Here is a 121,896-nt window from a genome sequence, read left to right on the forward strand (position 1 = left end):
GGCTAAGCGCTCAGAAATTGCCCCTGGCTTGGGGGACCATATGGTATGCCGGGGATTGAACCATGGTCCTTCCTTGGCTAGCGCTTACAAGGCAGACACCTTACCTCTAGCGCCACCTCGCCTGCCACATACAATCATAATTTTTTATTAAAACTTTTAATTTAGGGCCCGGAGAGATAGCACAGCGGCGTTTGCCTTGCAAGCAGCCGATCCAGGACCAAAGGTGGTTGGTTCGAATCCCAGTGTCCCATATGGTCCCCGTGCCTGCCAGGAGCTATTTCTGAGCAGACAGCCAGGAATAACCCCTGAGCACCGCCGGGTGTGGCCCAAAAACCAAAAAAAAAAAACAAAAACTTTTAATTTAAATTTTACATCAGACTTGGAAAAATAACATGTCTATAAATAAGCAATAATTTAAGTCGTCCAACAGCATTTGGTTTTAACAGTCCTCTGCTGACACCTAGTGGACTAAAATCAGGTTCGCAGAGGTGCCAAGCAGCATACCTGTAGGAACTTTCAGTCAACCTACAAATTTCTAGATAAGCAAGAATAAGCAAAAATAAAATGCAATAAGTATGTCAAATTATAATATGGGTTATTTTTTGTTTGTTTGTTTGTTTTGGGCGGTCCACACCCGGTGACGCTCAGGGGTTACTCCTGACTATGTGCTCAGAAATCGCTCCTGGCTTAGAGGACCATATGGGACGCCGGGAGATTGAACCCAGGTCTGTCTTTGATCAGCCGCTTACAAGGCAAAAGCCCTACCGCTGTGCTTTCATGCCAGCCCCATAATATGGTCTTAGAGTCAATTTAGTAAGAAGATATTTGAGAGTGTTTGAAAGCAAATTCCTCAATAAAACCTCACTAAATCCCAGGAAAATTAGATTACTTACAAGCAGCCATGTCCCTTTTCAGGACCATACCAAGATGTTTTCTTCAAAATCTTACTACCAATTGTCTTTTTTTCTTTTCAGTTTTCAGGTCTCTCCTCGCTCTATGATTATCATTCCTGGCAGATGTTGGGGAACATATATGTATATATATGTAGCTCTTAGTGAAGCACATGTTTCATATATATGGAACTCTGAGTTTGAGTTCTGGATTAGTTTCAGGAAGAGAAATAATGTGGGGGGAGGGAGACAACACAGGGAACCTAAACTCAAAGGCATTAAAAGCCTTTAGTGTAGCCAAAAAAAATCTAAAAAAAAAAAAGTTAACCTTTGGGGCCAGAGTGATAGCACAGCAGTAGGGCATTTGTCTTGCATAAGGCCAACCCAGACGAACCCAGGTTTCATTCCCTGCATTCCAAAAGGTCCCCCAAGCCTGCCAGGAGCAATTTCTGAGCACAGAGCCAGGAGTAACACCCAACCACCACGGAATGAGACCCATAAACAAAACAAAACCATAAAAAGCCCTTTAGGGTAGAGGATTCCAACCCCAAAAACCATTGAGATGCAGATTTCCAGCCCCGGGCATACTTGAACGCCCTGGAGGGTAGAACGTTGGAACTAAGGCCAAGGTTTGAATATCATTGCTTCAGCTTTGCTATGGCCTTTGTTCCAGAAGTGGCTATTACCCCTCTGCACCCCGTTTTCCCAGAGACTGTAGTAGTTTGTTTTTTGTTTGAGGACCACACCTAGCAATACTCCGGGATTACTCTTCACTGATTTTAGGCATCAGTGTCAGTGCTTGGGTGACCATATTGAAGCAGGCAGGCAGAGTAGGAGGGAGAGTCCCCACAGGCAAAGGTTCTTGGGGTGTAATAAATGATCTTTGGATGCAATAAAACCATGAGACTGGATTTGGAAGAGTGACTTGGTCACTGATAAGAGTCTAATTTGGAGCCACTGCAGGCCCTAGACTGGATACCCTAGCCTGAACCCCCTACCAAAAGAAGCACCAGCAGGAACAAAGGCTTAGAAAAGGAAAATCCCAGAAGGTCATCAACTACCCACTGGCAACCACCCTAACAACTGGGTCACCAGAGACAGGTTAGGAGAAACCCTTTAAAAGTCATCTTGGAACAAAGGAAGGCCCACATTGTTGCTGGGATAGATGAAGCCCTTGTGGGCCCTTGTAAGCACTTGTGGTTCTGCATCTCCCTTCTTGACATGTGGCCTTTCATACTTTAACTCTGGGACATGTATCTGGGCTCTTTCAGCCTTTGGAGAACTCTGAGCTCTCCCTTAAAAGTCACACTCTGGCCCTTTTAATCCTCTCCTCCCTTTTCTCAGTTCCTCAGAATAAAACCTGTTTTTAGGGGCTGAAGCAATCAGGTGGGCATTTATCTTCCACACACTGCTGACCCTTGTTCAATCACCAGTGTCCCATATGGTCTCCTGAACTTGCCAGGAGTGATTTCTTTATACAGAGCCAGAAGTAACCCTCAGTGCCACCAAGTCTGGCCCCAAAACAAAACAGAAGAAGAAAACTTATTTTTACTTCATTGTTAATCTTCTCTTGACATTATTTTCTGTGAATGAAGGCTGTGTACCCAAAGGTCTGGATAAGGACTAACATTTCTTGCCAGAACAAGGCTAGTTGCCCAGCTAGTTACCCAAGTGGCAAAGATGGGTAGAGAGAAAGAGCCAATTCCCTTCTTAGGGCTGCCATCTCTCCTCTTCCCACTTCACACAAGCCACCCGGGGACCCCAAAAAGCATCAATAAGGGAAGGCAGAGTTAACAAGACAAGCATCTTACCTACTATACTTTCTGTCAGGTCCCCATGCTCCACCTTCTTAGTTTTTCCATTTATTTTCCATTTATTTCCCAGCATAAAATGTAGAGAATCAGTGGGTTTGACATTTGCCTTGCATGTTGCCAACTGGGGATCCATCATCCACAAGACCCCATAATGTTCCTCCTCAAGCCCTACCAGGAGTGATTCCTGAGCACAGAGCTGGGAGTAAGCCCTAAGAATCCTGTGTGTGGCCAACTCATAACAAAAGTAAGAATGTAATTTCTAGGGCTGGAACGATAGCACAGCAGTAGGGTGTTTGCCTTACACATGGCTGACCCAGGACTGATGTGGATTCAATCCCCGGCATCCAATTAAGCTAGGAGCAATTTTTAAGCGCAGAACCAGGAGTAACCCCTGAGCACCACAGGGTGTGGCCCAAAAACAACAACAACAACAACAACAACAACAAAAAGAATATAATTTCTCACACTACCCCACAACATACATTCATCATTGCCATTCTTACATTCTCAACAGAGCTGAGAAACCATTTTGAAACCACTATTTATGGTGCTAAAAATAAAATAAAATAAAAGCATGAGTACATTGATTTTTTCCAAAGTAAAACTATATAGTGAGCTATGATTACATTTTACATTTGTGTACAGTAATCTTACTCCTAGAACTAAAAATTGTTTAGAAAGTGAATATTTGCCTCTGTTCCCTTAGAAAAACATGTCAAAGTTTATATGCTATTATTATGGTAGAGACAAACAGGGACACAAGAAATAAAGGACCTGAGCAGGGCAGAAAAAGTACAAGTAGATAGGAAGGAAGAGATAAATTATTTAAGTTGTTGAATAGACTCTTGGTATTAAGTGTAGCTGATTTTCCCATCTTTTCAAACATCTGTACTTCCATGTGATTTGGAACAGGACTGAGAAGCAATGTATCCATCACTTCTGGTCCTCTATTTTTCTCACCAGGATGTTAAATACCTAACATATTCTTGCCACCCCACCTCCATGCCCAGTTCTAATTTGACTTGTTTTACTGACTCTTGCAATGTAAATCCAGCAGTCACTAGCAAACCCCAACCCTTGATCACTGTTTTTTGTTTGTTTGTTTGTTTGTTTTGGTTGGTTGGTTGGTTGGTTTGGTTTTAGGGTTATACCCGGCAGTGCTCAGGGGTTAGTCCTGGCTCTATGCTCAGAAATCACTCCTGGCAGGCTCAGGGGACCATATGGGACGCCGGGATTCGAACCACCATCCTTCTGCATGCAAGGCAAATGCCTTACCTCCATGCTATCTCTCCGACCCCATTACTGTTAGAATTTCTCAGATCTACTAGCAAGAAGTCAGCTTAAAGAGTGAAGGTAAAGTATCTAGGAATGGCCTAAAATGAGGCTCTTGTCAGACCCCTTAAAGCAAAATGGCCAAGGTTACTTGGGGAGCCATATAACAAGACTGCCACACTCTGTTTCTTAATTTTCTCTCCTTAACCCCCTATCACTATTTGATATAAAATTGAGCGTTATATTCAAAACCTAAAATCTAAATTTCAAAACCTAAAATTTTAAATTCAAAATCTAAAATTGAGTGTTATATTCAAAATCCCAGAAGTTTAGATACATCACACATTTTTAATTTCATCTTCCTTTTTTTTGCTTTATGTTGCAATTTGTATACTTTTTTATTACCTTTTAATAAATGTATTAAAAGAAAATGCATCCTAGTTGACATAACTAATCATATAATACATTTGTTTCAGGATGACAGGAAGCAGTTATCAAAAATATTAAAAAATAGGAGATCTAAATAAAAAATAAAGAATATGAAAAAGAAAAGGAGAGTTTATTAGCAGATATATTCATGACAATTATTGTATCACCAATAAAGTCATTAATACAATAGCAGAAGCTTTAGTATGCTCTTTTGTATTTTTTCAGGTAGTAGATGGACTAGAAGGAAAGAAAGATGTGTGTATGTGGCAGTTGTTTGCATAAGCACAACAAAATATGGAAGAAATTGGAAGGAGAAACCTTTGGCCTAAAAACAGGGAAACCTCACCCCTGAAGTGTTTTGGCATAAGACCAACTCTAGGCTCCAGGCCTACTAGGTTGTCCAACCCCTAAACATTCTTTATGGTTCCAGAAACAGTTCTTCACCATCACAGTTGTTGCTGTTGGGTTTGTGTAGCTACAGATCCTGTTTTCTGTACAGATCATATGTTGAAGGCTGCATGGTGTATGGCATCTTCTGGTTTCATCTCACCATTAGGTAACATTGCAGAGAATCCTGCCCTAAAAAGCAGACTGTTTCTGTTCCTAGGTTGTCATAGTGTCATAAGTACCATCTTTGAAGTAAGTCAATGCCATGATGGTAGTGGCGCCTTCCTTATTAAGAGTTCTTATTCCTGGGGCCGGGCGGTGGCGCTAGAAGTAAGGTGCCTTCCTTGCCTGCGCTAGCCTTGGATGGACCGCGGTTCGATCCCCCGGTGTCCCATATGGTCCCCCAAGCCAGGAGCGACTTCTGAGCGCATAGCCAGGAGTAACCCCTGAGCGTCACGGGTGTGGCCCAAAAACAAAACAAAACAACAAAACAAAACAAACAAAAAAAAGAGTTCTTATTCCTGGTGATGGTGTAGGAAACCATGTTTATTTCTGCAGACTGTGTCCACAGTTCAGGGGTGAATGGTCAACGTCGGATCAGCTGAAGTCTAAGCCAAGTAGCTATGATAGGAGATCAGGGTGTAAAGTCCCACTGCAGTTTAAAATGTGCTCCCATCTCTATTAGATAAGAACTTGTTTGCATATGTAATCTTTTCTCATTTTAATGTGCCTATGCAAAAAGGAAAAATGACAAAAGGTATTAGTGGTGCATATGAGGGTTGAAGTATCAGGACCAACATTCCCCATAAACTTTTTCTTACATGGCCTCTAGAGAAAGACTTATCTGGGGCCGGGTAGGTGGCGCTGGAGGTAAGGTGTCTGCCTTACAAGCGCTAGCCAAGGAAGGACCGCGGTTCGATCCCCCGGCGTCCCATATGGTCCCCCCAAGCCAGGGGCGATTTCTGAGCGCATAGCCAGGAGTAACCCCTGAGCGTCAAACGGGTGTGGCCCAAAAACCAAAAAAAAAAAAAAGAAAGAAAGAAAGAAAGAAAGAAAGAAAGACTTATCTACTAGAATTCTGTACTAAACAGATCCCGAGGATGGGGGAAATTGTCACTACATGAGAAGATATTCTGTCATGGATATGCTTATTGAAGGAATGTAACTGAAGAGATATTCAAAGGAGATTTATATGTCCTTTTTAAATCTTTTGAAATAGATGGGGAAGAGGTAAGATCCGGAACCCAGCTTCAACCTGTGAGTTGGTTTTTGGAGTCTAGAGAAGTTGGTTCCCGGCTGCCACATATCAATGAGTATCCTCAAGCACAGGGCTTCCCAGCCACTGAATCCCGAAGCAAGCAAAAGTCCACGGTAGAGGGAAGTGAAGGTAGAGGGGCCATCGAGAGCCAGTCAATAGTAGCTGAGTGTCGGTGTTTCTCATGTAGGGAATCTATATTTTCACTTTGGGAGCTGGTGGGGAGGATGTTCTGCTTTGTGAGGAGTTAAGCACATGGAGTGTTATCCTGCAGGTCTTGGTTATTCCGTTTCCTTTCCTAGGAACAATCTAAAGTTATGAGCATTGTGGTATCATGGTTAACAAAGTACAGTTGTTGCGCGGGCACACTAGCTCTCCCTCATTTTTGGAAATGAGGACTGATGAGAAAGGATCCCAGTGCAAGAAGGTCCACTGCACCGCCTGGTTCATGGCCATGAAAGGAATTGCCTTTCCCTTGCCCCATCCCCACCCCTGGACCTGGCTGCTTGCCTTACAGTGGAGGCCTAGCTGGGGTGGGGGGGCATATTCCTGCTCTAGGGTTCAGTACAGGGATCCTATTGGCCAGCTCCCCTGCTCAGAGACATCCCAGTTACCAGTTGTGAGGGGAACTGTGAAATCCTGGTATCTGGGTTCTGCCCAATTTCATCTTCTTGAAAAAATGAACAAAGAGGCTGGAGAGATAGCATGGAGGTAAGGTATTTGCCTTGCATACAGAAGGCCGGTGGTTCGAATCCCGGCATCCCATATGGTACCCCAGACTGCCAGGAGCGATTTCTGAGCATGAGCTGCTGGGTGTGACTCAAAAAAAAAAAAAAAAACTGGGGGCCGGGCGGTGGCGCTAAAGGTAAGGTGCCTGTCTTGCCTGCGCTAGCCTTGGATCGACCGCGGTTTGATCCCCCGGTGTCCCATATGGTCCCCCAAGCCAGGAGCGACTTCTGAGCACATAGCCAGGAGTAACCCCTGAGCATCGCTGGGTGTGGCCCAAAAACCAAAAAAAAAAAAAACCTTGGAATTTTCTGAACAGCTCTTGACTAGACTATTTTTTCTAGTAAACCTGTGGGCTTATGTTTTTGTGTTAGGAAATCCCCTCCACCTATATATTGCTTGGTCCTTGTGTTGTCTTGTATATGTTCTATTGAAGAAACATGCCCTTGTAACTCTGTAATGGCGTGGCAGTTGGAGGAGAGGGAGCATAAATGATTTTTAATTGTGATTGCCTAAAAATGTTTTCTCCTATTGTTAGGAAAAGTTCAAGGAATGGAGATTGAAGACCAAGGCTGACCTATGATGCTGGAAATAGCCCTACACCATTTACATAAGCTGTGTTCAGAATAGTAAACAAAATGTCTGCATTCAACCTATACATCCACCTCAGTGGATGTGTGATATCTGATATGTCCTTTTCAGTTAATTTCTATCTTTCAGGTCTAGCAAATTTTTCTGTATTTTTTTCTTTCTTTTCCTTGGTCTGTTTGTAACTTCTATTATGTAAATATTATACCTCTTGTACCACTTCACATTATTATTAATAATTTAAACTTTTTTTATTGTTGGCAGTGATTATTTGACTAGTTAATTTTGCTTTGAAGGCAAATTTCCTCAATCTTGAAATTCCCATTTTTCTTGTGTCATATTTTACATTGTTAAAATTTTTATCTTCATAATTGTTATAGCAATCTTTTTATGGTCTTAATACTTTTTTCTAAGAAGTTTGTGCAAAGCCTTTCATATTTTCTTTTTCCTGCTGTATGTCTGTCTTCCTCAAAGTTTTTGTTTTTAGATAATTAATCTCTATTCTTTCTGTTAAATGATTCTCTTGGAGTTCTAATACTTGGATAACAGCTCATATTTACAGATGATAAGAAAAAAACTTCAGTTTGAAACCTCAGCATCCAGGATGCTGCATCAATGCAAGAGAACTGATGAGAACAAGCCAAAGTCAGGCCTTCCTTTTTTATCTCTAGGCCTACTGTTAATATTTGAGACACTTAACTAAAAAATTAATAATGTGGGTAGTGATCTTTCGGGGGAACTTGGGGGCCACAGCCAGAAGTGCTCAGGGGTAACTCCTGGCTCTTTACTCAGGAATTCCTAGTGAGCTCAGGGAACCGTAAAAGATCCCCATCTTTTGGGGGGAGTCACACCCAACAGACTCAGGGATTACTTCTGGCTCTGCCCTCAGAAATAGCTCCTGGTAGACTCTAGGAACCATGTGGGATACTGGGAATATAATCCAGGTCAGATACATACAAGGCAAATGCCCAACCTGCTATGCTATTAAAGAAAAAGAAAAGAAAACAAAAGGAAAGAGAGAAAAGAAAAGAAGAAAAGAAAAAGATCCCCATCTTAAAGACTTTGATGTGAGTTTCTCCTCCCCACACTCCTTATTTCACCCCTCCTCCTCCCCAAAAAAGCAGAGCTGCAAGGATTGTGCTCAGTGCAGGTGTATCTGAACTCATGATCACAGGCTGGCAAGGCATGCCCCCTAAGCTATTAAAAAAAAATTGGGGGAGGGTGTCTTCCATAGGAATCTTCGGTTCTTTTTGCTTTGTTGTAATGTGCACCCTCTGTTGGTCAGATAAAGCTTCTCTTGTTCCTGTTTTCTAGAGGAAACACATAGCCTGATATCTATTGCTTTTAATCTTTGAAATATTACAAGTCAAAATTGTGAAATATTACAACCAGCCCACTGCCTGTCTTCCACTGCCATTTCAACATACCTCTTACTGTGCATTCGCCTGGGCAGGGACCAGAAGCTGAGGCATCCGTCATCTGTGCCTCCCTGACACTAGACTTGGGCGACTCCCACACACTTGCCCCAGGTGTTCGTTCTGGTTCTCACCCTTTCCAACTATACAGCACTGTTTCCTTCCGAGGTTCCCACCCTCACCCCAACACACACACACACACACACACACACACACACACACACACACACTGAATTTCTGAATTTGTCAGCTGATTCTCTTCCAGACATCTGTTTTCTCCTCACCACCCCCACAGCCTCTAGGGATTCTCTTTCATACATATCCAAGGTTTAATACTCCTTTTGTTTCCATGTTTTGTTTTGTTTTGCTTTGGAACCACATCCAGTGGTGCTCAGAGACTATTACTGGCTGTTTACAGGAATGACCCTTGATAATGCTTACCTGACCTTATCCAGTGTTGTCACTGGTATAAGGATGGGCAGGATACAAAGCCAGCACCTCCAAACCTGTACTATCTCTCCAGTCCAAGATCTGATAGTCTTAATCCAGCTTTTCATATCTTTAATCTTGTTCCTGTCTTCCAGGACCAAATTGTGTTGCTAAAGGAAATAAAATTAACAAAACCTAAAGTTTATAAATGGTATCTAATTCCCAGAGTTAATATTTGCATAATTAGCCCTTTCACACCACTCAAAAGATTATGTAAACATATGGAGAGTCACCTGACTATAAAAATGTTTTTAAAGTCTTAACTGACAGATATGTAAACAAATGTCTCACAGCTAGACTGAAGTTCTGTCAAGCAATCTGTGCTTTCTCCTTTTAACTTTTATGAGAGTGAATATTATTACATCTGTCATCACCCAAGTGGAATTTGAGCTTAAATCCAGTTTTCATAATAATTACTGTTAGCCATGTGATCTTTCTGAAAATGTTATTGATTGCTTATGGAGCAAGAATTAATTGTAATAACTGAAACAAATTTTATACTTCTGTTTTATAAAGTTCTCTCAGGGTAATTTTCAGATAATAGGTAAATAAAGAGAAGGATAAATTCTGAGAAAAGGAGTCAGAAAAAAAATAGAGGTAGTGGGAGTTGAATGAAGCAGATTCCCTCAAAAACACAACTTATTCAGTTATATAGGAAATTTTGATTATCAGTAATATATTTTGATGTCTTAAACATTATAACTATTAACAAATGAAGGGGATTTCATGTATAATAAAATTTTACTTTAATGAGGTGGGATTTTTATTTGGGGGGGTCACAGCCTGAAGTTCTGAGGAACGATTCCTGGTGTTGTGCTCAGGAATGGCCCATAGTAGTTTCTCAGGAATTATATGGGATGCTGGGGTTAGAACGAAGCCTGTGACTTGCAAAGCTAGTATCTTCACCCCTGTATTATCTCTCCAGTTCCTTTAATTAGGTGTTCTTGCTTTCATTTGGTTTAGTTTAGGGGCTACAACAATGTCTTTTATAAAGTGTTTTTTTTTTGGGGGGGGGGGAGCTCAACAGTTTTTCAGGGCTTACACCAGGTTCTGATCTCTACTTACTCCTGGCAGTTCTTGGGGGACCTATAAAATCCAGGTTGGCCATGCGCAAAAATAAATGCCCAGCCCCTGAACTATCTCTTTAGCCCAAAGTAAGAAGATTTTATTCCAATGCATAATGGTTTATTTTAATATTACCACAATTTATGAGGGGAAATGGGAGTATGGGTTTTGGATACACCGGCGTTGCTTAAGGAATCCCTCAGGAATCACTCTGATGGGATTTAGGAGACCATATGGTGTCTGATGAGTCGATCATGTGCAAAGCAAATGCCTTACCTGGTTCTCTCCACACCCACCTCCCCACTTCCCCAACACACACACACACACACACACACACACACACACACACACACACACATTTTCATAGACGTCAATTAGGGAAAGTGTGGCCATGGTTTTCGATAAAGATGATGAATCCTAATAAGATTTGGGCATCCAGAGTCCAAACAGTAACCAAGTTGGGCAATTATTTTTAGGGCTGGAGAAAGAAAAGCCAAGCAAGGGGCTTTTAATATCCAGGTTCAGGTTCTATATCCAGCACCTCATATGTACCCAGTCCCAAAGTCCCCAGAACTGCCAGAATGAATTCCAGAATGCCAAACACAGAATCACCTTTGAGCATTACAGAGAGTGCCACCAATAAACAAAAAACTCATGAGTTTACAAGGAACCAGTGAAATAAAAGAAAGAGTTAAAGAGAGAAAGAAAGAGAAAAAGAGAAAGAAAGAAAGAAAGAAAGAAAAGAAAGAAAGAAAGCAAGAAAGAAAGAGAAGAAAGAAAGAAAAAGAAAGAAAGAAAGAAAGAAGAAAAAGAGAAGAAAGAAAGAAAGAAAGAAAGAAAGCAAGAAAGAGAAAGAAAGAAAGAGAGAGAGAGAGAGAGAGAGAGGAGAGAGAGAGAGAGGAGGAGGGAGAGAGAAAGAAAGAAGGAAGGGAGAGAAAGAAGGAAGGGAGAGAAAGAGAGAAAGGAAGGAAGGAAGGAATTGACACTATGCATTGAGCCGCCAGTTCTTTTATTATTATTATTATTATTATTATTATTATTATTATTATTATTATTATTATTATTAAGTTTTGGATTTGGGGGTTTTTGGTTTTGGGATGGGTCATCGGTTCTTAAAAGTTAGCCGTTGGTCCTCACCAACATCACTGACGCTCTTGACTCAAAAGCGTCTCTAGGAGCCCAAAGTCACCTTGGACTCCAGCTCGAGCTCCATTCCAGACCTGTCCACTCCCCGAGACGCCTCTGCGTCGCCCGGGCAACGGGCGCACGCGGTTGCCATAGAAACCGACATCCTAAGAGCATCCTGAAACTGCCGCTGACACCTGCAACCAGGCGGGATGCTGCGCCGAGGCCGCAAGGCCGCCAAGAGGCGAAGACACTTGAGCAACCGCCTCCGCGACCAACAAGACCTGGCGCTGAGCAGCAACATCTACCTCCTGCGGGAGATGGGCCCCACCGGCTTCCTGCTGCGGGAGGAGGAGCCCGAGAAGAAGGATTTCCGAGTAATGACCCTCTACTCGGCTTCCCCCAGTTCTGCTGTCTCCTGGGCCCACCCGGGTTTAATCCCCTGCGAAGTCTCTGCAGGTTGTCGGAATCTCTCCCGACCTGCGAGGTTTTCAGACCCTGGATGGCCCCGGGTTCGATCCTCCGTATCCCCTATGGTCGGTCCTCCGAGCCTGCCAAGAATGATTTCTGAGTGCAGAGCCAGGAGTAACCCCCTCCTGAGAGCCGCCGGATGTGGCCCAAAAACAAAAACAAAAAAGAATATTTTTAGATCACTTTGCATCGTTACTGATAGCTATTTCAGCCACTCTACTAGATGAATGAAATTAGTCTTGAGTAAAATTAAACTGACCGATTTAAATTTATAGATAAAAGGGCTTTACAAAGAGATTAATCCCCTGCCAGGGAGAATTTTCTTTCAGTAAGAAATGTTTCATTTTTATGTTTTTAAAATTAGATTTCCTAATTTATAAGGATATAATGTATAGCCTGGTGCTTGTAATTAATATTGTATTGCATACTGGAAAGTTAGTAAGATCTTCAAAGTTCTCGTTACATAAACATTATCTGTGTAGAATGATGAATATTAAATAGAATTGAAGTGGTAACGATTTCACAACATGTACAAATATCAAGTCATTATGTTGTAACACATTTTATTGAGCTACACCTCAATAAAAATAGATTATCTCCTTAAAAACAGTCTTAATTGATCATGCAAGTTGCTAACAAGGCAATATGGATGCAGATGAAAAATCAGACTGTATCAAGTTAAAATGTCCCAATGCATTAGCAGCTTTAGGTAGTATCCTACATCTGTATATCCAATTTTCAGTTAACTTAATCTTACTCTATTTATAAATAATTTAATTGAAGTTTTAAAGTTTGCATTTTCTTTTAAAGGTTTTTCTAGGAAACCCTCATGTTTGTAATTGTTCCACATTTTTGAAAGAAAAGGAACTATGTAAGCATATATGCTGGTAAGTGACTTTGTAAGGAAAGTCTTCCACAAAGGAATTCCTTTATATATTATACCTCTTGCCTTTTTTTTTTTCTCATGGTTTAAATGCAGCAGGACTAAGGGAATTTACTGTTGGAAAAAATATAAAGTCTGGGATGGGGAAGGAAGTACAGGAGCACTAATGGAAGGAAGTTGACACTAGGAGAAGAATTTGTTAGAAATATTCTGTACCTAAAATTCAACTACCAATAACTTGGTAAATAACAATTCTTTTTGTTTGTTTTTGTTTTGGTGTTACACCAGGTAGTGCTCAGGGGTTACTCAAGGGACCACGTGGGATAACTGGGATTAAAATTGGGTCAGCTGCATGCAAGCAAATGCCCTACCCCCTGTTCTATAGCTCCAGCCCAAAATCACGTTTCTTCAATGAAATTTAAATTTGAGAGATGAGGATAGAACCGAGATTGGTGGTGTGCAAGGCAAAACACCCTATCTGCTGTGCTTTTGCTCCCTTATATTTTTTAAAGCAAAAATGGTAGCAGCTATTCAAAATACTTTCTGGTATTTTATTTCTTTCTGAATATTAAGTTTTACATTGACAAACATACTTAGATATTTTGAGTTTTTTTAATCAGAAACTGAGTACAATCCAAGACAACTCTGTTGAATTTTGAAATGCTTCTTTAATGTCAGAAGCCATTTTTCAGGAAATCCCAGAAATGAAAATTTACATTTAGTTTGAACCCAACTCGCTTTATTTTACTTCCAAATATGAGTACCAACAATCTATTATTTTTTAAGTAAAATCAAGAAATAAAAGAGTAGTCAATTTATATTTCTATGGTTTTTATTTATTTTGTTTTGGGGCCACACCCAGAGATGCTCAGGGCTTACTCTTGATTCTTCTCAGGAATTACTCCTGGCAGTGCTGGGGTGGAGGTTGGTAGATTTGAGGGGTGAGGGATAACCATTTGGAATGCTGGGGATTGAATTTGGGTCAACTTCATGCAAGGCAAATGCCCTAACCACCATACTATCACTCTGGCCTTTATTTCTGTGTTTTATGAAAATAAATTTTTGGCATTTTTTAACATTTGATTCTCAATAAAAAAATATTAAGCATATTCAACTCTTTTTTGGGAGATGAGAGTGTTCACACCATTTCTCAGGGTTTACTCCTTTCAATGCACTCAAGGGCTATTTCTGGAACTGTATATGGTGCCTAGGATGAAACTAGGCTGGCCACCTGCAAGACAAAATCCTTCACATTTTTCTACCACTCTGGCCCTATTTAACTTTTATTATGTACATGAATACTCCATGTAATATGTTTTTATTCTTTATATATAAAATACTTGGGCAAATTCATATTAAAAATTTGGGGCTGGAGCGGTGGCACAAGCAATAAGGTGTCTTGCCTTACCCACGCTAGCCTAGGACGGACTGCGGTTTGATCCTCTGGCATCACATATGGTCCCCCAATCCAGAAGACATTTCTGAGTGCATAGCCAGGAGTAACCTCTGATTGTCACTGGGTGTGGCTCAAAAATTAAACCAAAACAAAACAAAACAAAACAGAACAGAACAATTCTTAATAATCATGTAGAACATTTTAGTATTACTAAAGATTAATCAGGGCATGAACATTCTGTTTTAATTTTGTTCTGATACATAACCCAACTCATATTTAACAAGAAATAATTGGAAATATAATTTAATATTTAATATATTAATATAATGTGTTTAAGTGAAAATTTGATGTATATTTCATACTTAAAGCCATATTCCATTTTAAATTCTATTTTCCATCATTAAATTTTTTTCCATTATACACTAACGTGTATGTTTTAAACATCCTAAATTGGTCTTCTATCCATATCATTACTCTATTTCCAAAAGTAGATTAACTTCTACAGAGGTTTAAACAATACATGAAAACTTATATTCGTTCACTGCTCTATAAACAACACTATATATATTAAAAAAACTTGAATTCTCTCTATAAAAATTACTTTACAGAGCTGGAGTGATAGCACAGCAGTAGGGCACTTGCCTTGGCTGACCCAGGACAGATCCTGGGTTCAATCCCCAGTGTCCCATATGGTCCCCCGAGCCAAGAGAGATTTCTGAGCTAATAGCCAGGAGTAACCCCTGAGTGTCACCGGATGTGGCCCCAAAACAAACAAACAAAAATATCACTTTACTAAAAATGTCTTTAGTTTTATTTATATACTTTCCTTAGTGAATGCTTATTTTTTTTTTATTTTTATTTTTAATTATGAGAACAAGGGTGCAAAGAAAGAGGTCAAGGTAAAGTTACAGTGGAAGGACAATCACCCATAACATAATTCTCAGAAGTCCCCTTGCTGATATCTTAACTTTGAAATTTCAGCCAAAGAACATTAAGATAAATAAGACAGAATCCATGTACAATTACTTTGTCCTTCAAGTCCCCAGATTGTAACCCATTATAATATTTCTTAACAGTACACAAGGCAATCTAAAGCCATAAAACTTACGTAACTCCTTAAACATTACAGGCATAGTATTTTCTTACATTTCCATATACATGCATATTAGCTTAAGTTAACCTCAAATTTTAAGTGAGTTCTTTTTAAGGATTAGAGTCAAAGGAGCACAGTAAAAATGGTGTTAGAGTGGCAATTGTTGTTTGCATAGGCCCACCAAAATATGAGGGACATGGAAAGAAATAACCTTGGCCTAAGTACAAAGAGACCAGACCCCTAGTGAATGCTTATTTTAAGTGTTTATAATTATAACAAAGTTGATAACAATTTTAAATTACTCATAGTGCTTTTTCAGCACTATAAATTCTATAGTGCTATTTCTATTATGAATTAAAGCAAAATTATATCTTTTATAGTCATGTCAAATATAAAAATTTTATTTTGTTTTTCTACTTGTGAATAATAGGATTTTGTTGAAAAAATTCAAACTTCCAAGGACTCATGAATGTAAGTTTCTTTTTATTCATTTAATTTAATAGCACATTAATAACTTTTATTTGCTGTTTTTAAAAATATGCAACAATTTTTAATCTTTTTTGTGGGGGTACACCCAACAGCACTCAGGAGTTGCTCCTGGCTCTGTGGTCAGAAATCACTCCTGGCAGACTCCATGGACCATTATAGGGTGACAGAAATCAAAACTGGGTCAGCCTTGTGCTGTGTTATTGCTCTGGCCTTTATAATTTTTACTTTTTATTTTTACTTTTTTTGGGGGGGGATTGGGCCACACACCCCGTGACACTCAGGGGTTACTCCTGGCTATCTTCTCAGAAATCACTTCTGGTTTGGAGGACCATGGGGGACACTGGGGGATTGAACAGCAGTCCGTCCTAGGATAGCATGGACAAGACAGATGCCTTACCGTTTGCACCACCGCTCCGGCCCCTAATTTTTACTTTTATACAACTATTTTTTAACAACCTGACAACTATCTATAGCTAATTTGTTACTAAAGGCAGTTGTAATTTTTTCTTCTTATTAATAAAATATGTAACTTTATATGTCATTTAAATTCAAAAGGTCTTAATTTTAAAAGGAGTAAAACAAGTCAGGTTTTTAGTAGAATGGTAGTTCATGTTCTAAGCAAAGATTCACAAATCTTTCAGTATCTCTGTATTTGTTTTTCATAATTTTAATTAGGATAAATATAATAAAATAATTTTGATACCAAAATAGATATTGACATCATACAATATTACTAAAATTCATATCCAATGGGTTTTTCATTTTGCTTTTTTTTATTTTGGGGGGGGTTTGAGGTCACACCCAGCGGTGCTCAGGAGTTTCTCCTGGCTCTGTGCTCAAAAAAACCGCTCCTGGCAAGCTTGGAAGACCATATAGGATGCCAGGAATTGAACCCTGGTCCGTACTGGGTTTGCCGTATGCAAGGCAAACACCCTAATGCTGTGCTATCTCTCCAGTCCTGCTTTACATTAAAACTTTCTTTTTTTTTTGGTTTTTGGGTCACACCCGGCAGCGCTCAGGGGTCACTCCTGGCTCTATGCTCAGAAATCGCCCGCGGCAGGTTTCGGGGGATCATATGGGACACTGGGACTCAAACCACTGACCCTCTGCATGCAAGGCAAATGCCCTATCTCCATGCTATCTCTCCGGCCCCTCATTAAAGCTTTTTTTGTTTGTTTGTTTTGTTTTTGGGGGCCACACCCAGCGGTGCTCAGGGGTTACTCCTGGCTGTCTGCTCAGAAATAGCTCCTGGCAGGCACGGGGACCATATGGGACACCGGATTCGAACCAACCACCTTTGGTCCTGGATCGGCTGCTTGCAAGGCAAACTAAAACTTTTTTTTTTTTTTTTTTTTTTTTTTTTTGGTTTTTGGGCCACACCCGGCATTGCTCAGGGGTTACTCCTGGCTGTCTGCTCAGAAATAACTCCTGGCAGGCACGGGGGACCATGTGGGACACCGGGATTCGAACCAACCACCTTTGGTCCTGGATCGGCTGCTTGCAAGGCAAATGCCCGCTGTGCTATCTCTCTGGGCCCTAAAACTTTTAATGTTAGTAGTTAAGCTGAGTTTTGAGCGAGGCATATACATGTAAACTTTAAATTCTAGAACCTTCAAAATAAAAGAAAGCAAAATATTTTGTTAAAGATTATTTAGATTTACATATTTTGTAAGAAAAATGTTGTCATCATAGATGTGTTCTATGCAGTCAGTGAATTTTTTGCTCTACACCACATCCATATAAGAACTACAAAGATGGGCCAGAGAGATAGTATAGAGGTAAAGCGTTTGCCTTGCATGTGGAAGGACGGTGGTTCGTATCCCGGCATCCCATATGGTCCCCCGAGCCCGCCAGGAGCAATTTCTGAGTGTAGAGCCAGGAGGAACCCCTGAGTGCTGCCGGGTGTGACCCAAAACTCCTCCCCCCCCCCCACAAAAAAAGAACTACGAAGATATTTTGAAATTTAGTAATATGATATTCATAAATTAGCCATCAGTATTCTTTTTTTCTAATTCAAAAAGCATTTTTCTATTAAGTTATACTCTTCCTGCCACAACTATTTTATGAATATAATGATAATTGGCATTTACAAGCCATACTACGAAATCAATTAATACTAGTGGAAAAATTGGAATTTTTCTTTTGTCACTCTACACATACCCTTAGAAATGTCTACAACTATTACCACTTTGTGAATTATTTCAACATATTACCAGCAGATAAGTATTTCAGACTGCCATCTAAGCAGCTTTTTGGGATTCTGCAGGAGTTTGAATACCAAATGCCCCCCAATACAGCCTCCCTTATTTATTAGCTTTCCTTTTAATTTAGGTTCTAAAGCTAGAAACCTGAATATTCTTGACTTTTTTCTTTTTCCCTCCTCTTTATATTTTACATATAAATTATAAATATACATATGAAGTTGTTATACATATAAATATAAAGTCATTATAAAAATCTATTTCTGTTCATCTTGCCTACTCTCAGCATCCTTTCCATCTTTCCTTTGCTCTACCCTCATCAGCCCTTTACTGTTCATTATGCTCTTCTTGTTCTATCTGACTGCAATCCATTCTTTCCTCTTTCAATTATTGAGTAATTTGTCTCTGAAATATCATTTACTGGGGCCAGAGAGATAGCACAGCAGGTAAGGCAAGCACTTGTCTTGCATGCTGCCAACCCCATTTTGATTCCTGGCACCCGTAAGTTGTAGTTCTCTGCACTCTTCCATGCAGTTGTTTGTTTGTTTGTTTGTTTTTTTTATGGGATGCCGGGGGATCAAACCTCGGTCCTTCCTTGGCTAGCACTTGCAAGGCAAACACCTTACCTCTAGCGCCACCTCACCGGCCCCTTCACAAGCTTCTTTACTAGGCTTCACGATAGAAATATCATGTAAATGACAAGTAATTTTCCTTCTAGTAGCCATATTATGAAGTCAAAAAATAAAAATTAATCGTAGTTCTTGAGGTATTATTAATTTAAAATGTCGGAGTATTTAATTTAAATTTACAGAGTTTTTATATATCTGGGGGTGCTGTTATCACATCACACACCCACAAAAGTGCCAATAACCCTCACTCACCATCCACAGGATCTTGCCCTTCCACTCTCCCTTTTCCGACATACTTAGGTAATCTCATTTATTTGGGTATCAGTTATTCCCTCGTTTTGTTTCTCTCTGAGTGAGATTATCCACTGTCTTTTTCTTTCATCTTTTCTTTTTTTTTTTTGACATTTTAAATTGCTTTATTTAAAAACCATAATACAGGTTGTTCACAATACAGTCAGGAGTATTTTTTTACAGTTGCAAAGTATGCATGATTGAATTTCAGTTATACAATGCACAACACCATTCACCAGTGTATGTTTTCTGCCACCACTTTCCCTAATTTCCTCCTGCCCTGCTGCATCTGAGTGAGATATTTTCTTTTCTCTCTGTATAAGTATATATACACACACATATATATACACATATATGTGTATGTACATATATTTTTTTCTCTTTTTCTTTCAAATGTACTTTGTAGGAATAGAGCAGAGTGCAGGGGTAAAGTGCTTGCCTTGCATGGCATCAACAATAGTTTGATCTTCATCAAGGCACAAGGTTTCCTGAACAGAGAGACCACTTTAGGGTATGGCTCAAAAATCCACTCCCCACAAATAACAGATTGTTTAGTGTGACACCCTTCAATTCTATCCATGTTGTAGCAAAAAGAAAGACTCATCTTTTCTTCTAGCTGAATATATATATATATATATATATGATATCTACCTATCATCTATCTATCATATTTATATACATATATTTTTTCACATACTTGTTCTCTATTTATTCAGTAGGTACTTGGGTTGCTTCCAGGAGTGGAATTCTAGTCCATGGGTAGTTTTATGTTTACTACTAGTTGTTGCTATTGTTGATGTTATGCTTAGTGTTTTTGTTTGGCAGCCAAACAAGTGTTCTTTTTTTTTTTTTTTTTTTTTTTTTTTTTTTTTTTTAACCACACCCAGCTATGCTCAGGGGCTATTCCTAGCTTTGCTCAGGACGCCTTCCTGGCATGCACGGGGGGGCCATGTAGGATGCCGGTGACTGAACTCAGGTCGAGCGCATGCAAGGCAAGCGCCCTACCCACTGTTCTATCGCTTCAGCCCCCAAACAAGTGTCTTTTAACATAGTCTGAACTCTTTTAATAATAGTATTGTAAGTAATAGTGCCATGGGGGAAAATTATACTGTTACAACTATAAAAACAAAGCATGTACTTTATTGCAACTTATTTTGTAATCTTTATATTAAAAAATGTATAAACGACCTATGAAGAACTAAGGGAAGAGTGAGAGGAAGCAACATGAAGATAAGCAAGGGAATGTGGAGCCTAGTATACTTTGGTCCAAACTATCTGCACTTAAAATATAATTTCTTATAAGGACAGTAGAATGGAAAAAAAGCTCAGAATTCAAAGAATGTACATCCCAAGCGTGCAGACAATATTGCTTCTAAAAGATTGTCCTGAAGATTCCAGTAAAAATATGTGAAAAATGGATCTAAACAGATACTTTAGTAGGGACATAAAACCGAAAATAAACACAATTAAATGAGGCTTTCTTTTATTAATTTATTCATCTAGCAAGTTAATTACCCTAAGTACTCAAATATTTCTATGTCCTAATTATGTATTTGCACCCCTTTCTGTTAATGTTCTTATATGTTGGTAAATATAGAGAACTAATCAAAATATTATAACACCAATCCAAGGTTAAATGTTATCAGTATCATTCCCAAAACACTTGTAATACATTGAGTCTAAAGACATTTTCAGTCACAAAATAGTTAATTGATTTTTTTAAATAAATAAGAATACTCAAAAAGGGGTAAATGTTATTGCCATATCTAACCAAATCTATCTTTAATTGTTAAAAGAAAATTCTAACTTTTAGTTTAAGCTGTTACATTTCAGCATTCTCTGGTTTTGCTACTGAATTTTAATAATTCATATTTATTACTAGATGCTTTGCAGTTAGGTCTTGTGGAAAGTGAAATCAGTAACTTGCTTCAGGGGATACATCAGATTCAATCTTCCCAGCAAGGAAAGAAAGATGAAAATGTGCAGATTGAAGAAGATGGGAAGATCAAACAGAAGGAAATTGGTCCAGATGATATCTGCCCTATTTGTCAAGAAGTACTTTTAGAGAAAAGGCTTCCTGTCACTTTTTGCAGGTGATGATTTTTTTCAATCTCAAATCTTATGAAAAATTTTAACTTAATATATAACTGACTTATGGGTGCCAGAGATTGAACCCAGGGTTTCCACATGCAAAAGCATGAGCTCTAATCCTCTGTGCCTTCTCCCCAACCAAGATAATACATTTTTAAAATAATTTCTTTATCTAAGCACAATGGTTACAAACATGTTAGTAATTGGATTTCAGTCATAAAAAGTATTTCACCCCCTTCACTAGTGCAACTTTCCCACCACCATTGTCCCCTCATTTCCTACCTCCCATCCACCCCTACCTGTATTCAAGACAGATATTGCATTTCTCTCTCTTTAAAAAAAAAAATCTTTATTTAAGCACCATGATTGCAAACATGTTTGTAGTTGGGTTTCAGTCATAAAAAAGAACACCCCCTTCACCAATGCAACCTTACAACCACCAACGACCCCCCCGCCCCATCTCCATCTTCCCCCACTCCCTGCCTGTATTTGAGACATTCTACTTATTTCTCTATTAATTAACATTGTCACCATAGTTGTTAGTAGAGTTATTTCTCTAACTGCACTTATCACTCTTTGTGGTAAGCTTTCATATCATGAGCTGGTCCTTACAGCCCTCACTTATCTAGTCTCTGGGTATTATGACAATAATGTCTTTTTATTTTTCTTAAATCCCATAGATGAGTGAGACTATCCTGTGCTATTCTGTCTGTCTGTCTGTCTCTCTCTCTCTCTCTTTCTCTCTCTCTAACTTATTTTACTAAGCATAATAATTTCCATGTCATCCATGTATAGGAAAATTTCATGACTTCATCTCCCCTGATGGCTTTATAATATTCCAATGAGTATATGAACCACAGTTTCTTTAGCCATTCATCTGTTGAAGGGCATCAAGATACACTTTAAAGATAAAAATTAGATGCTGTTACCAGTCGCCTGAGATCGGATTTCATCAGCTTTCCTGCCAGCGGTCTTGCCTGCTTCAGAAGTGAGTCAGGCCGTACACAGACTGATTCCTGCCAGTTTCTGCAGGATGTCAGAGGCAATCGGCGGTCATCTTGGGCCTTGCTGTTACCAGCAGCCTGAGATTGGATTTCTTCAGCATCCTTACTAGTGGACTTGCCAATGAATACCAGCACAACACGTAGAAAAACCCATAATACAACTGGAACAATGGGGAAACAATACAGGTCAACACCAGGCAATGATTAAAGGAAGATGGTAATTCTGAAGATCCAAAAATGGCCAACCACCTTGTTAGTCTCTCAAAGATGGAGTTTAGAGAAGAAATATGAAGGATGTTCACAGAACTCAAAGAAAGTATAGGAGATGACTAATAAAAATCAAGAGAATATGAAGATAGAAATCAGAAAACTCCAAACTGAAATATCAGGTCAAAAAACAGGTCTGAAAAACTCAGAAGACCAATTAAATGACAAAATGGATAAGCTCTGCAGGAGGGTAACAGCAGCTGAAGATAAAATTAGTGTGCTGGGGGCCGGGCGGTGGCGCTGGAGGTAAGGTGCCTGCCTTGCCTGCGCTAGCCTAGGACGGACCGCGGTTCGATCCCCCGGCGTCCCATATGGTCCCCCAAGAAGCCAGGAGCAACTTCTGAGCGCATAGCCAGGAGTAACCCCTGAGCATCACAGGGTGTGGCCCAAAAACCAAAAAAAAAAAAAAAACAAAATTAGTGTGCTGGAAGATGAGATGCATAAAAACTCCATAAAGCAGAAGAGACTGGAAAAAAGCCTTAAAGCAAATGATCAGACAATGGAAAAATTATGCAAAGAATGTGAACAAATGAAAATAGAAGTCTTTGATAAGCTCAACAGAAACAACTTAAGAATCATTGGAGTCCAAGAGACCCAGGAAGAAAATCTCCAGGAAGAATCAATGGTCAAGAACATCATTAAAGAGAAACTACCAGAGCTAAAGAATACATGTGACCAAATTCTGCATGCCCGAAGAGTACAAACTAAAAGAGACCCCAGGAAAAACACCCCAAGACACATCCTAGTCACAATGACGAATCCAACAGATAGAGACAGAATACTGAAAGCAGCAAGATCAAAAAGGGAAATTACATTCAAGGGAGCATCCTTGAGATTTACTGCAGACCTGTCACCAGAAACACTCGAGGCCAGAAGACAGTTGTGGGACATAGTGACAAAACTCAATGAAATAAATGCTTCACCTAGAATACTGCACCCAGCAAAACTCACTTTCAGGTTTGAAGGAAGTATACATGGCTTTGCAGATAAATAACAGCTCAGAAACTTTACAGATTCAAGACCAGCCTTAAAAGAAAAACTGAAAGATCTACTTTAAGACAAGACTGATCAACAGACACATCAAACTTTGACACAAAGATGGCACCAAATCCCATGACAATTCTTTTTCTCAATGTCAATGGACTAAATGCACCTTTTAAGAGACACAGAGTGGCTAAATGGATAAAAAAAAAAACTCAATCCAACCTTCTGCTGCCCACAAAAAATACACCGGAATAATCAGAACAAACATAGACTCAAAATAAAACGCTGGAGGAAAATCATCCAAGCAAACAACACCCATAAAAAAGCTGGAGCAGCCATACTAATATCAGATGATGTAAACTTTATACTCAGAAAAGTTGTAAGGGACAAAGTTGGACACTATGTACTAATCAAGGTATATGTAGAGCAGGAAGAAATCACTCTCCTAAAAATATATGCACCGAATGAGTGGCCAGCAAAATATTTAATACAATTGTTGACAAATCTAAAAAAGAATATCAATAACAACACAATAATTGTGGGAGACCTCAACACGGCTTAGTCAACACTTGATAGGTCAACCAAACTGACACCCAACAAAAATATACTAGACCTGAAAAGAGAAATGGAAGCAAGAAGACTAGTAGATATATATAGGACACTCCACCCCCAGAAATCTGGATACACATTCTTCTCCAATGTACATGAGTTATTCTCCAGGATAGACTACATGCTGGCACATAAAACACACCTCCATAATATCAAGAGGATAAGTATTTTGCAGGCTACCTTCGCTGACCACAAGGCTCTGAAATTATATGTGAACTACAAAGGGACACAGAAGAAAAACTTTAACACCTGGAAATTAAACAGCCTAATACTGAACAACCAGTAGGTCCAAGATGAAATCAAAGAGGAAATCAAAACTTTCCTGGAAACAAATGACAATAAAGACATAAACTATCAGAACCTATGGGACACAGCAATGGAGCACAGCAAAAGCGGTTCTGAGAGGAAAATAACACAAGTCATAGAATTAGAAAGTGCTCAACAACAGGAACCAAAAATAGGGAGACAGAAGGAATAACAAAGATGAGAGCAGAAATCAATGAAGTGGAAACCTAAAAAACAACTCAAAATATCAACGAAAGCAGAAGTTGATTCTTCAAAAAAATAAACAAGATTGATAGACCATTGGCAAAACTAACAAAGAAAGAGAGAGAAATTTAATAACTCATATTAGGAATGAAAAACGGGAGATCACTTTCAATATTGCAGAGATCCAAAGGGTAATCAAAAACTATTTTGAGAAACTCTATGCCACTAAAAATGAAAACCTGGAAGAAATAGATAAATTCTTGGACTCTTATAACCTTTCATGGTTGAATGAAGAGGATGTAGCATATCTAAACACTCCTATAACTATTGAGAAAAGTAGGACAGTAATCATATGCCTGCCCGCCCCCCAAAAAAAAGCTCAGGCCCAGATGGATTTACCAATGAATTTTTTCAAATCTTTCAAGAGGAACTACTACCAATCCTGGCAAGATTCTTTCATGAAATCGAAAAAACAGGAACACTTCCAAATAGCTTTTATGAAGCCAACATCACCTTGATACCTAAACTAGACAGAGATGCTACCAAAAAAGAAAATTACAGACCAATATCCCTGATGAACACAGATGCAAAGATCCTCAACAAAATCCTGGCAAATAAGATTCAACGCCTCATTAGGAAGATCATCCACTGCCCGGTTCTAAGCCAATGTCCTGGAAGGACAGATGCCTCGTCTCCATGCTATCTCTCCTGGCCCCACTTTAACCCTGTAATTATGTGTTTTATTTAATTTTTTTATTTTATGCTATCTCTCCTGGCCCCACTTTAACCCTGTAATTATGTCTTTTATTTAATCTTTTTATTTTTTTAAAGAAACTTTTTTCCTTTAGATATGTGTGAGCATATATATTGTTAGTTTTTGTTGGGAGTCTGTTTTCTTTTCTCTCCACCCCCCCAAATCCACCAGCAATATAATGTAGCACCACTTCCTCCTGCAAAGACATATTAACATCCGTAAATCTATCAACATCATACACAACATCAACAACAAGAAAAATAAAAATCACCTGGTGATATCAATAGACGCAGAAAAAGCATTTGATAAGGTCCAACACCTATTGTTGATCAAAACTCTCAGCAAGATGAGAATGAAAGGAACCTTTCTCAATATAGTTAAGGCCATCTACCACAAGCCAATGGCAAATATTATCCTCAATGGAGAAAATCTAAAAGCCTTTCCTCTAAATTCTGGCTGTCCTTTCTCACCACTCCTATTCAACATAGCACTGGAAGTACTTGCTATAGCAATTAGGCAAGAAAAAGATATCAAGGGAATCCAGATAGGAAAGAAAGAAGTCAAGCTCTCACTGTTTGCAGATGACATGATACCCCTAAAGAGGGGCTGGTGAGGTGGTGCTTGAGGTAAGGTGTCTGCCTTGCAAGCGCTAGCCAAGGAAGGACTGCAGTTCGATCCCCCGGCATCCCATATGTTCCCTCCAAGCCAGGGGCAATTTCTGAGCGCTTAGCCAGGAGTAACCCCTGAGCATTAAATGGGTGTGGCCCAAAAACAAAACAAAACAAAACAAAAAGGAAAAAAAAGAAAACCCTAAAGAATCTACCAAAAAGCTACTAGAAACAATAGAATCATATAGCAAGGTGGCAGGCTACAAAATTAACACACAAAAAATCAATGGCTTTTTTTATACACCAATAAAAACAGGGAAGAAATGGACATTAAGAAAACAACCCCATTCACATTAGCGCCACACAAACTCAAATATCTTGGAGTCAACTTGACTAAAGATGTGAAGTACCTATACAAAGAAAACCATAAAACTCTGCTCCAAGAAATAAGAGAGAACACACAGAAATGGAAACACATAACCTGCTCATGGATTGGCAGGATTAATATCATTAAAAAGGCAATACTCCCCAAAGCATTGTACAGATTTAATGCAATCCCTTTAAAGAGACCCATGACATTCTTCAAAGAAGTGGATCAAACACTGTTGAAATTCATTTGGAACAATAAACAACCTCAAATGGCTAAAACAATCATTGGGAAAAAGAATATGAGAGGCGTAACTTTCCCCAACTTTAAACTGTATTACAAAGCAATAGTTATCAAGAGCATGGTATTGAAATAAAGACAGACTCTCTGGTCAGTGGAATAGGCTTGAATACTCAGAGAATGTTCCCCAAATATACAATCACCTAATTTTTGATAAAGGATCAAGAAATCCTAAATGGAGTAGGGAAAGCCTCTTCAACAGTGGTGTTGGCACAACTGACTAGCCACTTGCAAAAAATTAAAATTAGACCCCCATCTAACATCATGTATGAAGGTAAAATCTAAATGGCTTAAAGACCTTGTTATCAGACCTGATACCATAAGGTATATAGAACAACACATAGGTATAACACTCCATGACATTGAGACTAAAGGCATCTTCAAGGAAGAAACAGCACTCTCCAAACAAGTGAAAACAGAGATTAACAGATGGGAATATATTAAGCTGAGAAGCTTCTGCACCTCAAAGGAAATAGTGCCCAGGATACAAGAGCCACCCACTGAGTGGGAGAAATTATTCACCCAACACCCATCAGATAAGGGGCTAATCTCCAAAATATACAAGGCACTATCAGAAGTTTACAAGAAAAAATACACCTAATCTCATCAAGAAATGGGGAGAAGAAATGGACACACAATTTGATAAAGAAGAAATACAAATGGCCAAAAGACACATGAAAAAAAATGCTCCACATCACTAATCACCAAAGAGATGCAAATCAAAACAACTATGATGTACCATTTCACACCACAGAGATTGGCACATATCACAAAGAATGAGAACAAGCAGTGGTGGCAGGGATGTGGAGAGAAAGGAACTCTTATTCACTGCTGGTGGGAATGCCGTCTAGTCCAACCTTTATGGAAAGCAATATGGAGTTTCCTCCAAAAAACTGGAAATTGAGCTCCCATACGATCCAGCTATACCACTCCTAGAAATATACCCTAGGAATACAAAAATACAATACAAAATTCCCTTCCTTACACCTATATTCATTGCAGCACTATTTACCATAGCAAGACTCTGGAAACAAGCAAGATGCCCCTCAACAGACGAATGGCTAAAGAAACTGTGGTACATATACACAATGGAATATTATGCAGCCATCAGAAGAGATGAATTCATGAAATTTTCCTATATATGGATATACATGGAATCTATTATGCTGAGTGAAATAAGTCAGAGAGAGAGAGAGAGAGAGAGAGAGAGAGAGAGAAATGCAGAATGGTCTCACTCATCTATGGGCTTTAAGAAAAATGAAAGACATTTTTGCAATACTTTTTAAAGACAAAAGAGAGGAGGGCTGGAAGTTCCAGCTCACCTCATGACGCTCACCACAAAGAGTGATGAGCTTAGTTAGAGAAATAACTACATTGAGAACTATCCTATCAATGAGAACAAATGAGGGAAATAGAAAGCCTGTATAGAGTACAGGCAGGGGTGGGGTGGGGAGGAGGGAGAATTGGGACATTGATGATGGGAATGCTGCACTGATGATGGAGGGGTGTTCTTTACATGACAGGAACCCAACGACAATCATGTGTTTAACGACAATCAAAGTGTTTAAATAAAATACTATTTTAAAAAAGATGAAAATTAAATTGATTAAAGTATTTGAATTGATTAAAGCAGGATAATTTCTTCTTTGTTTTTTTACATATGAATAAATGAATGGCATTATTTACTAAAATTAAAAATAATTTACCTTAAATTGTGACAATTCCTGAAATTTTTAAAATTATTCCTTTAAATCTAAATAATGAGCATTATGTCTAAAATTTTATTGAGTGGATCATTTACACTATTTTCTTTTTTTTTTTTTTTTTTTGGGCCACACCCTGTGATGCTCAGGGGTTACTTCTGGCTATGCGCTCAGAAGTTGCTCCTGGCTTCTTGGGGGACCATATGGGACACCGGGGGATCGAACCGCAGTCCGTCCTAGGCTAGCGCAGGCAAGGCAGGCACCTTACCTCCAGCGCCACCGCCCGGCCCCTACACTATTTTCTAAGGTACTGTAAAGTTGGACTTGAATTATGTTGACATGAGCAATTATTTGATGTAGAATTTTTTAATTCTTTTTATCTCACAAATTTTTTTTTTTCATCTTTTTTTTTTTTTTTTTTTTTTTGGTTTTTGGGCCACACCCGGTAACGCTCAGGGGTTACTCCTGGCTATGTGCTCAGAAGTTGCTCCTGGCTTGGGGGACCATATGGGACACCGGGGGATTGAACCTCGGTTCGTCCAAGGCTAGCGCAAGCAAGGCAGGCGCACCTTACCTTTAGCGCCACCGCCCGGCCCTTTATCTCACAATTTTTTAAGATTTTCATCAACAGTATACCTTTGTTGCATATTTTTAAATTGCTATCTATTATCCAAATTATTTTTCTTGGGGCCGGTGAGGTGGCGCTAGAGGAAAGGTGCCAAGGAAGGACAGCGGTTCGACCCCCCCCCCAACCATCACCACCCCCCGTGCCCCATATGGTCCCCCCAAGCCAGGGGCAATTTCTGAGCGCATAGCCAGGAGTAACCCCTGAGCATCAAACGGGTGTGGCCCAAAAAAAAACACAAAAAAACAAACAAAACAAACAAAAAAAATCCAAAATATTTTTCTTTTTTCTTTTTCTTTTTTTGGTTTTTGGGCCACATCTGGTGACGCTCAGAGGTTACTCCTGGCTATGCATGCGCTCAGAAGTCGCTCCTGGGGGCCGGGTAGGTGGCGCTGGAGGTAAGGTGTCTGCCTTGCAAGTGCTAGACAAGGAAGGACCGCGGTTCGATCCCCCGGCATCCCATATGGTCCCCCCAAGCCAGGGGCCATTTCTGAGCACATAGCCAGGAGTAACCCCTGAGCATCAAACGGGTGTGGCCCAAAAACCAAAAAAAAAAAAAAAAAAAAAGAAGAAGAAGAAGTCGCTCCTGGCTTGGGGAACCATATGGGACGCCGGGGGATCGAACCGTGGTCCATCCTAGGCTAGCACAGGCAAGGCAGGCATCTTCCTCTAGCGCCACTGCCCGAACCCTCAAAATATTTTTTTAGCAGAAAATGATACCACATATTATGAGATTTCTGAAAAATAAGAAACCCCTTTCTCAATTATGCATTTTACTTTAAGAATTAGATTGGGGGGGGGAAGAATTGATAGCACTGCTGCTGTGCATTTGTCTTGTATCCAGCTGACCCGGGACAGATCTGGTTTTGATTGCCTGCATCTTATGGTCCCTTGAACCATGGGATTGCCAGGAGTGATTTCTGAGTACAGTAACTCTTGAGAGCCACCAGGTGTGCCCCTCCAAAACAAAACAAAACAAAACAAAATTAGATTTTTGTTTATGTTCCTTTTTGTTGTTAAGACTATGTTCTTACTTTAAAGATGACAATTCTGTTGATGGAAAAATATATACTACTATTCTTTTAATGGGGAGGAAATTGAGGTTTTTTTGTTTTTGTTTTTGTTTTGGTGGGTTAGCTTCTTTGGGGACCACACCGAGCTTTATTCAGACATTACTCTCCTAGCAGGGCTCAGGAGACAATATGAGATTCTAGTGATATAACGCAGGTTGGCTGTGTGCTGGGCAAGGGACTCTTTAGCTTCAGGAACTTGTTTTTAATTCTGATAAACTAAATTAAAGATTGAGGGACAGATAGATAAGATGTGATCAATATATAACTACAAAATTAGTTCAGAATCAACAAAATTAACATAGCAACATAGAAAAAAATATATAAATGTTTATCATTTACTACATACAAACTATAAACTGAATTTTATTTCCAACAGGTTTGGCTGTGGCAATAATATTCATATAAAATGCATGAAGATCTTAGCTAGTTTTCAGGAAAGGACGTTAAACACTTCCATGCTGAAATGCCCTCTGTGTAGGAAAGAGTTCGCACCATTAAAACTTGTGTTAGAAGAATTCAAAAACTCTAGCAAATTTGCAGCCACAAGTGAGAAAGTACAATTGGACAAACATCTTGGAATTCCCTGTAATAGTTGTAAACAATTTCCAATTGTGGGCAAGTGTTATAAGTAAGTATATCAGCAAATTTATATTCATTTATATTTATATTAAATTATATATTATTAAATATATTATCTAAATATAATATTTAGCAATATATTGATATATTAATATATTATCATTAAATGTATTATTTAAATATATTAAATTTATATTCATTCATTTTAACCTTTAAAAAGCTGTAGGGAACAGTAGTCGTTTCCCCTGCAGTTGTCTCCTGTGTATACTCTGACAATAAATGATAGCTGCTTCTTTATGTCTGACATTGGTGACTTATGCTAGCATAATCAGGAACTCCAGTTGTTTTGCTTTCTTCATTATACAATGGTGTTGGCTCTGCATTCTAGCTACACTAAAAGTCTAAATGGGTAGCCTACCCATCATAAGAGCATTTGCTTTGTTGCTTTGACTAGATTGAGTTTTCCAGCTCAAAGCAATGCTAGGCCTTCCATTCCGTGTGACTTCTTCAACCATCATTAAGTTTAGTGCCACAGCCTCATAAGAGCCATCTCTTCTAGAATCTCCAAAAAGAATTGCATTCTCTGGACTTCTTAATTTTATCCTATGTCAAGCTACTGTCCCTACAAAACAATTGGATAACAGCCACTAAATTTGTTATCATTTGTTACAGTAGAAATTGGAAAATTAAAACTGTGTGGGGCCGAAGAGATAGTGAAGTGATAGGGCATTTGCCTTAGATGCTGAAGGACGGTGGTTCTAGTCCCGGCATCCCATATGGTCCCCTGAGCCTTCCAGGAGCAATTTCTGAGCATAGAGCCAGGAGTAACCCCTGAGCACTGCCGGGTGTGACCCAAAAACCAAAAAAAAAAAAATTAAAACAGTGTGAGATCAAATGGGCCTTATCATGTTTGCACATTTCCTGGGAAATTGTGATCAGATTTTTTTTTTCACCAATAATAATCAAAGTGATTTGAGTTTTTGGTCTGTTTGGTAATTTTAGGTGTACTGAGTGTACAGAATATCACTTATGTCAGAAATGTTTTGATCACCGTGACCAGCATTTTCACTCATTTACATTTCGTGAGGTACAGTATCAACCTTAAATTTCATATGATGGTTACATTTGTAGTGTTATAATTCTGAGTAATTAATTAATTAATTTAAGAATATAGAAATTAACTTAAAATATAGATTGGAGAGATAACACAGCATCTCAACTCATGCCACTTACTTTGCATGAAGTTGATCAAGTTGAATTTCTGGTATCCCATATGGTACCCTAAGTCAGCTAGGACTAATTTTTGAGCAAAAAGCCAAGAGTAACCTCTGAGTACCCTGGAGAATGGCAAGAAAATAAAGCAAAACAAAATGATTTTAGGGGTGGACAGTAAGATAGTATAATGGTCACGGTATTTGCAACTGACCTGGATTTGATCCCTGGCACCATCAGAAGTAATTCTTGGCAAGAGCTAGAAGTAAGCCCTGAGAACTACTGGGTGTGACCCAAGGAAAGGAGTAATTTAAATGATATGTAGAGTTTAATATTGTTGGGCCCGGAGAGATAGCACAGCGGCGTCTGCCTTGCAAGCAGCCGATCCAGGACCAAAGTTGGTTGGTTCGAATCCCGGTGTCCCATATGGTCCCCCGTGCCTGCCAGGAGCTATTTCTGAGCAGACAGCCAGGAGTAACCCCTGAGCAGCGCCGGGTGGCCCCCCCCCAAAAAAAAGAATTTAATATTGTTAAATAAGATAAATAACTAGTTTTAATCATCAAAATTAAAATTTTCATGATTTGAAGGTAACATATACATGTGTTACATATTACAGAAAAGAAATCAAAGTTGGAGATCACTAGAAAAAATGTCTGATAAAATGATAAAGTATATAAATACGAAAAGTGTTATAGAAGACAATATGCCACATTTTCAAAAAGAGAAAGGGTAAGATTATCAGAAAAATCATATGCTACTTGTATGATGAATATAAGATTGTTCAGTTAGAACCATTTGTATGCATTTCATTAGCAATTATATATTGAGTGATTCTATGCTTCTAACATTATAGAATGAAATGAAAAGCAAACTAGTCAGACCACCCAGTATAATCCTAGAAACCACCAATTAGGATGTGACTCCGTAGTTTCTAAATTTACCTTTGCCACATTTTCTTTTTTGTTATGTTTTGTATTGTTTGGGGATCACATTGGATGGTACTCAGGGTTATTTCTGGTTCTGTGTTCAGGGATCACTCCTGGTAGTGCTCAAGGCACCAAATGGGATGCTGGGAATTGAACACAGCTCGGGCACATGCAAAGCTAGTGCCTTACCCACTATACTGAGGGCCCTCCCTCATCTTTAGAATAGAGATAATAGGGGCCCGGAGAAATAGCACAGCGGTGTTTGCCTTGCAAGCAGCCGATCCAGGACCTAAGGTGGTTGGTTCGAATCCCGGTGTCCCATATGGTCCCCCATGCCTGCCAGGAGCTATTTCTGAGCAGACAGCCAGGCGTAACCCCTGAGCACTGCCGGGTGTGGCCCAAAAACCAAAAAAAAAAAAAAAAAAAAAGAATAATAGGAATAATTGGGAGGCTGGAGCAATAGCACAGTGGTTAGGGCTTTTGCTTTGATTGCAATGGTCCTGGGCTTGATCCCTTTCATTCCAATGTCCCCCAAGCCTACCAGGAGTAACTTCTGAGCATAGAGCCAGGAGTAATACCTGAGCATCGACAGGTGTGGCCCCAAAACCAAAATAAATAAATAAAATTAGAATAATTTAAAAACCAGCCCCACAGAAATTTTATGAATTATAAAATAAAGTAATAGTAAAAACTCAAATAATAATATTCATAGCCATTAAATCTTTCAATGAGATTGTATTTAAACATGAAAGATAAAATGGTTTTCTTAGTAATTAGTTGATCAGAGTAAATATGAACTTAAAACAGCTATTTTGTAATTAAAATATATATCTTAGGGCCTTATGGTTTGCTTTGAAGTAATTGACTTCTAGAGGAACTTTTTTTTGGGGGGTGCCATCTGAGCGGTGACGCTCAGTGGTTACTCCTGGCTATGCACTCAGAAATCACTCCTGACTTGGGGGACCATATAGGATGCCAGGAGGATCGAATTTCAATCCATCCTAGATTAGTGCATGCAAGGCAAATGCCCTACTTTTTTGCACCATGGCTCCGGCCCCAAGGTGAACATTTTTGCCCCACTCTACCTGTAATCTGCTCTCATAAAAAAAAAAATTACTGAGGGGCCGGAGAGATAGCATGGAGGTAGGGTTTTTGCCTTGCATGCAGAAGGATGGTGGTTTGAATCCTGGCATCCTATATGGTCTCCCAGCCTGCCAGGAGCAATTTCTGAGCATAAAGCCAGGAGTAACCCCTGAGTGCTGCTGGGTGTGACCCGGAACCCCCCCCCCCAAAAAAAAAAACACACAACCAACCAACCAAAAAAAAAACCACCTTCACCAGTACAACATTCCCATCACCAATGTCCCAAGTGTCTCTCCTCCCCACCCCACCCTGGTCTGTGTTCTAGACAGGCTTTCTACTTCCCTCATTCATTCATATTTTGTTATCATGGTTCTCAGTGTAATCAAACATGAACATCTTTTTCTCTCGGTTTCTTCTCATTCAGCCATGTGTGCACACCAAAGGGCGTCGTCAAATCACTGCCCCTGTTACTCATCACGAAGAACAGTCACCTGCTTGTTCCGGGATACCAGTGCCGACTTTGTTTAAAGGCATTTCATGTTGGTGAACATCTAAGAATTCTACCGTGTACTCACAAGGTAGAAATTGCATCATTTTAGTTATACTTACCCCCAAACCCCAATTTTCACAAAATGACCACTTCTTAGTTGTATTATGAACAGAGGCAATCGAGTTCAACTGTATATGTAGCAGATCCACAGCAAAGACTTTGAGAAGGCATCCCTGTCACTGAGGGATGAATTCTTTATTTTGAGGGGGGCAGTTAATTAAGTTAATCACCATCAGAAAAATAGAGTTGTTCATAATTGAGTTTCAGTCAATGTAGTATTCCATTGTGTGGATGTACTTTAATTTTGTATCCACTTATCAACCCGCTTTATCAACCCAGTTCTTGGGCACTTAGATTATTTCCAGATTCTGGCTATTGTGAATAATGCTGCAATGAACATAAAACTGAGGATGCCTTTTCTTCATTGTATTTATATGTATTTGTTTATGTATCGGATATATCTTTTTTTTTTTTTTTTTTTTTTGGTTTTTGGGCCACACCCGGTAACACTCAAGGGTTACTCCTGGCTATGCGCTCAGAAGTTGCTCCTGGCTTGGGGGACCATATGGGACACCGGGGGATCGAACCGCGGTCCGTCCAAGGCTAGCACAGGGAAGGCAGGCACCTTACCTTTAGCGCCACCACCCGGCCCCGTATCGGATATATCTATATAAGATATATAGCTCAATTATTATTTTTTGAGAAATGTCTATATTGTTTAAGGAAGAGGTCGTTTTTTATTTGTTTGTTGTTTTGGGGGCACACCCGGCAGCACTTAGGAGTTTACTCCTGGCTCGACACTCAGAAATAGCTCCTGACAGGCTAGGAGGACCATATGAGATTCTGGGAAATGAACCCGGGTTTGTCCCAGGTTGGCCGCATGCAAGACAAACGCCCTGCGCTGTTCTATCTCTCCGGCCCCTAAGGACGAGTTTTGTTTTTTTGTTTTTGATATTTGGGCTACACCCGGCAGCGCTCAGGGATTACTCCTGGTTCTGTGCTCAGAAATTGTTCCTGACGGGCACAGGGGACCATACGGCAATGTGGGATTTGAACCACCATCAGTCGTGGTTTGGCTGCTCTCAGGTAAACGCCCTATCGCTGTGCTATCTCTCCGGCCCCCAGGATGAGTTCTTATTAATTAGAGTTTATTTCTGTATATGCTATACATGAATATAAAGTGGCCCTTTAAGTTAAATTATTTTATCTATTTTACTATTACTAAAAAGAAAAGCTTCATATAGAATATAAAAATTCAAGTATATTTTTGTGATCTTTGGATAGAGCAGAATAACGTTTTTTACTTAAAATGGAATCAAAGTCTAAAGTAGCTACTCTGGGGCAGGAGAGAGAGCACAACAGTAGGCATTTGCCTTGAAAGCAGCTGACCCAGGACCAGCGTTGGTTTCCCGGCATCCCATATGGTCCCCCGTGCTTGCCAGGAGTGATTTCTAAGCACAGAGCCAGGAGTTACCCCTGAGCGCTGCTGGGTATGGCCCAAAACAAAAATAAAATAATAATAATAATAATAATGATAAGAAGAAGAAGAACAATAAAATAAAGTAGTTAATTCTTAGTTAACAATGACGTTTTATTTAAGTTATTTTAATAAGAAATCTGAGACTTTAAGAGCCAGAGTGGTGGTGCAAGCAGTAGGACGCTTGCCTTGCACTCGCCTAATTTAAGACAGACTGCAGTTCAATCCCCTCACGTCCCATAAAGTTCCCCAAGCCAGGAGCAATTTCTGAGTGCATAGACAGGAGTAACCCCTGAGCATCACCAGGTGTGGCCCAAAACAAACAAAAACAAAAAACACAGTAGTAGGGTGTTTGCCTAAAAACAAAAAATCCAAGAATTTAGAGATCTTATAATATCTGATAGATTTTTTTCTTCAAGAAATAGGATTTATTTTATATTTTAAGCATAAATATATAAATAAATATAAATATAAAATATTTTATGTTTTGACCAATAAATTTTAAATTCTTTTTTTTAAAAAAATGGTTTTTGAGCCATACATACACAGCAGTACTCAGAAATTACTCCTGACTGCACTCAGGAATACTCTTGGAGGGCTCAGGGGACCACATGGGATGCCACGGATCAAACCCAGGTTGGCTGTATGCAAGGCAAATTCGCTAATCACTGTACTATCTCTCTGGTCCAAATTCTATTTCTATTACGGGGGGGGAAGGGGTTGGGTCACACCTGACAGTGCTCAGGGGTTACTTCTGGTTTTGTGCTCAGAAATCGCTCCTGGCAGGCTCAGGGAACCATATGTAATGCCAGAAATCAAACCCGGGTCCATCCTGGATTGGCTGAATGCAAGGCAAACACCCTACTACTGTGCTATTGCTCCAGCCCCCCCTCAAAAAAAATTCACTTTTAAATTGTTAGTTCTATTCATTGAAAAAGATGAAAAGTGGAGCTGGAGAGACAGCACAGCAGTAGGGCATTTAACTTGCTTGTGGCCAACCCGGGATGAACCCAGGTTTGATTCCCAACATCCCATATGGTTCCCCAAGCCTGTCAAGAGCAATTTCTAAGTGCAGAGCCAGAAGTAACCCCTGACAGGTTGTGACCTCAAAACCAAAATAAAAGTGAAATAAATAATGCATAAGAAGCATTTTAAAATGATATTGATGAAAGTTTTTATATTAGTGTCAAAATGATTATCGGAGGGCCCGGAGATATAGCACACGGCGTTTGTCTTGCAAGCAGCCAATTCAGGACCAAAGGTGGTTGGTTCAAATCCCAATGTCCCATATGGTCCCCCCTGCCTGCCAGGAGCTATTTCTGAGCAGACAGCCAGGAGTAACTCCTGAGCACCGCGGGTGTGGCCCAAAAATAAAAACAAACAAACAAAAAAAGATTATCGGAGCTGGAGAGACATCAGGGCAGGTAAGGCATTTTTGGCCTTGCACACTACTGACCCAAATTTGCTTCAAAACACTCCATATGGTTCACCAAACCCCACCAGTAGTTATCCCTAAACACAGAGGCAGTAATAAGCCCTGAGAAAAGCTGGGTAATGGCCCAAAACAAAAGCCACAAACCCCAAATAGGCAAAAAAAAAAAAAATAGGTATCAGCCCATTATCAATTGCATTTTTAAGTGAGCCTCTACAAAATAATTTTATAAAACTATAAATAAGGTTATTCTCCATATTTAGGGGTCGGAGAGATAGCATGGAGGTAAGGCGTTTGCCTTTCATGCAGAAGGTCATTGGTTCAAATCCTGCCATCCCATATGGTCCCCTGTGCCTGCCAGGGGTGATTTCTGAGTGTAGAGCTAGGAGTAACCCCTGAACGCTGCTAGATATGACACAAAAACCAAAAACCAAAAACCAAACAAACAAAGAAGAAGATTATTTGGTAATAAGTTTTGACAATAATAATAAAGTAGAAATTTGTCTAAATTATTTAATTTATATATATTCATATTTTATTTTTATAAATAGTTTTTTATAAATATAAATATTTTATATTTTAAATTTATAAATAATTTATAAGCAGGATAATTATAATGATTCATACTTTTTTTTTTAAGTTTCATAGGAAATGTATTGACAGATGGTTATTCCACCAGTGCAATTCATGCCCTATTGATGGACAAGTTATATATAACCCTTTAACCTGGAAAGAAACAACAGTGAATGGACATGCTCATCAGTCTGTGTCTAACACAGATTATCCTCATCAAGAAGAGCCAGAACTTTTTATTCCTGGTACTGGATTAATCTTAAAACAAAATAGACTTGGATTTTTACCTCACCTACCTCAACATATGCCTGAAAATTTGGATACAATTCAAAATCCCTATCATAATATAAGGATAAATAATCTAAATCCTAACAAATTAGAAGAGTCAATTTCAGAAAAGTTAATCACCGAATATAATGTTAGCCAACACTTCCCCAGATATCTACAAGATTTACCGACTCCATCTTTTGGGAAAATGCCATCTCAACCATTTCTTCCTCCTATTGTTCATAAGAACACCAGATATTCTACTGTAACGGAAAGGCCATATATAAATAAAAATTTCCACATTGATCAAAGTCAAAAGACAGTGAAAAAGAAGACCCCTGGTATTAACAGAGAGCACAGCAGGAAACCAAATATATTACTTTCAGATTTAAATTTTACTGTCAATTGCGGTGCACAACCTAGCTCAACTAAAAGGAATAAAAATTGCTTGGAGAGAGTCAGACCAAAATTTGGTCGTCTATCAAAAAAGCCTACATATCACTCTTTAAATACAAATAGTAGTGAGATATCATTAAAATTGGAAGGAGTTCAGTTATGAAAAGATATTTTTGTTAACAGGGAATATTTGAATATTGGACATAAAATGTTTTAATAGAATATAAAATTGCTAGATGATCTTGATAAACAGATATAGAGGTACCTATAATCATTTGCCTCCTGTCTAAATTATACTCAAAGTAGCCCATATTAGTGGTCATTATAAAGACTTAAAACTTCATTTTACTTGTTGTTTTTTATGGGGGAGGTGGGAGAGGTGTTCAGAGTTGCTATGCTCAAGGCTACTCCTGACTGCTCAAGGATCAGTCCTGGCAGACACAGGAGACAGTTTGGGGTGCCAGGGATCAAACCCAAATCAGCCGCAAGCAATTCTTACTAGCTGTATTATTGCTTCAACCCCAGACTTTGTTTCTTTCTTTTGTGGGCAGGGGCACACCCGGTGACACTCAGGTTACTTCTGGCTATGCACTCAGAAATCGCCCCTGGCTTGGGTGATATGGGACTCCAGAAGATTGAACCAAGGTCTGTTCTAGGTTAGCTCGTGCAAGGCAAACGCCCTACTGCCTGTGCCACTGCTCCAGCCCCAGAACTTTGTTTCTTAATGAGTATGTCTAGTATATTATGTTTTAGAACTTTTATATCTGCCTTTAGACTGATTAAAATAATGATTAAAATCAGTTTGATTTCAATCACTATTTTCAAATATTCCATTTGAAAACATTTAATATATAAGAATTCTCTCCAAAAAAAAAAAAAAAAAAAAGAATTCTCTCCAGGTACTGATGTAAGGTTTTGCTTATACTTTTCTCAGACTATGTTGTTGAAATAACATTGTTGTTAAATTTTAGTGCTGCAAGAAATATGGGATACATATTATTTCTTCAACTTGGTGATTTTATATTCTTTTTTTTTTTTTTTTTTTGGTTTTTGGGCCGCACCCGGTAACGCTCAGGGGTTACTCCTGGCTATGAGCTCAGAAGTCGCTCCTGGCTTGGGGGACCATATGGGACGCCGGGGGATCGAACTGTGGTCCGTCCAAGGCTAGCGCAGGCAAGGCAGGCACCTTACCTCTTGCGCCACCGCCCGGCCCCGGATTTTATATTCTTTAGACAAATGCATAACCATGATATGGTTCAGTAATGTAATATTCCTATTCCTAATTTTTTTGGTATATTTTTGGGTCACACCCGGCGGTGCTCAGGAGCCACTACTGGCTCTGCACTCAGAAATCATTCCTGGCATAAGGGACCATATGGGACGCCAGGATTCAAACCACTGTCTGTCCTGGATCTGATGAGTGCAAGGCAAATGCTCTACCACTCTGCTATCAATTAGGCCCTCCTATTCCTATTTTTTTAGTGATCTCCATATATTTTTATATAGTAACTGTTCCAACTTACATTTCCACCAACCATACACTAGGGGTTCCTTTTATTCTGTCTCCATTTTGCTGTTCTTGTTATTTTTTGTTTGTTTGTTTGTTTGGGGATCCCACCCAGTGGTGCTCAGGGCTTATTCCTGGCTCTGCACTTAGAGATCACTCCTGATGGAGTTTAGGGGGGGCAGTATGGGACACTGAGGATCAAACCCAAGTTTGCTGCAAGTGCTCTTAACTACTCCTGTTCCTGACTTTTTCCCTACTTTCTAAAGTGTTTTGTTTCTTTTGTTGTTGATGATGCTTTTTCAGTTATTATTTTGACTCTAATATCAAGAAACCAAGAGGCTGGAGTGATAGCATAACGATAGGGTGTTTACCTTGCATGCGGCGGATCTAGAACAGACTTTGGTTCAATCCCCTGAAAGTCCCGGAGTGATTTCTGAGCTCATAGCCAGAGGTGTAACCCCCTGAGTGTTACAGGGTGTGGCCCAAAAAGGGGAAAGGGTGAGGGAGAGGATGTGGAGAAGGAGAGGGAGAGGGGGAGGGGAGAGGAAGAGGGGGAGGGGGGAGGGAGGGGGAGAGGGAGAAGGAGGGAGGGAGAGAGAGAGAGGAAGGGAGAGGAAGGGAGAGAGAGAGAGAGAGAGAGAGAGAGAGAGAGAGAGAGAGAGAGAGAGAGAGGGGGGGGGGAGGGAGGGAGAGAGGGAGAGAGAACAAAAAGAACCCAACATCTTGTTGGTGCTTGTTGATCATTTATTTGTATGTCTTATTTGGAGAACTGTCTATTCAATATTCTGCTCATTTAAAAAATTGGGTTATGTGTTAGTATTTACTTGATTTTGAGCTCCTTATTTATTTTATATTTTATTGTTGTTTTTGGTTTTGGATCAAACCCAGCGGGGCTCAAGGGTTACTCTAAGCTCTGCACTCAGAAATCACTCCTGATAGGCTTGGGAGACCATATGAGATGCCAGGAATTGAACCTGAGTCTATCTTGGGTAGGTCGCATGCAAGGCACACACCCTATTGCTATGCTATATCTGTAGCCCAAAAATTCACCAAGAAAAAGTCGGTCTGTTTTGTTTTGTTTTGTTTTTGTTTTGGGGCCACACCCGGTGGTGCTCAGAGGTTAATCTGCTCAGAAATTGCTCCGACAGGCTCAAGGGACCATATAGGATGCTGGGAATGGGTTCATCCCTTGTTGGCTATGTGCAAGGCAAATGCCTTACCACTCCAGCTAGCCCAGATTTTGAGTTCTTTAAATATTCAAAATATAAATTCTCCTTTTTTTTTCAGCGATCTACTTTTTATTTTAAAATGCTTAGAAAGCAAAAAATGAAAATTCTATGAAAGAACATTGCAACTTGCAATGCTAGAACAGAAAAGTAACTATGTTATCATTTTCAACTATATATATATATATATATATATATATATATATTATCATACCCTGGTCTATGGTATTTTGGTCCATACCCAGATCTTCTCAGGCTTACTCTTGACTCTTTGCTCAGGAGTCACTCCTGGTGGTCCTCTGGGGACCCTGTATGCTGGGGATCAAACAATGGTAAATGTCACTGAGTCTGGGACTCAGTGTTTTTTCCAATTGTTCGCTTTAGTAATTTATTTTGTTCAGAGATGAATTAAACCATTCTGTAACTCTTATTTTTACTTACTGTTCTGTAACTATTATTCTATAACTCTACTTATTTTTACTTTATTTTATTTATTCACTTTTCCCAAAATGAATAAAAGAAAGTGGTTCCAAAAGACAGTTTCTTCATTTATTGATGACAAGTTGTAGTCCAGAGTGAATATAAGTCAGCTATTTTATCTGGAATTGATTCTATGTTTTAGCTATGTAAATAATGCTACTTATGAGAGCTCTATTTTTATTATTTTTAATTGAGGTTCTGTAATCTAATAGTTTGGTTTTTGGGTCACACCCAGGGGCTCTCAGTGGTTCCTCCTGACTGGCTCGGGGACCAAATGGGGTGCTAGGATTCGAACCACCATCCATCCTGGGTCAGCTGCATGCAAGGCAAACATCCTACCACTGTGCTATTTCTCTGGCCCCTCTAACAGTACTCTTATTACTGGTTTCCCATGCACGATTCCAACACCACAATCATGTTTTTATGTTTAAAATACTGATTCCATTTGAGTAGTTTATAAAAACTTCCACATAAACCTGTCAAAAGTCAGATAATTCTCAACTCTATTACCTTGTCTCACTATCTCCTGTACTGGAGAAAATAAAATAAGTAACAAATGTCTATGTATTTTTGTCAACTGACTGTTAAAAAGCCCTTATAATATTTGATTACTCCCAATTCTCCCAGGCTCCTTACTAGAATGTCTACATCATCTCATGTTGCTTCTGCTCAATTAAAAATCATGAGGCCCTAGAATAATGAAAAATCTGGAATCTGAAATACTGAAAAATCACTCATTAGTAATCAAAAATGTTACCTAAATATAGACATTGATAGCGAGAAATGTGCGATGAAGGGCAACTGAAACACAGCCATGAACAATTTTGCAAACATGGTGCTTAAATTTTTTTATTTATGTATTTCAGTTTTGGGGCCACACCAACAGCACTCAGGAGTTACTCCTGACTCTGCACTCAGAAATTGCTCCTAGCTAGGGGGACCACATGGGATGTGGGGATTCAAACTGGGGTCCGTCCTGTGTTGGCCGCATGCAAAGCAAGTGTTTTACCTCTGTACTATCTATCACTCCAGCTCCCTTTCTCATAATTTCTATAAACATTTCCTTAAAAACACACACACACACACACACAAGCTTTCAATTACCTGCTGTTACACTTAAATTTGTTACTTAACACTGCAGGTTGTAATTGATATCAAGATTGTTTCTCTAGTCAGATGCTCCTTTTATTTTTATTGTTTTGGTGGTGGTATTTTATTTAGTTATTGCAATACACATTGGGTTCAAATCATTATTTAATCATTGCAGTGTTGCTATACCAATCCCTTCACCAATGTTTCAAGATCCTCCACTGTTGTCTCATAGTCCATTCCTAAGGTTTTTAAAAATTATTTTGTCAGCTAAACACAAAATGGACCTATTACTTTAGTACTCCAGGGGCTTAAGGATGGAGGTATGAGATAAATGCAGGGAACTCTAGTGAAAAGTCACTGGTGGTGGAAATAGCCCTAATTCACTGTCACTATATGCCTGAAATACAACTGTGAAAGACTTGTAATTCACAATGGTCTCAATAAAATTTTAAAATAAAAAAATTATGGGGCCGGGCGGTGGCGCTAAAGGTAAGGTGCCTGCCTTGCCTGCGCTAGCCTTGGACGGACCGCGGTTCGATCCCCCGGTGTCCCATATGGTCCCCCAAGCCAGGAGCAACTTCTGAGCACATAGCCAGGAGTAACCCCTGAGCGTTGCTGGGTGTGGCCCCAAAACCAAAAAAAAATAATAATAAATAAATAAATTATTTTGTCACTTTGAAATCACAAATTTATGATTGGGCTTCAGGCAATTTCAAGTTTCATTAGTGTCATGGTCTCTTGGCCAATGCCCTTCCCCCATTTGCCTCATCAGTTTGCTTCTACAAGAGGCATCAAAGCTTTTTTTAATTTAAAACAAATCAAAACAACAAAAAAACCCTTAAGTCAATGAAAAGAATTTCATTTCCCCATATAGAGGTTCAAAGTGCAAAGGAAAATGTCCTTTATTTTTAAAGAAGTCAACCAATCCGAATCTAAGGGCAGAGTTCACAAAATTTCTACCCAGTTGGTATGAGAGCAAACTGAGAGACTCTAGTCCTTTCCAGACAGAGCAATTCATCTATAAAGGCCAAGGTGATCTATTAAATTAAACAAAGCAAACACTATAAAATTTTCATATCAATTTGAATTATTTGTCATTAACTTACCTACTAATCTTACACGAGACTCTGAAGACAATGGGAAACCATTAGGTTTGCCATTTCTGAGATTTGTGAAATGGGTGATGTTGGGAGTTGTGGGGGTGTTTGGGCCACACCCAGTGGCCTTCAGGGTTTTCTTCTGGCTCTGTGCTTAGAAATCAATCCTGCAGTGTGAAGGGGGAGGGACATATGAGATACCAGGAATCTAACCAGTGTCAGTCCCTTGTTGACTGCATGCAAGGCAAACACCCTGCTGCTGTGCTATAGCTCCGGCCCACCCCTCATGTTCTTTTATTTTGTTTTGTTTTTGTTTTTGGGTCACACCCGGCAGCGCTCAGGGGTTACTCCTGGCTCTATGCTCAGAAATCGCTCCTGGCAGGCTCGGGAGCATATGGGATGCTGGGATTCAAACCACTGTTCCTCATGCAAGGCAAATGCCCTACTTCCATACTATCTCTCCTCATCTGTTTTTTGAGGGACCCATTTTCCACTGAAACTCACCGAAGACATTTGTAGTACATTCATTTATATTTCATATTTCTAAAACTTGTCAACTGAGCGATGGTCATGATGTTCTAAGGTCCCAAAATACAAACACCTTGATTTAGTATTCAACTGAGAAGGAACTATAACACTATATGGAAAAAAATCACATCTAATTGAAAAATACAAAGACAAGAACGAGATAATTTTATCATTTTTTCCACTTATGTATTTTGGAAATTAAATTTTACATTCTTCTTATCCTGCAAAGCTTTTTCAACGGCTATAAAATATATTCAGCTTTTAATTTTACTAAGTAAAAATAAGAACTTTGGAGTACATGAACTACCAAGAGAAAACAATTTGTTCTATGAAGGTATTAAATTTATATTTACTATAGAAAGTGTACTAAGAAAATATAACTATCTATAAATTAAAATGATTCAGAAAAAAGGGGCCGGAACAATGGTGCAGTGGTAGGGCATCTGCCTTGCATGCAGCTGAACTAGGATGGACTGTGATTCAATCCCCCGTTGTCCCATATGGTCCCCCAAGCCAGGAGCTATTTCTAAGCACAAAGCCAGGAGTAACTTCTGAGTGTCACCAGGTGTGGGCCCCCCCCCCAAAAAAAAAAGATTCAGGAAAAAATATTTCACATTTCACCCCAAATGAAACAACATAGCAAGTATATTTTTAGATTTTATTATCTTTAATGAACTATATTTAACAATTTACAAATCATCTTGTTCCAGTTTTCAGCAGTAAATATAGTAGTGATGGCAATAAATACATTGAAATTTGAGACTTCTCTGATGAAAAATTACAAAAGATAGAAACACTTAAAAACAAAGAGGGCAAAAATGTGATCTCTAGGTCCAAAGTGAAAATTAACAGTCACATTCTTTATGATTCTACTCTATGAAGAAATCTGAGTGAATATGTCATTGTGAGCTTAACCTTTCTAATAAATTTTGAGGGGTATTATTTGACCCACAGATCCCTAAACTCTGTAATATACATCAATAGCAGAGGAGGCAAGCACACAAAAAGTGATCAGAAAAATGATTGCCAAAGCAAAGAAGTGCTTTATTTTTCTAACATTTGTGACCTTCGCATATGCTCTGTACTATAAAAGGGCATAATCCCTAGACACTGGCAGAAATGGCATAAAAATGAATTTTATAAAGTCTCAAGATCATAATATGTATTCAAAAATACATATAGCTGTGCTTTAGTAAATTAATCCATCAGTTAATTGAGGGATAACTTTACTTTTAATATATATCCAAAGTACATACAAAGGATCAACAAATGTTAGCAATTTGTGACCAAAATTTTCTAGGTTTACATTTGCAGAAAAACTGTGTTTTCAATTTAAAAGTTTAAGAAAGTTGTGACTATTGGGGGTTAAGAAAAAGTAGATGGCTTCAGCTTTTTAACCATTTTGTGAACTACTCACAAAGGAGAAGTTACAAATTTTTGATCATTAAAAAAGATAAATTGCCTTTATTTCCCAATTGAATACAGAATGTGCAGTATATTAAAAAAAAGGTTTTATGCTGAAACAACAAAAAAACTTTCTAAAAAAGCCCTTGGGGATACAACTTCTCATTTTGTTTACATGAGAATGAATAAGTGGGATAGGGGAATAATATACACTCTAATGACTATGTATTCATGTCCAAGCTAAGAGATGAAATATTTTCAAAGGTGGGAAAAATAGACACTTAAAATTCTGAAGTACAACATTTTACTATTATAGCTTCTGCCTTCCTTCATAGGGCAAACCAACATAAAATGGATACTTAAAAGATAAACGTCACTTGCATGCAAAAATGTACTGTTCCAACATGAAACTCTGGGTCTCCATTTAATAAAAACTGCACATCTGTTTGACCAAAAAAATGCTTTTTTAAAAAAGATGTTGCCATATCCTTCTAATAAAGCAAGTCTATATCAAAGGCACTTCAGCAGAGTACTAATCCTTAATCTCTCCCTTGTCCCTTTAATGCATCTTTAGACCAATAGGAAGCTCTAACTTGGTGCCTTGTCACTCCCCACCTAACCCTCCCAAAAATAAATCTAGGCATTGCCCTAATATGTTATCTACTATATGAATTGGGCAAAATGTACCAAACCTTACCTAGGTCTTTAAGTTCTTTGGGTTAATGCAGAAGGTAGAGACAATATCCGATTAGATGTTTCAGAAACAATTACAAGAAAAAAATTACAAATCTACCGTCTGGGGGAGTTGCCTTTAATCTACATGTATAATTTGACCACTGTGGTTGATCTTGCTTCTACCAGCTTGTTTATGTGCCTTGGATCTCCTTGTTGAGTGAGGATAAGAAATAATGGTAGTTCCATTTTTTCCCTTAAGGGGAAGTTTGCTTCAGACATGCATCTTTTTGTAAATTAAAAAGCCAATGGAGGGGCCGGAGCAATACACAGCGAATCGGGCATTTGCCTTGCACGCAGTTGACCCAGGCCTTGCATGTGGCTGGCCCAGGTTCGAATTTGGCATCTCATATGGTCCCCTGTGCCTAACAGGAGTGATTTCTGAGCACAGAGCCGGAAGTAACCCCTGAGCGCCTCTGGGCATGACCCCCAAAAATAACAACAAAAAAAGTGGATGGATTTTAATCAGCAAAAATTTTTATTTTTAGGCTATAAATGAAAATGAAGAGCTGAGGTGCATAACTAAAAGTGTTCATAACAATTCTTTACTATGATGAAAATGATGAATACAGTACTTTCAAACTGGAAGGAAAAAATGTTGAAAGAATCTAACTGAATCAAAAAAGAAATGCTTTCCCCATGAAATTGAACTGTTTTCCTCAAATATATTTTAACTATAAGCACATCTGGTCTTGGAGAGATAGCACAGCGGTGTTTGCCTTGCAAGCAGCCAATCCCCAGGACCAAAGGTGGTTGGTTTGAATCCCGGTGTTCCATATGGTCCCTCGTGCCTGCCAAGAGCTATTTCTGAGCAGACAGCCAGGAGTAACCCGTGAGCACCGCCGGGTGTGGCCCAAAAACAAAAAACAAAAAAGAACATCTAACATCTACATATGTGAAGTTATCAAACTTAAATTTAAAGAAAATGGTGTTTATTTCGTTTCATTAACATATAAGAGAAACATGGAAATGTTTCCTTCCTTTACCTCCACATATTTTAGTATAGGCTCAGATTGTTTTGATTCATGGACTTTGTTATGCCAAATTTAATAGCCCTTAATAACTATACCTCTAACTTTTTTTAAATCAAAATGTAGTTCAAATGATTTTAGACTATGTGTTTCACTTTGCTCCATATTGGTAAGTTTTTCCTGAAAAGCAAGTTCGTTTTTGAAGGTGGGAGAAGGGAGAAGAAAACTGAAAATAAAGTTCGATTTTAGAATATTCGTTTCTCAAAGAAGTAATAGCTTGTTCAATCAAATTAAATTCAAAAAGAAAACAAAAAGGAACAACAACAACAAAAAAAAAATTTAGCCTTTAAAGTTCTAGAATGTTATCAGTCCCAAACATCCATCAAGTTCAAGAATAGGCAAAGCAGAATAGAATAATAATGTTTCATTGGAATATGCCTAAACAACACAGGGATTTCTCAACACTTGCAGTAGTCTTTAAAGCAGAGGCAACATTTTGGGAAGCAACTTTAGGAATACACGTTTTCACAGTGAAGAAGAGAATCAGGGCAAAATTGGTCAACTGAGCAACTTTTCCAGAGAACATCATCCTAAGAGTTCTTTTCTACATTTGTTTTTCCTGAATACTTCAAATTCAATAGGTCAGAAAAAAAAATCCTTTGTCTCTTTCATTAACCAACAACCATGCTACTATTTACTCTGCTTGTGACATGTCTGGGGACCATGAAATTGCTCAGTCTCAACTTCAGTTCATACCGCAATTTTACAAGAAGCAAGACTAACAGCACAACACAGCAGCAGAGATACAACCGCGCTGGGGGGTTAATTTAGGGGGATCAGTGGGCGTTCCTCCCTCTTCTTCCAGATATTCGTCTTGCTATCTCTTTTGGCCAGTGGTGGTCGGCTCCGTTTTCTCGTGGGGGATATATTGGTTTCAAAATCTTCAACATTGCTCTTTCTTCCAGGGGACTCTTCCCCAGGATGCTCTAGGATGGCTGCACTCCCTCCATCGAGGATGTGCCTTAAGGCAGGGTCCTCAGGGGAGCAGATGGTGGTGCCACTCTCACTGCTACTGAGATCTAAGTCTTCCAAGTAAAGGATCTTGGGCTGATGCATGCTCTTGATGAAAGTCTTCTCCCTCTCGAGTTTCCTACTCGAGTGATGTTCATTCATGTCAACCCCCGAGTCTAGGCTCGTGTCATTACTCTGGGTTCTCTTGCCCCTTTTCAGGTCTATAAAGGAATGTCTCACTTGAGCAACTGGCTTCCCATCGAGAGACACAAACCAGGCTCTGGGATGTGGGGAGGGTTTTCCTTTGGACAGTTCCAGCAGAGTCTGCTCAGAAATTCCTTGAAGTTCGGACGAAAAGGGGGTCATTACGACAGCTTCATTTAATGTTCCTGGAACAGAGACAGATTCTAGTAAGCTGTTCGAATACCGGCTCCAATCTGAAGTTTGGGATGGCAAGCTCTGCTGACCTTCAAGTGGGATGTTTTCTTCCCTGGCATCTGGGGGCTGAGGATGCATTGGCATTTTGGGCAATGTCTGGGTAAAGATCTCTCTGTTTACTGGTTCCATCAACTGGCCATAGACTAACTGTCCCTTTCTTGGCAAAGTAGCTGACTTAGCGGTATGTATGTGCTCAGGGGCGGAGAAAAGGTCAGAGGTTTGAAGGATGGCAATGGGCTGGCTATAGAGATGCATGAGCTGCTCTGGAATGTGGGAACGCCCATATACCTCCTCATTACCTGTGAGATACCGCTTTTCCTCTGGAGCATCACTTAAGGATGGAGACAGATTGCTATTAATGTGTTTAGGCTGCTTAGATCCGAAGCTGGGGTCCAGAGACTGTGTTGGGTTTCTTGAGTAATTACTTTGACTGACTGAGAGAAATGAAACATCTTCATTATAGATTTTAAAATTGTCCCGAGTTTTCACTACGGACACTCTTTCTTCTGCTTCTATATTTGACGTTTCCTTTTTTTGAGGGCTATACGAGTTTTTGGCATTGAATAACTGTGACTTATCCTCAGTTTTTAATGCAACTTTAACTGAACTGATGTGATTTATATGTGTTGTGGATGTGGTTTGATCTCTCTTCAGGACCTCAAGTTTAGTGATATTTCTTTCTCTTTTCTGTGGAGTACCACATTTATCCCTAAAAGAGATGATAAAAGAATTATTCCACACACGTGCATTATAATTTACAGTATTCCTGTTAGCATGTACCAATTTTTACTTCAAATATTTCAAAGGCAACTGATTTCTATAAATAAATTCTGCAATGATACACAGAACTACAGACATGCTATAATTTATTTTCTATGTGGATATGGTGATTATTATTCTTACCTGCAATAACAAAGAAGAATGGCAAAAAATCCAATGACAATGACTATGGTTCCTCCTAATATGGCTGTAAGGAACACTGTGTGGTAGGCTGTTATATCCGTTAAATCTCCATTTGTACTTGAAACTGAAAGATTCAATACAAGGAGGGATAATGTTTTATTTTACATTCTACCCAGAGTACAACAGATTAAATATGTGTATGCGGGGCCGGAGAGATAGCATGGAGGTAAGGCGTTTGCCTTTCATGCAGAAGGTCATTGGTTCAAATCCCAGCATCCCATTGGTCTCCCGTGCCTGCCAGGAGGGATTTCTGAGCGTGGATCCAGGAGTAATCCCTGAGCACTGCCGGGTGTGTATGCTCTTCTATGCTCTATTCCCATACTGGGCTTTCTTAAGAGTGGAATTTATTTTCTTCCTTAACCAATGATTTCTTATATTCCCCAAAATAAGAACTCTCAAAAATAGGCTTGTATGGCATGACCCTGACCTTTTTACTAAGATGACCTAAAAGTTGGATAGTATCTAAGTAGAAAACTGGTATTCTTCATCCTTTAAATAAGGAAAAAGTTGAATGGTTGGGTTTGCCTAGCCAAATCATCAGAAACTAAAAATCAGGGCTGGAGCAATAGCATAAAGGCAGGGTGTTTGCCTTGCATGCGGCCTACACAGGATGGACCCGGGTTCGATCCCCGGCATCCCATATAGTAACCCAAAACTGTCAGGAGTAACTTTTGAGCACAGAAACCAAAGTACTGTTGGGTGTGGCCCACACACACACACAAAAAAACTATAAATCATCAGCAAATGTCTGAGATATATGTTTTTAATTGCCATAGTTAATTACTATTGTAATAATCAAAGGTTGAATTGAGACTTTAAAAAAACCAAAATGTGACCTTGGCTTTAGTCCAGAGAGTGAAGACTTTCTCAGAAGACAGTGAAAATAGTAACTCAACCATCAACAACTGATAGATGTATGGCATGGTAATTGGATAAAAAATTAAATTAGATTAAAACAAATAAACTCAACAGGTTACAACTACCTCCCAGAACCAATCTTTATTTTTCAATAACAATTTATATCTAAGATAGTTAAGGATCACCACACCCAAATTCCACAAACTCTGCTTTTCATAAAAAAGATTCAATACTTATCAGTTAAACTAAATATATGTATTTATATTTATTTATAATATATATTTATATGTCATATATAATATATATACATATTTATATTTTATATATATTTATATTTGGTTTTGGGGTCACATCCAGCAGTGCTCAGGGATTACTCCTGGCTCTACACTCAGAAATCACAGGCTTGGGGGACCATATGAGATACCGGGATTCTAACCACCATGCTTTGACATGCAAGGCAAATGCCCTACCTCCATGTTATCTCTCTGGCCCCTAAACTAAATATATATATATATATATATATATATATATATATATATATATATATTTTGGTTTTTGGGCCACACCCGGCGGTGCTCAGGGGTTACTCCTGGCTGTCTGCTCAGAAACAGCTCCTGGCAGGCACGGGGGACCCTATGGGACACCGGGATTCGAACCAACTACCTTTGGTCCTGGATCGGCTGCTTGCAAGGCAAACGCCGCTGTGCTATCTCTCCGGGCCACTAAATATATTTAACTTGAAAAACATCTTATGTTCATCAAGCATTATAAGTATTACTAAAGTTAATTCACTTTACCTTCTTATACAAATCAAAAAAAAAATAAATTGAAAACTATGAACATTTCTGACTTTAACAGGAAAGGTAAATAAATGTCAGTGCTTAAAATAATATCAAAATCTGTTGACATCAATTCTGGATGACTACCTCAATTATTTTTCTATTTACTTTTTTCTCTTATTACCTCTAGTTCCTGGGAGTGGAGCTGCTATCCAGTAGCCCAAATATGGAGCATCATATGTCCAAATTAAATGATTATTATATTCTTTTACCATTCCCAGGCCATGATTTACCCAAGCACCTAGAAAGGAAGGAAAGAAAAAAATATATTATTTGGTTAATTATAATCTATAGATTTAAAGAGCTAGGAGTCAATGAATACGATGACAGATTTTTTTTTTCAAAGTTGATAAAATCTGAGGCCAGGGCCCGGAGAGATAACACAGTAGCGTTTGCCTTGCAAGCAGCCGATCCAGGACCAAAGGTGGTTGGTTCGAATCCCGGTGTCCCATATGGTCCCCCGTGCCTGCCAGGAGCTATTTCTGAGCAGACAGCCAGGAGTAACCCCTGAGCACCGCTGGGTGTGGCCCAAAAAACAAAAAACAAACAAACAAAAAAAAACCTGAGGCCAGGGCTGGAGTGATAGTACAGCAGAAGGGCATTTGCACAACATGCTGCTCACCTAGGACGGACCTGGGTTCAATTCCCGGCATCCCATATAGTCCCCCAAGCCTGCTGAGAACAATTCCTGAGTGCAGAGCCAGAAGTAACCCCATGATACTTCCAAACTTTAATACTGCAAGCCCAATCTGATCAGAGTAAAAGTGATAGAAAAATTACATAGAAGACCACCAAGCTCAATGAGCCTAAACAATAAGAGAAAAGATTTAACTACACCAACCATCCCAGTAAACCTCCAGATATTTGTTTGCAATTTACAACATTTACAACCCAAAACAAAGATCATTCCTGGTTTCTTTGTATTTGTTTGTTCACAACTTGGTTTTACCCAAAAAGAGATTTTCCTGACTTAAATAATTTATTTATTGATCTAAGTTTTGATAAAGGTTAACTAAGGAAATTAAAAAAAAAACAATAAACTAAGAATGTAAGCATTTTAGGGAAATCATAAATCTCTAAGTCATGTGAAATTTTTGTACATTGAGATGTTTTCAAAATATGAGAGTAGGGAAATTACTGGTAAGTATTTAAATTGCAAGCAATAAAAAAAGACAGAGAGCAGGGAGAGTCCCTTTGTCCCTGTATCCATGCCAGCACTGGTTGTTCTTGTTCTTTTTGATGTGTGCCAGTCTCTGTGGTACGAGATAATATCTCATTGTTTTGACTTGCATCTCCCTGCTGATTGATGATGTGAAGCATTTTTTTCATGAGCCTTTTGGCCACCTGTATTTCTTCTTTAAGGAAATTTCTATTCATCTCTTCTCTCCTTTTTTTTTTTTTTTTTTGGTTTTTGGTTTGGGGGTCATACCTAGTGGCACTCAGGTTACTCGTGGCTCTGCGCTCAGAAATTGCCCCTGGCAGGCACAGGGGACCATACGGGATGCCAGGATTAGAACCACCATTGTCCTGGATCGACTGATTACAAGGCAAATGCCCTGCCACTGTGCTATCTCTCTAGGCCTTTTCTCTATTTTTTAATTGTGTTGGAAAATTTTTCTTGCTTTTTCATTTTGAATAATCTTTCCCTTCCTCTATTTTGTTAAATTTTTTTTCATTGAGTCACCATGAGACACAGTTACAAAATTGTTCATTATTGAGTTTTTGTCAAACATTGTCCAACACCCATCAGTCCCTTCACCAGTGCACATTTCCAGCCATCAATGTCTCCAGTTTCTCTCCAGCCCCTGCTCCCCAGCCCTAATATATATATGGATGATATTTTGCGGTGGTGTTTGAGTCACACCCAATGATGTTCAGGAGTTACTCCTGGCTCTGGGCTCAGAAATCACTCCTGGCAGGCTTTCGAGACCATATAGAATGCCGGGAATCGAACCCAGGTCCATCCTGGGTCAGCCACATGCAAGGCAAACACCCTACCACTGTGCTATCACTCTGGTCCTTGGATGACATTTTAAACTTCTTTTACTTCTTCTGACATAGAGGCGGCAGTGTTGTGGGTGTGATGTCTTAAATCTATACAATAGGATGCTAACTCTTGGTAGATATCATCTGAATTGTAGGATATACAGACATTATTGAAACTGCTTGAAGTGGGGAGAAAAAAATCCCCAAATCCCATATTTCATAACTAAAAATGTAGTATTGTGGTTAGAAAAAGTTTTTCTCATACCTAGCACAGTAATTTCTGTCATTTCTGCTTCCTCTTAAAATCATCAATCTGTTATAGTTTACCTTCCGTAAGGAATTTCAGTTTAGGTTTTAGTTTTACCCCATAACCTTCTAGTTAGAGTGAAATTCTCTTTAGTGGAATCTGTTATTCCCTATTATCAGTCTAGGTGATTAAGTTTGGGTTCCAACAAATCACCTGAGCCTCAATAGATTTGTGCATTCTATTTGTAGGTTCCAAAGATGTGTGCCAAAATAAGCATACAAACTACATTTTATGGCTGCAGTATGTCCAAAAGCTTGGCAACAGCTACTAAGAAAAGAGTCACTAGAGCCCAGAGAGATAGCACAGCGGCGTTTGCCTTGCAAGCAGCTGATCCAGGACCAAAGGTGGTTGGTTCGAATCCCGGTGTCCCATATGGTCCCCCATGCCTGCCAGGAGCTATTTCTGAGCAGACAGCCAGGAGTAACCCCTGAGCACCGCCAGGTGTGACCCAAAAACTAAAAAAAAAAAAAAAAAAAAGAGTCACTAAAATCCAATCTGCAGAGAAGTTATAGTACCTACAGTCTTCTTGCCCCCAAGGAAAAAGAGATGACAGAGAAGATAAAAAAAAATTAGACTGTAAAAAAAAAATTATCAGGCCCGGAGAGATACCACAGCGGCGTTTGCCTTGCAAGCAGCCGATCCAGGACCAAAGGTGGTTGGTTCGAATCCCGGTGTCCCATATGGTCCCCCGTGCCTGCCAGGAGCTATTTCTTTTTTTTTTTTTTTTTGGTTTTTTGGGCCACGCCCGGCGGTGCTCAGGGGTTACTCCTGGCTGTCTGCTCAGAAATAGCTCCTGGCAGGCACAGGGGACCATATGGGACACCGGGATTCGAACCAACCACCTTTGGTCCTGGATCGGCTGCTTGCAAGGCAAACGCCGCTGTGCTATCTCTCCGGGCCCAGCCAGGAGCTATTTCTGAGCAGACAGCCAGGAGTAACCCCTGAGCATCACTGGGTGTGGCCCCCCCCAAAAAAATTAGCCTGTAAAATTATCTGCATGTTGTATCATGTCTGTATACCTCTATCCTCTCCAGCTATGGACTGACAGATTGTTTCCTTTTGATTTTTAACATTAGAATCCAAGAATAAAAACAAAATTTTAGGGGCTGGAGAGTTAGCACAGCAGTAGGGCGTTTGCCTTGCACACAGCCGATCTAGGATGGATGGTGGTTTGAATCCCAGCATCCCATATGGTCCTCCATGCCTGTCAGGAGTGATTTCTGAGTGCAGAGCCAGTAGTGGCCCCCGAGTGCCGCTGGGTGACCCAAAAACAAAACAAAACAAAACAAACAAAAAATCAAAAAAGACAACAACAAAATTTTACATATTACTTCACATTATATTCATCACACAATCATAACAAAACTATTCCTTAAATTTAATTATGCTATTCAAGAATGCTCAAAAGTGCAAGAGATTAGGACTGCTGAGACAGTACAGAGGGTAGTAAGATCTTCCCCACTATCTCTTATGGTCCTCTGAGCAGCTCTATGAGTAATTTCTGAGTACAGAGCCAGGAGTAACCCTTGAGCATTACAGGGGTGATGACAAAATAAACAATGAGACCTCATAAATTAAAAGAAAGTAGTGGTCACCATTACTTCTGAGGTAGTCATGTCCCAGCTGATACCTCCCTCTGTGGCATTCTCAAAAGGGGCTTGGGGCTGGGGCAGACTCCCCTTTCTGCACATGAATGCAGCCTAGCACCGCACCCTGCACTGTCTGATAGAAACAGCCCTGCTCCACAATTTAACCACATCAAACTACCAAACCACCCAACTTATTTCAGATCTCTAAATCCTGGACCACATGGATAGACACCTTCGTGTTAGCTCAGTAGAATCCCAGGAAAGTCTGATGGGAAAGTTACATAGTAATCTACCTTAACACAGAAGCTCAACTAGCACCAACAACTGCCCAGTAAATTCTTAAGACAGTAACTTTAATAGCGCCATGGAGAGATAGAACAATTATTCCAATTGACACTTGCTGATCTGAGTTTTGGAAATTCCATTTGCCTTTGTGTGGTCACAAGCAACGTAAAGTTAATTTGTGTCTGCATGGAGTGTGGCTATCGTGGTGGGCAGGAAACTGGGGACACTGGTGAAGAGAAGGTCTCCCTGGTGGTGGAATTGATATTTGAATATTTAGTGCTTGAAACAACTGTATTATGAATAACTTGGTAAATCAAGTTTGCTTTCAGAAGCAGAGTGATTTCACCTAGTTCACATACCTGTGTCCATATCAAATGTCCAGGCAGGTATGTAGTCCCCTGCACTTATATCATTTGTATGGAGAAGGGGGAGGGACATTTGAATGGAGCCATCCACCTTTAATTCTTTTCCTCCAGAATATATTTTGACACATACTGCAGCAAGAGGATTCAACTCAACACCTTCAATACCTAAAAAAGAATTCAATCTCTTACCATCATACACAAAACACAGGTTCTAGTTATACAATAAATCCTATGGGTGCCTTTACTTTCTGTAGTTCATCCACTTAACTATCTTAATATCAGACACTGTGCAAGGAAATGACGCTACCTGCTGTGTTATCGCTATCACTCAAGTCTCTGAAATTCTTGCTTTAAAATAATATATTCAATAGACTCTGTTATAATTTTCTGTCATAGAATAAAAGGAAATTAGTTATTAACATTTCATAGCTAAATGTCTCAAATGTAATATGTGTTCTCCTCCAAAATTGAAATGAATGTTAAATACCTAAAATACCTATAAAACCTTTAAAAACATTTAAAACATTTAAAAAGACTGAGCAGTTTCCTACAAATGATTATATATTGTGTCAACAATACCTGATTTATTGGGAGTAATTCCAGTTGTATAAAGAAAATTGTCCACTTTCAAAAACTGCTGTAGAACAGTAAGGTAGCCTGTGACATTGTTGATGTGATGGTTGTCTGGCAGTTTAATTAAGGCTTTTGAAAACTGAACACTTGGTTGAGATTTGGCATCTAGGAAAAGGAAGTCTCAATAAGAAATAGACAAAGAAACAAGCACAACATTGAGGAGACATTTGACTTTAATGGAAACAGTGACAATTATTTATAAATCTCACTAACAAGTTATAATCTTTATTTTGCTTATTTTCTGCTTTTGGTCCATACCTGGTGGTGCTCAGGGCATTCCCTGGGCTCTGAGCACAAGAATTACTGCTAGCTGATTCAAAGGACCATTTGGGGTGATGGGAATCAAATATACAAGTGCCCTACCCGCTGTAGGTTCTCTAGCTCTGAAAGATCATTACTTTTATTTTGGCACTGAATAAAAAAAATCTCCATTTCTTTATTTTTATCTCACTTGATTCTGCTGCCCAGAAATTCACTACTTTTCTTTTTTAAAAATTCATATAAGGAAATCATCACACACCGACCATTTTTAGAATATAGTTCACTTGAGAATTTAATTTCTTTTTTAATTTTATTTTTATTTTATTTATTTTATTTTTTTGCTTCTGGGCCACACCCGGCGTTGCTCAGGGGTTACTCCTGGCTGTCTGCTCAGAAATAGCTCCTGGCAGGCACGGGGGACCATATGGGACACCGGGATTCGAACCAACCACCTTTGGTCCTGGATCGGCTGCTTGCAAGGCAAACGCCGCTGTGCTATCTCTCCGGGCCCGAAAATTTAATTTCTTTAGCAGTAATAGAGTTAGTGAAATGTATCATAAGGAAAAAAAATCAAACAAAAGCATCTCATTATTCTCTTATTTTTATGAGTGTTTTGGTTTTGGGAGCCATACCCAATGGTGCTCAGGGGTTACTCCTGGGTCTTCGCTCAGGAAATCAGGCGACCCATGTGATGCTGAACATCATGGCTGAGTTGAATAAACAGAAAAGAGCTTGACCCCAACTTGACTCCTTGGCTGCTGTCTCCCAGCACTGACCCTGAGTGCCCACCTTTGAAGGGACCCCCGTATTAAGACTGTGACATGTACCTAAGATTTTGACAGTGCTAAATTTTCCATGGATTTTTTTTCCTGCTTTTTATTTTCATGTGCATACCTAAACATTTTCATTGAACAAACTGCAATTTTCTTGATCAAATTTCAAAAGAAAAATAAGAAACATTTTTGAGATATTTTAAGAAGTGACGCTGTGGGGCTGGAGAGATAGCATGGAGGTAAGGCGTTTGCCTTTCATTCAGAAGGTCGGTGGTTCGAATCCCGGCATCCCATATGGTCCCCCGAGCCTGCCAGGAGCGATTTCTAAGTATAGAGCCAGGAGTAACACCTGAGTGCTGCCAGGTGTGACCCAAAAGACAAAAAAAAAAAAAAAGAAAAAGAAGTGAAGCTGTGTATTTTCTTTGATACCATGCTGTACTGGGTGGTTTACTCTGGCTCTGTGCTCAGGGATCACTCCTGGTGTTGCAGGGGTCCTCAAACTTTTTAAACAGGGGGCCAGTTCACTGTCCCTCAGACCATTGGAGGGTCTGACTATAGTAAAAACAAAACTTATGAGCGAATTCTTATGCACACTGCATATATCTTATTTTGCAATGAAGAAAAAAAAGACAGATACAAATACAATATGTGGCCCACGGGCCATAGTTTCAGGACCACTGGGAGGAACCCTATAAGGAGTTTTGGCTTGAACTTGGGTCAGCAACAAGCAAGGCAAGTGCCCTATCTGCTGTACCGCTGCTCCAGGCTGAAGATGTACACTTTCTAAGAAACAGCTTTAACATCAGAAAGTTCTGCTTAGGGCCCGGAGAGATAGCACAGCAGCGTTTGCCTTGCAAGCAGCTGATCCAGGACCAAAGGTGGTTGGTTCGAATCCTGGTGTCCCATATGGTCCCCCGTGCCTGCCAAGAGCTATTTCTGAGCAGACAGCCAGGAGTAACCCCTGAGCACCGCCGGGTGTGTCCCAAAAACCAAAAAAAAAAAAAAAAAAAAAAGAAAGTTCTGCTTAGCTTTACTAAGGATCACCTCAGGAAACTGAGGAAGTAAAATGGAGAGACCCAGTTGGTCTCAGCAAATAGGGCATTTGCCTTCCATTCGGCTAACTGACCCAGGTTCTGGTTCAATCCTGGGCATCTCATTTGGTATATCCCCTCCCCAAGACTGCCAGGAGTGATTAATGAACGTAAAGCCAGGAGTAACCTGAGCACTCCTGGGTGTGACCCCAAAACAAATATTAACTCCCCATGAGAATAAAATTAAATATCACAGTAAGAAAGAATCAAAATGCTAGAGTTTCCCCTAACGGACTAATTAAGAAAAGGAAAGAGGCAAAGTAAGAGGAAACCATTATCTTGTGTTCCTAAAGTCGAATCAGATCTCCTATGTCCTCCTTCCCCTTGGTTTATGCCAGTGGGGTATGTCTTTCCATGCCTGCCAGCAGGTATGTCTTCCCTCCCAGCTGCAGGATTGCTGCTAGAGGCCTGTAAGTCAGAAGCCCCAAAGGTCTGAGGAAAGATGCCTTCAACCCTTTCCCTCATTTCATCAGCTACTGAAAACAAACAATGAAAGTATGATCTGGAAAGACATCAGAATCTCCAATAGTTTCAGCAAGTCAAGTGTTCTTCCTATTTGGTGGTTGAAAGAATAAAGAAGAAAACGGATGGATTCTACTATGTACAAATCCCATTATAAACTGATAATGAAATAAAAATAGTTGATATCAACTTATATTTAATATTTTATAAATTTGTTATGATCATCATTGATTAGTAGAGAAGTATAGTTATCTAACCAGCTTATCAGTTTACTTACTTCAGAAGTGTACTTACCAGCTAATTTTCCAGTAATTAAAACTGTGTCTTCAAAGAGCCATATATTTGCTTGGCTTTGTGGGAACAGTGAAAGTGTCACTGATGAATATACTGTGAAAAATAGCACATTTAGAAATTTGATTAAATGTGGGCAAAAAAAACCCACCTAAACTGAAAACAAACAAAAAAACAAACATAATTTTGTAAAAGCAGGTCCAAAAAGGTGGGAGGGAAACCAAACTATGATAGAAAAGTAACTCAAAACAAAGGAAAAAATGAATGTAAACTATAAGTGAGGGAAAGGAAAATTACTATAAATTAAAATTAAATATTTAGCACCATTATTGTATACTAATAAACTTTTGTTTTTCATACAGCAGTTTCTGTACCCTAATGACTGATTATGTTCTCTAACCTCATATATAGATGGTCAAAGTAAATGTTAGAACAACCCTCTATTGGGGCCGGAGAGATAGTTTAGTCCCCACTTTCAGACTAGTTTTGTACCAGAGGACAGAACTTACTCAGAATTGCTTTAATATTTATTTCTATAAAAAGCACCATCATGCTTTCTTCCAACTGCCGCACCTTTTTTACCTTCATATTCTGAACATCTGCAGTATGCAATTCCAGTTTCGATTTACCACAAGAAAATCCCAGAGCAGATGGGAAATCCTTTATGTTTATCTCTTGTACTTACTTGGCATTCTTCCAGTCTTCCAGGGCAGGGGTGTCATTACGTAGCCATCCTTGTATGCAATAATTGTTAAACTGAGTCCTAACTTATAGGGTACTCTTATCGACACTGCACCATTATTTTTAGTTATTGCAGAATTTGTCTTTGTATAGTTCACAAATACTTCCACAACTGCTTGACTCAGGTATTGACGGCTGATGATGTCATTCACCTGAACCTTCAGCATAAAAACAGACACTGAAAGAGAAGTCAGAAATAGAGGCATGTTATGGGGCTGGCGTGGTGGCACTAGAGGTAAGGTGTCTGCCTTGCCAGCGCTAGCCTAGGACAGACCACGGTTCGATCCCCCAGCGTCCCATATGGTTTCCCAAGCCAGGAGCGACTTCTGAGCTCATAGCCAGGAGTTACCCCTGAGCATCACCAGGTGTGGCCCAAAAACCAAAAACCAAAAAAAAAAAAGAAATAGAGGCATATTAGGTCAAAATAACAGTATATACAACTGTTGATAAATTTAGGAACTATCCATGCAGAAATGGATTAACATAAATCAGTGCTTAACAAATAGTGGGGCAAGCCTCCCAGAGGGGGGCACGAGGCTCCATAAAGGGGGCACATTTGACCTTGGCAAACACTGTCATAACAAGCTAAGCCCCGTGTTCATGTCTCTGTATGTCTCTGGAGCTAAGAGTTGCTATGTCCTGCTTCAAACCCCGCTTCAAAAAGCTATGCATTGCAAAACATGCTCATTGTAGCCATTAATCCAGACATCACCTCTGATTAAAAAATCAGCTCAAATTATTTTATATATTTTAGTTTTGCAGGTTAAAGTTTTTTTTTAATAAAGATACTATTTACAGTCGCGCAGGGGGTGCGAAAAATATTTTCTTCTTCCTAGGGAGGCATGACAGAAAATAATTGAGAAGCGCTGATATAAATGGAAATCATTCTAAAATGCACTATTTTAAAATTAGTATTAATTTATATTGATTATTAATGAGATAATATCAATTTTTTTAACCAATTAAAAGAGTTGAGAGCAGAGAAGTCAGATTCTGTTTTCAGGAAATCGTATTTTCACTTTTCCTCATTAGTTCAAAAGCTATTCAGTTATATGGTTTAATTAATACTAAATTAAAATGTAGAGAAATGACCATACTAAATGGAAACATTTGATTATGAAATTCTTGACCACGGCATAGTAGTCAAAATATGTAAGGCTCATACCATTCAATTACTAAACAACAAAATTACCATCAGAAATGAGGAAAACTGCTGAATAAATACCACCAAAAGAAGCCAACAGAAACATGAGAAATATTTGCTATCATCTAATGGCAAGGTAGTTGAAATCAAATGATGGAAATGAGGAGTAAAGGAAACCTTCCTAACCTATTGGCCTCTAAGGGGCCAATAAACTAACTCAGAGGTTATGGGTACAAACCTGGCATATATAGTTGGGCTCATTTCTCCAGTATAAAATCAGCCATCTACTGCAACCAATGACCAGAATGAAAGTCAAAGAGTGGACCTACTGTTACGAGCCCATGAAACTTCTCTTTAAGAAAACTCAATAAATGGGGAGGAGGGAGATTTGGGACACTGGTGATGGGGGGTGTTCTTTACATGACTGAAACCCAACCACAATCATGTTTGTACTCAAGGTGTTTAAATAAAATATTTATTTATTGATTTTCTCATCCACAACTGAGAGGAAAGTTTCCTGGCACTACGGGGAAAAAAAAAAACAACCTTGTGAAATGGTAATGAGTATATATGGAGCCAGTGGGTGTTCCCATGAAAGTATGCTTCAAGAGGGGAGAAACCCTGAATCTCTTAGGCCACGGGAATTCCCTTTATTACCCAATACTTACTGTGCCTACGCAAAAAAAAAAAATTGGGGGTAACACCAAACCCTGCCACTCCAGCACTCCTTTTTCTTGTTTTGTCTGTTTTTAATATTATTTTTTTCTCTTTTTTTCCCACTTTTTTCTTTCCTTTTCACTTGTGTGGATATTATTTGGTGGTTTTTTGTTTTTGTTTTTTTTTTTTTTGGCTGGGTGCATTTTTCTTTTCTTTTTTTTTTTTGGTATTTTTTTCTTCTCTTTTCCTTATCTCTTTTATCTCCAACAGAATCACATAACTTGAATCATTCAGCCTCATAAATTGAGGGGGGGAAATGATACCAGGACCAGTCATATGAACATGTAGTGAAAATAAAATATGATCAGACTGGAACACCAAACCCAAAGTCAATGACAACAGAATGAATACCTAATCTACAACAAGCTGTAAAGTGGAGACCAGTTACACTAGTATGCTGGGGGATAATGGGGGGAGATATGGGATACATGCTAGGAACAGGGGTGGAGGGAGGACAATAATGGTGGTGGGAATTCCCTTCATTCATTGTCACTATGTACCGTAAATAATTCTGTGAAAGACTTGTAATACACTTTAATCACAATACAAATTTATTTAAAAAAAAGAAGAGGAAGAGGAAGAGGAGGAGGAGGAGGAGAAGGAGAAGAAGTAGGAGAAGAAGAAGAAGAAGAAGAAGAAGAAGAAGAAGAAGAAGAAGAAGAAGAAGAAGAAGAAGAAGAAGAAGAAGAAGAAGGAGGAGGAGGAGGAGAAGAAGAAGAAGAAGAAGAAGAAGAAGAAGAAGAAGAAGAAGAAGAAGAAGAAGAAGAAGAAGAAGAAGAAGAAGAAGAAGAAGAAGAAGAAATGCTCGATAGTGGGCCGGAGAGATAGCATGGAGGTAAGGCAATTGCCTTGCATGTAGAAGGTAGTTCAAATCCTGGCATCCCAATGATCCCCGGAGCCAGCCAGGAGCGATTTCTGAGCATAAAGCCAGGAGTATCCCCTGAGAGCTGCCAGGTATGACCCAAAACCTAACCCCCCCCAAAAAAAAAAAGAAAAGAAAAGAAAACTCAATAGTGGGCCAGAGATAGTATGGAGGTAGGGTGTTTGCCTTGAATGCAGAAGGACAGTGGTTCAAATCCCAACATCCCATATGGTATCCTCCAAGCCAGCCAGAAGCGAGCATAGAGCCAGGAGTGCTGCTGGGTATGACACAAAAAAACCAAAAAACAAAAGAAAAGTCAATAGTGAAAGCTAAGTTATTTGTCTGATAACTTCTGATAATTCTGATAACATGTCTTTACAAATGGAAGTAAAAGCAGAAACCAAGAAAGTCTTTTTCAGCACACCCATCAGAATGCAAACCAAAAAAAAGAAAGAAAGAAAAGAAAAGGAAAGGAAAGAAATCAATGTAATGGCCATTACCTTCTTCGTTTTTTTTTTTTTTTTTGGTTTGTGTTTTTGGACCACACACAATGATGCTCAGGGGTTACTCCTGACTATGCGTGCAGAAATCACTCCTGGCTTGAGGGACCATATGGGATGCCAGGGGGATCAAACTGTGGTCCGTCCTAGGTTAGTGTGTGCAAGGCAAACATCCTATTGTTTGCGCCATGGCTCTGGCCCAACCATTATCTTATTTTTTTTACATGCATTCTTGAGGGCTGGAAAAAGCTTTTCTCCTCCAGCATCTAATGTTCTAAAAGTTGTTTCATCCAACCCTAGGTATCTACATCCAGGATACGAAAACATTCTTCAAAAGGACATATGCACATTATTATTTATCTCAGCTCTTAGCATAACATCTAAGAAATGGAATCAACCCAGGAATCCAAGACATGAAGATGTGGTCTACGTACTCCATGGAATCCTGTGCAACTGCAAGGGACTAAAAGTCATGCAATTTGCTGGATGGAACTGGAAGTAGGTGAGTTGAGTGAAGTAGGCCTAAAGAAGAAAGACAAACACAGGGTGATCTCATTTATCTATAGGGTGATCTCACTTATCTATAGTATAAAGAAGTCCTAAATGAGGAAGTAGGCTGTAAAGGGTAAGTTTAGATCTCCCTTTATCTAGAGTATAGGATAAAGGAAGATGAGAAAGGGAAGTAAAGGGTGTGAACCAGAGTGGAGCCATTGCACAGTTCAGGCCTGAACTTAGGAAAACAAAATAAGGAAAAGGCCTGCCTAGTGTCTGAAATGAGACTAGGAAAATTCCCCTGGGTCTCTGGAAAGGAAGGAACAGAAAATAAGCAAACAGGGCTAGTAAACAAGATGCAAGGCTTAAACACACATGTTTTGCTTACATAAAGGTTAAGAATATGGGTATGTGCCTTGAAGGAATATATGGATATGTACCTTGAATACTATCGGCTGGAAATGTATAAGTTGTATGCCTACCCCATGCTCAGGGCTCCAAGTACCTTTGACCCAGTGGGCCCTCAGAGCCAAGTCTTAATAAACCTATCTTTGTCCTATTTCCTCTGTGGTCCTCCGTTCTGAGTGGCTACCAGCCACCTAACAAGAGAGAGCAAGGGACCAGGGCATTGGCTACACCAGTAATGTGGAGTGATATAGCCACATATTCAAACCACAGACTCAATCACACTGAAAACATTAAGGTCCAACCTACAAGCAACAAATTTTAAAATGGGAAAATAGTGCCTAACCCAGTAAAACTATTGTTTCAGCTCCACTAATATCAAGTTAGCAGAGACTTGAGTGATACAGCACAGCAGTAGGGCATTTGCCTTACACAGGACAACCCCTGTTCAATCCCCAGAATCCCATACGGTCCCCCAACCTACCAGGAGCGATTTCTGAGCAAAGAGTCAGGAGTAAACTCTGAGCATTGCCAGGTCTGACCCAAGAAGGCTTTTTGCTTAGAGAATCTGACTTTCATATATTTGAGAGAAAAATCTTTTAACTTGGAACAAAAGCATATATCCCCTGATTTCCAGCAGGCAGAACAAAATTAAGAAGCTAAAAATTTACCTGTTTTGTTTTGTTTTGTTTCGATTTGGGGGAAGGGGTCACACCCAACCATATCAAGGCTTACTTCTGGCTCTGCTCTCAGGGATCACTCCTGACAGGGCCATATGAGATACTGGGGGTGTAACTCATGCAGGCCCCATGCAAGGCAAGTACTGTCATTTCAGCCCCAACAAAATAGTTTGTATTGAAAGAAATTTAGGGAGATATAAGGGAAGAAAAGGGAGAGACTATGTTTTCAGTGAGAACCTGGGTTCTTTAATGGGGAAAAAGTAGAATGACTGTTGGAAAAAAGGTCAAATTTATCCAAATTGTGTTGGCCTGGAGGTCTCTCCTTACATAAAAGTTAAATTCAGGTGTTGTCACTGGGAAATCTTTGGATTTTTGATTCATATTCTTAGCAGGATTTTTCTGTAACATTTTGCAGAAGGGGTCCACCCTATCCTAGCTGTAACTCTGCTTTTACATCTGGGTGGTGGCTCAGTATCTCAGCATGAGGAAAAGAATTCAAACTTCCTTAGAAGTGTGACCTTGAATAAGTTACTAAGACCTCAGAGTAAAGGTTTTACTTGGAAATGCTTAGAAAGGGAGAGGATAGAAAGGGAGAGAGTAGCATGCCCAAAGGAGAAATAAGCTTTTCCAAGGTAAGAGTGAGCTTATATATACAACCCAGCATGAAAATCGGAAAGTCCACATCTCAAGAGGGGAGATACAGATGACATGTGCTGTGCATGTGGTGACCATGTCTGTGGATCCAGACAGCACATATGTTGGCCTCCTTTGTTCCAATTTGCTTGTACAGGTTTTCTCCAAAGCCCCCAAGAGGGCTTTCTACATAGGGGACAAGTCTTGCTGTGCTTGCCAGGGTTGGGATCAAGGTTGGGATCAGTTGATCTTCTTTGATCTTCCTTCCTTTCCAAGTCTTTGTTCCTGCTGGAGCTTCTCTTTATCACATCTTATTTCCACTATCCACAGGTGTGACCAGAGAAACTTCTTCAAGTCCACCTCTTAGTTTTATTATGTTCCAAGAATTTACTACATCCTCAAATTTCATGGAGGGAGGGATGGCTTCTTTATCTGCTTGTTCCACCTTCATGTCAGAGTGCAGCTTTGCCCAGTGCCGTGTCCAGGTTTCTGTTTACTATGGATTGTTCAGGACTGATCTAGAAATTTTTTCATCTTCAGGTACCAAATATGCAAGAAAATGAGATGAAAGGAAGAAAATAGGGGACTACCTACTTATAGCCCACACAATTCAATTCAAGGAACTCCACATGGTCTCCTGAGCACTGCTTAGGAGTGACCCCTAAGCACAGTCAGGAGTAAGCCCTGAAGAGAGTAAAAAAGAAGACAAGAAAAGAGGAAAAGAAGAAGGAGGAGGAGGCTAGGGATGTGGTTCAATTTGTAGAGTAGATGACCTATATATCTCAATGCCTAGATTTGATCCCAAATGATCTCATGTTCATGCTCTATTATTCTCACAACTTCTATGAATTCATCTATATCTGTATGTATAAAAGTGTGATATATTATGCATGTTCACATCAAATAAAGCAACATAAAAAATACAAGCAGGGTGGGGAAGGAGGGAAGGAGGCAGTGATGGTGGGAATGTTGCACTGGTGAAGGAGGGTATTCAGTTTATGATTGAAACCCAACTACAATCATGCTTGTATTCATGATGCTTAAAAAAAATTTTTATTAAAAAAAAAGAGTAAGCCCTGAGCACTTCTAAATGTGTTTCCCATCCACCCCATTACCACCGATAAAGGGGGAAAGAAAACAACAGGTATCTCTGAGACTGTTTTGAGAGTAAGTAAAAATGAGCATTGGACTGGAGAGACAGTACAGTGGATAGCTGTTGGCCTTGGCCAGCCCATGTTGATCTCTGGCATCCCATGTGGTCCCCCAAACACTGCCGGGAGTGATTGCTCGGTGCCAAACCAGGGGCAACTCCTGAGCACTGCAAAGTGTGATCCCTGATGTTGGAATGGATATTTTTGACATAGTATGTTCTTAAGTAATTTTATAATGTTTCTCGAGTAGTTTTTAATAGGAATAGTGATTTCTTAGCAATAGATGGGATTGCAAATTTAGTCACAGGCTACAATTTCAAGGTAAGAATGACTAGGCCCAAAGAGACAGCTGATTACTGGAACCAGGCTGTAAACCATAAGAACATTTCAATGCAAGAACAACTTGCATTCCATCCTAGAGACACCTTGGAGGGATGGAGGGAGGTAGAAACTGACTATATTACATTCCAACATGGAGACACTTTGGTCCCCGCAGATGGCAGATGGCACTTGAAAATCTTGCATTCTATCCTAGAGACACCTTGGAGGGATGGAGGGGGGTGGAAACTGTCCATATTACATTCCAACATGGGAACACCTTGGTCCCCGCAGATGGCAGATGGCCCTTGAAGATTAGGGAGGAATAATTGCACACAGTAATAACACATAGATGGCACAATAGGTATAGAATAAGGATGAAATCTAGTTTAAGCTATTCTCGCTTCTGTCACTGGCTTGCTTAAAGTATGATATATAATAAACAAGGCTCCCTTCCCCTAATCGCTCTGGTCACCATGCTGTCAAGAGAACAGGTTCTCCACCCTGTAGATTAGGAGACCACCTGAAGGGTGCATGCCATCAGTTTAGGAGATGGGGGTAAATGATGTCATAAAGGGCTGAACAGACAGAAAATTATGCCTTTCCTGTAAAAATATTTCATTGAGTGATTTAAACTGTATAAACCTATGACAAGCTTTGACCTGTGAGCTCATTATCATATGAATTCCCTTAAATGTTAAGACCCAATTCCTGGTTTGTGGTGATACCCCAGAGCTTTGGAAAGAAAATAAACCTGCATTGCTGATTTACATCTCTAAAGGTTTGTGGTCTTTAGGTGAGCTTTCCTGGACCCCAGGCTTCCGCCTTGGGCAGTCCAGGACCTTGGGCCTCCCCAGGCCCTAGGCTCTCTCGATCCCTCTCTAACATGAATGCATGCAAAGGAAGTGTGAAAAGGGAAGTCAACAACTAGTTACACCAGCCCCCACTGCTGTAGCTCATGAAACTTAAAGGTCAGGTTGTATCTAACCCTTTTTGCCCTTATAAGGAACTTATACTACCTCAGCGGATGTTATGACCTTGTAAGGAAATCATCTCTCCCCCCTCTACCCCCCTCCCCTTCTTATGGTATATAAAGATGAACAAAGAAAGCCACATGATCCTTTGCCTCTGTTCGGTTCTGGATGGGCACTGGACCCTGGCCGGGGCCATTTCTCTTGGTAGTCTCTTGGACTACCAAGCCTTTCAGTGAATATAATTCTTGACTCATGAACTCTTAGCACATTCCCAAAGGTCTTTTTTTTTTTGGTATATTTAATAGAAAATAATGTTAGGATAACATTAGCCTTACTTTGATATTCTTGGAAAAAACGCAGCTATTTTCTAACTTTCTAAATGGTGCCTTCCCCTGGGACAGAACAATTACTGCAATGGTTCTCTTTTCAGTGAAATGCAAGACTAGATAAAACAGAATATTAACTTGGTAGTATTAGAGCGGTTCAGTGTTGATCTACACTTTGAAGTGGTCTCTAATAGGGACATAAAAGTTTTATTGTTAATAATAAAATTAAATGACAACCAAATAGTATGCTAACACATGATTTGTATCTTTTTTTTTTTTTTTTTTTGGTTATGATTTGTATCTTTATGTTGCCAGTGGCTCGGTAAAGTCAGGGACACAGGAAGTAAACTTAAGTGTCCACTTCCAGCTATCTGGGATAGGTCAAATGACTTACATCAGGGCCTGACCTCTGCAGGTCTTGTGGGTTCATTGCCTTTCTCACAGAAAAGAATTTCAGGAGGAGGCAAAATGGTGAAGCAAGGACATTTTTATTTAAATTTATTTAGATATGAGAGGATAGAAAGAGAAGTGTGGGCCAGTGTGATAGCACAGCAGTAGGTAGGGCATTTGCCTTGCATACTGCAATCCAAAACTGAACCTGATTTGATCCCTGGCATCCCATAGGGTCCCCCAAGCCTGCCAGGAGCAATTTCTGAGAGCAGAGCCATGAGTCCCCCCTGAAAGCTGCCAGATGTGGCCCAAAAATCAAAAGAAAAGAGATAAGTGTGTGTTCTAGAGAGAATACATGAGCTTCTCCAAAAGTCAAACAGGCAAGTAAACAAACAGAGATAAGAGATAACATAAGAAAAAAAAAGAGATAATATAGGAAGAAATAGAATAAGGAGAATAGAGATACATTTTCCTGGGCCTAGAAAACAAGCCTGAAAGGAGCTCTTAAGATAGTTTTCCAGGGGCCGGAGAGAGCATGGAGGTAAGGCATAAGGTCATTGGTTCAAATCCTGGCATCCCATATGGTCCCCTGAGCCTGCCAGGAGTTATTTCTGAGCGTGGAGCCAGGAGTAACCCCTGAGCGCTGCTGGGTATCACTCCCCCCACCCCAAAAAAGGGATAGTTTTCCAAATGGATTTTTCTGGAGGTTTGCATACATCCCAAAGAACCAGGTGAAGTTCTGTGCCACAGTCTGGACCCACCCTATTCCCCCGTGGCTACCTGAGCCAAAGTTAAAATATGCTAGTTTTCCCCTGTCTCAATATCAATCCTAACTTGATTTAGAAAAATCAATCTAGCTTATTATTTAATTTTTTTTTGGTTTTTTTTTTTGGGGGGGGGGGTTTACACCCGGCAGCACTCAGGGGTTACTCCTGGTTCTGCACTCAGAAATTGCTCCTGGCAGACTCGGGGGACAATAAGGGATGACTGAATTTGAACCACCATCCATCCTGGATCCTTGGACCACATGTGTGCAAGGCAAATGCCCTACCACTGTGCTATCTCTCTGGACCCCAAACTAGCTTTTAAAGTTCAGCTCTTATATGTAATTCTTTTCAGATCTAGAGCAAGGAAAAAACTCATTAGATGAAAATTTTTCTTTGTCCACTAACAAAATCATGATCTCAATAAATGGAAAACATAACATTTTAGGCAAAAAAAAAATCATATGAAATTATATACTGGCCTACCAAGACATACATAATTAGAAAATATTTGCTTAATATAAAAAACTATGAGACTGGGGCTGGAAAAGAGTTCAGCGAGTAGAAAGGATGCCTTGCCTTCACACACACACACACACAGTTGACCCCAGGCTTCATCACTGGCATCCAATATGGCCCCCTCAGAGTGTTTCTGAATGTAGAACCAGGAGCATATCACAGGGTGTGACCCAAAAATAAACAAACAGAAAGAACAAAGAAAAACTCTGAAGAATATTCCTTTAGCAGCTAGTAATCTGGTCCCTAATCCCTGACAACAAGTACAACCAACTAGAAATGAAACAACCAACTAGATAAAGCATAATCAGGTCATGGAAATAAATAGGCATTAAGAGAAATGTAGTACTGGATTGATCCTCATTGTGTTTCATAGCATTTCCTTCCTCTGCTGCACTCAATTGAAATTCTGCGACCCTCCTGTTCATGAGGGAGCTCCCTGTTTTCTGAGTACCTTTCTTGATATCATGATAGAGAGCAGGATTTCTTTTTCTTTTTTAATTGTTTTTTGGGGCAAAATCAAGCAGTGATCAGGGTCTACCATTGGCTCTGCACTTCGGAGTCACTCCTGGTGATGTGATTCTGGGGATGACAGGCTGCTGAGGCAAGCACCCTACCTGCTGTACCTTTTCAGGCCCTTACAATGGTTTTATTCACACCGAATTGCTGTTCTTTAATCAGCATGTTTCAAGAATAAAACTCAATGAGGAATTTTTGTAATTTAATTTGCTCCAAATAGTTTTAGGGATTCCCACCCAGTTTGGGGCATGATAAAAACATACCAATGTGTAGTAATCTTAAACTGATTTCAATTATTTTAAAAAAATCCATATTCCATCTGCTTCATTCTTGTAAAAATACTATTGCCAAAGACACTAACACGTCCTGACATTTCAGAAATGGGTTGGACTTTTTTTTTTAACATTCTCTAATCCAAAATGAATGATGTAATTTTTTAAGATATATACCAGTGATGTTGGTATCATAAATTTCATAAGAAAACTAGTATGTTATTCAGAAAAAAAACGCTTTGTTGTTGTTTTGAGAGGTTATTCTCACCTCTGAGCTCAGGAATCACTCATATGGGATGCTGGGGATCGAATATGGGTCAGCAGCATGAAAAGCAAATGGTCTACCCATTATCACTCTAATCCAAAAAAAAAAAAAAGGCAGTTTTAAAGATTAAATCTTAAGTTATCTTTCCTAAAGTATCTCTCCTATATCTACCTTAAATTGCTAAATATACACAGGAAAATAGAACAAATGCTGCCTAAGCACTTAGGACTAAGTAGCTTAAACTGGAAAACAAAATCCTACAGCTCTTTCTCTGATCTCTCTCTCTCTCTCTCTCTCTCTCTCTCTCTCTCTCTCTCCCTCCCTCCCTCTTTCTCCCTCTCTTTCTCTCTCTCTCTCTCTCTCTCTCTCTCTCATACACACAATACAGTACTAGAAACTTGATATATAAGTACTATTTCATATTAATATAAACGTGCAAGATAATCCCCCACTTCTACCATTTTGCAGAAAAGTAATTGGGAATAAAATTGCCTGGGTATGGTTGGGCCTGAGAGACAGTAGCACTGGCAGTCAGAAAGAGGCCAAGGATGTCCAAGACAATCTCCACTAGTTCTCTCCAACAAAAACACTCGGGCATTCAGATCTGATGAATTCTGTGACTGAACTTACAGTTTTCAGGCAGTTCTGTTTTTATCTCCAAAACCCTTTCCCATTTCCATTATATTATTCTGCTTTCAGGCACACATTCTCTTCTCTGCTGCCTAATTATAATCATTATGCCTTACTGACTTAATCTTCTTTTCAGTATGTCACCACTGGTTTAAAAATGGCTTGATATCAAACGATTTCTATTGTACCCTTAGAAAACATATAATCTAATTGTTGAAAGAAGCAAGTAAAAATAAAATACATGCTATGGATGAGGAAGGTTCCTGGGTTGGTAGGGAAGGTCTATTTGTACATAATTAGAAGCAAGAATGACTACACTTCCTCAAAACTAATATGCAAGTATTAAGAAATGTTCTTCCAAAAGAATATTAAAATTGGCATCATTTTATGGTGCTTGTGAGGCTACAGAAAGATAACTGTACTTCAGAAAGGGTTAAAGGAATACTGCCATTTATTTAAGTGATATTTATCACTTGAAAGGAATAGGCTAATAAACTATAAGCCACTTTCTTTGGAAGGGAATATAATATCATTTCATTGTGTTGCTACCCATTTTCTAAGTTACAACTGTGCCCCTGGAGAGAACTACCTTATTTTCCCCAGTTTTCTAGTACAAAAACCCTAGTCCACTATTTTTTCTATTATGTTTCAAGCATCTACAATAATTTAATTTAAAAAACTATTTTTCCTCTAGGATTATGCTACAAAATGCTACCTACAAAATGCTTTCAGTATTCTTACCACAAAGACTGATAAACAATACAACTTAATGGTAGCAATGATTTACTTAGTCCCAAACTCATGAAGATGTCCTGTTTTTCATGTGTCAATGATACCACAATAAAATGATTTAAAAAAAAAAGGTAAGGGGCCAGAGAAATAGCATGGAGGTAAGGCGTTTGCCTCTCATGCAGGAGGTCATCGGTTCGAATCCTGGCACCCCATATGGTCCCCCGTGCCTGCCAGGAGCAATTTCTGAGCCTGGAGCCAGGAATAACCCCTGAGCACTGCTGGGTGTGACCCAAAAATCACAACAAAACAAAACAAAACAAAAAAAAAAGGTAAGATGTGTATCTAATGTCTATTTTGGAATCAGCTCACCTTCTTATTCTTGGAATAGACAGAATGCCAACATTGTGGGTTAAGAAAGAAATTGCCCATTTGTCATCTTTTTTCCATAGTCTGATAACTGGATTTACTACAGAAGAAACTTTATGGTGAGAATTCAAGATACTAAACATCTGGGGATGACCTATATCAGCTCTTTCTGGGGTCATTTCGAGGTCTCCTTCACTCCCCATCCATTGCTTTCACACAGTAACAGAAATCTTACTTTAGAACAAGCCAACCGAAAACATTAGCATGTAAATAGAAAACATCTATTTCCAAGCCTATGTACTTAACATATTTCGTAGAAACACAGCAATGCTGGTTTCACTATAAAGAACATTAATTCCAAACTCATAGCTAACATTGAAAATATGCTGCCAAATATTTTCTTTGAGCAATATTTCTCATTAAACATACATACTTTTACACGGGCCAGCAAAATAGGGTCTGCAGACTTTGGCCCATAGCCTATCTTTTATAAAGTGTTATTTAAACACTTCATTATTCAGATACGAATTGCCCAGGGTTGCTTCTGTTACAACCAAATATACATTACAAAGACAAAGAAGGTTTGCAGGGACTCGGGTTTATAAATGGGGACATAAAGGGGTCATTGGTCACTCATCGGAATCAACCTGCTCTCTTGCTACATTATTCATTTCTTTCTTCTACCACAAAAGCTTTCTCTTTTCATCTCTCCCTGTCTCCTAATCCATCCTTCAAAGTTAAGCTTAAATGACCCTTCTTGAAATAAATCTGGTCTTATCCCAGGCAGATGGGATCTATCCTACTGACTGATCTCTAAGCATCTCATATATTCTGAAATATGTTTACCAGAAGCCTCACTTTGTCTACAATCAAGTGAACATACATATTTTGCATGGTACGTATATTATAGACTATCTTCTTTTTTTTTCTTTTCTTTTTTTTTTTTTTTTTTTTTTTTGTGGTTTTTGGGTCACACCCGGGAGTGCTCAGGGGTTATTCCTGGCTCCACGCTCAGAAATTACTCCTGGCAGGCACGGGGGACCATATGGGATGCCGGGATTCGAACCGATGACCTCCTGCATGAAAGGCAAACGCCTTACCTCCATGCTATCTCTCCGGCCCCATAGACTATCTTCTTACAGTAAAAGACAAAATACATCAACTATTCTATGAACTATATATCAAGACTAGAAATTCATATTTGTTTACAACTAAATTAACATATCATATAAGTCCATCAACAAGGCAAACACTTTTCAAGGATCATTTACATATATGTCAGCACTTAGTGTACAACAACAGAAGTAACATTGTCTGGTGAGGACAGATTCAGTGCCATTCTTTGAATTGCAGTGTTTGAAAAGCACTGGTGCTAGGGAAGAGAGAAACCAGTTTTCTTCTTCCTTATACTGATATGTTATAGTTAACTCAAACCGAGTCATCAGTCATATTTGGAATCATAGATAAACAGGAGGCTGAGGTGGCTGAAGAAATATGGCAGCAGGCTGAGTCCAAGCTTGAATGCAGGGGGCCCAGGTTTAATTCTTTGCACCAAAAGGTCCCTAAGCACAGAGATAAGACTAGAGCTGGAAAACACTATAGCAGGTAGTGCATTTGTTTGACTTGCAAGGACTGACCCTGGTCCAATTCCTAGTTCCATCCCTGGTATCCCCACAGTCCTCTGAGCACTAACAAGAGTCATTCCTGATGCAAAAACAAGTTTAAACCCTAAAAATAGCTAAGTGTGGCCAAAAAAGAAAAACCAAAAATGGGCGGGGGGAGCCAAAAAAATAAATAAGATCATGTAACTCCTTTAAAAGTCATGCTATATTAAATCCCACCATTTATTAGCCTTATGTAACCTGGAAAATGCTATGCAATAAATCCAACACAAAGGAAATAAATATAGATAAATATAAAAAAGGCTGGTATAGGAATAGAGTCTTATCTGGAGGAAAAAGCATTATTTTAATATGAAGCTATTATAAAAACCCATTTTGTGCATTTAAGTCTTTTAATTAATTGCTATTTAGGACCAAGGAGAAATCTCCAAGAGCTGAAGTATGTGTTTGGCATGCAGGGAACTGGTTGATCCCCAGCACCACAGAAGCAGACCCCATATACAGAGTCAGGAGATTCTAAGAATTGCTATGGACAAAAAAGATAAATATGGATAAATAGGTACTTGTTGTGCACACAGCCAACCCAGGTTTGATTCCTCACCCTAAATAATCTTTTGAGCCCATCAGGATTCACCCTTGAGTGAAGAGTCCCAAGTAGACCTGAGTGTAGCCAGGTCTAGCCCCAAAACCAAGACCAAAGCAAAGTGTTCCATAAGTATCTCTGAGTAGCACATGTTTCTCACCATGTGTTTCCAATACAGTGAAGCTGGAAATGGAGAAGACGAACCCTTTTTCCATCACTGAAGAGCACCATCACTGAAATCGCCCTCTCATGAATGTAATAGTGGAAATCATATTAGATGTGTTAGTTAGGGTATAATATTCCCTTTGGGATGAATTAAGATTGAATTACTTGACTTGGACAAAAATACTCCAGAGTCTTTTGCAACCAAATGACTCAGATTTCCTAAACATTCCCAATATAGTATCATGGACAGATGAAGTCTGGAGAAGATTTATGTCATGAGGACATGCAAACAATCAAAACACTCTTTGACTCATGTGTTAATCTCATGAAGTATTACATGCCCCAAATTTACCTGTTTTCAAAACTGCATCCCCTAAAGGCTTTTCCCAGAAAATTTCTAGGAAATACTAATAACTTCTAGGAAACTGCTAATAATTATAAAATGCATTGCTTTGAACCACACAACTCTAAGCAAAAGCAAATGGAATAAGAAAACTTACTAATGGAGTCCATCTACAATGAACTTTTAACATGTAGACATTGGCACAGACCACCAGTATCTCATACCTGGATGTTTCTTCATGCAAAATGCAGTCCCCATGTGATGTTATGGTTATTATTAACTGTACCCCAACTGAATGCCAGCAGTCTCCACCTTCCTCCCACCAAGAGATTTGAACAGCAATGTCCAAAAACATCCGTGACTGCAGGAAGTTTTCTTCACTATTGTATTGAGGGGAGTTTGAATTTCATAAACATTTGTAATCAAAAAGTTGAGCAGTACAGGCGGGGGTCGGGTGGGGCGAAGGGAGACTTGGGATATTGGTGATGGGAATGTTGCACTGGTGATGGGTGGTGTTCTTTACATGACTGAAACCCAAATACAATCATGTATGTAATTAAGGTGTTTAAATAAATTTAAAAAAAAAGAAAGAAAAGAAAGAAAGAAAAAGAAAGAGAAAGAAAGAAATAGGATAATTTGATATGAAATTTGATATTATCTACCACCATGTATATTCTATTTAAATAGATAATGCCAGGATAGTTTTTTAAATAAATTGTAGTAATTTATTCTTCTATCAAAAAAAAAAAGTTGAGCACTGGGAAGTATTTATTAGTACAGTATTTTAAATCTAGTTAACTGTTAAGGTACCCAGTTTTAGTAATTCCACATCTTTTGTTTTGTCTGTTTGCTTTTGGGTCACACTCGGCGACACTCAGGGGTTATTCCTGGCTCTGGGCTCAGAAATCGCTCCTGCCAGACAAGGGGACCATATGGGATGCCGGGATTCAAACTACCATCTGTCCTGGGTCAGCTGCATGCAAGGCAAACAGGACATCACTGTGCTATCTCTCCAGCCCTAGTTCCACATCTCAATGCTGCAGAGAAATAGGATCAAGTTCTTCCTTCAAATGCATGTATATAAATGAAGCAAAGCCATTGACAATCCACAAAAACTTTGTGAACAAATACCATGAAGGAAAACAGAAGAAGACAGAAGTCTAAATTTGTTCCCAAACTGTCTAAAAGTCACAAAAGAAAAAAAACTCTACAAGCATGCCAGGGGTAAGTTTACATCTTCATATTAGGATGAGATTAACATTTGTTGGACACCACAAACTCAGTCATGATTGAATAACTAGACTCAGTCTAATGACATCTCTTCTGTGTGAAGTAGGGTATTCTATGGTATTTTAACTCTGGTTAAAAAGCAAACACTGGGGCCGGGCGGTGGTGCTAAAGGTAAGGTGCCTGCCTTGCCTGCGCTAGCCTTGGACGGACCGCGGTTCGATCCCCCGGTGTCCCATATGGTCCCCCAAGCCAGGAGCAACTTCTGAGCATATAGCCAGGAGCAACTCCCGAGCGTTACCGGGTGTGGCCCAAAAACCAAAAAAAAAAAAAAAAAAAAAAAAGCAAACACTGCAGGAAAATGAATTCTGAACAGAAAAACAGGCTGGCAACTCTCGATTTCATGCTAACGGCTGAGAAGTTGTACAGTCCAACAGACAAAAACTTTCCCATTGAATATTAGCAAATGTCATTTTCCCAATAACTTTTAACACTATTAAGTTGTTATAAGTTGGCCACAAAAGAAAATTACTGAAGCACAAAAATGACCTAAATAAATATTTTGAAAAGCTCTGAATAGTCATTTAACATTACACTATTCTTTAGCATCTACTAAAAACAATGTCTTTGGGGTGGGGAAAAAACAAACAAACAATGTCTTTATTATGAAAATATCAAATGGAAAGAATGACAGGACTCAAAAAATACACAGGAAGTGTCTGAAATGTCAGAGAAATGTACGGTTAAATTATTCTGGATAGGAGTGAGTGAGAAATGGCTGCAGGTGGGGGTTTCCAGGCAGAGTGCTGACTGCTCTACCTGCAGAATCTCCACCGGGCTGTGCTTCTTCTGAGGAACTGAGCACCGGAAGGGAGCCCTGTCCTACCCTTCTCTGTCTTTCCTGAACTCTGGAAGCTCTCCTCAGAGCCCTGGGAAGCGAACCCCAAAGAAACTACATTCAGAAGCTACCCAGCGAGCCAGTGAGTGAGTGAGAAATGGCTGCAGGTGGGGGTTTCCAGGCAGAGTGCTGACTGCTCTACCTGCAGAATCTCCACCGGGCTGTGCTTCTTCTGAGGAACTGAGCACCGGAAGGGAGCCCTGTCCTACCCTTCTCTGTCTTTCCTGAACTCTGGAAGCTCTCCTCAGAGCCCTGGGAAGTGAACCCCAAAGAAACTACATTCGGGAGCTACCCAGCGAGCCAGTGAGTGAGTGAGAAAAGGCTGCAGGTGGGGGTTTCCAGGCAGAGTGCTGACTGCTCTACCTGCAGAATCTCCACCGGGCTGTGCTTCTTCTGAGGAACTGAGCACCGGAAGGGAGCCCTGTCCTACCCTTCTCTGTCTTTCCTGAACTCTGGAAGCTCTCCTCAGAGCCCTGGGAAGCTAACTCCAAAGAAACTACATTCGGGAAGAGATAACAATGCTATCTGGGCAAAAGCCGGCTCCCTGTGTGTGACACCAGGCGGGGAAAATCCGCGAAAGTACACCGGCCCAGTGGGGCTCAACTGTAAAAGACTGTGAGTGTGACCTGTCTATGTCTGTCTACTGTCCTCTTGCGTGAAACTCTTGCGAGTGGGGCAAAAAGAGCCTCCAGAAACCTCGCTCGCCCAGACGCCATTTTCAGGGAGGGACTTCAGAGCATAAAAACCGGCTATCCTTTGCAAAAGCTGGCTCCCTGTGTGTGACACCAGGCGGGGAAAATCCGCGAAAGTACACCGGCCCAGTGGGGCTCAGCTGTGAAAGACTGTGAGTGTGACCTGTCTATGTCTGTCTACTGTCCTCTTGCGTGAAACTCTTGCGAGTGGGGCAAAAAGAGGCTCAGAGGAGCACGGCCGCTCCGCTTCGCTACGCGGCCGTGCACTCTTTCTAAGGAAAGAACTCCATTGCAACAAGAAGGAAAAATCACACTAAGAACGGCGCTATATCACAGAAGAAAACATTTCTCTCTGGACTGTCTTCTCTGTTGCATGCTCGGGCCTAAGATTTGACCCAGTGTGAGGCTTCATCCACGGAGGACTCCCCTCCCTTAGAGGCAAGTCAGCCCATCCAGAAAGGGAGGAGCCAGAGGAGTGTGCTGCCTACATCATATAGACAATGAATACCACCACAACACGTAGAAAAACCCACAATACAAGTGTGACAATGGGGAAACAACGCAGGCCAGCATCAGACATAGAGAATGAAGATGACAATTCTGAGGACCAGATAATGACTGAACAACTAATCAACCTCTCAGATAAGGACTTTAGACTAGCAATATGGAAGGTGCTCAACAGACTCCAAGAAACCATGGATCGAGTTGAACAGAACACTAATAAGAACCAAGAAAATATGAAGGCAGAAATGACAAAACTCCAAACTGAAATAACATGTCAACTAACAGGACTGAAAAAGTCAGTAAACGAAGTGAATGACAAAATGGATAAGCTCTGGGACAGGGTATCAGAAGCTGAGAATAGACTTGGTGCTGTGGAAGATGAGATACATAACAATTCCATACAGCAGGAGAGATTGGACAAAAAACTTAAAGCAAATGAGCAGACAATGGAAAAATTAGTCAAAGAATGGGAACAGACGAAAATAGAAGTCTATGATAAGATCAACAGAAACAACTTAAGAATCATTGGAGTCCCAGAGACCCAGGAAGAAAATTTCCAGGAAGAATCAATGGTCAAGAACATCATTAAAGAGAAACTTCCAGAGCTAAAGAATATATGTGATCAAATCCTGCATGCCCGAAGAGTACCAACCAAAAGAGACCCCAGAAAAACCACCCCAAGACACATCCTAGTCACAATGACAAATCCCACAGATAGAGACAGAATTCTGAAAACAGCAAGATCAAAAGGGGAAATCATGTTCAAGCAAGCTTCCCTGAGATTTACAGCAGACCTGTCACCAGAAACACTCAATGCCAGAAAGCAGTGGTGGGATATTGTGACAAGACTGAATGAAATGAATGCTTCACCCAGAATACTATACCCAGCAAAACTCACTTTCCGGTTTGATGGAAGAATACATGGTTTCACAGACAAAAAACAGCTCAGAAACTTCACAGACACAAAACCAGTCTTAAGAGAAAAACTGAAAGACCTAATCGAAGACAAGACTACCCAAAAGACACACCAAATTTTGAAATAAAGATGGCGTTAAATCCCAGGACAATTCTTTCTCTCAACGTCAATGGACTAAATGCACCAGTTAAGAGACACAGAGTGGCTAAATGGATCAAAAAACTCAATCCAACCTTCTGCTGCCTACAAGAAACGCACCTGAATAGTCAGAACAAACATAGACTCAAAATAAAAGGCTGGAGAAAAATTATCCAAGCAAACAACACCCATAAAAAAGCTGGAGTGGCCATACTAATATCAGATAATGCAAACTTTATACTCAGGAAGGTTGTAAGGGACAAAGATGGACATTTTATATTAATCAAGGGGTACGTAGAGCAGGAAGAATTCACTCTCCTAAACATATATGCACCGAATGAGGGGCCAGCAAAATATTTAATACAACTGTTGACAAATCTGAAAAATAATATCAACAACAACACAATAATTGTGGGGGACCTTAACACGGCTTTGTCAACACTGGACAGGTCAACCAGACTGAAACCCAACAAGAATATACTAGACCTGAGGAGAGAAATGGAAGAAAGAGGCCTAGTGGATATATATAGGACACTCCATCCCCAGAAACCTGGATACACATTCTTCTCCAATGTACATGGGACATTCTCCAGGATAGACTACATGCTGGCACATAAAACATACCTCCATAAGATCAAGAGGATAGAAATTTTGCAGACTACCTTCGCTGACCACAAGGCTCTGAAATTATTTGTGAATTCCAAAGGGACTCAGAAGAAACACTTTAACACCTGGAAGTTAAACAGCATCATGCTCAATAACCAGTGGGTCCGAGATGAAATCAAGGAGGAAATAAAAAGGTTCCTGGAAACAAATGACAATAAAGACACAAACTCTCAGAACTTATGGGACACAGCAAAAGCAGTACTGAGAGGAAAATTTATAGCTTTGCAGGCACACATCAGGAAGGAAGAAGGAGCTTACCTGAGTAGCTTAATGACACAGCTAATAGAACTAGAAAATGCTCAGCAAAAGGACCCAAGAATAGGAAGACAGAAGGAAATAACAAAGCTGAGAGCAGAAATCAACGAAGTGGAAACTCAAAAAACAATCCGAAAGATCAACGAAAGCAAAAGTTGGTTCTTTGAAAAAATAAACAAGATTGATAGACCACTGGCAAACCTAACAAAGAAAGAGAGAGAGAGAAACTTGATAACTCGTATCAGGAATGAAAAAGGAGAGATCACTACTGATATGACAGAGATTCAAAGGGTAATCAGAAACTACTTTGAGAAACTCTACGCCACTAAAAAAGAGAACCTGGAAGAAATGGATAAATTCTTGGACTCTTATAATCTTCCACGGTTGAAGGAAGAGGATGTAGCATATCTAAACACCCCCATCACCATTGATGAAATTAAAACAGTAATCAAATGTCTGCCGAAAAACAAAAGCCCAGGTCCAGATGGATTCACTAATGAATTCTATCAAACTTTCCAAGAGGAACTACTGCCAATCTTGGCAAGACTCTTTCATGAAATTGAACAAACAGAAACACTCCCAAATAGCTTTTATGAAGCCAACATCACCTTGATACCTAAACCAGACAGAGACGCTACCAAAAAAGAAAATTACAGACCAATATCACTGATGAATGCAGATGCAAAGATCCTCAACAAAATCCTGGCAAATAGGATTCAATGCCTCGTTAAGAAGATCATCCACTACGATCAAGTAGGTTTCATCCCAGGAATGCAAGGCTGGTTTAACATCCGTAAATCTATCAACATAATACACAACATCAATAACAAGAAAAATAAAAACCACATGATCATATCAATAGATGCAGAGAAAGCATTTGATAAGGTCCAACACCCATTCTTGATCAAAACTCTCAGCAAGATGGGAATGGAGGGAACCTTTCTCAATATAGTGAAGGCCATCTACCACAAGCCAGTGGCAAATATTATCCTCAATGGAGAAAAACTGAAAGCCTTCCCTCTAAATTCTGGCACAAGACAAGGCTGTCCTCTCTCACCACTCCTATTCAACATAGCACTGGAAGTACTTGCTATAGCGATTAGGCAAGAAAAGGATATCAAGGGAATCCAGATAGGAAAGGAAGAAGTCAAGCTCTCACTGTTTGCAGATGACATGATACTCTACTTAGAAAACCCTAAAGACTCTATCAAAAAGCTTCTAGAAACAATAGACTCATATAGCAAGGTGGCAGGCTACAAAATTAACACACAAAAATCAATGGCCTTTCTATATACCAATAGTGATAAGGATGAAATGGACATTAAGAAAACAACCCCATTCACAATAGTGCCACACAAACTCAAATATCTTGGAATCAACTTGACTAAATATGTGAAGGACCTATACAAAGAAAACTATAAAACTCTGCTCCAAGAAATAAGAGAGGACACACGGAAATGGAAACGCATACCCTGCTCATGGATTGGCAGGATTAACATCATCAAAATGTCAATACTCCCCAAGGCATTATACAGATTTAATGCCATCCCTCTAAAGATACCCATGACATTCTTCAAAGAAGTGGATCAGACACTTTTGAAATTTATTTGGAACAATAAACACCCTCGAATAGCTAAAGCAATCATTGGGAAAAAGAATATGGGAGGAATTACTTTTCCCAACTTTAATCTGAACTACAAAGCAACAGTTATCAAAACAGCATGGTATTGGAATAAGGATAGGTCCTCAGATCAGTGGAATAGGCTTGAATACTCAGAAAATGTTCCCCAGAGATACAACCATCTAATTTTTGATAAAGGAGCAGGAAATCCTAAATGGAGCAGGGAAAGCCTCTTCAACAAGTGGTGTTGGCACAATTGGATAGCCACTTGCAAAAAATTAAACTTAGACCCCCAGCTAACATCATGTACAAAGGTAAAATCCAAATGGATTAAAGACCTCGATATCAGCCCCAAAACCATAAGATATATAGAACAGCACATAGGCAAAACACTCCAGGACATTACAGGCATCTTCAAGGAGGAAACTGCACTCTCCAAGCAAGTGAAAGCAGAGATTAACAGATGGGAATATATTAACCTGAGAAGCTTCTGCACCTCAAAGGAAATAGTGCCCAGGATACAAGAGCCACCCACTGAATGGGAGAAACTATTCACCCAATACCCATCAGATAAGGGGCTAATCTCCAAAATATACAAGGCACTGACAGAACTCTACAAGAAAAAAACATCTAACCCCATCAAAAAATGGGGAGAAGAAATGAAGAGACACTTTGACAAAGAAGAAATACACATGGCCAAAAGACACATGAAAAAATGTTCCACATCACTAATCATCAGGGAGATGCAAATCAAAACAACGATGAGATACCACCTCACACCCCAGAGAATGGCACACATCACAAAGAATGAGAATAAACAGTGTTGGCGGGGATGTGGAGAGAAAGGAACTCTTATCCACTGCTGGTGGGAATGCTGTCTAGTTCAACCTTTATGGAAAGCGATATGGAGATTCCTCCAAAAACTGGAAATCGAGCTCCCATACGATCCAGCTATACCACTCCTAGGAATATACCCTAGGAACACAAAAATACAATACAAAAACCCCTTCCTTACACCTATATTCATTGCAGCTCTATTTACCATAGCAAGACTCTGGAAACAACCAAGATGCCCTTCAACAGACGAATGGCTAAAGAAACTGTGGTACATATACACAATGGAATATTATGCAGCTGTCAGGAGAGATGAAGTCATGAAATTTTCCTATACATGGATGTACATGGAATCTATTATGCTGAGTGAAATAAGTCAGAGAGAGAGAGAAAAACGCAGAATGGTCTCACTCATCTATGGGTTTTAAGAAAAATGAAAGACACCCTTGTAATAATAATTTTCAGACACAAAAGAGAAAAGAGTTGGAAGTTCCAGCTCACCTCAGGAAGCTCACCACAAAGAGTGATGAGTTTAGTTAGAGAAATAACTACATTTTGAACTGTCCTAATATTGAGAATGTACGAGGGAAATGTAGAGCCTGTTTAGGGTACAGGCAGGGGTTGGGTGGGGAGGAGGGAGATTTGGGACTTGGGTGATGGGAATGTTGCACTGGTGATGGGTGGTGTTCCTTTTATGACTGAAACCCAAACACAATCATGTATGTAATCAAGGTGTTTAAATAAAAAAAAAATATGCAAAAAAAAATTATTCTGGATAACAATATTAAATGAAAAGTAAATCATATGAACATATTTCTAATAAGTGCTTACTGGCTTGAGAGATATTATAGGAGGGTGTGTTAAGGGACTTGCTTATATAGGTCAACCCCAGTTTTTTTTCTTTTTTACTTTTTTCTTTTTTGGGGGGGTTTTTTTGGGGCCACACCCGGCAATGCTCAGGGGTTACTCCTGGCTGTCTGCTCAGAAATAGCTCCTGGCAGGCACAGGGGACCATAGGGGACACCGGGATTCGAACCAACCACCTTTGGTCCTGGATCGGCTGCTTGCAAAGCAAACACTGCTGTGCTATCTCTCTGGGCCCAGTTTTTTTTTCTTTTTGGGAGAAGGGAACTGGAGAAGGAGAAAAAGGGAGAAAGAAAGAGAAAAGAGAGAGGGAAAAAATGATGAGAGAGGAGAGAAGAGGGAAGGAGTGGGGGAGGAAGAGGAACAGTAAAATCCAATTTTATCTGAGGTACTAAATAAATACGGTCTCCAAGCACTGCCAGGAGTCACTCCTGAGTATATTTCCCAGAGTAATCAGTCTCTAAGTACTTATTGCCAGGTGTGGTCTAGTATCTCCTCACACACATACCAAATAACATAATGTCACCATCTCAAAACAAATTAATGAAACTGCCAGTCAGCCACAAAGAACAATGTCTTATAGTAAGAACATTCCCAGAAATAATTTTCTTTAAAAAAAGACATTAATAACATCATCAAAATGACTATCTTACCTAAACTACTATATAGATTCAAAGAAAAGAAGATACTTAGTACTGTAAATATAAACATTGACTTTATGAAAGCTGACTGAACAAATAAATGAACTATTAACTAAAAATCTTATAAAAGCTCGAGATTATCTATTCACATAATGTGCTGCTTTTTAACTTTCCAACTCTCTCATCTGGAATAGCTATTCTCAAATTTGTGTCCATATGGAAATCACCTTGGACCTCCACCCCAGTCCATTTAAGACAGAATAGCTATTAATAAAGTCCTTTTTGTTTGTTTGTTTTGGCACCACACCCAAGGGTGCTCAGGGGTTACTCCTGGCTCTGCACTTAGAAATCACACCTGGCAGCATATGGGATGCCAAGGATCAAAAATGGGTCAGCCGCGTGCAAGACAAACACCCTCCAGCTGTGCATGATAAGGTCCATTTTATTTTTTTTATAAGGTTCATTTTTAAGGTCATAGATTATACTAACCCACAGCAATGGCTAATAACCACAAACCCAGGACAAAATATAAAAGTATATTCCAGGACTACAGTCAAGGGATGGAACTCCTGTCTGTCATATGCAGGGGCCAAGTCCAACAATCCTATAAAGAGTCTGGTATAGATTATATTTTGTTGTTTGATGAGAGACTGCTGGTGAATTTGTGAAATTTATTCATAGTAAAATACAGTGAAAGGGATCCACACAGAATTTATTTTCTTTTTTACTGAAGGTCCATTTCCTTGTAAAATATGTTTAATGAAGAGAAATAGAACGTATGCAAGAACCTGCCAGGTACAGGCATCAACATGTCTGTCACAAACACTTTGCAACCTACTGTCAGCAGTGAGTAGGTAAGACCCACCCTGCTGGGAGAATGACTAAATTTAAACAATAAATTCTAGGATTTCTCCAGAGCTTCTCTGACAGCTCAGTATTTTTTCCCATAATAAGATTTAGTGGAGGAAAACTCATCAATAAATAGAAACTCAGGTCCTGCATGAACATTAAAGGCCCAAAGCACTGGTAGAACACAGAACATATGCAATATTAACAGAGAGCTAAATACATGCCAAGCCTAGAGCTTTTAAGCAGAATTAATCATTCTTTTTTTTTAAATAGAAAAAAATCAAGATAAAATGAAAAAAAAAAAACCTGAATAACAGAGACAATAATGCATGCATAGTAGGCACCATAGCATCATAACACTGAAAAATAAATTCAGATGACTTTTATTTGTATTTGAGCAAGCAGTTACTAAATAATAACTAGATATCATGTGAAGCTCTAAGCCCAGTAGAAGCACAACTAATTATTAATACAGTCTTTATGTCAGAAATTGTTACATTGAGGGAGTTGGACCACACCCAGGGGTGCTCAAGGGTTACTCCTGGCTCTGTGCTCAGTAATGGCTCCTAGCAGGCTCAGCAGACCATAAGAGATGCCAGGGATCAAGCCTGGGTTGGTCGAGTGCACAGCAAGAGTCCTACCTGCCGTCCTATCACTCCGGCCCTTATTTTTCTTTTTAATTTACTTATTCTTCTATGCCCGTCCTCACAATACAGACTAGTCAAAGGATCTAGGCTTAGTGTATATATGGGGCTACTCCCAGCTCTGAAACTTGGGTATCATTCTTGACAGTGCTTGGGGATCATATAGGATACTGGGGATTGAATCTGGGTCAGCCACGAGCAAGGCAAAAGCACCCTAGCTGCTATATCATCTCAAACCTTGTACTTCCTCTTTCTATATGGCTCATATAAAAAACATAGCTGGTGGCGGTCAGTAATTGTTACCTTTTAGACTAGAGGATATTACATTTTATTCTATCTAGATTCAAGTCAGAGATAGTTCAAACTCTACTGTGGAAAGTATGAAAAAAATGGTACTATAATCGTAGGGGCTGGAGCAATATTATAGCAGATAGACATTTGCATTGCACAAAGCAGGACTCTGGAATCCTATATTGTCCCCAAGCAATATATTAGTCTTGTAATAGTAATCCCTGAGTGCAGAACCAAGAGTAAGCCCCAAGCTTCCTGGATTTGGCCCACAAAACAAAACAAAAGACCATCATCATTGGCACTATTTATTGCACTCGCATTACCTTAACTATAGGAATAGCAAGAATAAATTTTAAAAAATTGGTGAAGATGATGTTACTTAGACTTTCTTTCTCAAGAAGAAACTGAACATCAAATGATACTGATCCAATAATCCCTCATTAAGGTGGAGTCAATGTGTATATCATTATTTTCTCTAAGCCAAAGCCAAAAGCTGTAGAGGGAAATGTATTACAGAACAAAACATAATTTCTTCTTTCCCAACCCTAAACTCTGAATACAAGTTGTAGATGCCATTTAAATTCTGCATTTCTAAAGCAGTCACCTCTAAAAACAAGTTATATAAGCAAGAATAGGACTTCCGGGCCGGAGAGATAGCATGGAGGTAAGGCGTTTGCCTTTCATGCAGGAGGTCATCGGTTCGAATCCCGGCGCCCCATATGGTCCCCTGTGCCTGCCAGGAGCAATTTCTGAGCCTGGAGCCAGGAATAACCCCTGAGCACTGCCAGGTGTGACCCAAAAACCAAAAAAAAAAAAAAAAAGAATAGGACTTCCACATGCTAAAAAGACTGTTCTGTAACCAGGGAAAGAGAAAACCACAGAACAAGCTTTAAAGCAAGCTTTAAAACAAGCTTAATCAGTGTATGACAGTTCTATAGTGTTGGAACCATGGAAATTGGTTAAAAGGCATTTAACCAATCAATCACGGAAAACCTGCCCCAGTGAACACCTCTATAAACCAATCAATCATGGAACTTCTAAACATCAGCCAACTGGGAGTGAGCTCACACACTCAAAATTATGCCTTTTTTTGTAAATCAAACTAAGTCTACCCACCAAACCAGTTTCTATGCTAATAGAAACCCACCACCACTCTGAAAGTTCAAATCCTGAACTTAATGATACCCCTGGGAAGATGGGGGAAGTAAAAAAGGGAAGACTAATAATATTAGGTTATTTCTCTCCTGAGAAAAACCTATAGACAAGACAATATTAGGTCATTTGTCTGCTTAAAAAAAAAACAAAAAAAAAAAAACAAAAAACAAACAAACAAAAAAAACTGTGTAACTAGCAAAGCTTTCCCTATCATTAAACAGACAATAAATTTTGTTTGTTATGTCAGATCCCAAATGACAGTCTCAGCTGTTTCAGGCCTTAGCAGACTCTGAAGGCATTATTTCCCACACAATAATTTTAACGTTGTTCCCAGACTAGCTTTGCATCCTTTACACCAGATATGATGTGACACTTTTATTCTGGATCATTTCCATTTTGAGAATTTTAAAAGCAATACCGATAATGCAATTTAAGAGAACAATACATATCTAAATAAAAATTATGCTCCTGGGCTGGAGAAATAGTACAGCATTAAGGTACTTGTCTTGCACAGAGCTGATGCAAATTCCGTCTCTGACACTGCAATAAGGTTGCCTGAATAGTGCCAGGTATGGACCAAAAACAAACAAGAAAACAAAAAGATCTAGAGTCACCATGTCTGCAATTCTTCATAGACTCACTGTTAGCAAAACAGATAAAAAGCAAACTTTCAAAAAACAATGTGTAAACCAGCAATGCAGCTGAAAGTTGGCAATCTCAGGAGGAATGGGCAGGCCAAGTTCCCTGCCAAAGCCACATCTGCTGCATCTCTCACCCACAATCACCACTTCACCTATGGCTCTGCTTCACCACCTTACTTACACCACTCCTTACACTGCAGACACCAATCAGACCAAAAAACACAGGTACACTGGTATTTGGGCTGATATCACCAAGACTGTCTTTAATGAGTGCAGGGCACCCTCTCTCCTGCAACCCAATCCAACCTTTACATATTTCTAGAAGCCCTGGCAGTCAAAAAGCAAGTATCACAAAAGCTGCAGTATCAGCAATAGTGTTTGGAATTTCTGGCTGCATGACCTCAACAACTCCATTTTGGTTTAATATTGTCATCCTCATAGGAACACACCAATTTAGACACCAAAGTGTATCTGAAGCCATTTAACATTCAAAAACAAATAAAATAGAGAATGGTCAACTAGCAATAAGATGTTACTAAACAGGGCCGGAGTGGTAGCACAGTGGTAGGGCATTTGCCTTGCACAAGGCTGACCTAGGATGGACATGGGATTGATCCCCCAGCATCCCATATGGGATTCCAGGAGCAATTTCTCAGCACAGAGCCAGGAGTAAACCCTAAGTGCCACAAGGGTTTTTTTGTTTGTTTGTTTGTTTTGGTTTGGTTTTTTTTGTGCCCCTAAAAAACAAAAAATAAAAATAAAAAAGATGTTTCTAGGGCCTGGAGAGATAGCACAGCAGCGTTTGCCTTGCAAGCAGCCGATCCAGGACCAAAGGTGGTTGGTTCAAATCCCGGTGTCCCATATGGTCCCCCATGCCTGCCAGGAGCTATTTCTGAGCAGACAGCCAGAAGTAACTCCTGAGCACCGCTGGGTGTGGACCAAAAACCAAAAACCAAAAAAAAAAAGATGTTTCTAAACCTTATGACAATGATGTAATGACCTCATTGAGAGATGCAATGAGTTCACAAATTTTCTTGCTTTTTCTTTCTTTTTAAATAATTTCTCTCACTTATCTGGAAACCAATATATATGATCAACTATGTCAACCATATAATATGTGGTATTTAAATAAAGAAATTTATACTTTTTGTAAAAAGAGAGAAAAAGATTCACCAAAAAAAGTAACTATTTTTCTTTTAATTTTTTTTTTACTTCTATTTTTTTTTTTTTTTTTTTGGTTTTGGGGCCACATCCAGTGACACTCAGGGGTTATTTCTGGCTATGTGCTCAGAAATCGCTCCTGGTTTGCGGGACCATATGGGACACTGGGGGATCAAACCCAGGTCCATCCTGGATCAGCCACAAGCAAGGCAAATGCCCTACCACTGTGCTATTGCTCCGGACCCTTAAGTAACAGTGAATTATTAACAGTGAATAAAACGTAGGGGTCAACATATTTTTTCAGAATTAAATATATGCAGATTATAAATAAGTTTTCTGGTTTAAATAATTTGGGCCCTGAAGAGATAGTACAGCAGGAAGGACACTTGCCTTACATGTAAACCCTAAGCACCACTGAGTATGACCCCCAAAAACACTTAAATTATTTTATCTTGGGTATCTATCTCACACAGTACACAAAAATACAAATTAAACATATAAATAGAATACTTTCAGAAATATAGACTATTACTGTATTGCTATGTTAAAATAGAATTTTCTTTTTTTTTTTTTTTGTGGTTTTTGGGTCACACCCGGCAGTGCTCAGGGGTTACTCCTGGCTCCATGCTCAGAAATTGCTCCTGGCAGGCACAGGGGACCATATGGGACGCCGGGATTCGAACCGATGACCTTCTGCATGAAAGGCAAACACCTTACCTCCATGCTATCTCTCCGGCCCCAAAATAGAATTTTCTTTCTTCAGTTTTTGAGTCATGCCCAGCGGTGCTAAGGATCCACATGTAGGAGTACTCAATAGCTTTTCCTAATGTGATGTTTGGGTTCTCCTGGAGATTCTTGGAGACTGGCAATGATAGAATCTGAGCTTCCTGTATACAAAGATTGTGCACCAGCCCTCTGAATTATCACTGGCCTCCAGTAAAGAATCATTGTGGGTTTTGTTTTGTTTTGTTTTTGTTTGTTTGTTTTTGGTCTCCTCAGCTGCTGGTGCTCAGTGCTTATTCCTGAAAATTCTGGGGGACAAATGGTGGGCATTCATTTACAACCAAGAAAATGTAAATTACATTAAAATTACTTAAAATTTTTCTTTTTGGGCCTGGAGAGATAGCACAGCGGCGTTTGCCTTGCAAGCAGCCGATCCAGAACCAAAGGTGGTCGGTTCAAATCCCGGTGTCCCATATGGTCCCCCGTGCCTGCCAGGAGCTATTTCTGAGCAGACAGCCAGGAGTAACCCCTGAGCACAGCTGGGTGTGACCCAAAAACCAAAAAAGAAAATAATTTTTTTTCTTTTTAGGACTGGAGTGATAGTACAGTGGGTAGGGAGTTTGCCCTGCATCTGGCTGACCCAAGTTCGATCCTCAGCATCCCAGGTAGTTCCCCAAGCACTGTCAAGAATGACTCCTGAGCAAAGAGCCAGGAGTCCCCCAGAGTACCAGTGAGGGTGGCCCAAAAACAAAAAAATATTGTTTTTAAATTTTAGACATTATGATTTATAATACTGTTAGTACTAGGATCTCATGCATAAACCCATTCCCAACACCACAATCCCTACCTGCTTCCCTGTATCACTTTCCCAGTGTGTTCCTCCAGCCATTCCCCTCCATTTACTATTGTGATAAGATTTCCACTGAAGACCAGTTCTTAGATTCTGGTTGCCTCCTGTGGAGACTTGTTATTCCCCTACTATGTTTCTTTATAACCAACATACATGAGATCATTCTATCTCTGTCATCCTCCCTATAATGACTTTATTCTCCAGATCTATTCACACAGAAGCAAATTGCAATGATTTTATCTTTTCTTTAAGTAGTTTTCCATCGTGTATATTTTCTTTATCCGCTCATCTGTTTATGGACACTTGGGTTATTTCCAGGTTTGGGCCACTGTGAATAGTGTTGCAATGAACACAGGAGTGTAAATGTCCTTTCTGAATAGTCTTTGAGCCTTGGGGTAGGTGCCAAGAAGCATCATTGCTGGTTCATATGGAAGCTCACTTCATGTTTTTTTCAGGCATCCATACTGTTTTCAAAACACTGAGCTAGTTTACATTCCCACCAGCAGTGAATGAGGGTTCCTTTTTTCCCATAACCACACACTGTTGTTTTTTTTTAACTCTATGATGTATGCCAGTCTCACAAATCATTATTGATTTGCGTTTCCCTGATAATAAGTGGTTGCAGAGTATGTTCTCATGTTTCTATTTACAACTGTATATAAATAACCACTTCTGAGAGCAATTTTGACATAGAAAAATGCTGAAAATGTATATACAATAACTGCAACTCCAGTTTCATTATGACTCTTGGTTAAAGCAGACTCATCTAAAGGAGAGAACTACCAGACTGATCACTATACATGGCATAATAGAAAAATATTAAACCTAGGGGCTGGAGCGATAGCACAGTGGTAAGGCGTGTGCCTTGCACACGGACAACACAGGATGGATCCCGGTTAGAATCTCGACATCTCATATGGTCCCCCAAGCCTGCCAGGAGCGACTTCTGAGTGCAGAGCCAGGAGTATTCCCTGAGTACCACCAGGTGTGACCCCAAAAACAAAAATTTAAAAAAAATTTAAAACTATTAGTATGATTTATTTATGCTATGGAATTTAAATAGTGATTAAATTGAACTAACAAGATATAAGCCTATCAACAAGGAGAGTGCACCCAAACACTGTACTGACTGATAAAAAAAAGCAAAAGGATATGTACCTCTACATATACCTACTGTATTTTGTGTGTGTGTGTGTGTGTGTGTGTGTGTGTGTGTGTACTGCAATTTTTTTGTTTTTGTTTATGGGTCACACCTGGTGGTGCTCAGGAACTACTTCCAGCTCTACATTCCGAAACCACTCATAGAAGGCTCAGGAGACTATATGATAATGAAGATTGTACCCAGATTGGCTGCATGCAAGGCAAATGTCCTATCCACTATACTACTGCTCTGGCACCTCTACTGCAATTTTTTTAAGTAAAAAAACAACAACAACAGTCTTCAAGGTTAAACAAAAAAAGAATGAGTCTGGGGCCGGGTAGGTGGCGCTGGAGGTAAGGTGTCTGCCTTGCAAGCGCTAGCCAAGGAAGGACCGCGGTTCGATCCCCCGGCGTCCCATATGGTCCCCCCAAGCCAGGGGCGATTTCTGAGCACATAGCCAGGAGTAACCCCTGAGCGTCAAACGGGTGTGGCCCAAAAACCAAAAAAAAAAAAAAAAAAAAAAAAAAAAGAATGAGTCTGAAGCTTCTTTTTTTCTTTGTTTTTTGGGCCACACCTAGCGGTGCTCAGGGGTTACTCCTGGCTCTGTGCTCAGAAGTCACCTCTGGCAGGCAAGGGAGACTATCTGGGATGCCGGGAATCAAACTCAGGTCCGTCCTGGGTTGGCCACATGCAAGGCAAATGCCCTACCGTTTTTGCTATCTTTCTGGCCCCGCATCTTCCACTTTTATTTTATTTTATTTTATTATTTTTTTTGGGGGGGGGGCACACCCGGTGACGCTCAGGGATTACTCCTGGCTATGCGCTCAGAAGTTGCTCCTGGCTTGGGGGACCATATGGGATGCCGGGGGATCGAACTGTGGTCCGTCCAAGGCTAGCGCAGGCAAGGCAAAGCAGGCACCTTACCTCTTGCGCCACCGCCCGGCCCCTCACTTTTATTTTTTAAAGCAAATAGAAAAATGCCCCCTTGAGCATCACCAGAAATGATCCCTGATCAAAGTCAGCAGTGAGCCCTGAGGAAAAAAAGAAAACATGGAAGAAAGAAAATGAATGAAAATCTGAACTGGTTTTCTGAACTGATGCCATCTTTAGTTAGAATTCAGTTGACCTCACATTTCACAAAATAATGTAAAACCTAATCAATATGGCATTCAGATAGAACAGATAGAAACCACAATACTATGGGAAAAATTTACTATTCCTCTAAGGTATATATTATAAAATAAATATGTATTCATTTGTTTGCAGCAGAATTTTATTCTGAATGTTTCAAGACATCCACTGTTAATGGACAAGTAACACTCAGGTCAGCAAAAAGAAAGGAGGGACAGTGCAAAGCACAGTTGTTTTATCCATAAAGAAGAAACACTATCTTTTCAAGACAAAATTTCCCAAGAGAACACAGCCAGTTTTCTCTAACTTATTTGTATGCTGACAAAATCCAAGCTCATGTTAAGCTTTCCTAGGCCTGGAGAAAAAAAATAATAAAAACTACTATCTAAATTCATTCTTACTTAAGAGCCAATTTGTCTTCTCAGTAAAACAAAAGGGAATCCATGCAAAGTGGTCACTTCAAGCTCAGTGATAAATATCTCACTCTGATTTGACTTTCAAATCTATTTTGCTTGCTGATTTTTGTTATCAAGCTCCAAAGACAACATTGGTTTGTTTTTTGTTTTTTTAAAAAATGCTGAGAATTTCTCTCAATTTCTTTTGAGAAGTCTTAAAAGAAATATTGAATTTACTCCACAATGTTTTATTACTTCTCATGACAAGACAACGTGCACTTTTGACACCAATTTTCAGGAAGCACATGAAAACAAACACAACTTGATTTACCATTATAACAGTAGTATCATCCTGGCTAACCACTAACTCAAGACCTTTACTAACATAATTCCAAACACAACAATTCAATAGACTTTTTGTGCTTCTGAAATATTTCATTGACTAACAAGCACTTGTAATAGCAATAGTAATTCATAAGTACCTGATAACCTACATCAGCTCTAATACCTAACTAATAACCATTCTTCCAGGTAGTTCCCGTGGACTCCATCTCAGGGGACATTTACTACATTTGCATAGGCCCCATCCATGAAGAGACTGAACAGATGCTGAACTCCAGGCAACAAGGCCAGTCAGTGCTCTAGCCATCAATTAGTGCCATCTGTAAAGATTTCCCTCTGGGAAAAAAAGGCTAACCACAGAAGCAAATATTATAGCACAAAACCCCATGTTCTACTATAACTTATCTCTGAGCCCTGCGTCCACCTACCAGCCCATCTTATCCTCTCATATCTTTCCAAAACAGCCTTCCAGGCCTATTTAGGAGTCTAAAATTGACACAGGCCTGTTTGCTCCAACCCTGAAATCATAAATATTCAGATCATCACGCAGTTTTTTTTTTAAGTCAAGAAATAGCCTAATGACTGCCCTCATTATGTTTTTTTGAGGCAAAGAGAATTTTTATTTGATAATTATTAAGGACTGATTAATTAAGCACTAATTTGCAATGTAGATTCAGAGATTTGTTTTCATCACTTAGAAGCTTTAGGGCAATATTTGGAGAAGAAAAAAAAGTGAATGCTGTTTGGAATCGTAAGCATATCTAAATTGGTGCTGTAAAGTGAAGGGGGAGAAATGACAGTGAGAAAAGGAGAAGGAGAGGGTGAGAAGCATGAGGTTATCATTACAAACCAGTGACTGATGAAAGCAAGTGCTAAGAAACAAAAAACTAAAGGTAATAATAAAAGGAAATAGATATGACAGAAAATTACTCTAGAAAGTGCTCTAGAGTTCAGAACTTTATTTTATTTTATTTGTTTTGTTTTGGGGTCACACCCAGTGTCGTTCAGGGGTTACTCCTGGCTCTGTGCTTGGAAACTGCTCTTGGTTTGGGGGAACATATGGGATGCTGGGAGATCGAACTACTGTCCATCCTAGGTTAGCGCATGCAAGGCAAGCACCCTACCACTTGCGCCATCACTCCAGCCCCTATTTTATTTTTTTTTTTTTTGGTTTTTGGGCCACACCCGTTTGACGCTCAGGGGTTACTCCTGGCTATGTGCTCAGAAATCGCCCCTGGCTTGGGGGGACCATATGGGACGCCGGGGGATCGAACCGCGGTCCTTCCTTGGCTAGCGCTTGCAAGGCAGACACCTTACCTCCAGCGCCACCTACCCGGCCCCACCCCTATTTTATTTTATTTTTGGTTTTGGTTTTTGGGTCACACCTGGCAGCAGTCAGGGGTTATTCCCAGCTATGTGCTCAGAAATCGACAGAGGACCATATGGGATGCCAGAATTCGAACCACCGTCCGTCCTGGATTGGCTGCATGCAAGGCAAACACCCTTGCATAAGACGGCCCAGTATAAAAAGCTTAATTGTCAGACAATTCTCAATCTTAAAGCATTCATGAACTCTCAACTCCTTTTAAACCCATCCGCATTTGCCCTGAAGTAAATTTAAGAGTAAACACTTTTTAGTCATTATAAATGTTGGTGTACCTACCAGGATGTCAGCAATGGTAAACATGAGGAATAAATACAATAATTAATATCAAAAATTGATACTTAGTAGTATTCCTTAGATTTTTACCTTAATGTAAACAAAGACCACATGCTACAAATAAATGATTTTACTGAGCTCTCAATAAGTCTTAAGTATTCTGGGATATAAGACAGGTAAATGAAATTAACTCTAAAGAAATTCAGTTACAAGAGAGGAAGAATAAACACATCAGAAACAAATAGACTGATTTTAAAACATTATATACTAGTCTTCAATCAACATTTAGCAATAAGTAATAAGAAAAAAATCATTGTGGGTGTGGATTTGAAAAGATTCATGGACAGGGGTCAGAGTGGTGGCGCTAGTGGTAAGGCGTTTGCCTTGCAAGCACTAAACTAACCTAGGACGGACCAACATTTAATCCCCAGTGTCCCATATGGTCCCTCAAAACGGGCGATTTCTGAGTGCATAGCCAGGAGTAGCCCCTAAGCATCACTGGGTGTGCCTCCCCCAAAAAGAAGAAAAGATTCATGGACAAAAGGAGTTAGGTGGGGTTTCACTGGAGTTAAGTATAGATCAAAGCATAGCAATGGAGCAAGAAAAAAATCAGAATTAACAGTGGCTGAAGTGATAGTACAGTGATAGTACATGAGGCCAACCTGGGTTGAATTCCTGGCACCGAAAATGGTTCCTGGTGTACCACCAGAATTAATTCCTAAGTGCAGAGCCTAGAGTAACCCCTGAGCAGCACTGGGTGTGACCCCTCAAAATAAACCAGATTTAAAATTTGTAGGGTTTAAGATTTATTATAGAAAATAATATGACTTTCATTATATGAAAATCAAACCAAGGGGGGTAGAGATCTTGTCCTGCATGCGGCTGATCCCTGGCATCCCATGTGAACCCACCAGGAGTGACTTCGGAATGCACAGTCAAGAGTAGTAATCCCTGACCATCACTGGGTATGGCTCAAACACTGAAGAAGAAAAAAAAAAAGAAAAAGAAAAAGAAAATCCAAGACAATTTTGCTAAGGCAAAAATGGGAATCTAACAGTCTATGATTTCAATAGATCGCCAGGATGACGTCATTCTGCCAGCATTGGGAATGAGTGGAACCAGGGCTCCATCTCAGTGTGTGGGCTTCATCCTTTTTTATTCAGATGCTGACTAGAACTTTCTCCAATTGATGAGAAGCAAAACTGTTGACAGCTCTTGGTTTGATGTCTCTGATGGATGACAGCTTAGAAACAAATGAAAGGGGCTGAGCAGAACAAGGCAAGTCCTTATATGTCCATTCAGAAATCCACATGAAGAGTTGATAGTCAATGGACATGACCACACTGGTAGTCAAAGGATGAAAACAACTTTAGAGCCTGGCAGGAGCTTTTAAAGAATAAAGCAGAATGGGCCCGGAGAGATAGCACAGCGGTGTTTGGCTTGCAAGCAGCCGATCCAGGACCAAAGGTGGTTGGTTCGAATCTCGGTGTCCCATATGGTCCCCTGTGCCTGCCAGGAGCTATTTCTGAGCAGACAGCCAGGAGTAACCCCTGAGCACCACTGGGTGTGGCCCAAAAACCGAAAAAAAAAAAAAAAAAAAGAATAAAGCAGAAGGGCCAGGAAAAAAAAAAGTACATTGAGTAAGGCACTTGCCTTGCATACCGCCAACCCACTTGGTCTCGTGAGCCTGCCAGCTGTGATTCCTGAGTGCAGAGCCAATAGTAACTGGGTACTGCCAGGTGATGGGACAAATCACCTCCCAGAAAAAAAATAATGCAAACAGAATTTTGTATATAATATCTTTATAAAAAAAAAACTCAGTCAATTAAAAATTTTTTGCACAGAGGCCAGACCTTTAACACATTGGGTAGGACATTTGCCTTGCATGCAACCAAACTGATTTTGATCCCCAGCATCTGGTCCCTCAAGCCCACAAGTGATTCCTGAGTGCAGAGCTAAGAGTAAACCCCTAAGCATCATCAGGCAAAAAAAAAAAAAATTATTTATTTGCACAAATATAATAAGACAAATTAATACCTGAGAATTTGCTACACAGAGCCAGGAAAAGAGTTCAACAAATGGAGCACATGTAATTATATGCCACTTATAAAAAGTCTATATTAATTCATTAATGACTTAAACAACTATTCTGCATTGATAATATTATATTACATGTTGCAAATAATTACTTTTGTAACTTAAAAAAGATGAACTACCACTGAGAACTTCTCAGATTTTAAGAGAAGCATGCTAGCATTTTTAGAGATAAAAAGTTAGGATATGGGGCCAGAGAGCTGACAATAAAGAAGGAAGGGTGCTTTCCTTACATGTGGCCAGCTTGGGTTTGATTCCCAGCACCCCATATGTCCCCCAGAATCTAAAAGGAATAATCCCTGAGCACAGTGCCGGGAGGCCTGAGGACCACCAAGTGTGACCCAAAATCAAACATAAAAACAAAAAAAGTGGGCCCGGAGAGATAGCACAGCGGCATTTACCTTGCAAGCAGCCGATCCAGGACCAAAGGTGGTTGGTTTGAATCCCGGTGTCCCATATGGTCCCCCGTGCCTGCCAGGAGCTATTTCTGAGCAGACAGCCAGGAGTAACCCCTGAGCAACACCGGGTGTGGCCCAAAAACCAAAAACAAAAAACAAAAAACAAAAAACAAAAAAAGTCAGCATGGATACAAGCAAATTCCAATTAGTTCTGCAATATCATGTTCATATGTATGTAGTACAAAAGATAAGGCAAATGATCAAAATGAACCTGAGTAGAAAATATTTGGTCACTCATTCCCTGATTTTTAATGTTTCCATTATTTCAAAGTATTTCTTACAAACGAAAGCATCTGAGAACTGATCTGTAGAAATGAGCTTACAGTGTGTGTGTGTGGGGGGGGGGTGGAATGTGCATTAAAGTGGAGGGAATTGAGGGTAAGGGACCCTTAGACAATGGTGGAAGGAAACAGACACTCTGGTGGAGGGTGTAATGCAGGGTTTTTGCATGCATAAAAGCTCATCAAGAATAATATTATAAGTCCTGGGGAGAAGGGAGGGGAGAAGAGGGGCAACCTGCTAGGTCTCCCATCCCAAACAGATTGGGAGAAGAGATCTGGCCAGAGAAGGTGGCTGTGCAAAATGCAACAGAAGGAATGATCTTAAAGACACTGGGATGGTGATGTCTAAGAAGCTGCTTAGCATGAAGAAGGAGAAGGTTCTGCAAGGAAGTGAAGCCCTGGTCTTTCTTTGAAGTTTGACATTCTGTTCCTGCATGCAGCTACATGAAGCTACAGTTTACACTGTAAAAGACCAAAGGAACTCAGAGATTCACCTTTTCTGAAAGTCCCAGCCTCCACCCCACATCAGCACCGGGAAACACAGAGGGGAGGAGCAAATTGCTCCAGAGCCTGGGGGGAGCAGAACCCCAGGCAGCCCAGATGCTCCCCAGAGACACCACCTGTTTCAGCGCCACACTCCCCATGTGGGAAAGAAAAAAACCTACGGGATTTTCTAAAACACAAAAGCTGTATGACAGCTTTGTCTCGATAGCTCATTAAAAAAAAAGAGAAAAAACTGTTCGTTTTTATACTTTGCAATTTAGCCAAAATCAAGCAATAGCTCTATACAATTATATATTTGTAAAATAACACTGGCCTTGTGGCTGGTGTGAAAATAAAGGAAAATGGAGACTGCCAAATAGGGAAGAAAATAAACTCGGATGCCCTATTGTTTTCATATTAATACTAGACTGGGAAAATGAGCAGCCAGATTGACAGAGATCGATAGCATTAAGGAAAAATCAAGATACAACTGATATATTCAGAAACAGCAGAGTTTTAGTATGAGGTAATATCTCACCATTTTAGTGCCATGGAAAGCACTGGAACCTCATATTTATGTGCAAACTATCTATGTCCAATAGCTCAGTCAAAATTGACAGCAAGTGCCTTAGGTTTTGAATTGTACTTTCAATTCTTGAATAAAAAAAAAAAAAAAACCAGTGGACACTGGAAGAAGTTCATTTCCTTTTTAGCAATACCTAATAATGAGCAAAAAAATAAATGGGGAAAATAAAAGGATTTATAAAAAATACCAAAAAGTAAAGAGAAACAAATATACTATTCAGAAACAGAGATCTAAATCTTCCTTTGTGCTTTGTTGCAGGACTTTCAGTCTAGTTTTGATTAATTCTGACAGTGCCTTCTTAAGGAAATGAGCCAAAATTGCTTTCCCCAAACCTGTTTTCCACAGCATTCTGGACACAATCCTAACATAGGGCTTATTCCACTCTATTATCACGTGTGTTCTCTTTATCTGTGTCCCTGCTGGGTGTTCTAGAAATCAGTAATGAAGTGCTTGGCAAACAGGAGATACTCAGAGTTTTGTTTTTTAAAAAAAATGAAATCAATCACACGAGGCACTTTACATGTTATGGTTATACACAATATGTGTTATTCACAAATTCATATGTTGTACTGAATTCAATTACCAGTTTATCTTTCTATATGTTTTGTAAAGTATGTATAATTCTTTAAAAATATTATATTTAAGTTTCTCAGCCACACCTGGCAGTACTCAGGGTTTAAGCATATTTATCTCTCTCTCCTCTATCCACCCCCCTCACACACACATACACACACACACACACACACACACACACACACACACACACACGCACACACACACCACCACCACCCCACCAATTTCTTCTCAGCAAACTCAACCTTGGAGATGAAAGATACTCAGATATACAAATATTAATATTTAAGAAGTAATTCATTTAGTCATCCATTAAATATTGGTGAAGAATGAAACAATGATTCCACTGGGCCTCATCTGGTTTGCAATCTTAAGATGATAAATATATGGAAACAGGGAAGACGTGGAGAAGTTCAGACTAATTCGGACATTTAAGAGTTGCTGGACTACACACAAAGAAATGAGAAAGAAAAGAGTCTACTTCAAATAGAAAAGGCAAAGAAAATCTTGTGAAAAGTGCCATTTAAGCTAATGCCTGGGGAAAAAGAGACAGAGAGAGAGAGAGAGAGAGAGAGAGAGAGAGAGACAGAGACAGAGACAGAGACAGAGACAGAGACAGAGAGACAGAGACAGAGAGAAACCAGTGAAAAGATGACCCTGAGGTACAAAACATGACACAGTAGAGGCCAAGTGATAGTACAATAGATAGAGAGTTTGCCTTGCACTGGGTTCGTTCCCGGGCATCCCATATGGCCCCCAGTGCACAGCCAGGAGTAATTCTTGAGTGCAGCCAGGGGTAGCATAAAAACAAAACAAAACCAAAAAATAAAAATGTACATGCAAACAAAAAGTTGCCCCACTAAAGGTTCAGAGATCTGAAGTGTGATGAAGTGACAGCAAGTCAGAAGCTGATACTGTTCTGATAAAGCAGGCAAAGGCTCATGTGTAATGGTTAATAATTTGGGGGGGTGTTTTTTGTTTGGTTGGTTTTTTTTGGTTTGGGGATACATCCAATTGTACTCGAGGATTACTCCTAGCACTGCACTCAAGGATTTTCCAGGCCAGATCTGTACGTATAAACATGGTGAGAGGGCAGTGGCCCAGTTCAAGTACAGTGGGTACAATATTTGCCTCTCATGCAGCTGAGCCAGGTCCGATCCCTGGCACCCCATTGGCACCCCACCCCCAGTCTTCACTCCGGTCTGACAGGAGTAATTACTGAGTAAACCCTGAGCATAGCTGGGTATGGCCTAAAAAAACAAACAAACAAACAAACAAAAACACCATGGGTCCGGAAGGGTAGTACGGTGAGTAGTGTGCTTACCTTGCACAAGACTTGACCCAGATACAATTCCCAATACCATATATTTGAGAACTGCCAGGAGTGATCCCCTAGTACAGAAATAGCAAGAAGGGGGCTGGAGAGGTAGCATGGAGGTAAGGCATTTGCCTTGCATGCAGAAGGACAGTGGTTCGAATCCCGGCATCCCATATGGTTCCCTGTGCCTGTCAGGGGCAATTTCTGAGCATAGAGCCAAGAGTAACCCCTAGCGCTGCTGGGTGTGACCCCCCCCAAAAAAAAAAAAAGAAAGAAAGAAACAGCAAGAAGCCCTGAAGATTGCCCAGTATGCCCCTAGTAAAAATGCATCATGGTAGAAGTCAAGGATGGATGAGCCCATCATCTACTCTCGGGAAAATGAATTTTAGAAACATAAATAAATAGAAGGCTAGTTACTGTGCTAATTTGAACTGGTGCCTAAGAGTGACACGAGAAAGAGTAAAGGGCCAGTGAAGAAGGAAAAATTATCAAAGGCAGATACTTAGGAAAAGACTCAATGGGCTTTTGCAATGAAAGAAATGCAGAGAAAGGCAGAAAAAGTGGCAAGAATAGCAGGATAGTTCTCATTTGTGGAATATTCTTTGGTTTGTGGGTTGATGTGTTGTTTTTTAAAATAACCTTAAGAAAAGATAGATTGGGGCTGGAGAGATAGTATGGAGGTAGGGTGTTTGCCTTGCATACAGAAAGACAGTGGTTGGAATCCCAAATGGTCCCCGAGCCTGCCAGGAGTAATTTCTGAACATAGAGCCAGGAGTAACCCCTAAGCATGCCAGACATGACCCAAAGAAAAAAGAAAAAAAGAAAAGATAATGAAAGGATGAGTTGAAATTTCCAGTTGTGGGCCCAGAGAGATAGCACAGTGGTGTTTGCCTTGCAAGCAGCCGATTCAGGACCAAAGGTGGTTGGTTCGAATCCCGGTGTCCCATATGGTCCCCCGTGCCTGCCAGGGGCTATTTCTGAGCAGACAGCCAGGAGTAACCCCTGAGCAACGCCGGGTGTGACCCAAAAAAAACGAAAAAAAAAAAAAAAGAAATTTCCAGTTGTAAGACACGAGAGGCCAGAGAAATAGCACAGTGAGTAAGACGTTTGACTTGCACATAGCCTACCCAGGTTTGATCCCCAGCATCCCTGAGTGTGGCCCCAAAACAAACAAACAAACAAACAAAAAGACACATGAATTCCAGAACAAAGAACAAACTATAGTTTGTGAGTTATTTATGTGTTTGTGTGTGCATGTTTGGGAGGTGTGGTGTGTGTGTGTGTGTGTGTGTGTGTGTGTGTGTGTGTGTGTAGGAAATCAATGGTCCAGTTAGCCATGATTAAACTTAAATACCTGTGATCTATCCATATAAAGATGTCAAGCTAATTGGTGGCTAGACACAGGAAAAGCTCTTAAAGTCTTGACATATAGATGGTATTTAAAGTACTGTGAGAGGCAAGAATAAGAAGAGTCAAAGAATGAAAACTTCTAAAACTTCAATACATCAGAGGCTTAAGAAAATCTGAAAAAGAAACTGTATGCTAAAGCGATTTCCCTAAAACTCAAACACCTTTTCATTCTGCTATTCATTCTTCATAAGATATAGCTTTTCCAATAGAAACACTTATTAGTGAAACCAGAAAAGGTGTGAAGCAAAAAAAAGAGATTAAGGAAAATATGAGTCTTACTGAGTTTACAGATGGTAATTCTGAAAGCTGGGACAGCATTGGTGATGGAGATAAGTTAAATCATAGGCTTAAATCACTAGACACTGTATTGTTGACCCTAAAACTGTTCAAAGACCAAAGATTAGTGCTTGCTTCAGCATGTAGGCGAAGATTGAGGTTTTAATAAAGCCTCTATTGGGGGGGGACTTAACACCAGGGTGGGCCCTCATCTGCTAAGATGACTGGAGTTTATAATCAGGCCTAGAGGGATTTGATGACTCACAAAGACATCAGAGCCCTTATTAAGATTATTAACTTAATCTCTAAGACCCCTTTCTTTCAGGGGAATTAAAGAGCCAGGATGCAGTTTCTGTGTTGACTGCCAAAAAAATAATTCTGAACAGATCTTTTTTAAATTTATAAGGTATGTTGCTTGCTGATTATAAGTAATAAATATAGATATAAAAATATCAAAAGACACTTGTATATTGATTGTCACTTTATAAATGCAATGAAAAAGTCAAAGGCTGAATGGACTGACAAGCTACACATAGCTCAAAGCAACCTCAAGTTCCTCTAAGGGTCAGAAACTTTCTGGCTGGGCTGATCATGCTACCGTCATACTTACTAATTTCATCCACTATGTATGCATGACCACAGAAAACCTCAAGGTTAAAATGAGCAGTACTTTTATTTGAGTCTGAATGTTACCTCTGTTCATTTTTTTTTTTTTTTTTTTGAGTATACTCAAAACGTTTCCTTGGGGATTTAAAACTTTCTTAAAAATCTTTCAGGGGCTGGTGAGGTGGTTCTAGAGGTAAGGTGTCTGCCTTGCGAGCACTAGCCAAGAAAGGACCACAGTTCGATCCCCCGGCATCCCATATGGTCCCCCCAAGCCAGGGGCAATTTCTGAGCGCTTAGCCAGGAGTAATCCCTGAGCATCAAACGGGTGTGGCCCGAAAAACCAAAAAAAAAAAAAAATCATTGATAATGGGGCCAGAGAGATAGCATGGGGGTAAGGCATTTGCCTTTCATGCAGAAGGTTGGTGGTTCGGATCTCGGCATCCCATATGGTCCCCTGAGCCAGCCAGGAGCGATTTCTTAGCATAGAGCCAGGAGTAAACCCTGAGCGCTGCCGGTTGTGACCCAAAAGACAAAAACCAAAAAAAAAAAAAAAAAAAAAAAAAAATCTTGCAGAAACTGTGATAACTAGACAATTACAATTACAGACCTATTATTAATTTCAGAGTGATCCCAAATCCCTAACCTTCCCATCAGCCATTCAGAACTTCTGCATTACTTAGGGAAAAGGAGAGTACGTCTTCTACACATGCAGAAAAAAATGCAAGGAAGAGTAAACAACATACTTGACTCACTCATACATGCCACAGCTAGTTACATGTCCTCTTATCTGGGGAGGGGCCACACCCAGTCTCTCTCTCCACCCACTCCAACCCCCCCCCCAATGCCTGTCTTCATTTGATCCCCTAAAGACTTCACATCCTACTATGCTCTGTCTTCATTGACCAGACTAGTGATTCACCTTTAGGGTTCAGAAGCAATTTCAATTTTTTTTTGGGGGGGGGTGGTTTGGGTCACACGGGCAGCGCTCAGGAGTTACTCCTGGCTCTACACTCAAAAATCGCTCCTGGCAGGCTCAGGGACCATATGGGATGCCGGGATTCAAACCACCGTTCTTCTGCATGCAAGTCAAACACCTTACTGCTGTGCTATCTTTCCGGCCCCAAGAAGCAATTTCAAAAGACACATTCCTGACTCTTCTGCTTCACAAACTTAATCAAATGGTAGATAAAATTTGGATTTCAAAAACTTAGCTTAGTTCACATTTGCTAAAAATGACATTATTAAATCAACCTTAATATTTTTTGTTAGGGGGGCACTCTTGGCAATACCCCTGACTCTGCGCTCAAGACATACTCCATATGGTGCTTGGAAGATCACATGGGATGCCAGGGGATCAAAAGTGGGTGGGCCATGTGCAAGGCAAACACATACTACCTGCTGTGCTATTGCCTCAGACCCACAACCTTGATTTTCTATCAAATTTTCTACATGGCAGGTAGTATTACAATCACAACTGATGTGATGTATTCTAGTAGAACACTTAGAAAGCAGGGCAGGAGAGATAGCACAACCGTGGGGCATTTGCCTTGCATACGGCAGACCTGGGGAGGAACCTGGTTCAATTCCCAGCATCCCATATAGTCTCCCAGCCTGCTAGTGGTGACTTCTGAGTTCAGGGCCAGTAGTGTCCCCTAAGCACTGCTGGGTGTGGCCCCAAAACCAATCAACCAATAAATAAATGAAGTTTAAAAAAAAAGAAAGAACACTTGGAAAGCAATTTTTACTTTGCTCAGCCAACAACCCAAAGGAATCTTAGAATTGAATCAAAGGGGAAATTCTTATGTTTTAATTGTTGCATACTTTCAAAATACAGGCGGGGGCCAGAGTGATTTTTAGTGGCTTTGAGTGCTTGCCTTGCAACATATGGTCATAAATGCAAATTCTCAATGTCCCATGAAATGATCCTGGCAGCTCTGCAAGTGATTTCTGGCTGCAACACAGTAGATGCATGTGAACAACATACAACCCCTGGCAAGCACCAGCAGAAAAAATTAATAGAGCCAGAGATACTACAGCAGGTAAAGTGCTTACGTTGCACACAGCCATCCTGGGTTCCATCTGCAGCACCCCATATGGCTCCCAAGGGGACCACCAGGAGCGATCCCTGACCAGTGAGCCAGGAGTAAGTCCTGAGCACTACTGGGTGTGGCCCAAAAAAGAAATATCTGAGTGACACAACCAAGAAGTATGCTCTCTGGTGAGCACATATGTGACCACCACAAAACTAACTTGTGTGTTCCAGTTAGAAGTGTGCTGTGCTCAAGGACCTCAACTTCAGATGTGCTCATCGACATCACATAATCATAATCGTCAACAAAATAATGGTTTAGAAGGCCAAAACCTGACATGTCCTAAACATATAAATGGTGCATACGTATAATGCAAGCAAGAGAACAAATCTTCAAAGCAAACAACTGTTTTCTTTTTTTTTAAAGCAGTTTATGTATTAATTGATTGGTTTGGGGGCCACACCTGGTGATGCTCAGGGGTTACTCCTGGCTCTGTTCTCAGAAATCGCTCCTGGCAAGGTCAGGGGACCATATGGGATGCCAGGAATCGAACCAAACCGGGTTCAGCAAGGCAAATCCCTTACTGCTGTGCTATCCCTTCTTTTGTTCTTGTTGTTTTGGAGCCACACTTGGCAGTGCTCCAGACTTATTCCTGGCTCTACACTCCGAGATCTCTCCTGGAGAGGCTCCAAGGACAATATGTGGTACCAAGGACAACACAGCTGTACCGCCAAGCTCTTTGTCCGTTGTTGCTCTCTCCTACTTAGAACCATTCTCTTAAAACTATTGCTTAAGAAATCTGACTATAGGGGGCGGAGAGATAGCATGGAGGTAGGGCATTTGCCTTTCATCCAGAAGGACAGTGGTTCAAATCCTGGCATCCCATATAGTTCCCCGTGCCTGCCAGGGGAAATTTCTGAGCGCAGAGCCAGGAGTAACCCCTAGCACTGCCGGGTGTGACCCAAAAAAAAGAAAAAGAAAAAGAAAAGAAATCGGACTATAAGCAGAATTCACCAATTATAGATGGAACACATTATTATATGGTTGACTACTCCTCTCCCTCTGACTTATTTTGCTCAATATAATACTTTCCATGTCCATCCATGTATAAGCAATTTTCATGACTTCATTTTTCTAAACAGCTTCATAGTATTTCATTGTATAAATATATCAGTTTCTTAGGCTACTCATCTGTTCTCGGGCACTGGAGTTGTTTCCAGATACTGAATAATGTGAATAGTGCTGCAATTAACATAGTAGTGCAGAGAGCTTTTTTGCATTGGATGTTTGGGCTTCCAGGATATATGCCTAAATGCACTCATTTGTGGGATTAAAAAAAAGATTGTGGGGCCAGAGCCAGAGAACCAGTGGATAGGGACATTTGGCTTGCTTATGGACAATCTGAGTTTGATCCCTGACATCCCAAATGGTCCCCTGAGCCTGTCCAGTAATGATTCCTGAGCATAGAGCCATGATTAATCAGCTGGGAAGATACTGGGTATGGCCCAAAAAACAAAAACAAAACAAAACAAAAAGAAAAAGATAGTAAGGTAATAAGACCAAAGACAACAAAGATGAGAGCCAGAACAAACAGTCGTTGGTAGGAAGCTTGCCACAAATAACAGGGGAGTACAGTTAGGGCAGAGAAGGCACCACTATGACGATGACAGTTGGAAATGATCACACTGGACAAGAACTAGATGCCCAATGGAGATAGATGATACTCCTTTAGTAACAATATTGCAAACCACAGTGTCTAAAAGAAAAAAGAGAGAGAAGAAAAATATCTGCCATTAGAGGCAGGCAGGAGAAAAGGCTGAGGGAGGGAGAAAGGGAAACTGGGGAATACTGGAAGCCAGAAATGTACACTGGCAAAGGATGTTGTGCATTCTATGACTGAAACTCAATCATGAACAACTTATAAGTGGTGTGTGTCTCATGGTAACTCAATTAAAGAATTTTTTAAAAAAGAAAAGAAAATACAATATTTATTTCTTACTAATGTTTCTGGACCAAGAATATTGACACAATCATTACATTAAGCCAAGTGAGTGAATGACAAAATACTAGTCAAGAATTTTGAGAGGGGCTGGAGAGATAACACAGTGGTAGGGGCATTTGCCTTACATTCAGCTGAACCCAGGACAGATCCGGTTCAAATCCCGGCATCCTATGTGCTTCCCAGACTATCAGGGGCAATTTCTGAGTGCAGAGCCAGAAGAGACCCCTGAACGCCACTGGGTATGGCCCAAAAACCAATCAATCAATAAATAAAGTTTTAAAAAACAAAAACAGGAATTTTTATTTTGTTTATTTGGTTTGGGGCCACACCAGCGGGTACTCAGGGGTTACTCCCTGGCTCTGTGCTCAGAAATCACTCCTAGCAGGCACAGGATACAAGATGGGATGCCAGGATTCGAAACCACCATTGGCCCTGGGTCAGCTGCTTGCAAGGCAAGATGTTTCCTACTGCTGTACTATCTTTCCAACCCCCCACCTACCCCCCCAAAAAAAATTTTTTTGAGGCCCGGAGAGATAGCACCAGCGGCGTTTGCCTTGCAGAGCAGCCGATCCAGGACCAAAAGGTGGTTGGTTCGAATCCCAGTGTCCCATATGGTCCCCCGTGCCTGCCAGGAGCTATTTCTGAGCAGACAGCCAGGAGTAACCCGCTGAGCGCCGCCATGGTGGCCCAAAAACCAAAAAAAAAAAAAAAAAAAAAAAAAAAAATGGGGCCGGGCGGTGGTGCTAAAGGTAAGGTGCCTGCCTTACCTGCGCTAGCCTAGCCTAGGACGGACCGCGGTTTGATCCCCCGGCGTCCCATATGGTCCCCCAAGCCAGGAGCAACTTCTGAGCGCATAGCCAGGAGTAACCCCTGAGCGTCACCGGGTGTGGCCCAAAAACCAAAAAAAAAAAAAATAAAAATAAAAATAAAAATAAAAAAAATAAAATAAATTTTTTGAAAGAAAATCAAGTTCAGGGGCCGAAGAGATAGCAGAGCGGTAGGGCGTTTGCTTTGCATGCCACTGATCCGTGACAGATGGTAGTTCAAATCCCGGCATCCCATATAATCTCCTGTGCCTGCCAGGAGTAATTTCTGAACACAGAGCCAGGAAAGATCCCTGAGCACCGCCAGGTGTGACCCAAAACCAAAAAACAAGAAAGGAAAAGAAAAGAAAATCAAGTTCAATGTTTAGGTGCCTGGAAAAAGAGTTGTATTTCATAAAAAATATTCAGTAGTTTCTAATCAATCACATTCTTTTTTAAGTCACAAACTGAACTCCAATTTAACATAATTTCATGTTTTTCAACCTGTAGTCAATTTAAAAGAATATTGCTCCCTTTATTTATTAGAATCTTGTTAAGAAATTATTGCCACCCACCTAGAAATATGCCCTTTAAAGTCATGTTTTTTTCTCTAAGTAAAATAGTTGAAATTTCTAACCTTACTTCTATTGATTTTTAAATTCTTTGGAAGTAAATACATGATTTGATTAAATCAAAAATAAGGGGCTGGAGAAATATAGTACAAGTGGGTAGAATGTTTGTTTGCCTGGCACATGGCTCTCCCAGTTCGATCTCTGCCATCCCATATGGTCCTAAGAACCTGCCAAAGTGACTCCAAAAGTGCAGAACCAGGAGTAACCTCCGAGTACTGCTGGGTGTGCCCTACCTTCAAATTTTAAATCACTACTTGAATTTAATAATAAAAAAAAATGTATAGCAATGTGACACTAATGTGAATGGGGTTGTTTTCTTTTTTTTTTTTTTTTTTTTGGTTTTTCGGGCCACACCCGTTTGATGCTCAGGGGTTACTCCTGGCTAAGTTCTCAGAAATTGCCCCTGGCTTGGGGGGACCATATGGGACGCCGGGGATCGAACTGCAGTCCTGATCCTTGGCTAGCGCTTGTAAGGCAGACACCTTACCTCTAGCGCCACCTCGCCGGCCCCTGGGGTTGTTTTCTTAATGTCCATTTCTTCCCTATCATTATTGATGTATAAAAAGGCCATTGATTTCTGTGTATTAATTTTATAGCCTGCTACGTTGCTATATGCATCTATTGTTTCTAAAAGCTTTTTGATAGACTCTTTAGGGTTTTCTAAGTATAGTATCATGTCACCTGCAAACAGTGAGAGCTTGACTTCTTCCTTTCCTATCTGGATTCCCTTGATATCTTTTTCTTGCCTAATTGCTATAGCAAGTACTTCCAGTACTATGTTGAATAGGAGTTTTGAGAGTGGGCAACCTTGTCTTGTACCAGAGTTTAGATCGAAGACTTTCAGTTTCTCTCCATTGAGGACAATATTTGCCATAAACTCAAATACCTTGGAGTCTACTTGACTAAAGATGTGAAGGACCTATACAAAGAAAACTATAAAATCCTGCTACAAGAAATAAGAGAAGATACACGGAAATGAAAATCCATACCCTTCTCTTGGATTGGCAGGATTAATATCATTAAAATGACAATACTCCCCAAAGCTTTTACAGATTTAATGCTATCCCTCTAAAGATACCCATGACATTTTTCAAAGAAGTGGATCAAACACTTCTGAAAGTCATTTGAAACAATAAACACCCACGAATAGCTAAAGCAATACTTGGAAAAAGGAATATGGGAGGTATTACTTTCCCCAACTTTAAACTGTATTACAAAGCAATAATTATCAAAACAGCATGGTATTGGAATAAAGACAGATCCTCAGATCAGTGGAACAGGCTTGAATACTTGGAGAATGTTCCCCAGATATACCGTCACCTAAATTTTGATAAAAGTGCAAGAAATCCTAAATGGAACAGGGAAGGCCTCTTCAATTAGTGGTGTTGGCACAACTGGTTAGCCACTTGTAAAAAAGCGAACTTAGACCTCCAGTTAACATCATGTACAAAAGTAAAACCCAAATGGATTAAAGTCCTAGATATCAGACCTAAAACCATAAAGTATATAGAACAACATGTCAGTCAAACGCTCCATGACATTGAGACTAAAGGTATCTTTAAAGAGGAAACAGTACTCTCTAAACAAGTGAAAGCAGAAATAGATGGGACTATATTAAGCTGAGAAGCTTCTGTACCTCAAAGGAAATAGTGCCCCGGATACAATAGCCACCTACTGAGTGGGAGAAACTATTTACCCAATACCCATCAGATAAGGGGTTAATATCCAAAATATACAAGGCACTGACACAACTTTACAAGAAAAAATCATCTAACCCTATCAAAAACTGGGGAGAAGAACTGAACAGACACTTTGACAAAAAAGAAATACAAATGGCTAAAAGGCACATGAAAAAATGCTCCATATCACTAATCATCAGGGAGATGCAAATCAAAACAACTATGAGGTACCATCTCACACCACAGAGATTGTCACACATCAGAAAGAATGAGAACAAGCAGCGCTGGCAGGGATGTGGAAAGAAAGGAACTCGTATTCACTGCTGGTTAGAATGTTGTCTAGTCCAACCTTTGTGGAAAGCAATATGGAGATTTCTCCAAAAGCTGGAAGTTGAGCTCCTATACGATCCAGCCATACCCTAGAATGTACCCTAGAAACACAAAAATACAATACAAAAATCCCTTTCTCACAACAAAAGCTGGAAGTTGAGCTCCCATACCATCCAGCTATACCCTAGGACAATGGTCCGCAAACTGCGGCTCGCGAGCCACATGTGGCTCTTTACACTTTAATTTGGCTCTTCTGTGTGCTGGGTGGCCACTCCAGGAGTCAGGACTCTGCTCCTAGCCTCTGTCAGTGTGCGCCCTGTGTGGCTCTCAAAGTAAATGTCAATCGTGGTCTTGGAGAGATTTGGCTCAGTTGAAAAAAAGGTTGCCAACCACTGCCCTACGATATACCCTAGGAACACAAAAATACAATACAAAGATCCCTTTCTCACACCTATATTCATTGCAGCACTGTTTACAATAGCCAGACTCTGGAAACAGCCTAGATGCCCCTCAATAGATGAATGGCTAAAGAAACTATGGTACATATATACAATGGAATATTATGCAGCCGTCAGAAGAGATGAAGTCATGAAATTTTGCTATACATGGATGTATATGGAATCTATTATGCTGAGTGAAATAAGTCAGAGGGAGAGAAATAAACACAGAATGGTCTCACTCATCTATGGGTTTTGAGAAAAATGAAAAACACTTGCATAATGATTCTCAGAGACAAAATAGAGGAGGACTGGAGGGTCCAGCTCCCGACATGAAGCTCACCACAGAGAGTGATGACTGCAGTCACAGAAGTACAGGCCTATGTGGGGTGGGGAGGAAGGACACTTGGGATATTGGTGATGGGAATGTTGCACTAGTAAAGGGTTTTATATATATATATATATATATATAAAGAGATAAGGTCTCCCAATGCTTACTGCAGGCTGTGTTCTTTACACTGACTGTATAGAAAAGGAGGTACAGTAAATGCTCCCCATATACACCTCAAACCAGGCCCTTTGCCTGATCTGTATTGTGAATGGGGGAACAAAAAAAGTATAGCAATATTTTCTATTAAATTTCACTATTTTTAATTAAATTTTATTAAGTAAGTTGAATCCAGCTATACATGTTATGAAAAAAATATTTAGTAGTGGTTACCAGAAAGAAAGACAAACAGGGAGATGGAATAAAGGAATGTAAATCAGAACAAATAAGACACAGTTAAGAGGGTTTGGGGCCAGCACGGTGGTGCTATAGGTAAGGCATCTGCCTTGCAAGCACTAGCCTAGGACGGACCGCAGTTCAATCCCCCAGCATTGCATATGGTCCCCCAAGTCAGGGGCGATTTCTGAGCTCATAGCCAGGAGTAATCCCTGAGCGTCAAACAGATGTGGCCAAAAAAAAAAAAAAACAAAAAACAAAAAACAAAAAAAAGAGGGTTTGTGTGTGTGTGTGTGTGTGTGTGTGTATGTATGTGTGCTTTATTTCCTATAATTTCTTTATTTATGCACCATAATTGAGTTTCTGTGATGCATACCTGAAGCACAAAACTATCACATAAAGATAGGACAATTAAACATAGTACCATTAAATAAGAATGAAGCAGCTTCATTGACTTACAAGAACTAAGCATGGAAATAATATTCATCAATAAAAAAGCAGTAAACCAATGGGGACCAGAGTGATAGCACAGTGTGTAGGATATTTGTCTTACACACATCTGACCCAGGACTAGCCCGCGTTGGATCCCCGGCATCCTAGATGGTCCCCCAAACCTGCCAGGAGCGATTTCTAAGCGCAAAGCCAGGAGTAAATCCCTGAGCCACAGGGTAAAGCCTCCATCCCCAACAAAAAAGTAGTAACCCAAATTGCAGTAACAGATAATAGAATACAGCCCAGCAATAAACTATACTGAGGGGTCAGAGAGATTGCACAGGGGCAATACAATTGCCTTGCATGTGGCTGACACCAAGTGGAATTCCCAGTATCACATATGGTTGCCCAGGAACTACCAGAAGTGGCCCCTGAGCACAGAGCCAGGAGTGAGCACAGCTGGATGTGCCCCAAAACAAAGCTATGAATGATAGTACAGTAGGTAAGGCACTTGCCTTGCACACAGCCAACCCAGGTTCAACCCTGGCATTTCTTATGGTCCCTTCTGTCTAAGATTCCTGAAAGCAAAACCAAGAGTAAGCCATGAACATCCTGAGATGCAGGGGAGCTACAGAAGGTGAGGGAGGGAGAGGGGAGCAAGGGGAAGGAGAGGGAAGGGGGAAAAGGGAAGGAGGGAAGGAAGGATGGAGGGAAGGAAGGAACGAAGGAGGGAAGGAGGGAAGGAAAGAAGAATGAAGGAGGGAAGGAGAGATAGGAAGGAAGGAAGGAAGGAAGGAAGGAAGGAAGGAAGGAAGGAAGGACGCAAGGAAGGACGGAAGGAAGGAGGGAAGGAATTAAAATACCTAAGATTGGAGCCAGAGAGATAGCATGGAGCTAGGGCATTTGCCTTGCATGAAGGACAGTGGTTCAAATCCCAGCATCCCATATGATCCCCAGAGCCTGCCAGGGGTGATTTCTGAACATAGAGCCAGGAGTAACCCCTGAGTGCTGCCGGGTGTGATTTCCCCCCCCCCCACACACACACACACACACCAAAAAAAAAGAAAAAAAAATGCCTAAGGTTGATTAAACCTAAGGAAATTAGACTGAACTAAACATATACCCAGGGGTCTCAAACTCAATTTACCAGGGGGCCACAGGAGGCAAAGTCGGGGTGATCTTTGAGCACAAAGTCAGTAGTACCGTATTTTCTGGCGCATAAGATGACCCCCTAATTTTACAGTTAAAACATAGGTTTAGGCCTATATTTGCTGTATCAGACAGAATGTTCCTGTGCTGCAACTGTATCTTCCACAGTGAGCCAATCACAACAAGCAAAGGTCCAAAGGTTATACTGTAATAGTCGTCCTCTCTGACTCTGGCCAATCTGAGCAGGCTTTTGACAGTGTAGATCCAGGTCCAGAACATTGTCTAATTTGCATGCATCAAAAGCCTGCTTGGATTGGCTGAGTTAGAGAGGTGGTCCAGCAGCCTGGCAGTGATTGGTGCAGGATCGAGTTGGAAATTCATTTTGTGGCAATAGTCAGACAATTTTTGTTTAGCGGCATACTGAAACATTTTTCGAGATAGACTTGGCGTATAAGAGGACCCCCGATTTTCAGTTGACTTTTTTTGTTTCAAAAGTCGTCTTATACGCGGGAAAATATGGTAAGCCTTGAACATTGGGGGGTGTGACCCAAACAACTAAAACAAAACAAAACAAAAAAAGATTCCTCTAGGGCAGGGCCACAAAATGTTGTACGGAGGGCCGCAAATGGCCTGCGAGTTTGAGACCCCTGAATACACTAAAGAATATACTCTATGATTCTACTGTATGACATGTAGAGTGTTTATAAATATATATACCTCATATATATTTATAAGCATATAAATATATATATTTATAAGCACCCTAAATGTCATACAATAGAATATTTATTTCTTTTATATATAAATAATATATTAAAATATTTTATTATACATATTTGTAATATATTTATATAGCGTATAATATGTAGTTCCTTTATTTTGAAGATCACAGAAGTAGGCGAAGGGCTCTATACTCAGAACCATGTTTGAGGGACCATAAGGGGTGCCAGTGATCAAAACTGGGTCAGTTACATGCAATACAAGTACCATGTCTACTAGTGTATCTTTCCAGCACCATCAGTTGCCTTACTTTGTAGAAAATGCAAAGCTAATCTATGATAAAACCAGTATGATCAATGGTTATCATGGAGTAAAAACCAAGTATTCATTGGGACCATTGAACTTTCCACTGAGAAAATAAATGTTCCATATCTTAATAGAGGAGATGGTTATATAGCAATATCCATTTGTCAAAATTACAAAGATATAGGCATTTCAATGGACTGTATCTTGCCGCCTTACAATGAAAATGAGTGAAGAGGTGAGTTAACAAAACAACAGAATTCGATCTTTGTTAAAATTCAGTAATAGGTTCAGTCTTTCAATATTATTGCTGACTTTTTCAGATTTGTATTTGAATCATTACAAATACATTTGACCATTTTCTTTTTTCTTTTTCTTTTTCTTTTTTTTTTTTTTTTGGCTTTTGGTTTTTGGGTCACACTGGCAGTGCTTAGGGGTTCCTCCTGGCTCTATACTCAGAAATTGCTCCTGGCAGGCTCAGGGTCCATATGGGATGCCAGGATTCGAACCACCATCCTTCTGCATGCAAGTCAAATGCCCTGTATCTCTCCGACCCCCCATTTGACCATTTTCTAAAATAAAAAACAATTAAAAATAATATTAGTGGGGCCAGAGGAACAACACAGTGGTAGGGTGTTTTTCTTGCACAAAGCCAACTCAGGAAGGACTCGGGTTTGATCCCCAGCATACTATGTGGCCTGCCAGGAATGATTTCTGAGCACAAAGCCAGGAGTAATCCCTGAGTGCAGCCAAGTGTGTCCCAAAAGCCAAAATCAAACAAACAAACAAAAAACACAAAAAGATCTTTTGTTAAACAGATATGAATAAAATCATTTTAAAAAAAGATAATACTAGGGGGCCCGGAGAGATAGCACAGTGGTGTTTGCCTTGCAAGTAGCTGATCCAGGACCTAAGGTGATTGGTTCGAATTCCGGTATCCCATATGGTCCCCGTGCCTGCCAGGAGCTATTTCTGAGCAGACATCCAGGAGTAATCCCTGAGCAATGCCGGGTGTGGCCCAAAAAACAAAAAACAAAAAAACAAAAAAACAAAAAAAAAAAGATAATACTAGTAAGAAACTGTGGTGATGGATGCAGTGAATCTTATACAGATAAAAGTATAAAACTAGGGCCAGAGTATAGCACAGTGGGTGTTTTCTTTGCATATAGCTGACCCAGTTCGATTCCTGGCATCCCATATGGTCCCAAGCCTGCCAGGAGAAATTTCTAGTGCAGAGCCAGAAGTAACTCCTAAGCATAGCTGGGTATGCTTCTCCATCCCAAAATACAAATTCCATGTAAAATATATAAGTGCCTGAATCCCCTGCCAGGACTGATTCCAGAGCACAGCCAGGAGTAAGTCCTGAAGACTTCTGGATGTGGTCATAAAGCAATAAACAAAGCAAAAGTTGAGGATAGAAGAGGGTATATGCAGATTAATATTATAGGTAGGCTCTCTCAGATTCCTGACAAACCTGAAGCTCAGAATGTTCCAGAATTACAGGTAGAAAAAAAAATGACAATATGCAGCTTCCAGGTCACTTGCAAACAGGAAAAAACAGAACACCAGTGTGGTGACAGGAGAGTGAGTTAGGGTCAGAACTATGGCAACTTGGAGTGGGAATTCCTTAGAGACCCCTTTGTAGGCAATTTTTGAGACTTGAAGTCCAGTGTGGGAGATGAGAAGCCAATAAAAACCCATGGCAGAAATGATCCTATTAATGAATGTCCTTGGAAAGATCCAAGCTGCTGAGGAACAAAGGCTGGGCTGGAGGACTAGTTTCATCCAGATCACAAAGGGCCCAGAGAAATATTTCAACTCCCTGCAATTATAGTTGTGTTATATGACTTTGTTCCAATAAACTGTGAGATTCGTCAACGCAACTCATCAACTCTTGTTTGTCACTGACTTACTGTATTTTCCGCCGTATAAGACGACTTTTGAAACAAAAAAAGTCAACCGAAAATCGGGGGTCGTCTTATATGCCGAGTATATCCCCAAAAAAGTTTCTAATATGCCACTAAACGATCTGACTATTGCCACAAAACGAATTTTCCAACTCGATCCTGCACCAATCACTGCCAGGCTGCTGGACCACCTCTCTAACTCAGCCAATCCAAGCAGACTTTTGATGCATGCAAATTAGACAATGTTCTGGACCTGGATCTACACTGTCAAAAGCCTGCTCAGATTGGCCAGAGTCAGAGAGGAAGTCTATTACAGTATACCCTTTGAACCTTTGCTTGTTGTGGTTGGCTCACTGTGGTACATACAGTTGCAGCACAGGAACGTTCTGTCTGATACAGCGAATATAGGCCTAAACCTATGTTTTCACTGCAAAATTAGGGGCTCGTCTTATACGCCCAGTCGTCTTATACGCCGTCAAATATGGTACTTGAACATAAGGTTCTGGAGAGTTCCAGAGGGAAGCAAGAGTCCTTCTATGTTAATTTTTAGGTTGATCCTTTAGATAGTGTATCATCCTATCTAATCTACTGTAATTAAGACAAAACCTGCCAGTTTCCCAACACACCTTTTCAAAGATACTTCTTTACAAAAACAGGAATAAGGAAATTCTTACCAAAATACGAGGAAGGTAACAAAAACCCAAAACTCACATATAGTAATCACAAATCAACCAATGAGTAGTCAGAATCTATTTAATACTCCTGTTTTGGTTTTTTGTTGCTTTGGGGCCATAACCCGCCATTATTCCTTCCTGACTCTGCATTCCAGGATCACTCCTAGCAGGCCTGGGGATAGGGGGATTTGGGAAACTGGAAATCAAACCCAGCTAGACTCTCATGCAAGCAAGACAAGCCTCCTATCTGCTATACTATATCACTCCGGTCCTTAAGTGATATTCTTTTTGAAAATAAAAATATATTGCAAGCCATAAAATCGAACCATTCTCTCCCAGGACTTGTGTTGCAAAATGAACTCATACTAATTCCTTTCATAATGAAGACAGACTCTCAACCACTCTCTAAATTTAAAGTTTAGCAAATTGCAGGCTAACAGGGGCCTCTACCAAAGCATACTGTTAGCACTTCCAGGTACAAAAAAACAACACTGTACCTGTGAGGACTTTTAAGCCACACTCGGGTGTTAAATTGGTTTAAGAGAGTGTCAGAAACACATGCTTGCCGCCACACTTCGGTGGTTCCATTCTATGCTCAGCGTACTCTGATAAATTAAATCATTCTGGCTTGGCCATGAATCCCAGCTGGCATGCCCTAGCACTGCTCTTTGAAGCAGAGCAAGCAGTAGAAGAATAAGCTGCCGGTGCCCCTCACCCCCCAAAAAATAAATCTCATTTTCAACACCTCGTCTATATAAGGTCTAGGTAAGGTGTGATTTTAAACAACTGCAGAAGTGAAGAGAGAACTCCTTTGGTTTTGCAGACATGCTTGCTAGGAAGCGGCTGGCTTTTATCCCTTCAAAACAGGCAACATCTTCGGTTGGAGGGATGCAGGGTGGAGGCGGGGAGAGGCCATTAAATGGGATAAACCAAACCACCCTTCTGCTAACCATGGGCAAGAAGGGGGACAGGGGCGTTTTTTCTTTGGAGAAACCAAGTACTTTCAGCCCATGATCCTAGCTAGCGTGCATTTCCCTAGCCTCGGCCGAATACCAACCAGAAGCCTCATTAAGTTGCTAACAAGTGATTCAATTCTCTCTGCGGCCAGGTTTCTGCACACTCCTGCACCTCACTACAGAGCTCTCACGAACCCCCACACCATTTTCTCCCCCCCCCCCAAATATAGCGCCTTCTCTAGCTCCCTTATTCTCTTTCATCTTATTCTGCGGAAGGCAAAAATTCTGGCCAACTAACTGCCTGCCTGCAACCCTTCCCGGCTATCAGAAGAGATAGAAATAAATAATAAATCAAGATGTCTTTTTCACCCCAAGGGATCTCAATTTAAATAGTGCAGGGCGGGGCGAGATGGAGGGGAAAAAAGAGGTGTGTGGGTGTCCAATGCATAACAAAAAAATAATAATAATTTTTGGTATGAAGGATAGGGAAGAGAATGCCTACAGGATTTGAAAATTGAGAGAGAGAGAGAGAGAGAGAGAGAGAGAGAGAGAGAGAGAGAGAGAGAATGGGGGAAGGATAGAGAAGAGAATGCCTACAGGGGATTTAAAAATTGAATGTGTGTACGAGAGAAGAGAGAGAGAGAGAAAAACAGTAAAACAGTATGGGGGAAGGATAGAGAAGAGAATGCCTAGAGGGGATTTAAAAATTGAGTGAGTGTGTGTGTGTCTGTGTGTGTGTGTGTGTGTGTGTGTGAGAGAGAGAGAGAGAGAGAGAGAGAGAGAGAGAGAGAGAGAGAGAGAGAGAGAGAGAGGGAGAGGGAGAGGGAGAGAGAGAGGGAGGGAGGGAGAAGGATAGAGAAGAGAATGCTTACAGGATTTGAAAATTGAATGTGTGTACGAGAGAGAAGAGAGGGAGAGAGAAACAGTATGGGGGAAGGATAGAGAAGAGAATGCCTACAGGATTTGAAAATTGAGAGAGAGAGGACAGACAGACAGACAGACAGACAGACAGACAGACAGACAGACAGAGACAGAGACAGAAAGAGAGAGAGACAGAGACAGAGAGAAGAGGAAGAGAGAACAGTATGGGGGAAGGATAGAGAAGAGAATGCCTACAGGATTTGAAAATTGAGAGAAACAGTCGTCCCCAGGGCAACGAGATGAATTGCAAGATGGGGTGACAACAATCAATCACCCCGACCCTGCAAGCCCTCCCCACGGCTGCAGCCCCGCGCGCTCCCCGCACCCACCCCCAGCACCTGATGCCCGCACGGCCGGAGCCTACCTGGCGCGGGGACGGTGGCGGCCGTGTTAGCAAAGGTCCCCGGCACGTCCGGCCGCTCGGCCGCCGCCGCCGCCGCCGCCTCCCGCTGCCGCTGCTGCTGCTGCTGGATGAGGCTGAGGTCGGAGCGGCCGAGCTCGGCCCGGGCGGCCGCGGGCACCGGCCTCGCCCTCAGCAGCACGGCCAGGCCGAGCAGCAGCGCGCAGGGCACCCGCCGGCGCAGCCTCGCCATGCCGGGAGCCGCGGGGCCGCGGCGGCATAGTGCGGGGCGCTGGGCCTGCGGGCTGGGCTGCGGCTCCTCCCGCACCCGCGCCTGGCGGGCGGGACTGAGCCTCCCGACACGTGACTGGGGCGGGGCGCGGGCGGCGGCGGGGTTGGGGGGCTCAGCATCACCCCCTTCCCTTCCCAGGCACGTGATGCTCGGGGAGGAGCCAGAAGCGCCCCGGAGCCCCCCGGCTGCGGGAAGGTGCTGGAGGGAGGATGGAGGGAGGCTGGCAGCCCCCCCGCGCCCCAAGAAATTCATCTGGGCGTGCAGCAAAATGACCCCCAGATCGCCCCTCTAGGGAAGCTGGTGGTACCCCGACTACCCGCCTGCAACGCTACCCCCGGACCCCCGGTGCCCAAGTGGCTGGGCAGCATCAACAGCAGCATCAATCAGAGCATCCTCTTGCCTGCATCCCGACTCAGCTGGACCAAAGTCATCGGCAGCGCTCCAGAGTGCTACTGAACTTTTATTTTTCTGTTAAATCGGGGGGGTTTCTTTCTATATTGTATTTATGTATTTATTATTTATTTATTTTGGTTTTGGGGTCACACCCGGCAGCGCTCAGGGGTTACTCCTGGCTCTGCGCTCAGAAATCGCCCCCTAGCAGGCTCTGGAGACCATATGGGATGCCGGGATTCGAACCACCGTAGATCCTGGGTCGGCCCCTTGCAAGGCAAACGCCCCACTGCTGTGCTATCTCTCAGGCCCCTCTTCCTATATTTTAAAATAAGAAGCATTTTTTGTCAAGCTGGAGGCTGCACCCTGCTATTGTTTAAACGTTTGTTTTGGGGTTTTTGTTGTTGTTGTTGTTGTTGTTTTCTTTTTTACTCCAGGGGAAGCAGATGGTGCCAGCTCGATGGAGTAAAGATGCAATGAATGTTCTAGGAGCCAACTACCTGTTAGGGCCCAGGGATGTGTAAACAAGCATATTCTAATCCGGAGTGGCGCTAGCAACCTGAGAAACGCTGCCTTGTGACCGGTTGCACTGAATTGGAAGGAATTAGCTCCCAGGGATGTTGAAACGCTGGGGGAGATGGGGTTGAAAGAAAAGCTTGCTCCGCTCATTCTTAGCCTGCAGCAAACCAGCTCCTCTATGAAAAAAATAAATAAAATAAAATAAAAGGTCTTTGGTGCCAAACTTAGAGGTGTTCTGTGACACGGCATGCTTGGAAATTTGAGGCATTGGTCAAGACAGAATAAAAATGTTTTAAGATGGAAAAAAGAGTGAAGGCCAGATGATTAAAAACAGATTAACAAACACTTCTGTAGTGCCAGACACTGCTGAAACATTTTATAGATTTTCTAGCTCCTGGAATAATCTATAGCAGATGCTATATAAGGGCATTGAAGTTCATAGTGCAAGTGATTAGAAAGTAGTGAAGGAACGTAGTCAGGGAAGGCTTGCTACCAGTTCACATTCTGCAAAACTTACTTTGCTGTACAGAAGATGGATTGTACAGAAAGTGACCTCTGTCCCTGAGGAGATGTCCAGTATTTGTCAGGCTGAAAGGAGGTGTGGAAAAGTCTATAGATAGGACTAGAATTAACAAAGATGTTTAGATGGGAAAGGGAGAGGAGAGAGATGGGAACCCAAATCGCCAGATAAATATCTTGTAATGTCATTAAGATGAATTGACCAAACAAATTGCAGCTATCTAGAAACCACAATGC

At 40.3% G+C, this 121,896-nt stretch overlaps 2 protein-coding genes and 1 non-coding gene across 3 annotated transcripts; 2 read left to right on the plus strand and 1 right to left on the minus strand.

The window, feature by feature from the left end:
* The first annotated feature begins 11,667 nt into the window (after nt 1-11,667).
* Nucleotides 11,668-38,440, plus strand: ZSWIM2 (zinc finger SWIM-type containing 2). Its single transcript, XM_049772929.1, has 9 exons — nt 11,668-11,832; nt 12,737-12,813; nt 15,729-15,769; nt 20,791-21,001; nt 30,159-30,410; nt 31,364-31,448; nt 32,190-32,302; nt 34,007-34,160; nt 37,682-38,440. Exons 1-9 carry the CDS (start codon nt 11,668-11,670, stop codon nt 38,438-38,440), a joined length of 1,857 nt encoding a protein of 618 aa, XP_049628886.1.
* An 8,358-nt stretch (nt 38,441-46,798) lies between these two features.
* FAM171B (family with sequence similarity 171 member B) lies at nt 46,799-120,192 on the minus strand. The gene is made up of 9 exons (XM_049773189.1): nt 119,964-120,192; nt 60,152-60,385; nt 59,470-59,562; nt 56,535-56,693; nt 55,950-56,120; nt 51,548-51,664; nt 49,667-49,790; nt 47,212-49,472; nt 46,799-47,017 (listed from the first exon to the last, which is right to left on the minus strand). Exons 1-8 carry the CDS (start codon nt 120,190-120,192, stop codon nt 48,137-48,139), a joined length of 2,463 nt encoding a protein of 820 aa, XP_049629146.1. The 3' UTR covers nt 46,799-47,017; nt 47,212-48,136.
* Nucleotides 112,295-112,426, plus strand: LOC126010111 (small nucleolar RNA SNORA51). The gene has a single exon (XR_007496247.1). It is a non-coding gene; the product is annotated as a small nucleolar RNA SNORA51 (small nucleolar RNA).
* Nucleotides 120,193-121,896: the final 1,704 nt, after the last annotated feature.

The sequence above is a fragment of the Suncus etruscus genome, chromosome 5 (assembly GCF_024139225.1).
Source record: "Suncus etruscus isolate mSunEtr1 chromosome 5, mSunEtr1.pri.cur, whole genome shotgun sequence".
Taxonomy (NCBI): Eukaryota; Metazoa; Chordata; class Mammalia; order Eulipotyphla; family Soricidae; genus Suncus; species Suncus etruscus.

Excerpts from the sequence above, each read along its gene's own strand:
- ZSWIM2 (XM_049772929.1), top strand. The coding sequence starts at position 11,668 with ATGCTGCGCCGAGGCCGCAAGGCCGCCAAGAGGCGAAGACACTTGAGC. Across the intron at positions 21,002-30,158 it reads CTTCCTGTCACTTTTTGCAG|GTTTGGCTGTGGCAATAATA; the intron begins GTGATGATTTTT and ends TATTTCCAACAG. Across the intron at positions 32,303-34,006 it reads CATTTTCAAAAAGAGAAAGG|CCATGTGTGCACACCAAAGG; the intron begins GTAAGATTATCA and ends CTTCTCATTCAG.
- FAM171B (XM_049773189.1), bottom strand. The coding sequence starts at position 120,192 with ATGGCGAGGCTGCGCCGGCGGGTGCCCTGCGCGCTGCTGCTCGGCCTG. Across the intron at positions 56,694-59,469 it reads AATTACTGGAAAATTAGCTG|ATGCCAAATCTCAACCAAGT; the intron begins GTAAGTACACTT and ends TCCTTTTCCTAG. Across the intron at positions 51,665-55,949 it reads GACATTTGATATGGACACAG|GTGCTTGGGTAAATCATGGC; the intron begins GTATGTGAACTA and ends CTTCCTTTCTAG.